Source organism: Oxyura jamaicensis, chromosome 5 (assembly GCF_011077185.1).
Source record: "Oxyura jamaicensis isolate SHBP4307 breed ruddy duck chromosome 5, BPBGC_Ojam_1.0, whole genome shotgun sequence".
NCBI lineage: Eukaryota > Metazoa > Chordata > Aves > Anseriformes > Anatidae > Oxyura > Oxyura jamaicensis.
Genome location: NC_048897.1, coordinates 40,834,849 through 40,967,672, shown reverse-complemented (window position 1 = coordinate 40,967,672; position 132,824 = coordinate 40,834,849). Strand labels below are relative to the sequence as shown.

General features: G+C 37.3%; 1 long non-coding RNA gene across 1 annotated transcript; it reads right to left on the bottom strand.

The window, feature by feature from the left end:
* Positions 1-45,218: 45,218 nt before the first annotated feature.
* Positions 45,219-98,907, bottom strand: LOC118168467. Its single transcript, XR_004751576.1, has 5 exons — positions 98,784-98,907; positions 94,915-95,028; positions 90,075-90,374; positions 86,395-86,520; positions 45,219-45,323 (listed from the first exon to the last, which is right to left on the bottom strand). It is a non-coding gene; the product is annotated as an uncharacterized LOC118168467 (long non-coding RNA).
* Between the last annotated feature and the right edge of the window lie 33,917 nt (positions 98,908-132,824).

Below are 132,824 nucleotides of genomic sequence, written 5' to 3'. Positions count from 1 at the left end.
AAAAGAAAAGAAAAGAAAAGAAAAGAAAAGAAAAGAAAAGAAAAGAAAAGAAAAGAAAAGAAAAGAAAAGAAAAGAAAAGAAAAGAAAAGAAAAGAAAAGAAAAGAAAAGAAAAGAAAAGAAAAGAAAAGAAAAGAAAAGAAAAGAAAAGAAAAGAAAAGAAAAGAAAAGAAAAGAAAAGAAAAGAAAAAAAGACTATTCCTCCTGCTGTTTCAGTGATAGCTATTAATGCGTTTTAAAGTCTTCCAGATTGGTCTTAAGAAATCAGTTATCCCGGTCCTTGTTTCGGTAGAAAGACCCTTGGGAGCTATTAGCAGTAATCTAAGTTAATAAACTGTAAACTAACTTTTTTTTAAAGGAGGAAAAAACCCTACAACCTTTGACAAAATAATTGCACCAGTTATAAAACAGCCAAATGCCAGTTAACAGTCACATCAAGCCACTGGGGTGGAAAGAAGATATCTATAACCAGGCCACTTCCAATGAAACTGTTTGTTTTCTCTTATTTAAACTGCTCTTTCTAAAAATAAAAAATAAAAAATTATTTGCAAGACGTAAAATGTTTGAATAATGTCTGATGGTGCTTGTCCACTGGCTAAAGTCTCCAGTTAAAATAAAAAGAGGATTTTGGTCTTGATTCACAAATCACTTATCTGAAACTTATACAGCCCTTTATGTAAGAGAAACAGGGCATTTGCATGCAAAAAGTAACTAGCATTCTGAATCCCAATATTTCCTATTCACAAAATAAAACCCATCATGTGCAACTCCTCTGATATCAGCTACGGTCTCTTGCCTACATATGTGAGGGAAAGGATAAAGTATATACCCAAATAAGGTTGTTTTGGGCTCTAGAGAGGCAGTTCCCCATTGCCAAAGATGTCATTATCTTCCCTTCCAGACAGCAGCAATATTGACATGAGCACAAGAGACTACTGTTGTGGCAGCTCCGGGTGAGGGTACAACTGGTCCTTCTGATGGTCCAAAGAGTAAGCAGAGGGAATATTGCACTTTGCAAACAATGCTCAACCTCTGTCTGACAGGATCATGGAATGGTATTTTTCTCACCTACATAATTTCAATAGAATACTTTATTTATTTATTCATTTCTAAAATAAAAATAAAAATAATCCCTTGAAAGTGAAATTAAATTTGGGTTAAATTTTCCCCTTGAATCAACCATTTTCAGCTAACGATATGTATGTAACTTACAAATATTTTTGGTTGTCTGAATCTTTAACCTGAATAATCCTAATCTTTCATCTTTAGCTGAGAGTTAGAGAAGGTATATTCAGAAGAAAGACCAAATAGCTCAGTTCTGCTTCCTCTACACCAGCTTTATAGTATGGAGCATTTTCATTTTGTGTTATGGCAAACGCTAGATGGACCTTGCTCATTTGGATGTCTTCCACAAAGTTGTGAGGGGAGAAAGTACTCTAACCAGAGGGGAGGTTACTCTTAAGCAGCACACGGAAAACGGTCTGTAAAGGTATCACCGATAAATTCCCTTTGCACTGATGCTAGAAGGAATTGCAAGTGAAAGGGTGTCACAAGGGAAAAATGCCTGGTCATCACCAAAGATATATTATTTTCAGTGTAACCTAAAAGACCTGTCAAACTTGCCATTTAGCCTTGAGGAATCCAGGGGAATATTAGGCTAAAAGCTTTTTTGCTTCCCTGTTTTACTTACCCGTTTTCTCTCACCCACACGTAGGCTGTATGGGCAGGCTAATTCCCCTCACCCTGTTCCCTGCATATTTAACTTCTGTTCATTGGATAACAGCTGGCTGGTCAGAGGTTGGACTCAGTGATCTTGGAGGTCTCTTCCAACCTAGACTATTCTGTGAAGTAGCCTTCTCTGGGAGAGGAAAAGATGGGATAATTCCTAGCTGTTCACGCATTCCTGGGCTGCACCTGTTTTGGTATTCCTGCAATATACAAGAGCAATGAAGTTACAAATCTTTACGCATTGTTCAGTTGATGAACTCTGTGTTTGTATTGCCTCCAGAACAATGGGGTCTAGTTACAACCTGGACTTAGAGCATTGCTGCCCTAAATACAAGAGCTACATAAATAATGAATAAGTTGAGGCCCACCTATTCATTAAATTGCATAGAAGACCCCATTAATGTACTTTTTTCCCTAAAAAAAAAAAAAAAAAAAAAAAAAAAAAACCTATACCACAGTGTATGGAAGCAAATGCTTTAGGAGGACAAAAGAAATTCTATTCCTATTTTGTTCAAACATTATCTATAGTTAGTCATGTTTAACAAATCATACTGCAGCCCAGCTTAGCCTTGGTGAAACACTATTTAAGGCCATGATATTGCAGGGAAAATGGTCCTTATTCACTTAAGTTTGGGCTTTTGACCAATATTTGTTTTATTAGGCTGCTACAATAACAAATGCTTTGCACCAAGGTTTTGCACACAGAAAGAATGTATTTATGCCCCAATTCAGGCAACAGGGCTATAGACATGTAATAGCCAAACTCTGCTGCTTACATGCCTACTGAGGCAATCCAAGCAGAACACGTTCATCAGGGATATTTAATATCCAGAACAGGAAAAAAAAAATAAACTGAGCACTATGGGTGAAATTTGAACTCTACCACTAGCCTACGGTAAAACTCTGCCTGACTGTGATGGAGTCATGATTTTACCCCAGATACATGTGTTATGAAGGACCTGTGGTGACTTGTATGGGTTTAGGGGACGCCAGGAGCATCTGCTAAACCAAGGCCCTCCAATTCCCTGCAGATGCCTTTCATCCAGCTTGCAGACATAAGGCTCAATAGAAAACCCATCAAAATCAATGGGGTCTTTCGATTGGCTGCTGCTGGTTTTGGATTAGGACTACACAGAGAAGGCAAATCATCATTCTTCCTTATTAAAGTATTTAACTCCTGTCCTTTAATAACACTAATTTAATACACACTGAATACTGATAAAATGCTTGTTATACATATTTCCATCTGGCTCATACCCTGTGGAAGCACATCTCAGAGTTTAGATAGCTCTTCCTGGGGGCTGAATGTTTTGCACTTCTTGTTGACTCGGGCCATTAATGTTAAATTATCTACAAGGGCCCGTTTGTTTTTAAAACTCCCCAGTCTGCAAGTGAGCATGCGGATTTTAAACTCTGATTCTAGAAGTCCGAAGTTTTCTATGGGGATTATTGCATTTATACATCACAGCCAATCCGAGAGTTTCTAAAGCCTTCAAACAACTGACACCATATGTCTGGGTACAATGGAATCTACAGAATTATCAGTAACAGCAAAAATGTCTCATTACACACCGAGAGCTACAAACACATAACAAGTATATTGAGTAGCACGTATGCTCGCAGAGAAATTAATCGACTCAGATGCATACAAAGGGATTTCCAAAGTGCTAAAAACATATTTCAGTGAAGAAATGCACTATGCCAGGCTGTGATTTGCAATATAATAAATAATCCTCCTAAAATTCACTTAACTTTCACTCTGTCTAATGTGAGGCTTCACAGATTGTCCAGAATATGCTTTGTGTGACACAACATACAGAAAACAGCACATGAGAAATATATATATATATATTTATTTTTCAGGTCAGCAAAAATGTTCCCAGAATCCTGGAAAAATCCGCAGAATGCATTGTATTTGTATTTACTCTATTTACTTATTTGTTTGTCACATGCTTGAAGAATTCTACCAAACACTCATCTCAGATACTTAGCAATGTCTACAAAATTATGGCTGTATTTCTGGGAGGGCTAGGGAATACAAAGTGATGATTCACATCTAGAAATCTGGTATCCTTAAAAAAAAAAAAAAAAAAAAAAAAAAAAAAAAAAAAAGCAGGATAGGAAAGCACTAGCATTTTTTATTCAGTTATTATCATACAATCTGGACTAAGTCATAGCAAGAGAAATTATATGAGCAAGTTAAAAATAGTGAGATATAAATTGAAATAATAATGGATAAATGGTAATTAGCAGCATTTTTCACTGCAATATCACCTTTTATCCACAATTGCAGCAGTACCTTAAAGAAACAGATGATGAATCCCGAACCCCTGAATATTTTACTCCTGCAAGTGAATGAATAGTTCGTGTATAAAAAACGTGGGTATTCCTCAGAGTAAATGCTTCTTAACATGTAATACATTGTCCTAATCCAGCAGAAAAGATGACACCTCCAGCATTTCTGTGAGTGGTACATATCTCTAAGCCTTACAGAGAAAGTGAGGAATAAAAAGGTTAAATATCTTGTAGATTTGGTTCCTTGATTTTCATTATTATTTTTTTTAATTAGAACAGTATTAATTTGAACTGCTTTTTAAATGAAATCAAACATTTCCTGAAAGTGTGTCAATTCTTACAAATCTTTAATCTTTTGTGAAAACTCATCATACCCGTTATCTTTTTGTTTGTGATTATTTTTGGTTTTATTTTGATTCACTAAACAGGTATAATTTTACTTTTAACAACCCCAAATGACTTTCTAGAAAGCTGTAGGCTAAGTTTCTAGAAAGCTGTAGGCTAAGTGACCAAGTTAAATTCTCAAGAAAACAAAACAAAACAAAACAAAACAAAAACAACAAAAAAACACCTGAACTCTTCACTCTCTTTTATTCACTTTCTTTAAAGTCTGTTGTGGATTTTAATCATGAGACAAAAGTTAGGCTTTCTAGTTCCAGACAGAGCAGTTCATCTTATAATGCCAAACAGGAATCTCTCTTTCTCACTCTCACTTTAAATGGTTTAATAATTATATACCCTGCAAGAGTAATCCATAGATTTCTGTAGATTTTTTTTAAACGTTGTTATTAAATAATAATTCTAATTAACCAATTAGAATTATTGCATTGTATTAGTGCTATAAATATCACTGATAGGAAATATCATAACTTCTTTGAGTCTTCATTCCCAAGTGTGAATTAAATAGCTAAAAATGTATTTGTTTTTCCTTTGGTGCTTTGTATATCAAAATCTTAATTCAAGTGCATCAAGCAGAATAAAAGCAGTATAAACCTACATAATTGTTGAACCAAGGCACAGAAGTAAAAGACCTTATTATTACAAGATGTAAAGCTGTTTTCCAAGTTTTCTGACCTTTCCATTGAACAGGTATGAAAAATGCTATACAGAATATGTCTAATCCCAAAAGATTATTGGTCACAGTCTGCAATATGAAGACTTTAGGATAGATTAAATAATTATAAAAAATTCAGGTGTTTATTCCTAACTGAAGAAACTTTTTTTTAATGAGAACTTCCTATACATTTTAGCATTGTTTTGTTAACTGTTACCCATTAGCATGTACTGCTGTGACTACTGATGAAGTGAAAATTTTCTTCTACTAACTGCAGTTTGCGAACATACTACAAGCCAATCTTGGGGGGGAAAAGAAAAAAAAAAAAGTGTCCTGGAACCAAAAGATAAACAACCATCCAACTCACCTGGCAACAAATATGTGACAGAAAAGGGTTCAATTTGGCCCTTGACAATAAGGTAAACAAATATTTATATACGAAGAGATGTTTCATTGACCTCTCCAACCTGATCAGCCAACAGTGACCTTGACATGCAGATCTGAGAAGTACATATTTTCTGATTACTAAAGTGGAGATGCAAGAATGACCATCTGCATTTATTTTACAGAGCCCTGAAGATTTTTTATTTTATTTTATACATATATTTCCTCATTGTTTAAGTTTGATCAACATTTAGTCTGTCCTGGCTGGCTAGCTGGCTGGCCACCCTAGATCCTGCAGGTCCAGGGTGCAGCTCCCACTGACAGTGAAGGTTGGGGCAAAATTATCATTTGAATTGACCTTTTAGTATATAGTTAGACTGGATGCTAAGGCAACAAACTTTTACTAGAAGGAAGAGCACAGACCTGAATGGGTCTTTGCTCCAAATTCAACATGCAACATTTTTGACACAGCAATGGACACTGCTGCCCTGTTTTACACAACGTGTTGCAGCCCTCCAGAACTCATCCTCCAATGAATACTTCAGAATACATCTTCCAGACGATGCATTCCTTCTACAGGAGGATGAGGCAGCTGTACCTGACTGTCAGCCTGGATGCTTTGTCTCCAGAGGTGGAAGGCCATCTTGCCTCCACACCGTGCAGCTTTTGATGTGTTGCCACACAGGTCAGAAAGGTTCTCACATTTCCAGGCAGTGTTTTGAGCACAGACTGGTATGCAGAAGCCACATGTTTACTTGAAAAGGGACTGAGCCAGCCTCCTCTCCTGTCACAGGGCAGTGCTGCATCTCCGCAAATGCTGTTTCTTTCCTGCAGCTCACTCCTAGAGCATAGAGCAGGTATTGGAGGGGTCTTCTCACTTCAGAATGAATAAATCAATCACAACACCAGAAAAGGCACAAACCTAACATGAAATGTTATTGGTGAAGAAAACTAAACACTACAAGTTGACCTTTACCACTAAGATCTTGAAAGAGGATGATCCTTCACACAAAACAAAAATGTACAAGATTTTCTACTCTTGCTACACAGCAATGCTATGAAAGAGGGTCAGAGGGGAGCCCAGGCGAGCTACACATTCACAGAGAGAGGAATTTCCCTTGCAGTGACCACAATGAATGTGTTTTCTGAACCAAATATAAGCAGAGAGCAAACACCTGCATTCCTGATATTGAAGGAAAAGCTAAATGGAACCACAAACCTGAACTCTTTTAGTTCTAACATTTTAGAAGGAAAAAATGTTCAGCTACAATTCAGTCTTCTAATAAAGTTTACTTTCTTGCCAAGGCTATTTTTGGGACCAAAAACAGAAATCTGATTTACCTAAACATTTGTAACTTTGATGGAAATGTTGGTGATTCTATATATTGTTTTTGAATTTTAAAAATATCATCTAAGCAACAGTGTTTTAAAAGTAGATTTTCCTTATTGCACAGGCATTTTGAATTTGCCCTGGCCATTAGGATTATCAGGTGCATTAATATAAGTTAGAAAGCCACCCAATGAAACTGGAGAACTATCGACTTTGGTTTTAACAAACTGTATGGTATAGGCTATTTCAAGAAACTGTATATAGAATTCAGATCCTCTGCAACCATGCAGATACTTTTTTTTTTTTTTTTTTTTTTTGGTGCAGAGTTGATAATACTGTGGTTTTGCGTACTTTTAACAAAATGCACAAATGAAAAAAAACTTCTCTAACTTTGATTTTTCCTTTTTTTTTTTTTTTTTTTTTTTTTAATGCTGCACAATGAGATTATTTCTGATATCCTCACATGTTGCAGATAAGAAACTCTTTCCTGCCTGCTCTACCCACAAGTAATTGGTTCCAATGGATTTCTGAATATGTAACTGGGGTAAAGGCTACAAACTTATCCATTAGATTGCCATAGCAAGAAATTTCTTTGTATATTGCACTTCATGTTTCTTCATTTTATTTTTCTTTATAACTGCTTCTATATTCAGGTTATCTTGGAATAGTGCAATCTTGATTTGAATCTTAAAGTCTATTGTTTATTTGATTTCCTTCTTGAATATTCACCTTTATTTTTTCTTAGAAACGTTAAGGAAATACCTATTCCATTTTAAAAACATGTTTATGATCTGAGTGTTTTTGATGCTCAGGATATTTGAGTATCAGCCTTTGATGCTTGTCTCAGCATTCTTTACCCTTCTGTCACAAGTGAGACAAAGTAAATGACAGTAGGATCAGAGCATCTACCCAACTTGATTATCTCACAAACCCATATACACACTCCCCTCCCCAGTGTTAAATTCATTTAGACTTTGTTTGCAAGCAGGGATCACTGCTGGCCTGGGAAGGTCTGCAGAATATTGTGTTGTTCAGCATTTGCCCTGAAAATCTCTTGGCATGTGTTATCATCTCCTTGATCTCCCAGATCAAGAATCCTCCAGAATCCTTCCTCCAGCCCCAGCCACCTTATCTCCAGGCCCCCTTCTTCTTCTTCTTCTTTTTTATTTTTCTTTTTTTTTTTTTTCTTCATTAACTGGAGGATTCAAGATGAACCACTTTTGTTTGGACCGGAGGTCACTAAAATGTACAGCCAGCCCATACAGATAGCAGCCAGCAAGTAGGATGTTTCTGTTTGAGAGTTCAAAAGTTCAGATGTTCACCCTCACACACACACATACACCCAGTTACCTGTTGCCTGTTTGCATTCATAATTTAAGCTGTCTTTTTGACTGACATGCCATTTTTGCATGCTCCTGCTTTCCCTGTATTGCAACACGCAACAATGGCAGGGTGGATCCATGCTGTTAGGCCTTATCTTGCAGGGTACAGATTGTGCTCTTGTCAGAGAAAATGGAGGCTATTCCAAAGACCTCAGAACAGCAGCAGCCCTACTCAGGGCAACATACTGCTGGAAGTGGGGTGGCCTTAGCCACCACAGACCTGCCCCTGGCAATGCAGGTACATAGTGAGGCCTGCGGGCCTTGGCCCCCACTCCCCCTAGTAACAGCAAGAGGACTTGACCCACCACACTTCAAAACCTGATGAGTAACGCCATTGAAATGTCTTCTATGGTAAAACAGTCTTGAAGGACTCATGCAAAACAGGAGTTTACACCAGTGTCACTGTGTGGGTTTACAGTCAGACTGTAATTGCAGAACTGAGGCTTAAACTTCATTTCATGATTATCACTTTAGGAGATATTCACAAATACCAATATTGGATTTACTAACTGTGGGATCGTGTGAAGAGATAAGAGAGAAAAAATAAATAAATAAAATAATAATAATTAAAAAAAAAAAAAAAAAAAAAAACGTCTACTTTCCTGATCATGGTTAACTAGCGACTCCCAGGGTACAAAACAACAAAACCACACAAAGTCGCCTTTATCTGAACAGATAGCTTTACGTAGGTCTGTGGTCAAAGCCCACGGGGGCTTTACTGTAAAGCTCAGTAAGAAAACAAATTAATCCTTTTGATGTCTACCACTCTTACTACATAACATTTCTAGCATCTTTTTTTCTTTTTTTTTTTTTTTTTCTGCAATAATTTTCACAGTCTTCACTAATATCCCTTTTGGTTGAAGCTGAAAAGAAGGGGAAAAAAAATGAAATAAAGCACCATGGAGAGAAATTTAAATGGAATGGGACATAAAAATTCAGGACATCTATGTTTGATGCCATCATTAAAAAAAAAAAAAAAAAAGGGGGGGGGGGAGGGAAGAGAAGGATGACAAAGAGAAAAGAAAAAAAAAATGCAGCAACTCTTTTATGTGAAGATTACATTTAAAAATAACCAACTAACAGTCTGCACTTTTCAAAAGACTGACGTCCTGAAACGCATTTAGATTGATGCAGCCTGAGCCTGAAGTTCTCTTGCTGAGTAAACAGTCAAGTGTTCTTAATAGGAATTGCAGTTTCTCAACATCTGTTGGGGAAAAGGGAATGGTGAAACAACAATTTAGATTGAGATTGGTTTTGTTAAATGCATTTAAATTCCAAGATTAGTGGTGTTCTTTCTTTTTCAATTAGCATTTACTTGCAGAAAGGTTACAGATGAAGGGGCTGAGAAGGAGTTCTTTGGGGGAGGGGGTTAGATCCCAGGGCAGTACAGAACACACTAAAACCATGTAACACAGACTAGCATAGGACTTCAACACAAACTTACAACTTACGCAAAAGTGAGTGCCTTCGGAAAGCTCTAGAAAGGAGTAAAAAATTAAAAAAACAATAACTGTGGCTTCAATTTGTGAGCTCCTAAAAACCAAGCTGTAATTCATATATGAATATATTATTACTACCTTTCAAAGGAATTTTCCAGCCCATTCATTCTGCAATTTCCCATGCTGATTAGACAGACAGAGGACTGTGACTTCTTAGGGGTCACAGAAAGGTAAAAAGAAAGAAAGGATATAAGAAAAGTCCTACCTGCCTTGCTGCATTTCAAAAAAACAAGCCCTTTTTATGAGAGGAAGATTCTTTTAGCCCAGTGAAGCAGTTGTTGCAGTTTTCGGGAAACTGAAACAATACTAAAACCTGGAATGTTCTGAATTATATCACCCTCTTTCAGTCTGGAACCTATGTCAGGGCTTGAATCACCACCGTTCTTGACTGAGGCTGTTGCAACTGCTTTGATTTCAGCTTAAAGATGAAGTGACGAAGAAAATTATCAAACCTGTACCATTGAAGAGGATTTATTTCTTGTTGTTTTTTGTTTGTTGTTTGTGTTTCTTTTTTTTTTTTCAAGTACTGTACTTTTTTAGTATATGAATTTCAACTAGTTTTGTCCTTTTTATCTGTAGGCATTGTTACTGTGCTATTGCTTTGGCTTTTCAAGTTTTCTGTCACTGATCTTTATAATATCTGGAATCAGGGAGTTCTGTATATTTGCTTCATTTACAGCATATCAGAAAATTATTCTTTTTTCTTGGAAAATCATGGAAATATATATGCTATTCTTTAGCCAATGATAATGTGCTCAGAGATGGACAAAATTTTTCAGTCCCTGACTGAACACCTGGCAAATGTGAAAAGAAATGCAAAACCAAATAAAGCCCAACTCAAGCAGAGTACGTTTGGAAATCCAAAGCACAGGTAAAACTGTAAATATATATTTTATTTATTTATTTATTTTCACTGCAAATTCAACAATGTTCTATTCTAAACTGTTACTTCAAAGCACCAGTAAATCAACAGAAAGAGTCCTCTTGGCTTTGCTGGTTAAGTGTAAGAAGCATCATAAGGGGTAACACACACGTTAGTATCAGTACAAATATGTTTGCTGCTAAAGCAATGTCAGCTTTAAATCTCTCTCTGGACATTTAAAACTAGCTGAGATTGATTGCACTATTTATTGATCTCATTTATATTTTCTTGGAGATTTCAACCTAATGCTAATCTGATGAAGTGCAGATGAAGTAGGTTGTGTTGGTTAGCAGTGTGTACTTTATTGCACAGAGCTGTTAGAGGACCGGTGTGAACAGAAAGTAAGAGTAAATGACTGTACAGTTAGCCTTGTGGAATATTTAATTCTCTAACCACAAGTAGACGTGATCACAAGAGACTTTACAGGAAATTGGACTTTGGACTCTTGCTCTTTTAAAGGGAGAGTCCCCCACCCTCTTTTCTCCTTCTCAGAAACCTTTGTTTTTTTCTGTGTCTGTCTCACCTTTCAAAACACAGATGGTAACAGGCATGTCCTCTGCTTTCTGCTTTACATCCTGGTTTCCAGTAGGCCTCCCCATCATATGTAAGCCATATATAAACCATTCAGCTTACCCTCTCATTTCAGGATTATAGCTATGACTTTGACGTGGTAGTCTGCACACCTACCATTAAAACAAAGCATTTTGGGCAACGGGAGCAGTTTTGTTGACCTGAAGGCCAGGCATACTGTTTTGTTTTGGAATAAACCAGTTTTCCTTCTACTGCAGTCTTGATCCTCCATTTGAGATGCTTGATTTGTTTCATTATCTATTATCTCTTATCACACAAAATAAGGATTAGTCAGACAAGTTTTATTCCCATGGCTAGTTCCACTATTGGTAGAATTTTCATGTAAACAAAGAATGCAAGCTTATCCCTGCTATTATTTTCTTAACTACAAACGGTCTGGTATTCTGGGAAAAAATATATATATATATATCACACAACCAAACAAAAGCTTATGTTTGCTATAACTAGAGCTGTTCAGTCTCATAGAAAAATGACAAATCTTTAAGTAAGGACTTAATGTAACTATTTACATCAGCTGAAAATCATAACATAACATATGCTTGTCCAGCTATGCACATTGTAGGGAAAAGGTGATCCTTAGTTTTAGCTATTCACGTGCTATGGGACACACATTGTAGGTATTTGGCTGCCACAAAAAAAAAAAAAAAAAAAAAAAAAAAAAAAAAGACTTCTACTGGTTGAGGTAGTTAATACACTGCTTTAAAACAGATTTTAAGCAACATAGAATCATAGAATGTCTTGGGTTGGAAGGTACCTTAAAGATCATCCAGGTTGCTCAGGGCCTCATCCAACCTGGCCTTGAACACCTCCAGGCATGGGGCATCCACAGCTTCTTTGGGCAACCTGTTCCAGTGTCTCACCAGCCTCTGAATGAAAAATTTCCTCCTAACCTCTAATCTAAATCTCCCCTCTTTAAGTTTAAAGCCATTCCCTCTTGTTCTGTCATTATCTGATTGAGCAAAAAGTTGTTCTTTGTCTTTTTTATAAGTTCCCTTTAAGTAACATATTTGGCTTAAGGAAGCAAGTCCAGTCTACAGAAAAATTGTATTTTATGTCATGCCAAAGCATACTATGACTGATCTAAAGATCTAAATATGTATTGACACATAAATATTACTGTGCAGCTAGCTGTAGAGCTTGAAGTTGGATAGCAGCACTGCATGTTTTAATACTTGGTAAAAGACTGTGAGCAGCTTTGGATTTCTTCCTGCCTGTGGACTAGCAGAGCCCAAGTATATCACAAGGTGATGTTCCCGCAGGTAGGGAAAGACATGCTGTTGAACACAAAATATTCTTAACAGTAGCTATGATTATCTGGTCCTGTAGCGTTATTCATTTTAGGAGTGCTGTGACTTCTTCCAGAAGAAATTACACATGTGCATAGATACTTAACTTTTTTTCATGACGATGGCTCAAAAGGATGAAATATAAAGAACTGAAAGAGGAAAAACAATTTTCCACATAAAGGAGGGGTTGTGGCACAATGGATAGTGGTTTTGACACAGATTCCACTCAGTTAGTTGAAATGAAAGGAAACACACAGTACAAACAGAAGAGGCTAAGGAAGCAGAAAACTAAACCTGAATGAATCTGAGTCTGGAATTTGTACTCTTAAGTTTGCTTGGGGTTGAATTTATTGTATATTAAAGGCTTTAATCAAATGCTCTGGGTCATATGAATGTATTTTAATGCTTTTATGGTGTGGCATGTTCTAAGCAAAAAGTGTCATCCCACATATATCACATTTGTCTAAATTTGCATTCTCCCAGATGGCCACATTTATTGACTTTGTGAAGTTAACTGTCTCTCCCTGCTTCCAGCCAATCAGGGATTACAGGAGGATCAAAGGAAGTGAATTCTTCGTTGTTTCATCTACTGCTGAGAATGACCCCAAACCAAATCTCTTGACACCAACGCCCCCAAATGTCAGTCCCAGATTAGCACAGAATGTTCCTGGCCCAAATTCTATTTCCATTTTTACAATTTCTATGAAATTCAAAAATATTTTACCTGTGAACATAAGCACTTCTCTTGCCAGCATGTTGCAGCAGAAACATGTGTCAGCACTTTGTACAGCTGACACACAATGTCAAGTATTATTTACTTTCAGGGGTAAAAAAAAAGACCATTTTACTCCTACTGAAAAAGCTTTCCAGCTATGATTCCAAATACACTCATTTATACTTGTGTGACCCAGGACCCAAGTACTCAATTCCTTGCATCTCTAGGAACTGAACTTTAAGTAACTTACAGGTGATTTTTTTCCCCCCTACCTCTTCTAAGACTACTCTTTGCAGTTATAAATCTTTATTAATTAAAAGTTCACAAAATTCAATCAAATTCCTTTCCTTTAAATCATGCTAAAGGAAAATGAACAACAAAATGCCCACAGTCCAGGTAGCTGTCAATTCCTTTCCTAGTAAATGTTTAATCACTGATTTTTTGTAAGTCCAAGTGTAATAGTATGGGAATTTAATCATCGTTTCTATTAGTACAACTGCTTGAGAGGGTCTTGAAGACATTTCCTTTCACTTTAGTTTGCCCTGTGGATAAGTAAAGCACTTTGGTTCTGTATTGATTTGTCCTTTACTGCAGTGATCACCTTTCATTTTCAAGCATTCACCTTCCATTCATGAGCATTAAATCCCTATTTAAAAGAAATAATAGAACTGGAATGGTGGCTCAATAGGGCAATGATCAGTGGCAGAACCCAAATGACTTTATCTGGGTCAGAACTTTATTTCATTAGGTTCAACAGTGATTTCTTGCTCTCCCCTTCTATGTCTCTCAGGCGCTGACAGACCTTCTCTCTCCCTAAGGATGTGGAGACCAGCTGCCTTGAGATAAGAGAAAAAGAAGGGAAAGAAAGTGCATTTATAAAGGACACTGGTCTACATGTGCAGTCAGCAGCATATAAAAGCCCCCTGTGTGTGAATGTGGGCTAACACATCAGCACATGTCTGTTTTGAAATGAAGAGCAGCAGGTACATTTTGACACAAATTCAAATCAAACGTGTGCCTTTGATATCATACTGGCAAAACTCGATCATATGCTTTGCTAATCGAGTGTGCCGAGTCTCCTATGCTTATGTTTTTTGGAATTAAATTGCATGACTGTGCTTTGCTCTGTAAAATGTGTAAATGTGTAAATTATGTCAGGACAGATTGCAAATGCCAGTTGAAGAAATAAAAAATATGCTGCACTCATTGTAAAGAGTGCAGGGGTGTGGCCTGGAAGATGGTGAGAAGGGGTTAATGCCTTCTAGCAAAATTCCTGGAAGAAACAGATTGATTTATTAACTGTTATTTGTATTACTAGTATTAACAGCACAATGAGACAACACCAGAGAACCCAGAATACCCCTTTTAGGACTTCAAGACAGTGAGACTGTACTATACCAATAAATGTAGAGCCATGCCTCCCACCTGGAAGAATTTTTTGCACATGGGTCAACATAGAATAAATGAACATAGTGAGCAAAGGCAGTGTCTTCACAGTGAGTGAAAAAGGCATAGAGTTACACATTGGCCCTATTTCAAGAGCACTTAAATAAGAGCTTAAGACCATTCCCTCAAAGAAAAGCATTTAAGCAGAAGCTTATGCACAGTAATAAATAGGAATATGCCCTTGAAATATGGCCAATGTATACTGCTTACTTAATACATTATATTTACATATATGGAATTACTTTATCATCTTTTAATGTATTTTAATTATATTTTAAATATCTAATGAAGTCACAATTCCCCATTCCCTCATTGTTTATCATTTTTCCTCATTCTATCTCCCTTGAAAACACATTTTGGGATTACTCTCCATCTTCTCCTCTACCTATCTTATTTAAGAGACCCTGAAAACCAAAGATTGTATTTGAAATCATGGACCACATAATAACAGATTTCTTCTTCTTTTAAAGTTTGATCTTCCTAATTCTAGAGAGATGGCAGATTTCTGATCCCACTGAAACCAGGATAAGCAAGAATTTGTCCTCGAGTTCAAATGTATTAACCTAGATCCCACTGTGCAATGGAATTATCACCTTGGAGTGATCTTGCACTCTTGAGATGAGATTCATTTGAATAGGTATGAGATGACTGTGCTGAAGAAGATAAAAGATGGTTGTGATATCAGTTTAAAACTATGTCATTCAAACCACTGAGAGTGAATTTACTGATTTTACAAACTCTCTTTTTTAGCCCCAGATATTTGTTTAAGTGGATCATATTTAACCTAGAGAGTTATGTAACCATTTCTGTGCCTTTATTACTGAATGTTTAATATTTTGTCTTCAAAGATATTTTGTAGTGATGTTCGAACTTTTTGCTTTGATGGTCTAAACTTCAGAACTGTACCTTTTCAGAAGGGGGAAAAAGTCTTTAAAACCTGTGTGAAAAAAATATTCCAAGGAAAGTCTGGTTTCTATAAATTACCAATGCTGACCAGATGCAACCTAGTATTACCAAATTTCAAGAAATCACAGATTAAGGACTCTCAGTGTTGTATTTTTTCAAACAAAAATTTTTAAATCTGATATGTAATGAATTATGTCAGGTGATTTTCCTTCCCCCAGGAGTAGAACAAACTTACTCCAACACAGCAAATTTTCAGATTGGTATGGAATTGCTAAACATGAGTATTTCCGTGACCTCTGGTCCATTTGAACATCTAAGCATATGACTTAGTGGTCCTGTATTGAAGAACCAAATCATAATTATATTTGTTTACTGCATCCAGTAACATAAAATACTTATTTAATTTTAAACCATGGAAGTTGTGTGTAGTATATGCTGATGACAATTATATAGTTTAAAAAAATACCAAGAACTGTTCCTCTACAACATTAAAAGCATGGGTATATTAAAGTGTTTTGTCCATGGCTTTTCACAGTCTTCAAACCTGAGACATTTTCATAAATTTCATGAAAGAAAATCAGAGAGAAAGACTATATGAATAGCCACTGTAAGAAAGTCTAAATGTCCTGAATGTCTTAGGGGACCTTAAAGGGGAATTCTGTGGTTATTGGGATAGACTGGATGATTACTTTAGTTGCTGGGTTTGTAATAACCAATAGACAGCATCACCACTCTACAGCTTCAGGGGAAAAAAAGGATTTCGTTCCTTTTCTGTAGTTTGCTACCTAACAAATGGTCTGACTGCTTGAAGACCTGTTCCTCCTTCCCATGCAGTCTCTGGAAGACAAGAAGGGCAGTATGAGATTAAATAAAGGTAAAGTGGCCCTTTAGAAATTTACCAGTCTCCTATATATTTCAACGTTTACCTTCAATTAATAAAACATAACTATCAAGATTAATATCTTTCTGAAATGCATGCTTATGTGAAAAATATTTCATCACATATTTCACAATCTCAGATGTTTTCCTTTAAATTTAAGGATCTGATTTATTTTATTTATTTGATTATTACATACAGCCTATGCCAAAACCTCTCCTATCATTATAAAAGGCTGTTTTGTTTGACTGCATGTCCTAAACTTAGTCTGTGATACTGCACTCATTTCATTCATGTTCATCAAGTAGCTGTAGAGTTAGAATCATTTTTAAAAAGGAATTGGATTTAGGCGATGGCAATACAAGGTAGAATGTTATCTCCCAGAGATAATCTGCGATACTATAGGTACAGCAATATATTAGCAAAACACCTCTATTTAGGAAACACATGGTATTCTGAAACTGAACATTAGAATAAATTTTGAAAAGACTCTGCATTTTTTCAGGGAACCAAAATGATTCCCTATAGATGTAGCAAAGGAGAGAATTTCAAATTCAGCATAATGTTCACTTTGCTTTTGAAAAATCTAACTTTGATGTTTAACTGGTCCCACTAGAATATTTGGCCCTTTAGTCACAGGTCTGGCACAATCCCTCTCCTCACCAACTGCCATTCTGAATTGCGTGGACTAATACAATTTATTACTATACTATTATTAACTAGGAATATCTACTACACTTTGTCCCCTAAGCAAAGTCATTAATTTCTGTTGACAGCCTTCAGGTGGCACTGAAGATGAAAAGAAAAAGAGAATTTTTCTCCTCTTAACTGTAATCCTGCAGTTGTGCTTTAAGGAGAACTTCGTTCTATTTGTATGATCTTTACTGAAAGGGAGTTCTGTGGCTTCACACACAGATTCCCATAAACCACCCTACAGAAGATGAAACATGACACTTCCTTTGTAAGGGATCCAAGAATCCTGCCCCTAATCCATAGATTTCATATGTATTTAATCAACTTTTTATTGGTTTTGTAAGGATAAAGCTTCCCCTTCCAATGTGAGCACAATACAAACTTTGACAGTGTCATTAATAAAGAACTGTACAGCTCAAACAGGGAAGTTTATAGCAGCCTTCCTCACAGTGCTTTCAGCGATGCTTGTGTAACATAGTCTTGCTGTGGCAGACTTGCTGTGGCAGACCCTCAAATGCAAACTGCCGAGGAAAATAGAGAAAGCTCATGCTGTCAAAAAATCACATCTTGGTGGGAAAAAAAAAAAAAAAAAAAAAGGGTGGGGGGGGGGGGGGGCTGTTTTCTAAGTATCTTTTTCTCCTGCTAATGGCAGAGACCTTCTGGGTTGAGATAGTGAGCCTAATGAAGACAATGGCAAAGAGCCAAATGATTTCAGTGGCACTAAATCAAGTCATTGATGGGCAAATTTAGAGATTTGCCATTTTGAAGCCATGATGTTTTTGTTCGGAAACCCACGTCATTATCAGAAGAACTGAAGGGACACAGTTTGAAAATTCAAGTGGCTTTTGGGGCTCTTTTCACCACAACACATGCAATCCATCCTTTCAAACTCAGAGGCAGTCAGACGTGTAAATATTTCAAAAGGACACCAAAATTTTTTTGGAAGCAAACATTCTATTTGGGTATTCATCCAGATCTCCAAAACAAAATACCAGGCACTAGTTTCTGGTCTCAGCAAATGGTCATTTGAATCGTAAACCAACAAAAAAAAATGGCATTAATAATCAATTCTGCTTTCCGATACAGCACACTGTATCCTTTCACAATGAGTAGGATTTAAAGCTGTTCTTACTAAATACCAACCACATTCAGACGAAAAATAAATGAATAATTTTTTAACAATACTGTTATCTCAATTGAAAGGTAATACTAAAGACAACAAGTTTCACATAAACAATTATGCAGAAGTCAGCTTTAAAAGTTTCAGCATTTTTGCACAGGTCCTTCTAAGTTATACATACTGATTTTTTTATAACTTTGAGTTTTGAAGGTCACAGTTTTCATGGGTAAGATGCTGAATCCTTTGCCAGTGCACAGATGGGCATGAATTCAAAGGCTTTTTATGGGTATTTTTAGGACATTTTAAAAAATTTGGTCTTCATTTTGATTTTTAATGGATATTTAGGTTATTTAATAAATAGATAGCTATGGGTGATTATGTCTATATAGATAACTATATAGACAGTTGTAAGTACATGCCATTAATATGTATTTTTTATCTTTCTTTTCTTTCTTATTTTTCTTCCATACTCTATCAAAATCCCCTAAGAAACAAATGCAAAACCAAATGAATTTTGGTTCTAGAAATTGTAAGTCTTGAGTAATGCACTTTAAAAGGATTTTTTTTCTCTTTTTCATAATATAAGAGGAGTCAGAAAATTGGTTGTGAAATCATAGAATCATAATTTAGGTAATTTAGTTTGGAAATTATGCATTAAGTTGTTCGACCACCAGCACAAGTCAAGACTAACTTCCAAGTTAGACCAGGTCATTCAAGGCCTTTTCCAGACAACTGTGAAAATCCCCAAGCATGGAAAACCCACAGACTCCTTGGGACCCTGTTCCAGCACTTAGCCACTTTCGTTGTGAAAAGTTTTTTCTTTCTATTCAGTTGGATTTTTCCATCTCTGTAAGTTGTGACTCCACATCCATTTGTCTCTCATCCTTTTTCTGTAACCATCTGAGAAAAGCCTGACTTTGCCTTCTCTACAGTGCTCCTCTGGCTGAAGCTGAACAGCAGGTGGACTGCAGATGGGTCCCCTCTTTAGACTTTTCTTCTCCAGGTTAGAAAAACAACTCAGTCAGGCTTCTTTCATTCATTGTCATTTCCAGCCCCTTATTCAACTGAGTGATTCTTCACTGGTCCATCTTCATTTTGTTGGTGTCTGTTTTGTACTGGGTTCCCCCAAAATAGGCTCTGAGTGTAGGGGAATTGCTTCCACAGACCTGCTGGCTATAGCTTCCTTGTGCAGTCTGTGGCCAGCCAACTCTTCTCTGAAGGCATACTGCTGACTCATGTTCATCCTATGGTCCACCAAGACACTTTGGAAGATTTGCAACCTAACCAGTCAGTCTGTACTTCAGTCTGGCGTAATTCTGACCCACCTGCAGGACTTTACCTTTACCTTTATCAAATTTCATGAAGTCCCTAACAACTTTATTATGATTAGATGGTCACGATCCCTCCAAATAATACCCACATGATTCATTGTATCAAACAGTCCCCTCTGTTTTGTGTCATCATGAACTTCATCTCACCATCAAAGTTGTTCATGCAAATATTAAACATCCCCAGAACTGACTACTGAGGAACCAGTAACCAATTGAAATTCAAACTGCCAATCACTGTTACCCCATCAAGCTTTTCGCAACCTATCCTGTTCAGATTGCCCCAGTATGAATACCAGGGTGCTATGGAAAAGCATTGAAAGCTTTTCCAAAGCCAAGGTGAACAACATGCACAGCTTTCTCTTCATCCAGACAGCCAGCTGTCGTTTTGTCTTAGAGCACAGACTGCTTATGGTAAATCCTTGCTGGCTATTCTAAGCACTTTCCTGTTTTTCATGTGCCTAAAAATGTCTTCCATGAGGACTTGCTTCATAGTCTTACCTGGAACTGAGGCGAGGCTGACCAGCCTGCATTCCCCAGATTCCTTCTCTTACTCTTTTTTTTTTTTTTTTTTTTTTTTTTAATTAGCCATAACATTTGCCTTTTTCCAATCATCAAGGACCTTCTCACATTGTCACAACTTTTACAAGATGTTATAGAGCAGCCTCACAATAACATATTTGATTTAGTTGAGAAATCTTAGAACGAAACATGCCTCTGTAGACAGCAGCAGATTCTTTCTTCATCTTTACTGTGCACTGCAGTAGTGCCTGCCCTGAGGATGTAGCAAGAATACATCACATGCAGATTACACCATTACAATTATGATAAGGTCCATGTCTCAGAGCAATGGAGCTCAGAAGGTCTTACTATTTCCTGAAATGCTGCATCATTTAAGGTCCTATCTCTCATGGGCAAATAAAAGTAAAAAAAAAAAAAAAAAAAAAAAAAACATGAGAAAAACAACAACAAAAATCATCTCAGAAACAAAGATTGTTTTTTGATTTCTAGCCATTTTCTTAGCTTCAGACCACAACAGGAGGGAGATTTTTTTTCATTAAACAATTTTTTTGAGATCCACTAATACTTTTTTAGCAACATTTCATGGAGAAAGGACAAATGTTTACTGTCTTAAAACATATACGTTAAAACATAATCTTCTCATTTGAAGATTTAATATGTGTTTCACCTTCTGCAACTTTATGTTGACTGGATACACAAGTGCAAGTCACCACTATAACTGTCATGCATCTTGAACTGCCTGTTTCAAAATGACTAATCTACACTGGTTGTATTGGAAGTTTTTTTTTGTTTTTTTTTTTTTTTATGATATATATTTTTATTTGTTGTTACATCTAATCCTCATTTTGATAGTCCATAATTATTTTTCCCTCACAAAAATACTCAAGAGACTTCTTGCTGAACCCTTTTCATATTACTCAGTATTCAAGTGTTACTACAGATGTCACTCAGAACACTCTCATTTTGATCAGTTTCTAAGTTCTCATCCTCTGATCAACAGACACAGCAAAATGGTGAAGCTTGTTTATCTCAAACATCACCTCACTAGCCATAGGACAAAATGGGACTTGCCTCATGAGGCGAATAACTGACTAATGATACTGAGTGCTTCCATTTTGGATGTTTGAAAGTATTGCAAAGTGTCCTTTGCCGGTACCTTATTGTGTGTGCAGAAATGTGGAGAAACTTTCTATAATTAGTCACTATTAAGAATATAGGGTTAATACAATTTCAGCTGATTTCCACTGCTGAGAGCTAGGTCTTCCCACCTCTAACCTGACTCTCCAGCTCAAAACAGTACTAAACTGTGGTCATGAATGACTGAGATAATGTGAATGGCAGATAGAAGTTGCAAAAGATCAAAACATCTAGTGTTAAAAGAATACATGAACAAAATGAAGGGGAATTTAAAATAGCTATTCAATGATTATAGCTCTGGACAAAAGCCTATATGAAAGAAAATAATTTTGAATTTTTAATTTGTTTTCCCCAGTCTTTTATTATTATTATTATTATTCATTCAGCTATCACATTAAGATTACAGTGGTCACCTCCTTATTAATTGTATTTCTGAGCTCTTCACAGCTAACATAATGTTTTGTTTCAATGTAAAAATATAACTGAACTGGATAAATATTTTTTTAAAATGCACTAACTAGGTTTTACTGTTGTTTTTGTTGTTGTTGTTTGTTAATAAATTAGAATGTATTTATCTATACTCTAAACCATGAAACCATGTGGGTTTTCACTTTACAAAGATTTTCAATTCCTGCTTTAAAAGGGGGAGCAACACCTAGATCAATATTGAAAAGACTGTGAACAACTTTAGAAGCCATTTAACTAATACTTATTAATGGGCAACAGCTGTGAGGCACAAGGAAATGTCCTTGCCCCAAGCAGAAATGTAGAAAAAACAACTGGCACCAGTATCTAATTCATTCAGGGCTAAAAGCTTCCATGTGAGAGTCTTATAATCTCTTTCCAAGAAGTAAAATCCTTTTTACATAGGCTTAACATCATAGTTTGTGAATTGCCTGAGAGGTCTTATAAACTGGGTGTTATTTTGCTTGTCCAAATCTAAACTGCAGGTTTTACATTATCTGACCATATCCATGACTCAGTATTATTAATTATATGTTTCTCATATTAGTGAAAAAATAAACAACACACCTTGCTTGAACAATTTTTTGTTACCATCAGATACCAAGCGGCCGTAGCACTGCCAAACTGATCAGCATAGATTATTAATTATGATACTGCTGGTACAGTTCAATTTAATCAGAAAAGAACATCAAGGAGTCCGAGAAGTAGAGTATATAATGAAATTTATCTTTGCCTTGTACTGATAGGGATAACAATGATCTGCAAATTGCTTCAGTTACAAATACACAATTAAAAAAAAAAGATAAATATCAAAAGATATGCCACATTTTCAACTCAAAGCCAAAAGTGCAGGTCTTAATCTTAGTAGTCAGTTTTAAAATCATGACTTAATTCTTCCCTTGATGTACACGCTTAACTCCCATTAAAATTAATGGGGGTTACACATGCTCATCAAGGAAGAAATAGACCCCATAGTGTGTATATTCTTCAAATAATAAGGATTTGGTGATTATTCTATTTTTTGTTCATTAATTTTCAATTTATCTTGTAAATGTGCACTCTTTGTGATCTTAGGTCCAATTATATAGAGTAATTTGTGGCAAAAGGTCTAGTGGATCATTTTCCTTTTAAAGGACATATGGTTTTATAGCAGATATTGACAGTGCTCTAATTCTTAAACTTTATCACTTGCAGAATACACCAAAACAAGGCAATTTGACTCCTAGCAGCTGAATTCTCTTCTTTCATGTGGTCCAAGGTCCTTTTAAATCACTGCATATATTCCATTGACTTTACCCAGTCTGGGACTTTAACCTTAAATCAGTCAGTGCCTAAGAGCAAAAATTTTAGTGACTAATGGTATTCAGGTGCCTTCATTTCTGGGTGTCCAAACTTTAGGTTACTTAGGGTGAACATTTTTCAGAGGGTAATGGTTAAACATTTTCTGAAAAATATTTTTTTCAGAACATTTCAGAGAACTGAGGTGATTGGGGTTAGTTTATATCTTTAAAGAAATAGACATACTGCTCCCCAAAAAGCAACTCTTATTTAATTAGTGGCATCAAGAGATTGGATATTCTAGCATTTCCTGACTAATGAAATGCAGTGTTCTGAGACAAAGAGACATGCAGCTGTTCTCTCCTCCAATCCATGGGAACTTATAATTTTTAAGGTATTATCTGTTAATAAGTATACATTATGAGCCTATTTAAATATCTTAATTACAAGCAATGGCATTTGTAGTTTAAATGGATTTACCAGTTTATCCCAAAGTACCAACTGAATAGGTCAAAATATTCCCATCTTTACTCAGTTGTACTTTACTGACAAGAGTATTACCCATGACCCCATCAATACCTAGCAGAGGAATTCTGGCCCAAAATTACAATGGATTTTCATTTACAAGCAAAACCAGAAATAATGATTGTGAAGAGATGCTCTCCCATTCATATCAGACTTCCCTGATCCCTTAAAAAATTGGAAGTTTCTGCAGCACAATCTATGGGGCACAGGCATGAATCTAATAGATACATAGGGAAGGACTGAGCTCTACAGCCCTTCCTTTTCAACAGATATGAATATTTGGGAGCATTTTGCTTGACAGTAACGTCATTTGAACATTTTTAAAGCAATCTCTAATTTTCCATATCTTGATTTCTCATTGCCGTATTTTTGAATGCTTAAGGATGATCGTGCAAGTTAATTAACATATTCCCTTTAGGACCCTTTAGATCTTTTTTAAGATGCAGTCTTCCTCTCCTGTATAGACTTCCTCTTTGAAAAATCTTTTTCTGAGTTCTTTTACCCAGATTCACTATCTTAGCTACTTTTCAAACAAATGTGTTAATACATATATATTTCCACATACATATATATTTCCGTGTCCTTCCTGCTCCCCTTATTAAAGTCAGTAAATCTCTAGTTAATGATTTTAGGCTAATTCAATACAAATAAAGAACATGGACTTATCTAGTGTTAGAGCATTTCCTTTATGCCCATCAAAGAAAACTCACAGTCCTTGGTTCACCTGGATGTGTCTGTGCCATTCCTACAAGCTGCATTAGCAATGTGGATGACCAAATTGTGATTTTTATTATTATTTTTTCCCCTTTGGTTGAGGTAGCACATATCCATGCTAGACTTCCTACTGGGTAACTGTTAGCAAAAATGACTGTGTAAAGACCATAAAAGCATGAAACTCTTACTATCTGTAGCCAACACTACCCAAGAGAAGGAGAATCCCATAAAATGTAACATATGTTCTGGCAGAAAATTCCAACTTGTCAATGTAACTTCATGAAAGAGGCTGATGATTAGGTTCAATGAAAACTGAGCTCATAAGATTAAAATCTGTCTTGTGACTAGCCATAAGAAAGTCAAAAGAAATTCAGGCTGTCTTGAGGAGGCATTTAGGGGCAAAGAGAAGGAATTTCTAGTACTTGGTGTAGAAAGAGAACTATCAATGAAATTGATTTTACTTAAAGTTCTTCATGCACAAACAGCACAAAATAATTCATATTCCTTTAAAAAAAATAGATTATGATTTTGTGGAAGTGTTGATGACAGATCTTAGAGTTTGGCTGAACCTATAAGCCTATGAGATTAGCATGACAGAACACAACACTGAAGTGATATTTTTTTTTTTCTAAAAGTAAATTCCAGGATGCTTTCAGATCAGTTCAGATTTGCATCCCAGTGGCTTACAGGTTTAGAGACTTATTAACAATTACAGATCATTTAAAATGGTAATGTTTTGTGATACAACGTCATTTTTCTATTATACTTTTCTGTGACATGTAGTTCTCTGAAATATTCTAAATATTTCATGTTTAAAATAATTTTCTCTAAAGCCCAAAGTAGTTATTTTTGGAGAGGACGATATTTAGTAACTCCTCTTTTCCCCTTCTATGCTATTTTCTTTTAAGAAATATATATATATATGTATTATTTTTTTAGCTGACAGGTCTCATTCTAAGTCACAGTAGGCAAATATGCATGCAATAAAATCCAGCACCCCTGACAGGTGATGTTTAACATCTCCATGGCCTTTTTGTCAGAGGGGACCAAATTCTCTGCAAAACAATTTGTATACACATTGAACAGGATGAATCTAACTAGTTATGGATGGTAGTTCTTTTAACACTGATGTTAAATTTACTTTGCTACTGTTACATACAGAAATGTATGTATCTTAGCTCTTTAAAAAAAAATAGGTATTTTCATTCTGAGGCAACAGAGAGCTTCATTTGTCTGCTGTATAGATACAGACATTCATTATTCCTATATACAGCCTACCCGGCTTTTAAAGACAGCAGTCCAAGGAACAGATTACAGGTTGATTAAAGTTAAAAAGTCAGTGCAAATGCATGGCAACGATATACATTTTCAGGACCAAAAAGGGACATTTAGACAATTCTGCCACCAGCATTTCCCTTTGATCTGTATCTACAATATATCTCTGCTGAAAAGTTCTGCAGGTACAGTGTATGATGGGGAAGCTGAATGTAGGTCAATGAGATGCACTCTGCTTTTTTTTTTTTTTTTTTTTTTTTAAATAAAATCTTTCTGCAGAAATTGCATGATTTCCTGTTATGACTGTAGACTTCACATAGAGTATCATACATTCATTTTCAAAAAAAATGTTTTTCTACTTGTGCAGAAATCAATCATTTTGTTAAAGGTGCACAAACACATATACACATAGTTTCTATGTATAATACATGTATTTAGGAATAATTTTTTTTCATGTATTTTCTATTTCTAATTTGTGGCTGACAGTGCAGACTACAGAATATCGAGATGTCTATTCTTGAGCAGTAAATGATGTTAGCCAAAAAGGTTAGACAAAGGGCTCAATCCAGAGAAGACTTGAATACCTAAATCCTGTCTAACTCCCAACTTTTGATCTTCAAATCCCTAGCTTACTACCACATAAGCTTAGCAAGACTAAAGCACCTAAGTGCCTAGTTTAAGCCACTAGAGATAGCCTGGTCCACTATATCTGTTAGCCAAGAAGCCTGATGAAAGAGCGCAGCTGCTGGAGCTTTCTGAGAGCAAGACAGGCACTGGTGGAGGGCATGGCAGGTCTCCAATATACTGACCCAGCTCTGGAGATGCCTGCCTACCCATGGCTGCACGGAGACACTGGGCTGAGCAGAGAGACCAGGATGCCCTTGTGCTGGCAGTGTGGAGGAGCTGCCTACCTGGCTTTGTCAGGATATCTCTCAGAATAGCATACCATCAGAATAGTTTTCCTCTGCACATCTGCAGTTCTTTGGATTTCTGTAAGTGCACTTAATGCACCAAGCCAAAACCAGACAAATTACTGAAAGAAAGGAAGGTAGTTTGCAGAGAGCAAGGGAGAGCCAGTGAGCCAGTGTCCCTGCAGCCTCCATAACTGAGTGTGTTTAGGCATCTGCCTGATCCAGATCTCAAGGAATGCAGGACTCACAGGAGAGCGCTGATAACTAAAGATTTTCTGACTCAGACCTTATGTCGCTAGCTGTGACTGGACTTTTGGTCTTTGGTATTTGTATTTTTTATTTGGTCTTTTAGATGAAGAGGGTTTTCAGAGAGAAAATGAGCCACAGTAAATGCATGTGGGAAAATACTATCTCAGTGTCAGATCTTGTCCCAGATTTTGTAATGTGATATGCAGTAATGTAGTAAGTCTGTCATGCAGTGAGTAACATAAGTAATAAGTTATGTAACATAAGTTTTATAATGCTGTAAGTTTGGAACAGATGAAAATTAAAATGCAATAGAAAAAAAAAAACTAGAATACAATAGTGAGATTAATATATAATCCCATGCCAACAACATCCTGATTTTTATTTCCACTGTAGAGGGGGAGGAGGGTGTCCTCATGCAGCAGGGTATGTTCCTTTGCTGAGCTGGTAAAAGCAGGCATTGAGTGAGGGTTCTCAGTTGGAATGATTTCTATTATTTCTGTGAATGTTGAAGAAATGTGTTTCACAGGTCATGAGCTGGTTAAATGTTGGTACTCTGCTAGGCCATAATGTTGCTGGAAAAGTACCTGACAAGCAAAGGCTCAAACTGAAGTTAATGGAGTTTTGCCATTGCTTAAACTGAAGCCAGGTTTCCACTTCAAGTGTCAGAAAGGCACTTTCCGCCCCCCCCCCCCTCCCCCCCCAGTTATGCTGCATGCACCGGCTGCATGCTTAGTTTATCCCATGCCTATCACAAATACAGTAAGGCAGACCTTGTTACCAAAAAGTTAAATTATTTTAATACCCTCGTAGCAGAGCTTAGAGACAGGCTGCTCAGCACTGCTCGCCACTCACTCTGAGTGCAGCAGAATGTGTGCTCAGCCCTGTGAGCCAGCAGGAGCACATTACACCACTCTGCATGGTTTACACTGCATGCTTCCAAAGTGGCAGATTGATTTTAAGTTGGTCCTTTTGGATTTTAAAGCCTTAAACAATACAGGCTCTGGCTATGGCTGATCCCCTTCTCTCTGAGCCCTGTCCTAACAGGGAGCTGCATTCCCACACCACCTGCTTTTGCTGGAAACCTACTGTCACATTGCAGATCTGCACCAGATTTTGACTTTTCTCTGCTGAACTGCATGACGTGTCTCACCTCCACCACATAATTCCTTTTCCAGCAACCCTTTCCATTTATACACTGCACTCATCCCAGTGCTAGCAGAGCGATCGCTGCCATCCCACGAACACAGGGATGGCAGGTTTTTGATGGAGGTGTCATTAGAGCAAACTAGCCAGTGTGGCTTCATGATTCCACATACTGGCTCCTGTAGCCAGAGAGGAGGTTTAGTCTCTCATTAGACCCAAGCTAAGTTGGGTTTCATTTACTGCAAGTTAAGAACAGGCAAATAGGAAGTTAGAGCAGAGCAGCTGACTGTTAATCTATATCCTAATTTAACTTGTGGTAACTTGTTTGTGTAGCCATACCCTTGGGTGACTCTGGCCACTGTACTTCATTACTCTATGCCTCTTCTTCCTTCCTCTGCCTAATGGGGCTAATGATGCTTCCTCTGTAAGGTACTTGCAGATCTACAGATAAGAAAAGAAAGTTTCAGAAGAGGTATTATTAAGTATCACTTATTAGCCTGTCAGTGCTCTAATCATCCCACCCATCTTGCAGTTCAGTGTGCATTCCTTCAGATTTTATTGCAGCTGTATCCTCTTCTTACAATTAATATACTTATTGGCACCACCTTAATTCATTTTTCTACCTCATCCTTTTTTTCATTTTAAAACGTGCATTTATTTGCTTTGAATTCTAACAAGGATTGTGTCTGTTTATTTAGCTTTGTTTTTAGTATATTTAATTTATTTTAATTAGAGTTTACATTGGCATATATATAGGGATTTTAATTAATAGGGCTACTAATAATATTAATAATAATAATACATGGATTTTCTCTTACTATTAAAACATGACCCAAACGTTACAAAACATGGATGCCTAAGGTTAGGTAATTAATCCAAACTCTAGTTCTGGAGTAATGAAATCCAAGCTGATTTTTTACGAAGCCCACCTAGGAACTTAAGTTTAAAACTCCAGAAACCCATAGTTGAAAATCTTCATTGCCCTTTCTCCATCTCTCCTCTCACCTTTAAAATTAAAAGATAATAGGGACCCCAGCAGGAGATGAGCAGCCTATTCTCAAAGAGCCATTGTGTGAGCTGGATCCTCTGAGTCACCCCCTGGCAGAGGATAGGAACGGGGTTAATACTTTAAGGCCTGATGTCACCTATCTACCTTTAGCTACTTAAATTAACAGCGTTTTTTACACCCCCGGTCGATAGTCAGTGGAGAGGAACAGGTACTTCCAGGGATGATTAAGCCCACCTGAAATCTGAGTCACCCTGTGGAAGTGCCCCTCACACTCTCCCCTCTAATTAGAATGGGTGCTGCCATGCTGCATTTGGGTTTCTCCTTTAAATTCCTCGGCTCAAATAGGGGGGATCTAGGCCCAGATGTCTTTAGCTTCCTATGTCAGATACTTACTCCTTAGAAAGATGAGATCAAGGTTTACATGAAGACGAAAAACAGTAATGCTAGAGGTGGTTAATCTTTGTGCTGTTTATCTAGATACTTCTGTATCGGCAGTACTTATGGGTACTGTCTTGCTTTGATGTACAGGGATTTGCAGATGCAGTTCCATTAACATTAGTGGGAATTGGGTACATAGATCCAGTACATCAAGATGAGAATATTTGGTAATAAATCTTTTAATATGCATGTAGCATTGACTGGATAATTTGAAACATTTTTAAAATCCAAATAAAAATTGAGTTTTCTACTACAAGAGAAGTTACCCCTAGAGACAGATAAGTGGAATATATCTCCACATAGTCAGACCCTGTGTGATTTCATATTGTACGTAGAATGATCCTTTTTTATTTTTATTGATTACTAGAAGAGTAATACAATTAAAGGTAGCAAAATGCTTTAAGGTTTTTGTTCTCTGGCAAAGAATCAAGAGTTCAAAGTGGGGCTCCTTTCTCATTATTAGAGAACACCCTGAGACAATCATTTCCAGCAATTCTCTTTCTTCCCCTCCCCTTTTCATTTCCCACTTTGTGATTTTGGGGATACAGGAGAAAAAACAAACAAACAAACAAAAAAAAAAACACCTGTGTGTATGTTAGCACTAGTTAGTGATGTGCAGATACAAGAATAAAAGCTATCTTTCTTTTTTCAGCCACAGATTTAAAAGAAATATCTATCATTATTTCATTAATGATCTACATTTTCTTGTCTCCTTGATCACATGTACTCATGTCCTTGTGGGTTCACACAACCACGCACACATGTAGACAGACACAATGGAGTTTTCTAACATAGAACACCCCTTGATAAGCACTGCTTATGCCAGGTTTATGAATACGAGGAAATAGAAAAGACATTTAGGTGCCATAAGAAAACAATTCTTTTTGTGTTAGATCTGAACTGTTATTCAGATGTACATAATTACTGCTGGATGGGGAAACTGCAGGAAATATGCCAAGGAAGAGAGACAAGGGGAAGCTATCAACAGAACACAGAGAAAAAGATAGAAAATGCTTTTGTTTGCAGACCTGTCTGGTTGACTTGACTTGAAAATAATAATAGGTCCCCTTTCTCTAACACTAGCCCCCTCTCCTGATTCATATATAATGTAATTGATCCTCACTGGAGATGGATTTGGAATATGTGTCTTGGTTGTTGTTATTGTTTATGTTTACAGAGTGCATTTACTGCTTGAGGAGTTTTGTGCCTCTTGTATTCACTGCCCTATTGCAAACCCCTGTTGTTTTTTCAACCACCATCAGTTTATTTCCTTTCACCTCATTCTCCACACAGGGAGGTAAAGAAAAGAGAACATCGGTCCTGGGGACTATGACAGGTGGGGGGGGGGGGGGGGGGGGCGGGGGAATGGATACAGGTTATGAAATTCTGCTCCATGTGGGAAACTATCTACTTATTTTGAGAGTGGGCCTTCTGTTCTTTCTCTGTTGTGTTTCTGCCACCACAATGAGCAAAAACATGCAGGCAATAAGAGGAGGCTCACTACAGAGCAGCATTAACTTTGTTCACTATCCATTTAAATAGGGCATGTTTGGAAAATGAGATGATTACTAACCAGGACAAACCATTATTTCAAGTCTGAGCACTATGGGGACGGAACTGCATAACAGATCAACAGTGAAAGCACAGGTAGGGCTGATCTGGGGTTACCTGCTGTTGGGGTGTAAAGGAAGACTCATGGGGGACATCTGACAGGCATCAGGAAACATCTAGCTTTGGAACAGCTTTGAGAAGAGCAAGAGCCTAGCTATTTCCTTCACAATCGCATGCAGTCATGAGGCTAGGAAGAAGCTATGGGAAAAGAAGAAATGGAAAAGAGAGCAGAAAAGTATATAGAAAGAATAGAGAGAGGAAGAGTCCATCTGGGGGTTGGGAAGAAAGATCAACAAAGCCTAATGACAAGTGGGTGGCTAAGATGATATGTTTTAGCAGAGGAGGCATTATTTTTAAAGTGCTCCTGAAGTTTTCATGGCTCCAGGCCCCTATTTCATCTTAATTCATCCTTGGGGATAAAGACTCAGCTGGATGGATCTCAATCACTCCCTTTCCTTTCTCACCCCTTGTCATCATGTTCTCTTCCTTCAGTACATTTTCACCATGGTTAGAAATTCCGACTCTCACTCCCCTTCCCAAGCGACTACCGTGGCGCCCTTTGGAAGGTGTGCGGTGCCCCGACTCCCACGGAGTCGAGTTCCATTGGAACTGCTGGTAGTGCATTCATCAGCCATCTGTCATTGCAGCTGCTTGTTGAAGAAATCAACTTTTTTTTTTTTTTCCCTCCCTTTTTTTTAATACTTTGACTAGGAGAAAAAAAAAATAATAATAATTAAACAACAACAATAATGGCCCGACTGTTTCCCTGACAATCCAAACACAATCTGCTGCCCACAATTGCAGCAAAGTGTCATTGAGGGGAAGTGAAATTCTCATGGCCTAGTGGATTTGACTACGTCCATGGGCTTTTTTTTTGTTCTCCTTTTCTGTAGTGGGTGTAAAACCCTCTTCTGATGGGACAATAACTGCTGTGGAGTTTCTGTGACTCAGGAAGACAGAGCTAAGTCACAATAAATTTTGTCAGCCAGTTGTGAATGTAACTTTTAGCTGAGGGTCTCAAAAACACAGCAATGCTTTTCAAAATCCCACTATGTTTTTTATTTCATTGTGTTTTCTGTGATTGAACTGAAGCATTGTGGAGAGCTGATAAAAACTGTGGAAACAAAGGGCAACATTTAATGATACCAGGAATACAGGCCTTCCAGCTTTTCAATCTTCTTGCAGACTAGTTTGATCTCTTTGCTGGAACTGTTTTTTGAAAGACAGTGATGATATCTTCACTTTATTTTTATCCTGAGTTATTTACATATTCAGCCACCTTTCTGGGTCTCAGGTTGTTCTGTCAGCCTTGTTCATGGACATTTCAGTGGTGACACCCAAGGAAACTGAGCCCACTACATTTCTATGAACAGGAGACAGATAAGCCCAATCTTCTTGTGCAAGATGTGAAACAGAGCTAACAGGTTCTGGCAAAGCAAAGCACACTTTGTTGCCCACAGTCACACCAAAGCTATTAAATTTTCCTATGTTTTTCTTTTAATTTGATTTGGAAAGAGAGAAAGAGAAAAGTTATCTCTCCCTGTAGGCAACTGAAAGGGAAGCAGCATATAATGAGGAGGCTAAGTGAGTGGTAAAATTGAAATACACAAACCATTAAAACATTTAAAGGGTAGAAAAAAAGAGTGCTCATGGCATCTGTTTTAGGTCAGCACCTAAGTATTTTCTTACAGCTGATATGGGAACTCTAAGAAACATAAACATTGTTATATACAATAGCATTTTATCAAAAGCAAAAAACTCACAGAGTGGGGCCATGGTACTTACAGTGTGAGAACATGAGTCTATCAAGTGCGAAAACTGCAAAAGCAGCAGAGGAAATAACTGACATGGCCTCTTGAGTTGGTGGCATAGGCTGGTTTGTTTGCATACCTGGACAGTGCATCTGGCACTCCCAGCAATAAAATCTGAATTGACAGGTTTACGTCTCCATCAATACAATACTACAGCAACACTGCCAACTAATATGTAACACCACATGTATTTTATGCTTCTGTGTGTACATGTACATTTATGTAATTATCCCTGGAGCCACAGAGACAGAGAGAGTTTTTCTGTCCTTTATTTTATTTTATTTATTTTTTTTTATTTTTTTTTTAATGAAAAAGAACTGCTGTCTTCTAATTCTTCTGATCAATTCCTGCCAAAGTCAAGAAGATAGACAAACTTCAAATAAAACTCAGTAACTGGCTTTTCAATTTTTTGAACAATTTCTTTTTTCATTTTCTCCTACTTAAGTTCTCAGCCTTTTGATCTGACTCATGGTGGAGTAAGCTCAAAATTAAATGGAAAGTCAATCAGCCCCATTATTCTCAGAAGGCTTCATATTTTATGTAAAGCTATCTAATTAAGACAGGTGGGTACCTATAGTCAGAAATAGTTTAATGTGTTGTCTATTATTTTGAGTATACAGTTCCTCAAAATTACCTGCCAATAAGCTAGAGTCAAGCTTAGACACCTGTCTGAACCTCATGTGTATATTCCTTAAAAAGAAGTTTTAACGTTTGCACAGGTGAGATTTTCTTGATACAAAACCATTGCTGATTTGCACATGTTCCCCTTGTTCCTGCATGTCATTTCTAATAACCCATGGAAGGCAAAACCATTGTTTTCCAACCTTGAAATAGTGATTTTTTTTACTTTGAATTTACTTTAGAATTTTATAATTCAGTTTTATTTTTGTCAAATTTTATTTAAAGGGTGTCTAAATCAGCAGGAAAGCCTAAACTTCAGCTTCCATCCTTCTATCCCTTTTACTTAAGAGGAACAGTCCAACTGCTAGGCATAGTTTTGGCTGATGTTTATCTTCCTGAATTTTTGTGTTGGTGCATCTTTGCTCACTGTCCAGTTAATCTCTACTCTGCTCTTGTGAGATCTCACTGGGAATACTGTGTTAAGCTCTGCAGCCCCCAGCACAAGAAGGACATGGATATATTATAAGGAGTCCAGAGGAGGACCACAAGGATAATCAAAGGGCTGGAGTACATCTTCTATGAAGACAGGCTGAGAGAGTTGGGGTCGTTTAGCCTGCAGAAGAGAAGGCTGATTTTAATCTTTAAGTCTTAGAGTACATATTTTTATAAAGTTACATGAAACAAAAGGTGGTATGCAGGTTTACTATTGCTGGAAATGGTGGCTTAGAACAGGACTTGATGTCTATAAGAGATACCAGAGTTGTTGTTGTCTTTTTTTTTTTTTTTTTTTTTTTTTTTTTGTAGGAGCTTCTGCATGAGTTTACTATGGAAGTGAAGCTCAGAAGAGAACCACCATTCCAAAATTAAAGCAAAGAAAGAAAATACTCCAAGGTCCTTGTGATATGGGTTACTAGCCAAGTGGTTATAAATCCAGATCCTGGATGTGAATGCTTTTCAAAGGAAAATGAAGGGGTTTTCATGCTTCTCATATCTCTCTCTTAAGGGATAAGTGTCTGTTCACACTCAAGCGTAACTATATCTGAGAAGACCTGAAAATGTATGTTACCAGAAAAGGAAATGTGGTGTGACAGCAATCCAACCTCTGAAAGAAGCAAGCTCTTATGGAAGTTAAGGAACATAGGATCTGGCTCAGCACGTATCTCTGTCTCCTCCCATGATCAACCTTCATTTCCATATTACTAATATTCCTCAGTGTGTCAGTCAGAGTCAGTTAGGAGCTAAATATATGAGTCAGCCAAAGCCATTAGTGCAAATTATCAGCCTTTCGTCAAAGAAATGAGCAAAGTCACTACATGCTGATGAAGATCTTTATAACTGCAGCCTAAAAGCTGCACTGAGGAAAAGGTGTTTAGTCCTGAAATAGGTCCAGCTTTTAGAAGAGTTAAAGTAGAAAAGAATCACAGCCCAAGCTATGAATTATATTCACACTATTATTTCAATAATCTAAACAAATAAGACCAATGATTCTGTGTCCACAGCTTCCCAGGTACACTGCTATTAAATTAAAGAACCATCTCCATATTCTTGCATAGACATAATCTGTTCTAGTACTTACATTGTAATTCTTTGTCCTGCAATATGAAGTATTTGAGTCTGCACTTAATATACAGGTGTAACATCAGCGGGTGCCAGGGAAGCACAGTCTATGGGTTTTTATTTTTACATTAAAGAATCATATGCAAAAATAATGACTTGGCCTTTTGGTCTCCCACAATACTTTAAAAAAGCCTAGTCTGTTGATTTAACATAATTTCAATTTCTGGAGTGCTATTCAGCATATATCTATAATCAGGAACTGCTTACAAAGTTAGTGCTAAATGTTAAACGAGACACGCATTGCAGCCTTAGAGACACCCTTATGACTAAGAATTTGCTAGTGAGAATGGGAACTGCTACACAAAGGCTTCTCATGAAGTCAGTCCACTTAGCAGGGAGGACTGAGATGAATTGGTTGTGAGGGATATAGTCTTAAAACACTCAGAACGACGACACTGGTGTTGCCTCATATGCTGTGAATTAACTGCCTTATCCTTGTTTGACTTAACATGAATGAACTATATTGTTTTGACCTGAGAGACTGTTGTGCCATTTATTGACGTTATGGTTTCATGCCACCATAAAATTCTACTCAGAGAGCACTCAAAAAGCAAATTTTCAATTAAATTTCTTACATTCATGTCAACATAAGCTAGTAATTTTATATTATTTTTTTTTTCTACTGAACCAATATAAAAATTTTATAGCACTGAAATTAGGAGCTAAAGACCTTTTCCAAAAGTGTTCACAATTATTTTATCCATATTTTTAATATTCATAAAAGTGGCAAGAACAAAGTGAGGCAAATTTGCATTTCATATCGCACTAAAGCTACTCCACATATACACGATAACACATCCTGAGAACAATGAGATATCCTGTCACATGTATGCATTTTCTAAAACTGCACAAAAGGAGGTTTTCAGGGATGCATAAATTAACTTCCTACCTTTAAATTATTAACCCAGGCTGTTTCCTGAATATGAACCAATATCAAAGGACAGCTCTCCCCCACTCTTTACTTCCCCTAAAAAGAGCACACTCTATTGTCAGTCTTTCCTCACTTTAAGTTGATGACTTAAGAAGTGGAGTTACTTGAAGACAGAAAAGTGGTTTTAAATTAGTTTTTTACAATTCTTCTATTAATGCCACTTTTGGAGTGGGAGGGTGCATATTGTGGATATCATTAAAAAGTTACTTCAGGTACCCTAACATAGTTATTTTGAGAAACAAATGAATGAGCTCTCCACGCTTTGATATTTAGAGAGAAACAAAGTTTTATTAAAGTTTCAATGAGTCCTTAAACAAGAAGAGCTGAATGAAGTCTTTAACCAGGATCTAGTCCCTGATCAGATATCCCAGAAGCACTTTCCTGCAGGCTGTGCAGCAATAGATGGACCTGTACATACATTTCCCTGAAGTGGTATTGTTAATACTGGCCCTCACCAGAGCTGAAACCATGTGACAGCCAATTGTGACTGACAACTACATTTGTTACATCCCTTGAAGTCTGGTTTCCAAATGCCAGAAATTGGCAAAATAATCTTCAAAGGCATTTTCCACTGACACTGGTTTTTGCAAAACCTGCAGTCTGATTGCAGACCTTTTCAGAAGGAGACAAAAAAAGGTCAAATTTGTAGATAAATGGTTATGAATTATTAACTCCCTTCTAGTAACAGGTGATATTAAAAATACAATCTTAATGAATTCCTCTAGGGCCACATCCACAAATTAATGCCACATATGCAAAACCTACTATGGAAAAACAAATTAGATTTATGAAAGTCGGAACTAAAAAGGAAATGTTCACAATGGGAGCCAACTGGACAGTCAGCATGAATAAATGTGTTTTACTCAGCTAGGAAGTAAATTTACAACAACTTTTTAAGCCTTGTTTTGAGATTGCTCTGAGCCAATCTACAACTGCTTTTTCAGTTGAAAATTAAGTGCTATGAATATGTTAGTAGCACTTTTTTCCACACAATCTTTTAAAAAACAAACAAAAAACAACAGCAAAAAAAAACACTAGCAAACCAGTAACTATTCTAATGTAAAAATACATGTTTCCCATTTTCCATAAATACACAAAAGTCATGATTCAATAGCCCTGACTTCCTACTTTGCAACCTGAAACCATCACACCTAACATTATCTAATAAAGGAGTGTGTAACAATGCAAAGATTATTATTTTCCACACCTAATTCAGACAAATCAGCAATGAATACATTCTAGACATTACTCAGGATTTCTAAATTATCATCACGTGAAAAAAATTGACTTTTATTGACCTGAACTGATATGCATTTAAATCAAGGTAATTTTGCTAGTGATATGGGACTGGGTATTAAACTCCTTTTGTTAAATTTGTACTTTGCTCATAAGCTTTTTAGTCTAAATTTGAACTGATTTGAACTGAATTTGAACTGTTCAGTGCTGCTTAACTAACTCACTGTTTCATTAGTTTTTGCACATTGTGTAAAATGTTCTCCTACTCAGCATTAGAAGTACTGAAGTACCAGAAGAAAATTTCATCTGGGTATTGCAGTATGATCATATGGAATTATTACCCCCAAAAATTTATGATGTCACCCTCTCTCATTCTTATCTTATAGATCCAAAGATCTGAATAGTACATATAAGTACCCAAACTTCTGGATGATAATCTGACATAAAATGAATCCTCATAAATTCAGTTCTAATTATACACAAGACAGGGTTAACTTGGAGCAGCATAAGTTAATGAAAAAAAAATCAGTAAAAGATTCAGTAAAATATTTCCTTTTGTATTTCCTTTTCCTTATGCTACATGAGAACTGTACAGTTTGGGTGTGCTGATTACCCAAAGATATTTTCATGGTAGCCTGAGACTCCACACATACCAAAATGCAAAACCACATCTGTTTTCTCAGTTTAAATTGCTACCTGATGCTCACTCAGCCTCTGTACTCTGTACTTTGGCATGTGCCAAAACCTTGGCTGAATAAAGAGAACGCCTGCCAAATATATCCACTTTCTAAAAGTATGAAAATAGAGGAGTTTGGGGATGTATAACTCAACCTTCTTTCTCAGAGTTACATTAACAATATCTCCCTTTGTCACTGGAGCAATGTAAACAAATGCTGTTAAAAAAAAAAAAAAAAAAAAAAAAAAAGGCAAATCCCTACCTACGTCATGATGCTTCTCACAGAATTTGAGTAAACTACATGTGGTCATAAAAAAGGGGGGGCTTTTTAAATTGCTTTGCATGTCCACATTACAATGGAACATGATATGATGAGCATAGCTCAGCCAAAACAGCCTTGAGCCACCCTGGGTTGGGCTGAGGAAGGGCTGTGCTGTGGTTAGGAAACTAAACTGGGACTAAAGGTCTCTGTTCAATCATTCAGCCTTTCTGCAGACTCTGTGTGTGATCTTGGGTTGCTCAGTATCTACACCCTTCAAATCCTGAGATATGAAAAGGTAGTCATTATACTTCTTTTCTCCCATCCTTTGGCTTTCTGATGTGTGTAGACAGTCTTTTGCTACATGCTTTGTACAGAACCGAGTATATGATCCAGAGCTCACACAATAGTTCTGTCATTTCACTATCAATAAATGGAGCCATCTATTATAATTGGTCGTTATGTTTTACCAGAAGACTCATCACACCGAGACAACACAGGATTACTCACAATGTTCATGTAGCCCCTGAAGTCAGAACAAATCTCCCATGCACAAGGCTCTTGAGGATTCACAGACATCAGCCCAGTAAATAAACAACACAGAAAATGTAGAAAGGGCATGAGGTGGAAGTTTTCAGTGCCTTTTTTTGCATATCAGAATATCAACCTACAGTAGCTGCTTTCCCCTTCTCAGCTTGCAGATCCCTTTAACTTCCCCTGAGATGATCTGAGCAAAGTCTATGCTCTCCCTCCATATGTTCTCTTGGTCAAGCTCTCCAGTCTATGCTCTCTTGATCAAGTGCTCCAACACCCTTACCTATATTATTGCTATTATGTAGTAGTAACTAGAGTACCATTCAGACGTAAGTTAAAATGTCCTTAATTTTAAATCCAAGAGTAGTTCAACAGATTTGCATAAGGATTCTCATCCAATGTAGTAAGGAATAGACAGCTGGATAACTGGGTTATCAAATTCAGTCTCTTGTAGTTATCAGCTTACAGTCAACTATGACACATGCATTTAGCACACAGCAGTCCATAATTCTCCAGCAACACCAGGCACATCAGGCTGCCTAATATTTTATGACATCTTTAATAGAAAAGCAACAGTGTACCAAAGGAAGTGTTCAGGAGGGGTCAGGAGGATCACCAAAATAGTGATTCAAAAGGTGGTAAAAATCTTTTGTAACCCCAAACAGGGCAACTGTTTAAACTAAGCATCTGCATACTTCCTACATGCAGTATTACCAGGACTTCCCCAAGATAGACCATATCTTTTGCCTCTGCATCTGAATTTGAGTCATTTCCAAATCTGACTATGCTACCAGCTGTATGGGAGAGACATGACAGAGAGTTAGTTAGCTAGATAGACTCCTCAAGTCTTTCTTAAGCTCTCTGGAAAAAAAAAAAAAAAAAAAAAAAATCCTTTTAGCTCTGAATATAATACAATGAGTAAGGGAAACAAATGGCAGTGAGAATAAAAGATGAAGATTAAAATTCTGTGGACTGTGTGGACATGTTACCTAGTGCCATTTAATTTTTTAAACTTTTCACTTTCAAATTCAGTAATTCATCTTTTATTGTGAACTGAATGGAAAAGATATGGGGTTTCATAATTATTTATTGGTCTTACTATAAAGAAAAACACATTAGGAAAAATCTGAAGAAGGAAGAGAAAGTGACCCACCTAGCAGTTGGATTGTCTATGAGCTTTCCAGAAAAATAACCATTCTCTTTTCCACCAAAAAAGTGCTGAGTCATTCCCTTGAGCTGCAGACATTCCCATCCTACTGAAACCAAAGGGACCTAAGCAGCACTCACAGATTCTTAGGGGATGCTCAACATGTAGAATGGAGCCAGCAGGAAGTGATCTCAAAGAGCAGGTACACAGAAAGAGACCTACTCTATTGCCTTCAGACAAGCATTTCTCCAGCAGTTAATTTAAATTGAATTAAAATTCAGTGATCAAACACAGTCCTTTCAGAAGAAGAACAAGGAAATTAAAAGTAAGGAACTGTGTTCATAAAACAACGTGATTGCAGTGAATGCCCCAAATGGTTAGAGCTGCAGATAAGAAAGATCCAAGAATAACAGTGTGTCCATGATGCCCACAAATGGTATTTCTCACTCCTGTTTTCCCAGTTGAAAATGAATAAATCTATCCTAGGAGTAATGACAGTCATGTAAAGGCAGTTTTGCCACAGAACGTGAGAGTCTCAGCAGAGTCAGCATCACTGCGGTACCCCCTCAGCTGGTATCGCTGGTCAGTTTTCTATGTGAGCCCTTATATACAAGAGGTAGCAGGGAACAGGTTATATTTTAATGCTCATTTTGAATAAGGCTGCTCTAAGTTTATGCCCAGCCTCCTGTTCCCAAATTCAGCACATGCTCATATCAGACAAATATTTTCTAACTGCAGAGTAATTAGACAGCAGAATGAATGTTTCTGCATGTATGCTCAAACACGCAAAGCCCCAGTGCATGCAGTGCATGCATGCATGTATATGTGTGCAAGCACTGCTCTGCATATATATTTTGCTTTTTTGTTTTCCTTAGGAGGTACATAGTGGGTACATAATAACACCTTCCTCCCCTGGCCCCCCATGCTCACCAAGACACACAACCAATCACATCAAATGGACCTTGCAGGAGTCAAGGCCAGGGCTTTAAAGCTTTGCTACCATTTTTGACAAGACAGCCTCCTTCTTCGAAAAGGACAAGCTAGAGCCATCTTTCAGGAGTTTTCTTTCCCTGACAGAAATCAGCAGGGTTAGAATAAACTGCATAAGTTATCAGCTCCTCAGGAAAGAACATGAAAAAAGCCCTTCTATCACTTAATGAAAAATAGCTTCTTTTTTGGACAGAACTTCATAGGCTTGCAATCAAGCCGTGGCTCCCCCCTCCTTTCCTTCCTTGACATGCCATAGAGGCAAATCAAGTCGGCATCTATTAATAATATTTTCCCCTGCTCCTTTCATTTCTCTGCATGTCCTACCACTGTCAGGCCCCGTGATGGAGCAGCGCCTTTATCTCGTCCGAGTCTGGTCTGTCAGGGTGATAAACAATTCTAACAAGAATCAGAATAAAGATCTTCCCAGTAGACTCGGCAGAGAGATAGAGGCTTTTCTCATTTTCTCGATGGAAAAAAAAAAAAAAAAAAAAAAAAAATTTAATCTAGCAGCTCTGGCTTTTTTCAAGCGTCACATTCAAAGAGATGCAAATTTGTCAGAGCTGAGACCCCGGCTGACTCTCAGCACTGCGTGAATGTCAAAGGGGGGACTCGAAGCCTTTGACATCCCTGCCTTTTTTGGGGGCTATCTGGAAAAAAAAAAAAAAAAAAAAAAAAAAAGGAGAGAAAAAAAAGGAAATGCTTTGTAGTGTGTGTTTCAACAATTTTCATAGTTTTTTTCTGAAATAAAATAGTGCCGTTGGGAAGGTAAAGTGAGGGAGGGGGGAAAGGGAGAGAGAGAGAAAGAAAGGGGCAGAAAGGAACATAAACTTGTCCATTTGGATTTAAACATGCCATGTTAATAGTAACAATTTAAGATCATGAGTATCTGTTTGTACCTCACACACACACACAAAAAAAAAATCAATCTTCATAACCCTGACATGGGTGCTATGAGGATAGCATTTCATGTGTATGTCTGTCCTCATTTGTTTACATGCATGATTTTAAATGTGCAAGCAACCATCTATGCATTCAGATTTATAGCCATTGGAGAACTGCACCCAGAGTGTGTGTCTGCACCTTTCATAACTCTGTGCATTATTATATGTTCTTTTGCTATATGTTGACCATGTAGTCTCCACTGAATGAATCAGAAATTAAGCTAGTACTCTAAAGATCATGCCATCTGAAGGACAAATACAGTTAGAACTCAAGCACAATGATGATGTGAGGAGGAGGGGAAAGGGGTGTCATTGCTGTTTTTTTGTTTCTTTGTTTTTAATTTTGATTACATTTTCATTATTAATTATTTCTTAAGGGATTATTATTATTATTATTTAGTGACCTAACTAGTGACCTGCACTGTAAGAATTATAGAATAAATTAATCCTTAAAAGACTAATATCTCTCTCTTACATATGGAAAGACAGCTGTATTATTGTCATACAGCGGATGAAATTTGTCCCAAATGTGCCTATCCCTTTAGAATAAAATATTTCAAGAAAAAGGAGGATTTTGTAAGTCTGGAAGTTCAGAAGGCATGGCATTTTTATACATCTCTTGTTTCATTAAAATAAATAAATATGCCTATTGCTTTAAGCATTGAAATGGACCACAGTAAATTCTGAAGCTTTAGAAATTATCAGATCACTTCAAAGTGTGGTAAAGGGCTGATTCCAAGCCACACTTTTCCACCATATGTATAAATGTCAACTATATCACCCTATATTCTTAAACACAAAATAATTTTGAAATTTGTTATTATGGAGGAAAAGTAAGTTCAAGGCTCTAGCAAATGTGGATCCATTGGGCAGATTTAAAGAAGGAGTTCCTGGTATATATTACCATAGAAATGGGAAATAAGCAGAAGAAAAAGAATGTAGTCAAAAATTATTATTTTTTTTTTTCAGAACTGCTCTTTACTGAAGAAATGTAGGCAAAGATTTGTAACATGGTCTGACCACTTCTGACCAAGACACCATGCCAGGACCATGACAAAGGTGGCCTTTTCTAGTCATATCTGTACATTAGCTCCAGCCTTTGGCTACCACAGACATTTCCTCACCCCTTAGTTTGGCTTCTGACCACTCACAGCAATTTCCAGGAGGCTTTTGAGGCAATTGCCTTCCTGTGTAAAGTATTCTAGCAACTACCAGGGATAAGCATCATACAGAGGCTGAAAATTATTGTGCTAATACAGATCCAAAGGACCTACTTTAATACACTCACTGTGTAGTAATGAGTAATCACTGAGTAATATTTGTGATGTGTAGAAAAGTATTGGCAATGGGTTATGGGAATGTCCTGCTTTTTATTGCCCTTGTCTTCAGACTAATTCTGAATTCAGTTACCACCTCAGTTACCACCTCCTCAGTCATACCTATTCGGGCACATTGCACTCTCTCCTCAAGACTGTTGCTGAAAACTCTGATCATTAATTACTAGACTCTTACTTACAATCAATGCAAGTGCTAATACTCTCCAGTCTCCACTCAGCCTGAATTGGTTAAATAATAAACTGGCTTTTACCGCTGTAATGATCCATTTGTAAGAGAGTTGTCCTAGAAACTCCAATACATCGCATAAGACTCTATTCAAATGAGGTATTGAAGTGCTTTTTCTCAGAGGCTCCCAGATCACTCACATTTTTTTTCTTTCCCTTAAAAAAAAAAAAAAAAAAAAAAAAGGCATCCAAGTCATTATCCTAGCTGGGAAGCAGACTTGCCAAGAGCTAGGGGACTAATTCTGAGAAAAAATACCTGCTGGACTGTGCTGAACCTGGTAGGCAGCATTTGGTCACCATCCCACCACAGCTGGCTCAGAGCTGGGACAAGCAGATCACTGCACACTTGAGCGTTCCTGGTCTGTGGAGGGATGTATCTGGGTGGTAGCAACATGCTTTTCCTCCTTCAGCAAGGATATACTTGGCAGAGCCCACTGCTATTTGTTTGCTATAATCCTGGAGGTAATGGCTATCACCAACAAAATGCCATGCTTAGGTGGGCTATCTGAGAGCAGAGAATGACATGGATGAATGCACAGCCCGCAGTCGGAAGACCATGAAGAGGTGGGAGCTGGCCTGAGAACACCAAGAGCAACTGGACTTGAAGGAGGAAAACCAAAGTACCACGAGTAATGGCCTCTGAAAGGCAAAAGAATAGTTAGGTGGATAAATGAAGCGTTAAACCACTTAGTTGCTCTAAAAGTTTTCAATCTCTAAAGATAAGAAACTTCAGGGTCTGCAACTGGAGTGCCACAGTGTCAAGTGATGCAAATAGACCTGAATGATACCCCGATATGACAGTAACATGCTGAGGTTAAAATTCTCAGGATCAACTTAGTAGCTGGACACACATTTTAATCCTGCTCCCTACACCTTCCTTCAATGTCGGCAGGCACTTTGTTGGATTCCTATATAGTGACTGGAGTTAAAACTGAAGGATGCATTGATAAGTTCTAACTCCAGAACACATTTCATTCTAATGTTATATGATCTGCCAGAAAATTATAAGAACCCAGCAAGGAATTAAAAATAATAATAAATTTAAAAAAGAGAGAGAGAGAGAAAGAGAGAGAGAGAGAGAGAGAGAGAAACTAGCTATATTTGATTTTCTTCATTTTACTTATGCTGTTCACAGAGCTTGCAAATGATTTTTGTGTAGAGAAAAAAAAAAAAAAATCATACACATCTCCTACTGGCTCTGTGTATGATCTCTATAATGTACATGTTTCATGTACAGGTAAGAATTAAAGACAGAATAGAGTATTGAGGGTTTCTTCTCCTGGCTCACAGGAAAGGTTTGTTCTGCTTTAGAAATCCCCCAAATAATGAGTCTCCTGTAGCAGCAAATGTAGATACAAGGGAGTGGTATTAAGTTTTGTTGTAAAATCTAGATTGTTTGCAAGTATTACACTTCTTTAATAATACAAAGACAACAGCAGTGTATTTGGGGCTTTGTCAATGAACATTAAAACAATGTTTACATTCAACATCTGTGAAGTTTTTATCTTGAGATAGCCATAAATTGGGAATTGCCACATATAAATAGCAAATAAATTGAGTCCATATTATAAGCTTCTATATACCTCCAGAAAATTGCCTCTATGTACACCCTTTTATTTTTCATTACCTGAAACAGCTCCACACCTCCACAGTGCCAAATCCTGCCCTCACCATCCCTGCTGCACGTCCACACGTCAGTGATGTCACTGTTAATGCAGAACAAGTCAGCCTGAACCACAGTAGCTCATTAGATAATTCACACTTTAGTAGATTTTGTTGAATGGACAATCAGTTTAGTATGTTTATGGGTTCGCTGTAACCATTGTTTTGCTTGCTGTCCTAGTAAGGTTTCGGCTACACAGCTGGGCCCACTCCTGCAAACCCACATCACTTCTGCATAAAAATAGCATGGGGAGGGTTTGGAGGATTTAGCCCTGGTTTATAAACTGTGTAAATTATTTTAGAAGTCATGTCAGGTATAGCTTATCCCAAGATTTGTTTGCAAATTTTAATCAGAAAACACAGAAGGGATATGCAGTATGGATTGAAATATTCTCTCACCTTCATCTATGCCCAGGTTGACTTACTGTGGGCTGAAAAAAAAAAAAAAAAAAAAAAAAACGGCAGAAGTTACAGCATGCCTGATAGAGGAAGGCTGGACACAAACTAGAGAAAACACATAAAGAAACATTTATTTAAAAAAAGTAAATCAACCATAAAGATCCTCCCAGTAGACCTGGGAGATGGAAGCTTTTCTCATTTTCTCCATGGCAAAATTTAATCTAGTGGCTTGGCTTTTCAAGCGTCATATTCAAAGAGATGCAAATTTGTCAGAGCTTAGACCCCAGCTGACTTTTAGCACTTTGTGAATGTCAAAGGGGCTTAAAGGTTGAAATGTCTTTACCTCCTTCCATCCTTAGTAATTCAAAACCAGGCTGAAAATACAAAGCACCCACCTCTACCTGTTTGTTCAGGCCTTTCTATTTCATGTGTACCTGCTGGCTATAAAAGTGTTTGTTTCAGGTGTTGTTATCTGTTTTAACTAAAAACACATATAGAAATGAGCATGCAATTGAAAAATGTTCCACTGGAGAATCCTACAACAGCAGAAAACCGTCCCCTTTAGAGAGTTGTCCTGTCCCCCACTGCACGTATACGCATTTTAGAGGTTCTTGCAACATAGCCTATTCCCAATTGACTGATTTCAAAACTGCTATTAACTGAGTAGTAATCTCACCCAGTGACATGGTTCACTTCATACAGTCTCGGGAGGTAATATATCTAATAAAAATAAAAGTAATAAAAATAAAAGCAACCCTAATGAATACTACATACCATGTTAGGTATGTACTATATCACATAGCAGGAGACACTTGAAAGCAGTGCCAATGGCTTCTTTTACACCTGCCTCTTATATGATGTAAATATCAATCTACTAATGGAGTTCCCATTGATGAAGGGAAAAAAAAAAAAAAAAAAAAAAAAAAAAAAAAAAAAAGCATTTAACAGATTGAGACAGACTAATCTTTTTTGCCTAAAAATTGAAGCAACAAAAAAGTATATGTAAGCAAAAGCAAAAAAAAAAAAAAGCAAAAGGATTTAAACTCAGTTCCATGGGTAAGCTGTTTATTAAATTAAATTACATTAACATATACGCGATTGGTGTGAAGGGAAGCCCCCAACAGCCTTTACCGAATGACAGATTCAGTGAGTGAACTGGAGTTCTAAGGCTGGACCTAGAGTAACAGTTTCAGGGAAGTGTTTCTTCTCATTTAACATTTTATCAGTCCTTTTGATGATGAATTTACTGGAAAAGGATGACTGTCTCTTTAAAAAAGTAGTTTGGGCAGTGTTTTTTTGGTTTTAAAGTCTGGAGACAGTGGCATTAGATTGATTAGGTGTGTACATGTTGGCTGAGAAAGCTGTAGAAAGGGGAATGGAAGTGTTTGACAAGATGAAAGACTATTCAACATGTTAGACAGCTGGTTGAGTGAAAAGATCTATAACAGTACAGTAAAATATACTCAACAGTAAATGATACCTTCACTGCAAAAGCTACTACAAGTTAGGTCACACAATTTTAGCCTAGGATGACAGGTTCAACCAAACAAAGTTTAAAACACACAATTAATGTGCATGTGCCTGGTAACAGACAGATAGCACTTGAGAAATTGAGACAGACAGGGGTTCCCTCTTCCAAATTAAATAATGACTATGCAAAGTTTCCGAGCCTGATTCTGATCTGGCTTGGTTAATCAGAGTAACCGCTTCACTCTCAGAGGAGTTGTTCCTATTTTGCATCAAAGTAAGGTAGATCAGGATCTGTCCCATTCCTCAGTTGGTTACCTTGCTATAGAAAATGAAAACTTATGAGAAATAATGGTGTTAGGGGAATTGTGAACCTTCTTTCTGCAATCCTGTAGTGAGTGATGAGCACAGTCAAGGTCTATATGTAACTGTTTGTGTTACGTTTTTTGATTTGCACATGAAGGCTTTGCAATCACCATGTGATTTTCATAATTAACGAAGCACAAAATACACCAGTATGACAGCAATAGTGAACTCTCGTGCATGCTACAGATAGAAGATAAACAGAAAATGGATAAATGACATTCAATGTTTTTCAGAGAAAAAAAAAAAAAAAAAAAAAAAAAAGAATTTCAGGTGGTTTTCTGGTTATAGGCTAGCAAGGAGTGTGGTAGACTATAAAATAGTCTAAAACCAAATGATTCTTTTCCTGCAGACAATAATAGGACTTTTGGACCTGGACAGAGTTGGCTAATCTTATTTGATTATTCATGATGCAATGATCACTCTAGATAGCAGTGGTTGTACCAAAAAGCCTTTTAATCAAAGGTAAATATGATGCATGAAACTAAAAATTTTATCAGAAAAGCTCGTATTTCTTTTGTTTTCCCACTGAGTTAAAGTAATGAGGAATATAGCAGATGGTAAAATTGAAGAAATATTTTTTTCCTCAGACTCTTAAATCCCTTTATACCATTGGAGAAAAGTATTTTAATATACACACACACTTCGAGGTCCGCTTTATCTTGCAAGCGCAAAGAGGCCTTAGTTCAAATGAGGATTAGGCCCAAGGTAGACAGGATTTTCAAAAATTTTTTAAATGTAGTTCTTTTATTAGAATTTGCCTTCTTTCCAAACCCTGCTCTTTGTGTGACAATGCCAAGCTTCAAAGTCTTTATGACACTTTATTTAGAAGAGGTAAAAAAACACATCTTTTTTTTTTTTTTTTTTTTTTGAAATCAGTCCTTTTGTTCACTACCCTTGTAAGAGCTATTTTCATCACAAGGCTTCAGAGAGAGCAAATAGAGCATTTGTTAACTTGATTCCACTGAATATTTGACTACAACAAGTATTTCTTAATACTAATGTTAACACATATTTCTTTAATTTTAAAGCCCTAAAGGTACGTCAAACTAAGTAAACCATTAGATTGTTAGAACATTAATAATCTATTAGTCTACACAGAGTTGCTCATGCAGTGCAATGGGCCAGGGGGTTGGTTTCAGGATTCATAGTCAACACACAAGGGCATCCATTGCTAGCTCTACCAGGAACATAGAGAATAACCTTGAAAATGCAGCCTGGTAGTTATCCGCCTCAGTTTGCCCCCTTATAAAAGTCTAGAGATGCTTTGAGATCTTCAGATGAAAGGTGCTATTAAATGCACAAAGTATTTATTAATTAATATTATGCTGAGAAAACAACATTTGTGCTTCTAAAACGTAAATAATGCATTAAAACCCATCTATAATACTGTAAGTGCTTCTTCATAAGCAGATATTTATAAATTATATGGTGTACTGAGAAATTATTTCAGTAATCCAAATGATTAAAGGCACAACTTCTTGCATGGAAGTGCTCCAAACATACAGACTGCTTCACCTATTTATCTGTATCCACACTGTTGCATTTTCTTTCTTTTCTTTCTTTTTTTTTTTTGTTTTGTTTTGTTTTGTTTTGTTTTTTGTTTGTTTGTTTGTTGAGGAGGAGGAGGAACAGGAGGATAGAGGTTCCCACTATCTTTCTTTAAGAATGTTAATTGTTCTGGACTTTTTCTTTTTAATCTTTTTCTGGGGACTTTAAAGCATAATTTCAGTGTTAATGTTCTAATATACTTATTAATGTCACCTCCTCCCCCTAGTCGTTATTCTCAGGAAATTCCTTTTGCGTAGAAAGTTATATCTTTAATTGCTTTGAAACTTTGTCTGACTGGAATACAAAGATGTCTCAAGTCACTCTTACAGTTCACCAATTATATATATATAGATACTGTAGAGCTGAAATTGAAAGTATAGTGCAAAACAGAAACATCAGAGAAAGAAACTGTTGATCAGACAGAGAACATATTTTTCTAATGCAAACTCTGTCAGGCTATAGGCTGAACTCATCAAAACAGTAACTAGAGTTAGCTCTAAGAAGTTCCCCACATACTGAGTGACTTATGGATCATAAACTACTTGTTTCAAAGATAACTTTACCTCCTGCAATGAAAGTGGAGCAAGTTATCTGTACTGGATGTCCAGACTCAGAAAAGCTAAATGATAAACCAACTGTGTAGTTGTTTGGTGCTTAGAAAAAAATGATCAGCAACTATGTCTTGCCTTTTTAGGACAACTGGATTAGCAACTACAGCAGCTTTGAAATCAGGGTGTCACAAGGCATGAGCAGTATGTTGCTTTGATTGTACCACAGGAAGACCGAACTCTGGTGTTGCTTCTGCATCACTTAAAAATGGCCAGATTTTGTCTCAGAAACTGGCAGGTGCTGTTTTTTTTTTTTTGTTTTTTTTTTTTTCAACCCCTAAATCATCCCCTGGCTGTGAGGATGCATTCCTTGCCTTTAGTCCAATCTCAAGAGAAACAGAGGGCTCTACTAGGTCTTTCTTCTCCTATATTGGGGGTTTATCCCACTCACTAGGAAAGCATATGAGGTAAGTAGTAACAATTTTATTCCTTAAAATGTAGCATTGTGTGTAATAGCTGAAATATATAATCTTGACTAATTATTCTTTTGTTTGTGTTCAAGACAAGGAATGTAACTGGGTTTATATGCACTATACAGTGCTATGCCATAATGATAGAACCCTGCGTAGTCTTTGCTGCAGATAGCAGGGGTTATTTCCCAGAGACAGTGTACCCTGGGCTTGGGGGCTTCAGGATGCAGCTGAAACATTGGTTTATTTCAGTGCAGCCCTAGGCTTCTCTATGCCAAAATATATTGTTCACGGACCAAGGTTGAGTCAGCTAGTTTCTTTGTAAGAAGTGCTGCATTTGGGTATGTATATTCTTTCCTAAGCTAGCCTTGGTGCTTCTGCTAATGCTTGAGTAGTAGGAATAAAAATCAGCACCAACAGAAAAATGGTTATATAGATATATATATATGTGTGTATTATATGCATAGTTTATATAGAAAGGCACAAGGCCTTTTAGCATTTATGGTCTGCTCCCATTAAAATAAACATTTGTGTTTTTTTTTACTAAAAATTACAGTCAATTACATTTTATGAGATTCTATTTTATGAGGTGAAGTATCAGACTTCATCTTTGACTTTGTTAACCTAATTGTATGCCTCAATTAAAGTTTACCAGTCTATCAGTTCGTGAGGGCAAAATCATCCATCACAAAGTTTCTTGGTTACAGATCACTAATTAACTAGTAACTGAGATAGATTTTAATCATTGTTAAAGACCTGCAATTTCATACATTTCTGTTGCAGAACTGCGTAGTCAATTAAGCAACAATAACCTGTCTATTTTACTTGGTATATTATACTAATGCCTTGGGATGTTTGCATGAAATACATAAATTCTCTTGTATTGTAGTTAATTAAATCCAAGACCACGGTCTGTAAAAGTCACCTGTCTGACATCTGGAGAATGGGTGGGAATCAATGCCAAAGACCAAAGTGAAGCAAAAACTGCTTAAACTAACAAAGTAATTTATGTCCTTCAAAGAGCAGAAAAAGACAGGATGCAATATTTTTTAGTCCCTTTATTTTTTATTATGATTTTATGAGAACATTCTTGCTGGCAGAGAAGAGGTTGGTGTCAGGGGACTGGTGCTGCTTCCAAGTGTAACTGCCTCAACCAAGTCAGACAAGAATGACAAAAAAAAGTATTTTTTTGTCATTCTTTGCACAAATGAAAGAAACTTGTCATTCCAACTTCACAAAACAGCACTAGAGATGAAATGTTCAACTCCACTGGGACAGCCTTTTTTTGCTGTTATTACAGAAGAAAATTATAACCATAAAAATGTCCAATTTAGAAAAAAGGTGCCACTTTAGTGTCATTTGCATAAAAGCTGTTACATACAAATTGTTATAAAGACAAATGTGTAGTACTCTTGTTGAAAATTGCTTATATCTTAGGTGCTTTGCCTGAAACGACATAAAGGCCTCTTCAAACTGAAATTCATTCTCAGGTAAATAAAGATGAAAAAGAATTTTCACCTATTTGTATGTACGTGAGCAGTTTTTCATATTGTCTTAAACAGGTTCTGACATGCATTTCTTCCATACATTCCCTTCTTAGCCTGCTGGTGGCCTCCATTATAACTTGCCTTTGCAGATGAGGGCAGATGAAAAGCTTGTCCTGAGTGCAAGACTATAAATAAGCTAAGGTAACTTTCTGTAAATGCAGTACAGCTGTTACTTTATTTTGTTAGAATGTGCTTGGAAATACCCTTCTGCAATGAACTTATTCCAAACCTGAGATGGAATACTCATATCTCTGTTACTACGACTGTAGTGACATGCGTAGAGAAATTTGTTGATCCTTTCTCAGAAAGTCAACTAGATGTTGTTGTGCCTATTGGAAAATTAATATTTTTATTATTATTATTATTATGACAATCCTTCTGTGTTTTGCAGAAGTGTGTAGATTTGTCAGCCAATAATACAACTTCATTACGCTAGGCATTTTTGTCACTCCACTGTTACGGCTCCTATGGAGAAGTTCTTTCAAATTGTGCTGGAGGCAATAAAGGGGCTCCACTTCTGTTTCTCCATCCCTGCTCCCTTCTGAACCAGAGGTCATACCCCCCAAAGTAGTCCAGTACTGTATTTTCTTACTCACGTTCTGCATCATGCCAAGTTGATGGGTCAGACTGGCTAGTGGTGTGCATTTTTGCCACTCTACACTGACTGACTTTTGCCAGTTCAATAATATCTATGCAATTGCAGAATTATTAAGTTATTGTAACCTGGGTGTAAACAGAGAAACAGCTAATTATGAAACACCAAGTTGAGATATTTAACTCATAAAAACTTCTATATACCATACCATACCATGGTATTCCCAGATTCTCTGTTGTGTCTGAGATAAAGAAGCAAAGTAAAATATGTTATGATTCTGAATCCATTAGCTTTGATACCCTTGGCTATGAGGTCCATAAGCATATCGATGACCCACTGAGACACATTCTATGTTGCAGTACTAATAACACTTTACGTTATATGGAAAGATAGGCAGCAAAATTAAAAATAAGATATTCTCTAGAACTTTAGATAGTACAGGGCCAACAGCAACAATATGCCTGCAAATACTTTCTCTTCTTTTCTAACAGGTTAATTACATTTCCAAGCAAAATAAAGTAATAATAATAATAATAATAATTAAAAAAAAAAAAAAAAGTTTAATTACCTAAATACATTGCAAACACTACATTCCAAAAGATCCATTTTGACATGTCAGAGAGAACCCACAATTTCAGGTGAGGACAGGAGCATCCAGAGGCACTTCAAATATTTGAACACTAACTGTGAATGTGTAATTTTGTAATTTAAAAGCAGTATAAGAAGAAAATTGTGATCAATTCTCCCATTTTTTTGTTCTTAGAATGAAAAATATCCTGGTATCTGGCTTCGACTCTCTCAGGGCTAGATCCTGATGCCTTCTGGATGGAGGGTTCTTCACAGCTGTGTGACTGTGACCAGGTTGTGTGAGTTGAAGTGTCGCCTTAGCTGGCACCACTCTGCACCATCTGCACTTCTTTCTGCACTGTAGTGTAGAGATACTTGATTCCTATGCAATAAAGTTACATATTCTTCAGCAAAAAACTGGGAAAACACAGGTAAAATAAAATGTGTTTTTCTTTCTTATTTATATTCTCATTAATTTGTTAGAAAGCACCAATCAAAATGACCACCAAATGGTGTTCTCCCAGAATACTTAGTTTATTGTGATTTTTTTGTTGTTGTTGCTTTGAGATATGAGTGAGGAGACATAATCACCTGTAACTGCCTTGAAATGGTGAATTCCTTACACAGAAGCAACCACCAGTTCTTCTGATAATCTAGTCAGCAAAGAGTTGATGTTAATCCACCTTCAATACCTACACACAGTAAAATTTTGCCACACACTAAAGAAATAAAATATTTTTGCACTAGTCTGTTAACAAGAATTACACCCTTAATTATGATTCTCTGTCTTGCCTCAGGAATATGTCCAAAATAGGGTTTTGCTATCTATGTTATCCAAAAATATAATCCTGAAAATTATTTCACAAGTGAGAACACCTCCTTGACATAATTAACTCCCATTAAAATCAATTAATCTAGTCATGATAGTCAAGCAATTTGCATGAGCAAAGATATTACAAGCATATGACTTCTGTGTGTTGTTACTGGTAAGAGAAAAAAAAAAAAAAAAAAAAAAAAAAAGAGTGATGTGATTTATTCTTCTTTCAAGTTTTAAACAATAGATTCTGTCTGTTAAAATATCTACTGAAGAAATAACCAGGGGAAGAGTAGCCACAAAAGCCTTTTGATTCTCCTGTGTTCATAGCAGGCCATATCTGCCTTGATGATTGTCCTTTGCCCTTATGAGGTACAAAGAGAAAGCAGAAATATGCTTCTTCGATGTCTCATCAGGCATGCTGATGAGGTAAATATCAAGGTAAAGACACCATGTAAATTTAGGTCCCTTGATACCTCACACAAACATCTCCTAGATGAAAAAGACTGTGGCTACTGGGCGTGGTGTGAAGAGCTTACAGAGGAGAAACCAGGTGGAGGAAAGAAACTTTCCCATTATGAACTTCTGCCATCAGGTACTGGGAGCAGAGAGCAACACTTCCTCTGAGCTTCCCCTCCTTGGGGAGCTGCAGAAAGCAACGAGGTCACCTCTGAGCCTCCTCAACTCCAGACCGGATAGCCCAAGTGTCCTCAGCCTCTCCTCACAGGATGTGTCTTCCAGTCCTGTTACCAGCTTTGTTGCCCTCCTCTGGACACTTTCAAGGACCTTAACATCCTTTTTATATTATGGAGTCCAGAACTGCACACAATATTCTGGGTGAGGCCATGCCAATATTAAGTATAGCAGGAGAATCTCTTATTTGGACTGGCACTAAACACCGGGTTTAATGCCCTCCAAAACTGAGGTTGCCCTCTTGTCTGCCAGGGCACACTGCTGGCTCATGCTGAGCCTGCTGCCCACCGGTATCCCCAGGTCCCTTTCTCTGAGCTGCTCCCCAGCTACTTATCCCCAGCCATTGTCTGGGTCTAGCACTGCTATGTCCCAGGTGCAGCACCCAGCATTTTCCTTTGTTGAACTTCATGTCATTGCTAATCAGCCAGTGCTCCCATCTATCTAGCTCCTTCTGCAGTGTCTCATCCCTCCAGGGAGTCAGCAGCACCTGCCAATTTAGGTAAACTTAAACATAAGTAAACTTGCTGAGGATGTATTCCATTCCTGTGACCACATCAATGATAAAAATGTTTAACAGAACTGGCCCTGGAATTGAGCCATGGGGAACACAACTAGTCACCATCCACCTCCCAGAGGTTGCTTAATTTACTACAACCCTTTGAGCAATACTGTTGAGCCAGTTCATCACCCAGCTCGTGGGTGATACTGTGAACCTGTTTATCTCACAGTTGGACAATTTGTCCAGGATGATACAATTTGTCCAGCATGAGGGACAATATCAAAGGTTACTGAAAGTTACTAAAATCTAGAAAGATTACATGTGCTGCCTCCTCTTCATCCACTGAGCAGGTCATAGAAGATCACATTACTAAGGCAGGACTTTCCCTTAATGAACCCATGTTGTTGCTCGGTTAATAGAAATCAGATATAGAGGAGAAAATTCCACTTACACTCAGCTATTATCTATTCCTCCAATAAAAGACCAAAAAAAAGAGAGAGAAAGAGAGCACAAATAAAATGCTGACATTAATGAAGCTTTCTTGAAAATCTAGAGTGACGATGAACTGAAAGAGAACATACAGATGCAACTGTAAAGCTGAGATGAAAGCTGGATGAAAACATCTGAAGCCAAGAAATATAAGTTTGCAACCAATAAAATTGTGTCTCATTACAAGAGCTATTTCCTCTTCAGTCACTTCATTTTCTTTTAAAATACAACTAAAAAATGTTACTGCCTTTTGATATGGCTTTTTTACTAATCGGAGGATATCAAAAATACCCAGTGACTTTTCTCAAACCTGACAAGAAAATTAAAATTTGAAAAGAACATTTTTTTTTTTCAAGATTCTTAGTGAACCTATCAAATAAATATTAGCAACCAGTCTAACTCTGTAGTAAAATTCTCCTTTTTCACAATATCTGGAGGAGACCAGCAAGCAGTGATATTTCATAGTGTTCATGATTGTTCGAGAATACAGACACTCTTGTCTTTTTGTTACTTTCTCTCTCTTGCCCTGTCCCCAATAACCTACTTGTTTGCTTCCTTTATTTGTTATGTCTCATGATATGTTTCCTGACAAAGGAAAATGGAAAAGAATATAAACTCTAGCAGCCTAAACACAAATCCAAAAGAAGACACGGGATACAAAATTTTGAAGAATAACTTGCTAAAGGCATAAAAATAATAATTTTTTTTTTCTTCAAACACATCAGAAGCAGGAAGCCTGCCAGAGAGTCAATCAGGCCTACAGGTGTAAGAGGAGTACTCAAGGAAGATAAGGCCATGTCAGAAAACTAAATGAATTCTTTGCATTCACTACAGAGGAGCTTAGGGAGGTTTCCACACTGGAACCATTCTTTATGGGGGGACAGATCTGGGGAACTGTCTTAAATTGAAGTGTCAGTAGAAGAGGTTTAAGAACAAATCGATAAAATGAATAGTGACAAATCATCAGGACCAGATGGTATTCACGCAAGAGCTCTAAAGGAACTCAAATATGAAATTGCCAAACTACACACTGTGGTGTGTAACCTAGTGCTTAAATTGGCCTCAGTACCAAAGGAATGGAGGTGGGAAATATTCTACAATTTTTTTTAAGTATTTTGGAGTGGGGAGGTAGAACCAAGAAGCTGTAGAGCAGTAAGCCTAATTTCCCTACTGAGCAAATCGGCTGGAAATATTATAATATTGTAATATCTGACATCCAGAGAGTTAAGTTTAGATTAAAATAATTAATTTCTGAGTATCTGGGTGGTAAAACAGCATATACAATAAAAATACAAGTCGATATAAAGGAAAAAACTCTCAGATAAAGCTAGTTAATGATAGGTACTGTAGTAGCTATTATAATTAAAAATAAAATTAAAAAGATAAAAGTAAAAAATAAAAGAAGTGACAAAGTAACTTGAATTGTTAGTTTGAAGTGAAATCATCAAGTATGAGGTTTAAAACAAACCAAGTTATCTGTTGATATAACTGTGGAACTCCTTGCCAGGATATGTTTTGGATAATAAAAGTATAATGAATTTCAACAACAACAACAACAAAACAATAGCTAGAATCTTTATGAAAATAAAAATTAAAAAATAATAATAATAATAGTCTTGCAGGATATATATCACATATCACAGTCAGCTTGGAATTCCCTTGGAAAATGTATTACCAGAAACTGTGAGATTAGTATGCTGGGGAAGCATCTATACTTGATTTCTTTCTGATACTCTTTCTTTAAACAATTATTACAGGCTATTTTTAATGACAGTAGACTTGATTTGATGGACCTTTGATTTTTTGCCAGTATTTCCATTATTATTTTAGATTTAATGTAATTTGGTAAGATATGACCAAAGAAATTTTTCAAATAAGATCCAAATTCTACAATGAATACCAGTAGAAAATGTTTGCTCTACTGGAGAATGAGTTGTAAGGACTTTTTTCGAAGCAATGAGATTTTGCTTAATTGGAGGTATTTTTTTATCAATCTTGCTTAATGAAGTTGGAGTAGACAGTGTAGTTCCCATCAGTTCTCAGACAGGTTCAAGCCAAAGCCAGAAGATTTGCTGCTCATACCCTTCATAGTGTATTTCCACTGATCTTTTAGACAAATTCATCATATAACCATTAAGGTTAGAAAAGACCTCCAAAATCATCCACTACAACTGTCCCCCCAGCCACAAAAATGTCCAATATACCATGTCCCTAAGTACCACATCCAAGCTTTCTTTAAACTCCCCCAGGGATGGTGATTCTACCACCTCCCTGGGCAACCCTTCCCAATGCTTAACCACTCTTTCTGAGAAAAAGTTGAAGTGACAGTCTGTAGGCTTCTTAGCACTTAATTTTAACTCTGTCTGCTTTGAAATAGTGAAAAGGAAGCAGCCTTTCTCAGAATTACCAATAAATCATCATCCCCAGACAGGAACTGTAAAGTATTAAATCATGGATTGTATTTTGTTGTTATAGAAAATTCCGTAATGATTAGCAAATTCTCTAATGTGTAATTGTAAATACTTTTGAAAGAAAGCCGCCTTGTTTTTAGGATCATTTAGCCCTGAGTATCCCACAGGTCCAGTTATCCATGTCTTTCTAGGTAGCTTGCCGGTATCTCTAGCTACCCAGGAACTTAGATGGCTTACCACACATCCATCTGTCCTCTCAAAACCTATAACTACTCACTCCATTTAGCAGAGTGGATGAACATTTTGTTCAATTACATTAAGCATTTGATTTTAATTGTTTAATATTTCCATCAATAATGTCTCCTTAAGTCATCTGTTCAAATTTTACAATGTTAAATTGCCTTTGAAACTTAGAACAAATGAAAAAAAAAAAAAAAAAAAAGAAAAAAAAAAAAAGAAAAATAAAAGAGCCTTAGTTAAATGCTTCTGTATGTTAATGTTTTTGTATTAAAACATATAAGCACAGGAAAAAAGCATGAAATGGACAGCATTGGGGATTGTACTGAGAGTAGTTCTCCATGGAAGAACAGCACATTGGATCTCTACTAGTGATAAATATTATAAATATTCATGTTTGAGATGGGCCAGGTCACTGTAAGTTTAGAAAGGAAATATATATATATATATATACATATAAGATGTAATTGTAAAGAAAGCATAAGGCAGCAAAATATGTACCCAAGGCAAAGCTGAGAAGATGGCAAATTAGCTACTATGATGCCAGCCATACCTGAGCTGAAGCAGGGAGGTGGATGTTTAAGGCAAGGAAGTGTTTTCTTCTGGATGAATTTCCCTAAGTTCCCTCAGGAAAATGAGGAACCTAACCAAAATTAGTTCAACTAAATACTTCACTCATAATACTAAATATCTATGAGTAAATAATTAACTCATAGATAGGCCTTTCCTCTGAAGAGGGAAAGCTGACAAATGAAGTGTGCAAAGCAATGATCTCCAGTAGCTGGAAATTGAATCCAGTCCTCCTGCTTTTCAGGATTGCTGAGCACATCAACAAAGTGGGGAGTTTGCTTTTGTTTATATCATCCAGAGATGTGTGTTTTTTTTTTTTACTGATGACATCAAATTGTATCACCTCATATTGCTAAAAAAAAAAATGCATGGGAAAAAAAATCTGATGGGCATTAGGAGGATGAAAGATCGTGTATTTCTTGGTAGCAGGTATCTAAGAAGTTCTGCTGCAATTAAGATCCATACAAACACATTTTGCAATGTAAACTGCTACTGTCTCTGTAGGTTTTAGTAGTGCATTCCTGAGGCCAGCCATTGTTGTTTTTAAGCCTGTCTGGATTTTTAGAAAGAGGAAGAAGTGTCTGGGGAATAAGGAAAAACAAGGACCTGAAACTCAGAAAGGTTTGAGGTGGGAGGTGGATTCTGAGAAGGAAAAGAAAAATGAAGAGGAAAAGACATATGGAATAGGAAGGAGGGAGGTCAAATAGTGAGGAGAAGAAAGGGAATAACACGGTACCTGCGAATAATAAGAAGTTTATGTATATGTATACGTGTTTGTGCCTGTGTGTATATATATAAAATACATGTATCAAAACCACTTCTATTATTAAGTAACTGGTGCTCCAGATTGAAGGCTTTTTTCATCCTGAGATTCCTGGAGATATGCACCAGTGATACCACCAGAACTGACACTGTCCAAAGGGAATTATTGCTTTGGAGACTCAAAGTCCAAGGTCAGTCCAGAGAACCTCTCAGCCAGGTCCTTTGGGAGTCGTAGAAGTAGACCCTTGCTGTGCCCACAGAGGTGGCTCTTTAAAGTTTTATATTTTGGAAATGAAATTGGATAAGGAAAATTCATGCCAATAAAGTGAAATGTCTTGTCCAAACGTGAAAGAAAAAAAAATAAAAAAATAAAAAAATCATACCAGGACTGTGAGGAAGAGAGCACCCTGGAGTCTTTTTTGACAAACATTCATATGTTGTGCTGAGAATAACTGTGAGCTGAAAGCCTAGAATATAGCTGAGCTGCCTCTTTAAACACAATACCCTTTCCCTTTTTTTCATTTAGTTATCTCCTTCTCTGCTCTGTGGCTCAATCTGCATATGTTATTGGCCTCGATTCCCAGGGCTGCCACCTTAATCTGTAGTAGCTAATAGTACAACCTCACACATGGCCTGGGACCAGGCTCAGGTTAACAAGAAATCCAAAAGCAAATGGCTGGGGGAGGTTGCTATAAAATAACCACTTGAAAATTCAGGCTGTGATTTTTTTTCACATTTGCATGGAGGAAGCAAAGCTTTTAGTCTCAGAGGTTCAGTCAAATGCATTAAAAAGATGAACATTTTAGTTAATGTTCTAAGATTTCTAAAAGCAGTTTTGATTGTGTACTATTAGCATTAATTAATTTCTATACTGAGACCAGCCATTATATTAGTAGAATGCATATTTTAATCAATTTCTACTTGCTGTTTTGTGCAAGTTAAAGGTAGCTTTGTGGTTTGTGCCTAGTTTATACAGTGCATTTAACTCAATGTGCCTTAGGTAATGCTCATCTGAGGTTCAATGTATACTCTAATCAGAGCATGATACAAGAATTATGAATGAAACCCCGATATGTAATGGGGTTGTTTTCATTTTGGACCATAGTGGAATATACCTTTTCTAAACAGGTGCTTGGATGCATTATTAAATAACACAATACTCTACTGCACTATCATCAAAAGCAGGCATAAACAGTTAGGATTAAACCTATTTTCAACAGTTTACCTGCAATTGAAGGCAGCTGTTTGATATACATTTGCAATCATTCTGTCATGGGTAAATTTAAAAAGATCAGGTCAAGTGATTTTAAAACAGTTTTCAGATTATTATTTTAGAAATATTTTATCATTTGTTATGAACAATTAAAAAAAAATAGTCGAAATTAAGTAATTTCTCTTTTTTTTTTTCTCACTCTTATTTGACAAACAGTGAGAGCTGCTCCTCAGAACTGCTAAAAAGCATTTGAAATTGTTACAGTACTGTTGTTTATTTCTTTGTTCATAAGCACTGCTGATTATTCAAGTGACTAGATCACCTCCTCTGTCCTAGTCTCAAGGATCCCTCTTCTTCCTCATCCCTTGGCACTTCCCTCCCAGCCCAAGGGAAAACTGATGTTGTGTCTCAGCAGCAGAGGAAGGGAAGACCAGGCCAGGACTGGCCAGATAAACTCAGTATAAATTCAGGAAAGATGAAGTCCTGAAAGAGAAAAGAGAGTGTAAGGACAGTAGGGTTAAAAGGGCATGAAAAGAAAAGGTGCAATGGGGGCTAAGAGACATTCAGAGAACATTTGATACAGGGAAGTCTCTTAAAACCACAATTTCTCAAGACAGGTCTATTTTCCTTTCCTCTACACTCTACCTTTTCATGACTGCTCTCCACCCATTCCCAGAATCACAGAATCACAGAATCACAGAATAGTCTAGGTTGGAAGAGACCTCCAAGATCACCGAGTCCAACCTCTGACCTAACATTAACAATTCCTCCACTAAACCATATCCCTAAGCTCTACATCTAAACGTCTCTTAAAGACCTCCAGGGATGGTGACTCAACCACTTCCCTGGGCAGCCTATTCCAGTGACTAACAGCCCGTTCAGTAAAGAAGTTCTTCCTAATATCCAACCTAAACCTCCCCTGGCGCAACTTTAACCCATTCCCCCTCGTCCTGTCACCAGGCACGTGGGAGAATAGACCAACCCCCACCTCGCTACAGCCTCCTTTCAGGTACCTGTAGAGTGCAATAAGGTCTCCCCTGAGCCTCCTCTTCTCCAGGCTGAACAAGCCCAGCTCCCTCAGCCGCTCCTCGTAAGACTTGTTCTCCAGACCCTTCACCAGCTTTGTTGCCCTTCTCTGGACTCGCTCGAGCACCTCCATGTCCTTCTTGTAGCGAGGGGCCCAAAACTGAACACAGTACTCGAGTAGCAGCCTCACCAGAGCCGAGTACAGGGGGACAATCACTTCCCTGGACCTGCTGGCCACGCTGTTTCTAATGCAAGCCAGAATGCTGCTGGCCTTCTTAGCCGTCTGAGCACACTGCTGGCTCATATTCAGCCGACTTTCAACCAATACTCCCAGGTCCTTCTCTGCCATGCAGCTTTCTAACCACGCATCTCCCAGACTGTAGCTCTGCTTGGGGTTGTTGTGCCCCAGGTGCAGGACCTGGCACTTGGCCTTGTTGAACTTCATACCGTTGGCCTCGGCCCATTGGTCCAGCCTATCCAGATCCTCCTGCAGAGCCTTCCTACCCTTGAGCAGATTGACACACGCACCTAACTTGGTGTCGTCTGCAAATTTGCTGAGGGCGCACTCAATCCCCTCATCTAGATCATCGATGAAGATGTTAAAGAGGACTGGCCCCAGTACCGAGCCCTGGGGGACTCCACTAGTGACCGGCCTCCAACTGGATTTGACTCCATTCACCACAACTCTCTGGGCCCGGCCATCCAGCCAGCTCTTAACCCAACGAAGTGTACGCCAGTCCAAGCCATGAGCAGCCAGTTTCCTGAGGAGAATGCTGTGGGGAACGGTGTCAAATGCCTTACTGAAGTCAAGGTAGACCCCATCCCAGAGCACCCAAGGCCTGCCACCCTATGCTATGAGCCAGCTGATCATCACTACATCAAAGGACAGCACCACCCCATTCCTATCAATGAGCATGTCCCTGTTTTGCCCTGAAAAGTCATTCCTCACAACCACAATTACAACTTTTTGTGGTCCCATCCCTCCCATGTTGCCCTTTCCCACACATTGTTCCTCAAGTTTTTCTCCTCTTGTTGCCATTGTGGGACTTTCTGTTCTCCAGACATTTTTTGAGGCTCAAAGGGAGGTCAAGTTCAGGGTGCCAGGAGCCATATGCAGACACTGTCTTGGTCAAGCTGCTTCAAGGTTGAACAGACTGGACAAACAAATGTTGAAGGGGAAAATGGAAGTATAACTTCACAAGCAGCCTTTCAGGCTTGTCTCATGTAATCTGAGCTGCCTGCTAGACTAAGCACTATGCCAAGTGCCTGTCCATGAATAACGCCCCCCCCATCTTCCCCAGTCATGCATGTCACAGAGCAAAGAGCTATGGATAGACCAAAAAGAGTCACAGATAAAATGGATGTATAAGCAATATTTCTATGGCTCCCTGAAGATGACCTCATCTTCAAACACAATATAAACCAGGTTCATATTTACATCTCCTCTATAACACCATTGTCCTGGCAGGAGCTGAGGTCACTGCTGCTGTGCTCCAGATCAGCATATCCCGAAGTCAAGCTTCAAAGTACTAACCTTCTGTAAAGATTCTTATAAGAAAAAGTGATGACATCAGTTTTCACCATAACATAAAACAGGGCCATCAGTGGCTGCCATTCTGTTGTTCAATAGATCTCAAAGATCAAGTGGTGTTAGTTAACTGAGTTTTTCCTGTATTAATAACTCATATTACTGATTACTAATATAGCATACATAAGCTGAAGGTATCTGGCATAAACAAGCACCATTGGATTTTACATTGGCAAATCTACAGTGATGTTAAATATCTAAGAAGACATGAGGAAAAAGAAACCATTGTAATTGATGCCAAAAAAAAAAAAGTTGCCACTCCAACGGTTTCTGAGATTTAAAAACTCAAGAAAAATTCCATGAGTATATGGGCAACATACTTATTACCATTCCAGGCCATTTGGGCTCCAAAGATATATCATGTCTGTTCTTCCTGGCATCTGTAATTCAGTTTTGATGCCTGCTCACTCCTAGTCCCCATCTTAGAGTAAGGAGCTGGTCTACGAAAGCAGGTCCCAGACATTGCTGCACACAGGCTTACGGAAATGACTTTCTAGCCTTTACTAGATGCAATTGCAATCAATCACCTACAAATGAAGGCTTCACTAGTTCATTACCAGTTCCCTGAGCCATCCAGCCTCCCCAAATGCTTCATAAAACTTCTAGATTTCTAATATTTAAATTAAGTGTTTCTATTACCTAATACTTAGCAATGCTGCTTATGTTTCTCTTGATTTTTCTTTTCCTTCATGGACTTGGGTTAGAAAAACTTCTGTATCAAATGTATATCTTAATTAAAGATAAGTTGTTTTAAGTGCAGGAAAAATTAAAAAAAAATAAAAATAAAAATCAAAGTTATCATTTTTCTCTCTGTTTCAAAGATTCAAATTCCAGAAAGAGAGCAGTTAGACTTTAAAAGAAAAATTTATGAGTATTTCCCTCTTGGTACTCCTTTCAGTGCTTCCTAATTAAGGACAAGCCAATACAGTATCATGTACCAATCTGGTATTTATTAACAAAGCTAGTCATGATTTTTAACTGATTATAGCTCAGAGGATCCTCCCCTCATTAATATAAATGAATTAGGAGGAATAGTGCCAAATGTTTCAAGTGGGAATTAACATTAGACTGCAAGGTATAATTAGTTGAAAATGCTAAATACATCAAAGTATTAATTTGGGTATGCATATATATATGCCTATATGTGTACCACATTTATATACTTTCTAAAAATATGATGTATATGTACACACAATTGCATACATCAACTTAAGTGCAGCTTATAGATGGATGCATACCTGTTTTATTATATTATACCCTGCAGCTAAGGAAAGTATGGTATCTAGCTGAAAGAGGATTACAAAATCCAGGGAACAAAAATAGGGAGACATCCACACAGGATAACTTTGATAATGTATTTCATTTAAGGCAAGGAATCTCTGAATCAAACACCATTGTAGGTACAACATCACAGCCCTGTTGTCTTGTTTTTTGTTAGCCTCATAATTGTGTAATTTTCTTTCCTTTCCCCCCGTGATTTCTGTGCTTGTATGTGTGTCTATGTGTGTTTGTGTCCATATGTACTTGCTAGTCTGTGTGAATACAGTGAGTCTGAATCACCACAGCCCAGGCAATAATTTTACTCAGCATTTCAGATGTTTAGATTTATATAATACTTTTTTTCAGTGCTTGTGACACCTTCTGCAGCTGTTTGGGAGAGCCTCTCAATATTCCTGGAAACAAAAGTTATTTGGGAAACAAACAGCAAGGTCAGAATATCAAACAACAGGCAGAGAGGCAAATCAGGAAATGTAGCAGAAATAGCTCACCTTTATTTCTCAGCTATACTCTGTACTCAGCTGGAAAAAATAGCCTCTTTTTCATCACCTTCTGAAACCAAAGCTCATGATACTCAGTGAGGTACAGGGATTACAATCTAAACAAGCTGAGAGCTAAGCTACTACGTTTGGGGCTTGTTGGGCCTGTTAATTTTACACAAAGGTATAAAACTGGGCTAATCCAGTGGGTGGCCAAATGTTGCTGCAGGGAAAGGCTTTGTCCAATTTTCTGGACTGATATTCATGCTTCAGAAAGCAGTCACATTTATTATGAACCAAACAAGGTAAAGGTGGATGCAAACAATTTAAATGCAGAGGAGAGGATGGATGGAACAACTCCATGACTGCAACCACATGATATGTTGCAAGAGTGATGCTTGTACCTCCCAGCTGCAGTGAAGGACTACTAACCTCGGAACACTCCTCAGCTATGGACTCAAGTCTCTAAAATGTAGCCACAGTGAAATCAGGTTTAAACCTTATCACATTATTCACATGAATTTTCAGCCACAACTATATGCAGGGATCCGTGTCACACATATAAGAACTGCCAAACAGGATCAGAGCTATTATCCTTTCTGTGACCATTGGTGGCATTAAATGCTTAGGGAAGAAATGTAATAGAATGGTCATTCCTTAAATATACTCTCCTTGCTTCCAGCATTTGACAACTTACTGATGTCTAGTAGGGAGTTGCATCAAAAAGTTGTGTCTAATAGTCCCAACAGGAGGACAAAGTGACCTTGTGTTACATGACTTTGCCTTATCTTTTTTTTGAAATCTTTTTTTTTTTTTTTTTTTGGTCCCCACAATATTCTCTAGCAGCCAGGCATAATATTTCTGAGAAAGTACAAGCTTTCTTCAAGAGAAGACATGGAGTAGTACATGGAGTAGTTTTGTTTATTAAATAGTTCCATGGTCCTTTCACTGATTGTTCCCAGGTTCTTGTTCTTTGAATTTTTCTTCTGTCTTCACCTTCTCCAAGCCTTTCATGACATAGCAGACTTTTCTCTCTTTGGTTATTTTTTGTTTTGCCCAGTTAAGTAACCTAGTGTACTTATAAGTTTACAAAATATGCAAACTGATGCATGAAAGCATACAATTTTAAATAAAAAACTTTTACATCATGCTCATATTAATTCTCTGTTACTTCATAGATAGCATTCCATCTACTATATTAAAATATGCCTTTGAACAAGTGTATAAATGGAAAGATTAAGAGATTACAAAGAATTCAAAGTAAAGACTGTATCTTTGCATGTACAGTAACACGTACGATGGTGGTGCCTTTAAACATGACTGTAACAAAGACAGTAAATACTGATAACAAATGTATGGAATAGCAGCACTAACATAAGAACATTTAAAGACTAAGTTACTGTACTATTAAAAAAATATATGTTGGGTTAATAGTGTTTTCTTTCACCAGTGGAGAAAGCCCTTTTTGGGCTTCCACTTGTGGTCATAACTGCTTCACTGGTATTTTAACCTTCAGGATTTCTATTCCTCTAAATATCTAATTAGTACTGCTGTTTTAATGGTTTTATAAAAGCATCTTGGCATGTATGCTCAGAATGGCCTAGTGCCAAAGTACCATAACGTGCAGGAACAGTAATGATTCTGTCTCTGCTCTGACTCTTTGTGATAAATATGACAGAAAAAAATCAAATGTAAAACTAACATGACAACTCACATATTTGATGGATTTCATAAACCCTATTCAGAACAAGGCTTCCATATCTTTGACTGGCCATTGTTTTTTTTTAGACATACAGCATGTCATTTGTTCCTTTTTTGCCTTTTACTTCTTCATGTCACCCTTGACCTACACATCTTCATCATACATATTGGCCAAATCCTGTCACCCCTACCTTTGTGAGACAGCTGCAGGGGAAAATGACCAAGGCATAAAGGAACAAAAAAGATATGGTATAGAAACTCATAAGGGATTTTTAACAGAAGAATGTCTGAGAAGTTTGATTTTGCTCTAGAGTCACATCCTAATGCACAGCATGGGATGTTCAACAGATGCTGAACCCACTACACTAAGGCAGTATCAGAAGTTAAAGCACTGCTATACATTCAGCCAGATAACTTTTTCTATACACTGATATCTTCTGTAAAGGGCCCTTTTCCTAAGCATCTGGATGACATGAAGACTTACATTAATACAAAAATCCCACTATAAAGGTTGAGGTTCTGACCTAATGCTTCCTCCCACTCATTCAAAATAGCCCTTAAAGCAGCTTAGACCAGTCTCAAAATCAAAGTATGATGTTCTCCACTTCTGCTTCCTGGTGGATAATGTATAGCTGTACCAAGTATATCTCACACACCAGCAAGGTCTAACTACAATAATGGTCCTTTGGTGCCACTAGCAGTCCACATAATTTACAGTCACCCTCAGATTGCTCTAACTCATGGCAAGGGACAAAAGCTGGCTAATGATCAGTCAGTGCAAGGTGGCATCTTTGCTCACACCTCCCTCCCAATTAGCACTCCTTGCTCCTTGCCTGCAGCAGAAAATCTGGGCCTTTATATTATTTTCCCACAACAGCAGCCTCCATCATTAATTAGTGTATGGAAGCTCTGGAGATCCATTGGGAACGGAGAAAAAACATTCTCCTGTGACAGTGCTACTCATGCTAACAACTCCAATTCCCCTCAAGCTGTCAGTGACACATCCTTGAGCTTCTGGTGACCCTGCACAAGACCTTCCTTTGGACTCAGGAAAGGAAACAATGAGATATACAACTCATGAAGATTATGGCTTCCTGAGTCATGATTGTATTATCTTTATCTAATGGGGTTCAAGCTAAGTCCGAAGCCTTTACTGTAACTGGGACATTTGTAATGTCTCTATCCCATTCTTATTCTCTGTTGACTAATAATGCAGTTTAGCTTACAGTGATGTATCAGTTTTGTATTGTTTTTCAGTAAGGACATGATCTGGGTGCCCCTTCTTTGTTTTCCCACCTATGTTCATAAAACTAGCAATAATGCTATATCTTTGGACCTTAGAAACACCATCAGCTGGCTTAAAATAGGAAGCTTTTAGGCAGACAGACAAAAGCTATCTTGAGGGGAAAAAGAATCTAAAAAAAAAAAAAAAAAAAAAAAAAGAAAGACAAAGGTCTGTTCCTGTGCTTTGTTTCCAGCAGAAATCTGGCTAAACTAGAGATTTCTCAAGAAATCTAGAAGTTATAATTATCTTTTAAATTTTATCTTTTGAAAAACTATGGATAAGATCTGGAGTTTTAGGTATCAGATAAAATTTTCTGTCATTCTTTCATCAGTCATAATGTCACGTTTACTTTTTGTATGATATCAGGTACAAGAAGAAAGTATACACATGACATATGTGATATCAGTCAAAAACACCATTAAAATGTACACTAAGAAACATGCAAGCACTTTTCCACTGACAATTAGTTTTCCAATTTTATGTAGCTTTTTTGCAGCTGAGGATATTAATCCAGATTCACAAGCAGCTTTGCCCGGCAAAGAGCAGCTAAAGAATATATGATTTCTTTTCTCTGGAGTTTTATTACACAAGGAAAAGGTCCTGGTGAACTCAGTATCCACCCAGTTCAGATCATGGCTGCGGCTGTACTACAGGACTATATACCTTGTACTGATTAGGCTCCCAAAGTCCTAGTTTGACATCCACTTGTTTCAGCTTAAATCTGCAAATGGTCCAAGGTCAGACCTTTGGCTGTTGTAAGGTGGAGATCAGCAATCTGAAGGGGATATCCCCAGGATATTAAATCTATTGACCTATTCACCCAAAAACTCTGATAGTTGAAAAGAGCTGTCAGTCACTAACACTGAAGTCTCTGCTAAGCAGGATATGAAGTAAAACAAGCACGTTTGGGGATTATTCCCTAACAGTGTCCCAGTTCAGATTTTTTATTGACCTAGGGCATAAGTTAACTCCTATGATAAGGGTCTGCCAATAAAAGGCAGAGTTGTCAGTACAGATCACAAGGGAAAATTAAGTTCAAAAATCAAATTCAATCTTTAAAAGTTAAATAATGTTTCTGGCATCAATAAATTCGAAGTAAAATCCTGTTTTTTCTATTCACATCCTTTTCCATCCTCATCCCATTAATGATGAAGTGCACATACCTAATGTGCCTGGTCTGATATTATCACATATAGAACATGTCACCTTCAATCCCCTTCTGTCTGTAATTTAAGCATATATGCTATTGGGCAGAAGAACACTTATATTGCTCCCCCCACCTTCTTTCCAGGATTGAAAGGATTGAAATAGAAAGTTCTGTATCTTGCTGAAACACCCATATGGAGGGCTGCAGATGTGAGAAGGATGGAGAGTGGATAAGGACCAGGACAAAAGAAAATGTAAAAGAGGCAAAATATTTCAGCTGTCTTTTAAAATATCAGCTGCCTTTTAAAACATATAAAGTTAACTCAGATCAAATTGATTCCAGAACAGTATGCATTCTATTCCAGCAATATCTATTGCCATATGGGACTTTTAAATACTGGGTTTGGAAAGGAAAGAAAAAGAACACAAGGTAGCCTAGTTAAAAACGCACCAGAAGTATGAAGACAGCAGCCCAGTCTGTTACTTGATATTCAGACCTTCTTAGAACTTTACTGGGATTTTTCTTCTTCTTTCTTCTGGGGGATTCTACATTGCTATATGATCAAATGCTTGACAGCCATTTTCAAGTAATTTTGCATGATTTCCATACTGAAGAAGCATTAAATAAAAGATTCCAAGAAACTAGTCAGACTCTTTACATTTTGCTGTTTTCTCCAGCATAAACACCCTAACCAGTGCCCCTAAGTATAGTACAATATCATACTGTTTTCCGTATTTTCTTTTCCTCATAGAAAATTCAAAGCGTTTATATGTTTTCATATTTGTTATACATTTCGATCAAATATCTCTTGAATATGTAGAAGGGAACAATCAAATGTAGGAACAACAATATTTTTGAGCGTATTTGACTATGAGTGTTCAAGTACATCTACCTATCCTGTGATGCATTTAAATTCTCTTCATGAACAGCTTAGGATAAATAAGTTTTTCGGCACTATGTATGGAGTTAAAAAATATACAAATCAAGTAAAAGTATGTTAAAAGTAAAGTACAACTGTGAGATAACAAAATAAATGTAAAAAGGAAGAAGCTATATAGTCTAACTGCAAATTACTCATCTCAATGGCATAACAAGAAGAAAAATGTACATGACTTTGGCATTACAGTCAGCATCACAATTGTTCTGGTAAGAGGGGAAGGGGAGAGAGAGAGTTTGACTTTAGATGCCTAAGTGTTGCTTAATAGCAGGGAAGCAAGAATTCTACTTCATAAAGTAATTTTTGTAATGTTTTGTAATTTTTGTAATGTTTTGGGGCTATTTGGGTGATAAAAGTAAATATTAATCATTGTCTAGTAAACTACTACACTAAATTTCTATTTCACTTATATCCCAGAGTGAGGTACTCATATAGAAACAATTGTACTCTTTTCATTAATTTCATAGAATCTCAGAATCCTTTAGGTTGGAAAAGACCTCCAGGATCATCAAGTCCAACTCTTAACCTAGCACTGCCAAGTCTGCCACTAAACCATGTCCCCAAGCACCACATCTGCACATCTTTTAAATATCTCCAAGGATGGTGACTCAACTACTTTTGTAGGTGGCCTGTTCCAATACCTCACAACTCTGTAAGTGTAGAATTTTTTCCTAATATCCAAGCTAAACCTCCCCTGGTGCAACCTGAGGAAATTTCCTCTTGTCTTATCACTTGTCTGGGAGAAGAGACTGACCCCCACCCACAATAAGGAGAGCAATAAGGCCTCCCCTGAGCCTCCTTTTCTCCAGACTAAACAACTCCCTCAGCTTCTCCTCACAAGACTTGTTCTCTAGACCCTTCACCAGCTTCATAGCCCTTCTTTGGATGCACTCCAGCATCTCATCCTTCTTGTAGTAAGGAGCCCAAAACTGAACACAGTATTCATGGTGAAGCCTTACCAGAGACGAGCACAGGGGAACAATTACTTCCATACTCTTGCTGACCGCAGTATTTCTGATAATTTGAAACTATTCTGCAGTGACTAACGTGAACATTTCTGCCAAAGCATTCAAGATTGTTTCTGCATTTGTGTGTGTATTTAAGATCATTAGGCAATGCTGTGAATAACTGCAAATATCATGTAATAGTGAAATATCTTTATCATTCTTTAAATCCAATGTAAAATGTTTTTAAAATATAAACATGCCTCATATAAAGAAAAGAAAATCTATTTGCCTTTTTATTTCAGAGGATGCATTATTGTCTCAGAAACTTGTTTAAAGGTGACCTACAAATAATTTATCAGCAGTTAGTTTTATATAGCTCATATTTTATGATGAATGAATCAAGAGTGCCAAAGGTTTATTTTATATGTGTTACTTGTGTAAGGTGTGTTTTGTTTTTTTTTTTTTCTTTGCTTTAGGATATTTTTAAATGTCAGTTTTCATTTTCCTGTATTTTAATCACTGAACTGATTAGCGATTTAAAAAATCCATATCAGCATGGCTGAAGAGGATGAAGAAATTAGAAATATTTTATACTTACCCTCTCTAAAAGGTTGTTCTGTGATACAGCTACAACAGTGTTAACAAAAGAAAAATACAAAAAGTATCAGGGATTATCACTTAAACTCCTTTTCTTTCCTTGATTCATTCCTCCCTTTATCTTTTTTGACTCTTATGATGTCATCTGTTCACCAGCTCTTCAGACATAGATCTTGGTAAATGGACTTGGACATATAACAGGAAAAAGAAGGAACGGGGTGGGGATGTAATACAACTGTCAAGCCTTTTTACATTTAATAAAGTGCTAAAAATTTAACCCAAGCTATGTTCACTTTTTCCTTGTTTATGTTTAACTCATTCTTACTTTAAAAAAAAAAAAAAAAAAAAAAAACTTACTGCCTAACATAAAGAGATAAGATCTCAAGGTGTTCAGTTTTAAAGATTATAGCCAAAACCCTTTCCTTCTACTTAGGAATGGAGTGAAGAACTAGGGCACTGATTTGCAGTAGCAAAAGATGGGAGAACTGATATTCAATTCTGTTTAACCGAGCACATTATGCATGATGTATAAGGGACTCACATTGCTCCTTTACATCAACACCTGAAACAGGTATGGAGGCAGCCAATTTCCATTGGCAAGGAAGAATCATCCTGTCTTAATTTATAAGGTCTTCATCCATCCATCTTGGCAGCAATGGCATAGCATGTTTGGCATAGACCCTAGTTCAAGGACTGAAATGAGGATGCCCTACTCAGCTAACCAAAAGTGCTTTGTATCTGCCTTCCTCATCTCTGCAGGCAGTAGAATGAGGTCTTCTGACCTGAACACCTAATCGACATAGTCAGTACTTAAGGTGATGTCCCTATGAAGTAAAAGACGATCATGACGAGATTGCTTTTTAAAAAGAAAGGTGATGTAAATAATATCAAGAGGCATCTTGAGGCGTTGAGAAATGCAGGAGACAGCTCAATCCCAAGGAAGGACTAGTGACACCAGTCCTGTCTTCACTGTCACAGAAAACCTTTGTTGCAAGTAATATAAAATTGTAACTTTCATCAGTTTCACAAGGCTCTGCAGATGAAAGTGCACAGTTGTGAATAATACTGCTGTTTTGGATGGAAATGCATTGGTAAAGCTGTGTGAAGCTGTTTTGCGTAAACTCATGCCCATAATATTCTAGCTCCTAGCTGGTGCTACCTGTCGTGTAAATGCTGACAGATCCCTTTTTCTTACCTGTCTTAGTGCTTTGAACAAATCAGGATAGAATTTTCTGCTTCTTACCTGTTTTTATTTCTTTATCCCCAAGTGCTCAACCTCCTGAAAACTTTTGTAGCTGAAGCCATAACAGTAGCAATATCTTACAAAAGAACTACCTACTACTTTTTCCAAGCTACTAATTTCTTTGGAGAAATAAATGTTTAATATTAATTTCCTTGATTATTCTCATTATATTTAATGTTGGGACAGAGAGAGAGAGAGGGAAGCAGCTCAGTCCTCTGACTGTCTCTCATTTATGCTTGGTTCTGAGTAAGTGTCAGATGTTTGTCAGGGTATGTCACAGACTTCAGTGCAAAACCTATGGATTTACTTCGTTATGAAAAGGAACTGAGTGCCTCCAATCATTAAGATACATTTCTAATGGCAACCTTTCCAGGATCTAAGACCTTAGGCTTGCACTGAGAAAGGTTTACTACACAGAGTGTAACAGTCAAAAGCACAGCAATGAATTTTTCTCTTTTTTGTCAGCTACTGATCTTCATCTCTCATGCATCCTCCTGAAGTGGGATGTAGATGCAGCACTGGCTCATTTACTCAGAGCTATCCTCTGCTCCTTCTCCACCCTACCAAGCTGTTTGTGGTTGCTCGCTGGAGCCATCTTGAGTGTATTTGCCACCAGCTGCTTCCCACAACCTCGTTGCTCCCCTACCCACCTCCAGAGTGTTGCACCACACTGCAGGAGCCCACAGTGCCATTTGCCAACACCATCTGCTGGACCTCCTGAGCCAAGATTACCTCCTCCTAAGCCCACACCCTTTCTATCAGGGTTTCAAAGCCTGCAAACAAGGGGTCACAATCTGAAAAGAAAGGCTCAAAAAATCTGAAACTGCTGTTCTTATTCCCAGCATCTTTTCTCTTTCCAGCACACAAACATCCTGTTCATCTTGCAGTAATTGTTCTGGTGGAAAAATAAAATTTCTTTACAACTTTTGGCTGCTGGTTTAAGCACATGAGTGGCCCCAGCAAATCTGTAGGGTGATAGTCTTATTATATCTTCTCTATCTCCAGACTGTCCCAACCCAAAGAACTGAAACTGAAGACCCAGATGGTGGATATACATACTTATACGTAAATCCCAGTCTCTATAGTGAATACTTTTAGTAATATAATTTAAGAGATTGTTTTATTTGTTTGACCACACTGTTTATTCCTATATCTCATGCTTGTGATACACTGACTGGTCCCTACACATCCTTAACCTCCAGGAGTCTCTTGCTTATATATTTCTCCCTTTCATCTCTAAAGCATCTACATTGTATTGACACACCACAGTGGTTCTGAAGAGCTTTAATCTTCCTCTATTAAGGTACTCTGTTGCTTTTCTTGCTGTTTACTCTTTGTTCAGAAAAACCTGTGCTTTCAGCCCTCAGGTTTCATCCCATGTTACAGTAGAAAGTTTCCTCTGGGTCCCCTGTACATTTTTCAAGGACCATGGTCCTTCTACAGCTGCACTGAGTATGAGGACATGTTATTGACTCAGATTGAGGAGAAAACCTATGAAATCTAGTCTCTGCATGGAAAATAAGCCTCAGGTTATTATGCTGTTGTGAAACCATAGGGTCTTTTCTCCATCTTCCATTCAAACACATCTAAAAATGCAAAGAGCAATTTTTTCCTTTGTAAATCATATTTTTCCAATGGTTTTGGTCAGCTGCTGGGAAAAAAAAAAAAAAAAAAAAAAAAAAAAGAAAGACAGACCAGAATCCCCAAGTTCTACTTCTGCTTTTAACTCTCAGCCAGATGTAAGATTTTCTTAGTTCCCTTCTTCAAAGTGTTCCTCAGTTTACCAATTTACAAAGTTACTACAACAACAGTGACATTTCCACAGGAAAGCAGAGAGAAAAAGCAAATGTTTGCATAAAGACTTCAACAATGGAAAAAATAAAATATCGGATAACTTATCTTAAAAATTAAAAATGTGAAAGATTATTTGCATATCTACACATCAACTTAAGCCTTGAATCTGTTTGTAAGTGAACCATCCGATGTGAACCCTGCACTCTGTTTATAAGGCACATTGTTTCCTTTATAAAGCCTACAGAAGCCAGACTTTGATTTGAATACAATAAAATTGCAGAAACAGCAGAAGCTGGCCATGTAACTCCTATTTTAATGAATACCTAAAGTAACAGTCCTCTAAGCCATTGTGTCATCTTTCAACTCATGTCCCTCCCTCCCCCTCTCTGCACCAAACTCGAGGAAAAGAAAAACTGATTGGCAGGTACTGTAGCTGGCGTGAATAACCACGACTATATATCTTGTCAAAAATCAGCATGTACTTTAAAAAAGAAGAAAGTAAAATATGAAGATAAGAGGAATAATCTGAGGCTCTCCCATATTCTCATTCAAATTTTTCTATTTAGATTTCACTATATTTCCTTTTTTAACCTTCTCCTGCAGGTCTTTATATATAGGACAAAAAAATCCACTTCTGTCATTTAAAGCATGATGAAAGTACCAAAGAAAAATCTATTTTCAGCTGTTTCTCGTTAGAGCACTTTTTTGCCACTGTGATGAAAGTCGATGCAAAGAAAGAAAGACGAGTCACTGATGAAGATGAAGAAGCATTTCTGATCAGCCATCTGTTCAAGCAATTAAACCCCTCGCAAATAAAGTTGTGTATACATATATAGTGAGCCCATAAAGATATACATATCTATGTGTACACTGGCATGCAAAGACATACATATAAATACCATGTAAAGTCTGCTTTGCATATACTAAACTCTGCTTAAACTAGGCTTACATGCCGAGCATGGCTAATTAAAGGCATACATAGAGAAACACTGCAAATGTAAAATAGAATTTGGCCCCAATGGAGAACAAAGCCTTCTCTATTAGCATCCTTTTCTCTTAATGGTCCTTATGCAGTAAAAATAAAGTCCAAACACTATAATTTCACTCCCAGAAAAGTTACAAATACTGTAGGTATCTTTAGAAACAGCTGCAAAAGTGGATTCACTTCTGACAAGATTGGTGTTAATTACCAGTAAGGACTTCAGTATAATACTATTTAAATCATTTTAAATTATCCCTCTCAAAAATTAATTTTTCATCAAAGATTACACAAAAAAATCATGATATCATCTCTGCAGCTGCGATTTAGTAATAATTTCATCTATTATTACCAATGTCAGTTAGATAAAAGAAAAATGGCATCCTACTGTGCTGATTCCAGCATAGGCCATATATAGAAATTTTTAACTATCACTTATAATCGCCTTGATGAGCTTAAACCTCCTCTCAATTAACACCCTAAATGACACTGAGACATCTTAATGGAGGATGTAAGTAAAGGAAAAAGACTTTAATCAAAGAATAAAAAGAGAAGTGCCAAGCAAAAGGAGGAAGTCTGGCGCACCTCTCAGTGTCCAATCACACCGAGGTCCTTTATCTTGTCTTGAACTTCTTGTCATCTTAATATTGTGACTGTAACTTCACAGCAGCCATAAGGAAAAAAAAAAAAAAAAAAAAAAAAAACATTCTTATCTGTAGTTTGCATCCACGTCTGAGAAAGACAATAGATGTATACACTGAGCAGGCAAACACACAAACACAGACTAAATGAATCAAGAGACTGAGAAAAATAAAATGATTATAAGTTAAAATAAACCTTACTCCATTTTGGTTTCTCTTTCAATAGTGGTTCAGGGCAGACCTTAAAGATGTAATGATTTCCATACTATTCAATAAAACTTGAAAGAGCAGGTTCTGATCCAAACATCCTGACCCGAACAAAGTTCCGCTTTTACAACCAAGCTGTAATTATACTTTTAAAGCTCTCACTTGCCAGACAGCCATGTAGATTTTTGTTTAAATGGCACCTACAGTCAATATTATTAAGGGTATTCTTGTCTCTTTAAAATACCTCTAAGCATCCCAATACAAGCATTTAAATGCATATATATGCTAGGTGGTTGCGACAGCACTCTTCAAATTTCAGGAAGATTCAGACATAAGTCTGTGTCTAGTGGTTCCCAAACTTGTGAAGACAACTTTCTAGCCATCAGAGTAACCACACAAATGTTAGGAGCTGATAATCCTCAGCTACCTTCTTCAGGCTTCTTGCTATAACCTTGTGCAAAACCATTGGGTGATGACTGCAGCCTGAGAGCTGCTGATTTAGGCTGCATGTAGTCAAAGGGATGGGTAGCAGGTAGTTTTGCCCTGGTGTATGTCTTGGTGACAATCTGCCAGCTCTGAAAAGAGAAATAAGGTATTGAGAAGTGTGGTCACAAACACATCTGAGAGGCTTCAAGAGGCGCTGTAAGTGCCCAGGAACCATACATCGCTGCTTCAATAGCTAACATCACTGTTAGGTTTTGATGTATCTAGACTACCACAAATAGAAGTTCCTGTTCACTGTGGCTGTTCCCATGTCTGTAATTCAAAATATATATATATATTGTTTCATGACCTGATTTTTTTTTAGTTAATTCACTCATAATGAGAAGCAAATTAATATCTCTGGATGCATTAATGGTAAAATAATAATAATAATAATAATAATAATAATAATAAAATAAATTTAAAAAAAAATCTAATTAAAATCAGCAATGGTATTTCATTTCTTTCAAGTGTTTGTTTGCCCGTTAGAGCTTCACAAAGTGTTAGCTACAAATAATACTAGTTAAGGATTCAGCTCATTTTGATTAGGAAATCATTTGCAAATGGATTTTGCTTTTATTTGTCGTAGGTATTTGTTGAATAGTTCACTCAGCCATTTCATTTGCTGGTTGTTGCTTCAGCTTTTCACTAGTCACTCCTATCCCAGTGCTAAGCACACAGTATTTATGACACACAAAGCACTGTTAAAAGAGCCCCTAAGGTAAAGGTAAGAAATACTCCAACCTCTGCTCTATGACAGGTTCAGTATCCAGTAAATTTAGTCACCGCTCTTACAGAGAAATTGATCAAACCCAAGGAATTATTTCTCCTCCTGTGCTGAATGATTTTAGACACATGAATATTACATAGCAACTAATAATAAGCAACGGACTGTGTATTTTTAGGGAGAAATTTGCAGATGTGCAGTGATTCGTATTAATATCTGTGCAACTTTCAGCATTCACAAATATTACCCTGTCGTGGGGGCAGCTGTCTGAGTATTTCCAACTAAAGAGCTTCCTGTGACTCATAAAAAAGCAACCTTCCACCATTCACTCTCCAAACTGGTTTCTGCTCAAGCTCCCCACATTGTTGTCACCCCCCCTTCAAGTCCTCCTCCAACAGCCCCCAATTTGGTCTGGTCTTCTAGTCAAGCACATTTCTTTCTCTAATTAAAATTAAAGGAGGGTTGATTTTGCATACATAACACACAAGGTAGTAACAAAGTAACGCATGCAATTAAAAAAAAAAAAAAAAAAAAAAAAAGTGTTCACTGAACTGAAGGTTGACATCTTACAGGGAGAAAAAAAGAGAGAGAGAGAAACTAATAACTATATAATAACTATAACTTTACAGAACAAAAACATCTTGCATGGAAAAGAAGCATCACTTTCTGCAACTGCAGCTCTGACAGAAACTGCTGTATGGTCCACTGATAAACGCTAAGCACACCATCTTAAAGACAACACTCCCTTTTCTGTGTGATCAAGGAAACACTTATTTTCTTATCCAGCAGAAGAACTCTAAGTACACTGCTTTTAACTTGGTTTCCATTTCTATGTTTTACTAGTATGATAATCATTTCTGTTGATTACAGGTCTGAAAAAAAAAAGCCTTTTCTGATCAAAATGGCTATGGCAACAAGGAGCCTGAGGCAGACCTGGTAATGCTGATACTAAAAGGAAGTCCTATTCCTGGAATTGGGCTTGAGCTTCCTCAGCAATGACTCTCATAAACGGCATCTTTTCAGAGGGATGGGAGTGTGCCAGTCAAGACAGATCAAGAAATACTTCCAAGTACAGACAAACCTAGAAGCACTGATATTCAGAATCAGCTAAACAAAACCACATTTTGGTGTGGATGGATGTTCTTGCACTGGTTTATCACTTTGTGACCCACATTTAAGCCAGTGTTAGGAAGCTTATCAAGACAGTTAAATCTATCTAATGCTGACATTCATATCTCTTGCTCCCAGCTGTACACCATTACACCCTCTTTTTCATGGACACTGGTGCTTATCTGATCTTTTTGTTAACCAATTTAGTTCACAAAATGGGCAGAAAATGATGCGTTGTTATTTGCTGAATTTGTTTTCTGCCTCTATAGTGAGATGAAGTAGCTTACTAGGGCATCAGACAAGCTCCATAGCTCCATAACCACCATGAGAAGAAGGAAGGAAGGAAGGTTGTTTCCTCACAGCATCAACAGGATTTTAGGATGGATCAATCCACTGGGGACACCATTCCCCTTAACAGTGCTATGTCACTGCATTCAGAGCCACCATTTTGTCCATGTCAGAGAGATTGTTCTTACCAAATACAGGGAAGAATATTCTTACCAGAATCTGGTAAGAATAAAAGACAAGACTTACACAAAAACAACCTTTTTTTAATTCTTTTTTAATTTTATTTCAGGGGAATGAATTACACAGGGAAATACACCAGCCTGGCAGTTGAGATTTGTTGTTGGCATTGCTATGTTGGTTAAGTCTATGAGGAAGGAAAAAAAAAAAAAAAAAAAAGAAAAAAAAAAAAAAAAGAAAAAGAAACAGCAAACCACACTTTCCTCTCCTAACTAGCACTGCTCTGACTGCAACTCCCCTGATGTATATGCCATTTTATCTACAAAAGAGTACTTTTGCCCTATACTTATCTTATTCAGGAAGTTGTATTAGTTTATCAGCTTTTTGTGCCAGTGTAAACTTAGCTTCCAATGGAAGTGTCTGACAGTCTAGCTATATCACAAACCCTTTCTAGCTAGGATATGGTCATAGCAGGAACCTTTAGGCTTTTGATTATGAAGAAAGCCTGTATTTCAGTGGATGCCCTGACATGAAGCTGCACAGCTGCTATGAGGGTGCTATGTTTGCTTCTTCAGTCACCACCTTTCCAAACAAAAAAGGAATTATGCGTGTGATGTGAATAACAATAAATAAAAAAAAAATAAAATCTATTCAAAATGACTATGCCTTGTATTTCTTTGCCAGCAATAAAGGAGTTCACTCTACAATCCCCAGCACTCTGCAATTGCTTGAGAGCCAGGACAGCTCTCAAGCCAGGTCTAAATTATAAAGTGTTGTTGACAAAGCTGTTTCAGTCACAAGCATGAAAAAAATCACACCCTTAATTGATACAGATAAGCCAGAAACACCCTCTGTATAGATGCAAGAATCCCTTTGCTGGCATGGCTTATGTCATTCAAAAAGGTAGTTGAAGAAAAAAAAAGACTCCAAAATATGTTTTTCTCTTTGTAGAGCTAAGCCAACAAAGCCTGTGTATCATGGACCAATGATTCCCAATTTTTCTGCAGTCAAGACTTGCTTGGGAAAATTGGCAATGCATAACACCTCCCTGCATCCAGACCCCTTCTCCCAAACAGGGCTTTTAGCTGCCCATTGTCTCCTCTTTGCTGCTTCCCTTCTCATTTGTTCAACAGCTGCCTTGTTGCCCTATAGCTTCCTGGGTCCCCTGCTGCTCATGGGGCCATTTCTGTATAGACATGGTCAGCACATGTCTCCCAGCATTTCCGGTTGTAGCTGAACTCACTGGTTGGTAAATCTCTATCTAAACTTACACAGCCTGTCAGAATGAAAGTGTGGAAATGCTTTCCATATGACCATTTGGATTTGTCACTCTCAACACTGACAGTCATCAAATCTCAGGATCGCTGAGGTTGGCAAAGACCTCTAGACATCATGTAGTCCAACCCCATAGCATCATCTAGAAGAGGTTACACAGGCCTCTGTCCAGTTACCTTTGGAATATCTCCAAGGACAGGCACTATGGAGAACTCTATATTGTAACCAGTAGTGACATGGTATCATTTAAAATATTTCCCTCTGAAAGACAAACAAATAAAAAAAAAACAACAACACTTAAAGTCTGCACAGACTCCAGTACATTTTTGGTTCCATTACCCAGTAACTGGTACAGAGATAATCAGAGATAGAGAACACACCACATGGGGAAAAACATAAACTGGAGGTGCTATTCTGATACAAGAAAAGACATTTAAAAAACAGGTATTTTGGAAGGGTTAAAGCTGATTAGTTTTCTGCAGTTCTTCTGTCTTTCTGCAGAATCCTAAGCAATCAGAAGGCTGCACCCTCTCTATCCTTGTATTAAGGTTGCAACTTGACCCCTAGAAGTTTGAATCTTACTGATACTTTCAGGAATGCTAACAGATCTAAGGACTGATTTTTATTTTGCATATGAGATTTACAGTCATGTATTTCTACTGAGTAGATTGAGGTTATTCTTATTTTATATATATACATCCTTAAATGCCATCAAATTAGACTTAAAAATAAACCATTTCCTTAGAAGTACAAGTAAAACAGCATGAAATACACAGAGTTCTCTCCAGATTGTAGACATAGCCTTATGGGTATATGCTTATCCCCTCCTCTCTCTTTTTTCTTTAACTTATTTCTCAGTGGGATAGCTTGCCAGACCCACCCCAAGCCACTTTAGGTTCATTTAACTGAAGATTTAATCTTGCAGAATTGAATCCTCCTACACTATATCTTATGCTTGGATGGATCTATGGCTAACTGGACAGGTGCAAGGATGAATGATAATACATCACTATATTAGCAAATGCTGCCTTAATATTTAACTTTCTGAAGGAAACTCTGGCCTATAATGATGCTTCGTTTACTTTGGAGTTAAATACACAAACTCTACTGATGCCTATGGAGTTATATTAGCTTTTTGAAAGAGGTACATTTAAGGAGAATTAAGCTTTGCAAAGCTAGGCATAAGGGAATGATATTGACTTTTGTTTATGAAACAGTGTTTTTGATCTTAAAAGTAGAAAGGTGGGAAACAGAACGATAAATAACATCATCATAATATTTATATGAGAAATTGACTAAACAACTATTACCCAGCATCTAACTTTAGAAGAATTATTTGAAAAAGAATATATATATATATTCTTCAATATGAATTTAACTATGTGAAATAATTCTTCTGTCTCTGTCCCTCTTATTCATATCACAATATAGTAGCAACACAGTAATAACATATTATATATATATATAATATATTAGAGACTTTCTTCCTAAAAGAGCACAAAGTTCTGTGTAGATGATGAAAGTTTTTTAGCTACTTCTAAAAATCAGCTCCATCAGAGGTGAAACAGAGCAAGCACTTAACACATAAAAAAGGATGACTGTAAGTGAAGAAAAAGATTGTACCCAATTGAAATCTCAACGAATATAAGTAGGGAGAATGTAATCACCCAGTCAGAAGTTGATTAAGATACCATTCTTTCAGCTGCGAGACCTTTCGTTTCTCTAAGTGGCTAGGACAAGTTAACATTCATTCAAAAGATGGGATCTCACAAACAGCATGCTCTTCACAACAAAGAGGGGACAGATATGGAGAGAAACTGTATCGCTGGCTGAAATCTTAACACTGCACAAGTTCAAACCCAGGATTCTCCTTCTCTCTCACACCTGGAGCTCCTTCTTTCTTTCAAACACTGCATTTAGAAAGAAATCCTGTAAGGCAAGAAAAGAGATTATTTGGTACAGGAGAACAAAACCTATGCCTGAAAGATTCCTTAAAACAGCATGAGTTCCCCATGCAGGCTGCATCAGTAATTATTAAGTGGAAACAGCATTGTTATGCTTACAAAATTTTTCTCTGTCCATCAGTTACTCATATTCCAATAAAGTTTTTTGTTGTTGTTTGGTTTTGTTTTGTTTTCATTAAAATTATCAGTAGCAATTGAAAACTGCAAATTTCAGCTGAAGCAAATAGCAAAACAAACTGGAACTGTCTTCGGGCAGTTTCTGGAACCTGAGTTTCAGCTCCTGCTGTGTTCTCAGGGGCATGATATAGCAATCCCAAAGATTCTTTAATACATGCTGCAAGTATTTGGTCTTCAAGACTAAAAATGCATAGTGGTCTGCACCTCCATCGGAAAAAAAAATAAAAAAATGGTGAGACAAAAAACAAACAACAACAAAAAACTTTATTTTAGCTATACTATCTCAGCAACAGATACTTTGCTAAAGTATCACCAAAGCCTGCCCCTGTGGGAGAGAGAATGCAAAACCAGCCTTAGGGCAGTTGCTTCCCCAGGAGCTGCCACAGAGGTCATAATCCAGAGCATGTTCACGTATCTTCCATGCCCTCTTAATGTTTCTTGTGAAAGATGGACACTCATATAGCAAAACGTTATGCCAGGAGCAAATCAATGCAACTGTTCCTCCTTCTAATAATTTTAATACTGGATCATGATTAAGACATTAGGTAGACTGCAAAGTATAGCATAACACTGCCCTACTGTTAAGCTTTAATTAGTTAAGGCAGCATAGAGCCTCCCTGGAACAAGATGCTCATATTTCTTAGAAATGCAGACAGTCTTTTATAGAAGTATGAATTAAGAATAAGGGCTTTTTTTTTTCTTTTTTTTCTTTTTTTTTTTTCTTTTTTAATATATGCAAGGTAAAGGCAGGGAAGGGAATTAGGGCATTAAACCCTCACCGGGCAGATCATGAGCCGTCTCTTCAGGATGGTATTTGAAACAGAACTAGTCCCTGAATAAGAGCAGTAAGTAACAGTATAGAAACAATAGTATTAGTACAGGGAAATGCCATACCCTATTTGATACAAGTGCAGCTGGGTGTCACAGGAAGGAGGAAATGGCCTAACATTAGTTGTGTTTTATTATTTCCTTGCTCTGTTGCTGATGCTCTGTGAGATATTTAGTGATGCACTTCACTCCCTACCAAAACTGGAAATAAAATATATGTGCCAAAGGCGTTTTGATCTGTGGATTAAAAAGACATAAAATAAATTAAATCTCACGGCTGAACATAGAAACACTGAAAAAAAAATAAAAAATAAAAATAAAAAAAATAAATGGCTTGACTAATTATGGGAATGTTTCCCCCATCAAACTGGCAGTAGTGACATGGTCCTGCCTAAAACAACAAGGAGTAATGCATAAAAAAGGCTGGCCATTAATGTTATGCCATGAAATGGTAATGCTTTCTTACAGCAAAATGTTGTATTAAGTTTCTGTATTGGAATTTGAGGTCTGTGGATATGGAGAATGGAACAATTTCAAATGAACAGCAGAGTTTGTCCTAAGTATAGTCACTTCAGTACAAAAATGAATGGGTTTGCAGGCATGTGGTGGAGAATAGTTAAAAATGACTGGAGTACTCTTCAGATTATTGAAGCAATCTAGGAAATCTAAATTGGTCTACAGTGCCCGTGCCCAAAGCACCCTATTCACTTCCAAAATGAAGTGCTCTTAAAATAAATAAATAAATAAATAAATAAGTGAAGCATTGCATTTGGAAAGAATCAGAGGTCTGGGCATGCACTATGCAGAACAATTTAAAATTACTGGAGCACTTCAGCTTCTTTTTTTTTTTTTTTTTTTTTTTAGCATGCACTTCTTTTTGGAAGTGAATCAAAAAGCATTCTATCATAGTAGGCAAACTCATGAATGATTTAAAAATTGAACCCTATGCAAAACAAAAGGGGGGGGAGGGGGGAAGATAATTAAAATAATAACACTACCTCCTCATCCCCCTGCCCTGAAAGCCACCGAAAGTGAAAGGGAATTGGAAAAGAAGGTAGGCAAGAGAATTAAAAAAAAAAAAAAAGGGGGGGGGGGAAGAAAAAAAAACATAGCTTCAAGGAGTTGTAGGGACATCTCTGACCTGGTCTGTATGTTATGCAGAGATCCACAAATCAATACACTGCTGGAGCGACAGGATGGTTTTGGGAATAGACCATAGTGACCCTGTCTCCTCACCTTTGGATATATGGACTTCCTTCACATCACAGAAAATGCCTCTCGTCCTTCCTGGTTGCATCTGAGCGTCTGCTCCCTTAACAGCTGCACTTGCCCACAACTGCTTAACAACATTTTTGTATAGATTTTTCTTCCTTCTGTGAAAGACATCTTGCATGGGCTGGTTCTAAAGATTTTGTTGTGATTTGGTCAGGGTTAAAGCTCCAGATCTTCAGTGTGTTGGACTATGGGGGATTTCAGCTTTCATTTAACTTGAGAGTGTATTTTCTAGTCCCTGCAGTTGATGAGAAAAACTTGGAAACATATCCCCAGGAAGCTAGACTCGAAATTCTAGCAGGCAAATAGAAAGATCTCCCCCTTCTCACTCCTCCCCACACAACCCAAATTATTTTTAAAGCTCAGACTTCCAAAACCAATTTCACAACCTTGCAATATGCGGGTCTGGTGGTCCCTTCTGCTTTGCCTCTCTCCTGGTATGCAAAGTTTCCTTGTGAGCTAAGATGAAAGGGAGAACATGGCGAGGAGAGGAGCCTACTAGGATCTTGGTCCCCTCACACCAAGGCCACCGAGGGCAAACACGCAGGTTGGAGGCCCATGGCCACACCAGAAAGAGCCTGGGGAGGGTTCATGGCTGTGGGACTGAGGAACACTGCAGGCATCACTCTGAGGAAAGGAGGAGAGTTGGCCTCGCTGCCAGCAAAATTAGGGCTCTCTTCCAGCACTCAGAAATGTACACACTTTTATGTATTTGCCACATGGTTCTGCTGTGCGGCAGCACGTGTTGTGTCTGTGCAATGCAGAGTGAAAAGAGCACCCGGCTGGAGAAGCACTGCTGTGGGGAAGTGGCACAGGCAGGCCGCAGTACCTGGGGTCGGGGCAGCAGCTAGAGACGCTCCTCTTCTGCATGCCAGAGGGGACGTTTGCACTCAGTTTCCTTTGTGCAAGAGTAGGAGCCCTGTTACCAGATACTTGGGAAGCTCTGGTCTGTATTTTCTCACCTGAATTTCATTATTGTTGGCCTGTGGCCTGGTGTTGCTGTCTGCAGCACAAAAATCTTAATGGAGAACAGGCCCCATTGAAGTAGGCAACAAAACCATAGGAGATGACTGTAAAGAGCTTACATTGATATTTGACAAGGGGCAAAGGGTAGAACAAATGAAACATTATTACGATTCCAGGTCCCCACGGTCTCACATCAGTGTCTTAACTAAAAAAAAAAAAAAAAAAAAAACGTACCTTCTCTATTAGTCCACAGCAGAGCAACTGTTGAAAAATCAAACCATTCTACCATAGCTCTCCCAAAAACAATCCACAACATAATTTTTCAACGCACATCCGTGCTTATGAGGAAAAACCCTATTAAAAAGGACCTTTGTGACAAATGCACCTCTGGTTCATGAATACCCTTCGAAAACAAGGAGGTCATTTAGGGAGAGTCAGCTACAAATGCAGAACAAGGTTCTCCTTGCCTTGACCAAAGTTAATGTTTGCTCAGCGGAGGAGCAGGTGACACAAGGCAATCTGCATGTAGCCGAAGGCTGATGGAAAGCTTGTTTGTGCTCAGTGCACTAAAGTTGTTCAGGAACAGTTACGTAAAGATTAGCCCTGTAACGCTGCCAAATGCTTCGTGTTATTATGTGCTGTGCTGGTGCCAGGCAGCCCCACATGTCAGAGCTGCCTCATAGGGCAGTTTTAACGTGCACACCCACATTTTCAGAGAGCTTGGGGAAGGAAAAAAAAAAAAAAAAAAGGCCACAGAGGAACCAACTTTGACCTCGTTTGCATGGCTGCCACTACTGATTCCCGTCAGCTTGTACCTGCCTGAGTGCAACCAGCCTAGAGCCAGAAAGGCGCATCCACCTCATTTTTGAGATGGCTGTCCTTGCCTCCCCTCCTCTTCCTGACCATCATGTTTCCTCAGAGAATCCCAGCAGTGTAGATCAAAAAATAAAAGTAGCAACACAATAATGTGGGAGCATACAAATTTAATGTCTAAATAGGAAGGCAATCTAAATAACACAATGATTGGAGTTATGCAGGTCATAAGTCTAGGGAGTAAGAAACTCACATACTTTCTTTTCTTTCTTCCCTTGTTCATTTTTCTTCACAAAAGTTCATTAAACAACGATTCTTTTTCCTTTAAAAATTTATGAATGAATTATGTGTTCATGAAAATAAGAGAGTAAAGAGCATTGGCCTTAGCAAGACACAGTGCAGTCTGGCACTGCAGAGAGAGAAACTTGTAAATAACAGATACAGGTATTACCTATGTGGGACGCACCTGTCCTGGTAGGGAGTGGATGTGGAGCCCAAGACTCTGAGGAAAGGTTGCTTCATCCAGAAAACTGCTTTCATTTGTACTACACAGGTCTCAGTTATGAGGAAGCAGGAGCTGCAGAGAAAAATAGGTGTCTGTCTGCAAACATAAAAATGGACCTCTTTATCTAAACTTGTATCATAAGTGTCTCAATCCTTTTCTAAGGCCTGGATATAGCTGTATCATCATTGTACTGTAGATTGCCCAGTAAGAAAGGAGCAATAAATAATAAACAGTAATGAGAAGGTTTATATAGCTCTTTTTATGCATAAGTTTCTACTACTTTACAAAATAGAAAGTCTCAATTTGTTTCCCAATCTCATTCTCTCTCCATCTCCATAGAATCATTCTTTCTTTTTTTTTTTTCAATTTTAAATAGATTTTGTAGATGTATTTCTTTATTGAGTCCTTTTTTTTTTCTTTTTGACATTTTATTTTCTTTCCCATTCTCTTTATTCTCACTTAGCTTCAATTTTGGATCTGTTTTTTCTAGTATTTTACTTCTTTTCATTACTTTGTATTTCTGCAACTCCTCCCCTCTGTTCTTTGCCTGTCTGCTTGTCCCTTCCCTACATCTCTTCTTCTTTACCTGTTGTCTTCTCTCTTCATTCTGACGGTGATTCTATTCCTTCCTAGCCCTGTTTTCAAAACCCTCTTCTTACATCCTGTTCCTTGCTGTGATCATGTCACATGTCCCATTCCCTTTTTCGTCTCCTGTGTTTATTATTATTTATATAGCTTAGTGCCTAGAGTTATAATATTGACTGTCTTCTCAACATCACCACCATCACCCTTCTCATGGATCTACATGAACAGTCAAGGGCATTCTGTCTCAAACATCTTCTCTTTTCCTTCTTTTTTACTATCTGCAGATTGAGCCTGCCTGACAATGAAAATATTAGGATTATCTTGTCCTTTCAGTATGTCAGGAGAATAGGTTCTGGCTGCAAGGACAGCTTGCTTTGGAGTCTGTGGAGAAGGGGCCAGACTGCAACATGATCTCCAGGAAGAACACCAACTAATATATTGCAGAGTGTCTGCCAGTAGTTTCAAAGGACGCAAATTCCTCAAACAGCTCTAACTCTTCCAAAATCATGTTGGTTGGTGACTGTGGAGAGGGAACTAGCAGACTCCAGACTGACTTTGCTGACTGCATGGCTGTCACAAACAGAATTACTCTTTTCTAGGATTGCCCTCAAGATGAAGACTATAAGTGAATCTGTCTGTGCATGCCTTGCACAGTACATTCCACCACAAGGAGGATAAATATTTAAAAAATAAATTAAAAATAAAATAAAATAAAATAAAATAAAATAAAATAAAATAAAATAAATAAAAATATTTTTTTTAAAATGGAATGGGTGACAAAATGACTCAGAGCACCCCATGGCTGAAGAATGGAACATTTTCCTGTGTATTTTTAAAGGAGTGAGTCTGATGATAATTAAGTTTAAAACAAACACTGTGGAGCTTCCTGGGCTGCATTGGGAGTATTTCAAGCAGCTTCTTAGCTGTGATAAGGTATGGTTTTATGGCAGCCCTTGACTTGCTTCCACTTGCCTTGATATGACCAGGGTTTTCAGACAGCTAACTTTGGCCTCAGGAAGCTGAATCTGTTTGTGGGTTTATGCCTATGAGAAGCTGATCCTCACAGCTTTACTGGATGGGAACGATATCCAAGACCTGCTTCTCTCTAGAAGGATAAAACTTAGCCGATGATTAGTTGTACTACAGCCAAAAGAATCCCAGGTAATTGGAGAAGGTTGAAATTCCCTTACTCTGACAGTCAGCATTGTGTTGTAACTAAGAGAGGTCTTCAATCCAGAAGGCTGTGAAAGCCAAAGGAAAAAAATGTAAAAAGGGAGAGGGTTGGAGTGACATAAAGAAAAAAGTGGCTGCAGGAACACTGGAACAAGGCAGAGAGGGTGAGTGAAGAGATGCAAATTGAGGATGACAGTGGTTTAAAAAAATGCTACTTGTGGAAAAGGATCCAAAAGCTGGTCCTGCAGTTACTGGTTTTGGTCTTATTTTAATCCCTCCTTCTTTCACCTTTCTTTTTTGGATGCAAATGGGTCAGAATCCATCAGTGTATGCCTTTCAGGATTCTGGCCATATACACTGGTATGACATGGTCAGAACATTTTGGACAGAAGACCTAGTAACACTGATCTATATTACATTAGTTTTTACGTTTTCAGCCCCCTTCCAGGCTTATTCCATCCCCAGAATCATATTATATTAACCTGGCTACTTTTACATGCTTCCACCCTTTTTTGTAACAAATGAAGGATATTTAAATCTTTTCCACATAAGTCTGGGAGGATAAAGCAGAGCCTGCAGTCATGTCTACACTGTGACCAGTGGCAAAGAAAGCTTTTTGATATCATAATTTTCTCTTTCCAGCCCTGTGTAGTGTCTGAAAGTTTTACTCTGGAATTTTGAAGGTCATTAAACATCTTGGTGAGCAGATCCACAGCTATCCCATAGAGCAGAACAATGGGAAGATTGTTTATTTTGTTTGTGAGGAAATAAAAGTTTTATACTAATACAACAGTATTTGATGCTACTAGCAAGGATACATATTCATGCTGCGCATCCTCAGCAGTATAAAAAATAGATCAAGAGTAGGGGTGGTTTTTGATTTTTTTTTTCATTATTTTGGAAAGAGAAAGAGAGAAAAAAAAATAACGAAACTTAATATTGTTGAAATATTTGCAAATTTTTAAGTATAAAAATCTAGCAATCCCATATCCCTATCAACATGTAGCTCTAATTATTAACTTAGCATTCAGCATTAAAAGAAGCATAGCTGTTATTACACCCAGAAAATAGGGATGGATGTGGCAAGAGAAGGAGGGAAATTAAAGGGGAATGACTATTATTTTCATGTACTCAAGTTCTGACATAAAAATGGAGATTTTGCCTGTTAAATGTTGATGTGCACAAAATCATAGCCAGGTATAAATGCCTTAGTCATGGCAGGGGGTTAAAAAAGAGAATATTTGAGAATAATGTGAATTAAAAAGGCAAGTTAGTTTAAATTTCTGTTTGGTAGGGCCTGAGGCCTACAACTCCAATGGGAATACACTGTAGCCGGAGGGCTGATGAATGCCCTTAATGAAGTTGGACAACCTGGAATACATGCATAAAATGATTTTAAATATTGATATGATGTCATTGTGTGTCTGAAGATATTGAAATGTTCATTTTCAGAGCTAGACAGGTTGCATCTAAATTATTATGGGGAGAGGAATGATTATTTACATTTTTTAATGTAGCAATAAAACAATTATCAGATTTAGGGAGAGAGAAAATATTTATGCTTCTTGGAGAGAAAAAAAAAAAAAAAAAATCATGTTGTGATGTAAATGACTTAGAGGAGCTTGTACCAGAAGATATGGAGAACTACACATTTCCTTTTTTCTTCCTGATATTTGAGATAATACATTCATAAAGTATGTAAAATAAAAGGACCCTTTGACCAATGTTAATTATATTTAACCTGATCTATGTATAGTAGAAGGAAGAGCTTAAATATATCACTGGGGATGACTAATTCACCCATATATTCTGGATGTGTCTATTTTAACATTTCCATGACATTGCCTGGTTCTCAGAACAATTCTTACTGTGAAGAAGAGGAGACGTGGTGTTATAATGGTGCGTTCAGTTCCGTTGTGATATGAAAGTTTTTACAGAGAATGCCTCAGGGCAGCTGTCTGCCTCATGTGTTCAGTATTACAGCTGTATAACTCACAGGGGTGGAAGTGTATTAAAGGCAGAGCCATTGCAGTCTGCTGGAGGTTGCTTGTGCTAAGATCCAATTCTGATCGTCTCCAGAACAACTTAAAAATATATATTCTATGCAAAAATTGGTTAGGACACTTTATTAACTTGTTCTTTTGTTTCCGGCTGATATTCATCCCTACCTGAAAAGAGAAAGAACGTAGACTGCATTTCAGCTCTGGTGTAAGTTGGAGCAGCAGCCTTACACATGGAGATGCTTAGAGGGTGATCTGCTGTTTCTGTAGAGCATCAGTATGGCTTTGTCCACCCTTACGATATGTGCTAGCAAACAGGAATGAAAACTCTCCCACCTCTCTTCTCCCTTGCCCACCTTTCATGTCAGTGGTTTAGCAGATCATGTCAGGTTTACTGTCAGTTTAGCAGAACCATTAAGCACACGCCTAACTCAGAGCATAAAGAGCTGAAGCTGTTTATTTGCACAACAATGGTCAACTTCTTACTGAATTATGGCCTGTGTGAATACAGACACAGAGTAACAGCAGATAGGTCCTTTAAAGAAGATGCACACTATAATCTGTGATTCCATTTGATAGATCACAGACACTAGAAATTATCTGTATGACTTGGACAGAGCTTTAGCTGTGTCTGACCTTGAGGTAAGTTCCACAATGGCCTTTCAGGAAAGCAATGGCAAGAGTTGGAGAAGCCATCTTCCACTGGAAGCCCTTCCTCCTGAAGCACATATACCAACAATGACTGGATGGGCAAACAAGGCAGAGGGAGCAATACCTTGAAAAATATTTCCAGACCATCAAGTCAAAAAAAGGGGCAGTGTGGCTAGACAAAAGATATGTATGAAAATTAACATGTTTCAGTGAGAAATATGGATGATTGATGACTTGACAGAAATGTGTAAGATCACAAATGGCCCAGAGGAAGTACAAAGCCATTGATTTCTCCCATTCCTACAGTAGCAGAAGGAAGGGGTGCCTGACAAAATGAGAAAACACCATATTTACAGCAGAGGAAGACTTTTTTTCCACAGAACACATAATTGTGCAACCTTCTCTGTGAGATGATTATAAGAGGCCAAATATACCAATAGATTTGAAAAGAAGATTAGATAAATTTGTGAGAGATAGCTTCTTAAGACTGGATATAACCTCTGATTCAGGAAATTGCAAAACCATTGATTGTCAGGGAAGAAAAAAAAAAAAAAAAAAAAAAAAAAAAAAAACTTTACATCTCTCCTGTTTCCTCTGCTTTTCCCCTAACCAACCATTCCCGTTAATGCCAGACTGTAAACAAAGCCAGAGATGCTGCCCAGTTTTGTACAAACAGATGCATGGCACATACTAAATTCAGATGCATTTTAGCTCTTCTCCACTGATGAGCTATCAAGAAATGAGCTGATTCTTGGCATTCTTGACCTATTTCATCCAAATAGGAGCAAGTGTCAATAGAGCATGGGTCAGACACTATCACCCAGCTCAGACCACAGCAGACAAGGAAGTGTCTCCTCAGGCTCACTCTTGGCACACATGCACGTAAACCACCATGCACACTTTCACAGGTTTGCATGGCCCTTCCTGCTGTACCCTCAGCTTGCCTGCTGTACCCGCAACCATGTTTCACACTGTGTGAACTATTTGCTCCTTATGTTTTAGATCACATATGTCATAGCTGTTTAAAACTAATTTCAATTAAGGAATGGATCAAATCTCTCAATGATTCCAGCTACCCTCTTAACTGAAGTGATTGCCCTGGAAGTAGTGGCGTTTGGATCTCAATTTGGTAACCAAATAGCTAAACTATGTGATTAGCCTATATCAAATTAGTCACCGTTCACCAGCTGACACTCTCAACTAATGCCTCCTGCCACTAATTGACTTTATTTCCACTCCCTTTAATGTAGTTACCTGTTTTCAAGCTGTTAACTGGATTTACATGTCTTTCAGCTTCATCTTACTGATAAATGTCCAGCATCCATCCTGCTCTTCAACTAATCCTTTCAGTATCTGTCCTCCCTCCTTCTACCCCTCTTTTCTCTCTTGCCTCAAATATGCATCCATTCTTAACTTTCATCTCCCAAAGAAACTTGCAGTGTGATTTTGGCCATTACAGAATAAAACATTGTGGAAAATCAGTGTGAGAAGGCAGGGGAGCTCTGCCTTTGAGTAGAATGGTGTCCCCATCACAAAGGCATATCAGGCAGGTTGAGTGGTCAAAATGAGAGATCAGGACTCTTGACTTCAGGGAACTTCCTCAACTTCATCTGATCAGCACTGAGGGGTGAAGCACAACCATCAATGGGGAACAATGCCAGAGTCCTGCACATCAGCCTCATTTAGTGTAGCCATCAAATATTATTTACAAAACACTGGAAGTGACTACAAAAAGTTCATTTCTAATCCAGTTAGCAAAAACCATTTCTCCATTGCCACCACTGTTCCCTTACCACCCCGCCACATCCATCAGTGAGGTTGCTGTCTTTGTGCTCCACCACAGAGCCTCTGTGCAGGGAGCGGGTGCAAGGCAATCCCACGAGCGCTCAGCTGGTGCACAGCATGCCTGCCCCATGGGGAGCTGGCAGCACTTTTCTGCATAGGAGGAAAACAATATGCTTCGGTCTCTTCCAGCTACCATAATACATAACTGGGTTATCTGGCACAAACCAGAACAACTCCCAGGCAGCTGTAAATGGTGCAAGCGGAGCTGGGAGTACAACAATGGTGTGCAACAGCCTTGCCCTCTCTGCTTGTGAGTGACAGCCCAGCTACACGCAGCCCAGATTGCACCATTCTGCTCATTTGACTTAAGATACGTTGGGTTAGTGAGGTTCATTAACCATTCATAGTGAGTATATAATATTATATAGGACTATATTATATACATTGCTAGGAAAAATAGCTGGACATTAGCATCATGCACTGCTAATACGGGACACAAAAGGAATTTTAGAATCTGCAGCAACCACAACTTTTCCTGGGAAGAAAATAAGCATGGTAAGAAACTGTTTTTAAAAAGCTTTAAAATGTTCCTAAATATCAACTTTATTTATAAAAATTGCAACATTTGTAGAACAGAAATGTGATCTTAGCTATCTAAAAATATGTTCAAAAAGAGAAATGTAGCATTATTTTAATGGTCTTAAATTTGATGGAATAAAGTTTAATTCATTTATTCAACTGAAAAAATTATCTGAATACAATTGTAATTCAGAGTAAGTGAAAATATGTTTCCATTCACATTTAACTTTTTGACATTTTTGTATTGTAACATGTACAATTCCCAAATTATTTAATGTATTTTGTTTCTTCTTTTACAAGACAACTGAAAGGCTTTCTACAATATGGGTCATAACAAAAATTTTCGCTCCTAAGCTCCCTGAAGAATTGTGTTCAGTCAGGCATTTTTTTGTGTGTGTGGATAAAAAACACCTCTTTGTTTTCTGCTAATCAGACATCATCATAAGTGATGGACAATAGGATTTGTCTGAAGAGCTGCAAAATTGTTAGAATACATTTGCAAGGCTGATTCAAAAATCACATAGTATAATATATATTGCAACATATTGTCTAGGCCGTCTTAGAAGAAATCATTGATACAACTGAGTAAACCAGCACTGGCCTTGATGAAATAGTGTTGGCACAAAAGAAATAATGCAGTAATGCACTCCCAAGAATTGAGAGCTAATAGAGAGCAACATAATGGATATTACCCAGGATGTAATACCCTTATTCTCATACATATCAGCTCATTTCACATCAGGATGCAGACAACTCAGAAGAGAACTTATGGGAGGAGAGGGGGAGGATGAGGGACGAGAGTTTGTCCATGAAGAGATGCATCTGAATCACTAAAAAAACCTCTCAGGCCCAAGTGGAAGGCACAGATTCAGAGACATTGGGTGTGAATTTTAAGGAAATCTCTCCAGCTAATAAATTTTCCAACACTCCAGTTCTGCCCTTGAGTTTTGTTGCTCCTCTGTAAGCTCCCTTCTAATCTTGAGCAGGAAAATGCTGTACTGGTAAATATCTGAGGGCTGTAGCCCTAGGGACAAATCTGAATAGTTTGAAACGACTGTTATTCACTCCTGAGAATTGTGATTGGATCTGGATAATTTACCAAAAGAATGGGGATGGAGGGGACAAGAGATTCAGACACATTTGTTACTCTTGTGTTACTCTTGTGCACCAAGCCTACCATACTATAACTTCACAGCAGCAAGGCAGCCTCTACCCAGAGCTTGCAACTGAGTGCCCAGCATGTGGCCAAGAAATGTAAAATTACCCTAAAGGAGCAAAAAGCAGGTTTCTTAGTCTCTGTAAGCTCCTCTATTTTGCTTTGTGCTTTACTTCCTCACATCTGTCCTGCAAATGACTCAGATTTTTGAATCAGCAACTCCAGAAACCTAGTTTAAAAATGCCATCCATTTACCAGCCCGTCACAGAAAGTTTCCTTCTGTGTTTGTGTGTCAGTAGCCTTTCCCCGCTCCAACAATTTCCATGACCTACATCTCTTTGCATTGTAGGACAGAAGCCTGCATCTTTGTTGTCCTGCATCTTCAGGAAGGCATTTACATCACTGGGACACAGATGTTAAATATTACTATTGTTTTCAGGCACTATCCTATGCCCACTCTGCACTCATGGCTCAACAGCTACGCAAGATGCATAGCAAAGGACAATCAGCCCTCAGGTCTCTGGGCAAAGTACATACCTCTCGATTCTGCCATTGATTTGTCAGGAGATGTATACTCAGACAGATAGTTCAGAAGAGGATCCTTTAGGAAGAGTGTGGTCAGATTGACCTCACTTTCACTGAGCTGACAGCCTGGTGAAGAAAGTTAAACTGAATATCAAAATCATCAGCAAAAAACCTCCTCTTTCTTTGATTGTACAGTTTAAGAGGAGCCATTCAAGCTCAATTTATTCTCTACACAGGAACTTCATTGATTATCTCAGACATTCATGCAGGAAGGAAGATGAGAAAAGAAGGTGTTTTTTTTTTTTTTTTTTTTTTAAGTGATTGCAAGATGGAGAAAACTGCTTTGTGAGTGTAATATATACCATAAAGTTCCCTTTGTGTAATCTGCGGCTGAAAAGTAAGAAGAGTTTACCTTTTCTGAACAAAAGAAACATTAGAGATGGGCTGATGATCACTGAGGGCACAGATATTAATAGTAGGATTAGGCTACATATTCAGATATAAGATTAACATAAATAAGTTTTCTTGGGGGAAATATTATGGAGGTCCTCCCCTTGTCTTGTCCTGCCAATCACCAGTGGGAAGACAGGCTGATCACTATTCATTGTTTTTCAAAGGATATTCTGATTTGATCTCAGTCTATTGACCATGAAGGAAATTGCCACTGACTTTGAGAGGGAATCAATGCTGACTAAAGACTGCTGCCGTGAATGGAGATTTGGGCTCACTTTTTCTCTACCAAAGTCAAGTGGCTGCCCCACTAGTTCCTCTGGAGTTGGGAGGGAACTGTTCAAATGCAAGCCTGAATGTTGGGGGCAGGCAGAGGCATAACATCTGGAAACTTTACAGAGTGGTAGGTCATTGTTTACTGACAGCATATTTTCTTTGCCCAAAATGCAGTGAGGAAAGGGTGAGAAAGCAGTATGTTTTATCCATACTTTGGAAGCTGTAGCATGAATTGAGTGGATAAAATGAGAACATATCCTGGGAGGGGTTCTGCATTCAAGTCAGCTGTTTGAATGCAATTACCCTTTCACAGGAAGTATCACACATCCTGAAGGAACCAAGGTGTGCACTTTCATGAGGGCAGTTTGTGAGCATTGATTGATACAGCAGCTTTAAGTATATAGATTCCTTGGGTCCATTCGAAAAAAAACTTCAAAGACAACCTCCTGTGCAAGCAAGCTTGTATAGACGCACACTTTGAAACTGCAGTTTCAACTGAGGACAACTAATCATTTTCTGGGAAGAAATAGGTGGGGGCAACAAGACTCATTCAAAACGTCTTTGTGCTTTTTTGATCTTGGACTTGTTCTGTGTCAGTCCAGTCCTCTGGCACAAGCCAAAGCAACATGTGAAACAAAGCAGGCACGAGTGGCACTATAAAGCGGTTACAGCTTGTGCTCCTGCTCATAACATCTTTGCTGACAGCAGCTGAGGATTGTCAAAGGTCTCTTATAACTGCTGCACTAGAAAAATACTGACATTGCAGCCATCCATGACCAGCTGAGTAGCCTTTCAGACTCCTTTGCAAAACATGTGGAAAGAGAGATTACTCTTGCCCATACCTTAAAACAAGGAAAAGCTCTACCATCCTACACAGACAAGCAGAAACTAAGGCAGCCAGAACTATTCTTACGTCACAGATGACTTCAACAGGGTCACAGCAGAGCTGGTTGTAGTTACTTCAAGTATTAAGATCTGCAGAACCAAGTGGAAGTGTGCCTCAGGGAGGGGCTAAGTAGATCTGTATGTATATCATCTCTTTTATATCTGCCTCTGCTGGTGTTAGATTTTGGTGTAAGCACAGGCTATTCATTATAGAAGCAAAGGACTCGAATTCCAAATCTTCTCTTACATCAACCTGTTTGGTCTTGTGCAAAACTCCTAACTTTTTTGACCACTATCATTTATCTTCACTGATGCAAAATAAAACTACACTGGCTATGCCATACTAGCATTGAATGTATACAACTGCTGATTTTAACCACAGGTTTATAGGCAGGTGTGCTTTCTGAGAAAGAGCTTGTAGAGAAGCTATGTCATGACACACCTTTTGAAAGCTCAGTACAAAGTGGAATATTTACATTTTGCATTTCCCTGGCACATGCATGCAGGGTATGACACTTTCTAACATTCATTGTCTTGCAAATGCACTGAAGCTGACAAATCAAGCATTTTTAAATAGACACTTAAAAAAAATTATTCAGCTGCTAAACCAATCACTGTAGGTTGCAGCTCAAAATGAAGTTGGAAATCTGCACCTTTTAATAAAACAATCTGCTTGAGAGCTGATGATATTTGGTTATGGAATTTATCTGTAAATATAATTAAAAATTCAACAAGAGAGTGCTCTGAACTGAGGGGTAAATATTCAGCACGATGCAGAGTGCTCAAGCTACATGATTCCCATTATCGTTAATGGGAGTCCTACAGCTAAATCCCTAAGCATCACGCTAAAAATTTACCCCCTAGTGTTTGCAGATGGAACAAAAGGATTATTGTACATACCAGCAGAAAATAAAGTTACCACTGACATTTTGACCAGAAAGCTTCCATCAGGATTGATCAGTGAAAGATTTAGCCTACTAATTCCCCTGCAGACCATTTCTTTGGGGTTTCTCCCTTCTGAAGGGGCATTCTTAATTTGTATTTAATTCACTTCCATTTACTGGCTTTCATGTCATCATATTTCTCAAATTCCTCTTGTCCTGGCTTCCTACCAGAATATTTCTCTCTGCTACACCCCAGGCTTCCTGGCTTCAGTGTGTACAGTTTCAGGTTCCTGAACCTTAAACATAATGGACATAAGGACAGAAGAACCATACATATGCCAATGATGTTTCAGCTGAGTTAGCTGAGTGTGCAAATTCACTCAGCAATAAAATGCTGCAGGGGAATTTGGGGGTGATTAAAATGGGGAGGGGGGAGGGGAACTTGCACTTGCAACTTCATTCTTCTGTGGTTTGCACCTTCTGCTCTTCTTGGGTTAGGGCTCCAAGGCTACAAGCTGTCAAGTGTCCCTAGTCCTGGTGAAATCAATGACAACTCAGGAGTCTAGGCCTGATCCTGCCAGAAGATTTAACAAGCATCCTTGCCTAGGCATGTGACGGCACTAAACAGTGCAATCCATTAACTTTCTTAGGTACTTTTTGAAAACACACTTTTAAATAATGGAAACAATGCTTCTGAACCACATTTTAAAATGTATTATATATATACTTTTTATATATAAACGTATATATATAATATATCTACACATATACGTAGATATATATATACATACATACACTTATACACACACTAAAAAGAGAGGCAACCTCTAAAAGGCTAATTTACATTCCTAATTTCACTTTCTATAACTCAAAAATAGCCAAGAGGATTTGCTTATCCTTTGTACACTGTGCTGCAGTCCTGAGTGAATCTTTATGGGTGAGTTTTAAAGCCCTCAACAATAGGCGCTTATAATGGAAACATTGATAGACCATTATTATAGTGCTGGTCATAAATACAATGCAATTTCATTTTATATAACATTCTTCATACAAAGTATCACAAAATGTTTTACAGTAAGCATCAGCTGCAGCTAAAGCAAAGGGAAAGAGAATTTAAAGGCAATATTTCATTGACTTTAGCAAGGGGGAAAGAATTCCTTACAAGATAGCACAAATAAAACTGCAAGTTTTCTCCTGCCAGGTCTTTCTGTAGAAAGCTCTTAGGAGACTGAAAAAAAAAAATATATATATATATATATATATATATATATATATATATATATAATATGTATTATATATAAGATGTATCTTTCTCTCTAAAATTCAGTATTTCAACTCCTACTTACTCTGTTTAATTTTATATACTCATGCCACTCCATTACATACCTAGGCAAGGATGCTTGTTAAATCTTCTGGCAGGATCAGGCCTAGACTCCTGAGTTGTCATTGATTTCACCAGGACTAGGGGCACCTGACAGCTTGTAGCCTTGGAGCCCCAACCCAAGAAGAGCAGAAGGTGCAAACCACAGAAGAATGAAGTTGCAAGTGCAAGTTCCCCTCCCCCCTCCCCATTTTAATCACCCCCAAAGTCCCCTGCAGCATTTTATTGCTGGGTAAATAATATAATGAAAAAGTGCCTACATGACACAAGCCACATGGGCACAGACAGCTATTAAAACTGAAATGATTTATTTCGTAACAATCCGAGGTAGCACACTTTAATTCTAGGTACAGCAACCCCTCCATTTCTGCTTGCCTCATTTGCATAGGTAATTGACAGCTTGTTAACAGCTCATTAGGAACACTGAAAACCATGTGACAGATACAAACCTAGTGCTAGAGGGGAGAAAATCTGTGAATTACAGTATATTGAAAACTCAATCAGATTCAGAATTACAGGTCACAAAGCAAGTTGGTTATTTTATTAGGTTAAAAAAAAATAAAAATAAAGGTTAACATACCATTTTTCGACCTGTATTTTTAAGAGAGCAGGCTACAAGGTAATTAATTAGGAATCTGATTGTGATGTGAACTACTCTCCTCTGCCGTGGGTAGGATTAGGAACCATACCAGGCTGATATAGTAGGACAAGTAATGACTGCTGAGAAATAAAAAAAATAAATTAAATTAAAAAGTCTCGATGTGGTATTCAATTTCAGTTTTAAAATATACCTTTCTCAAAAAGGCAAGTAACTTCCAGACACCGCAGTCTAATATTCTGTAACTGAGAAAAATGTAAGGAATAATTTGATTTTAGTCTATAAAAAGAAGATAAGTGTTGTGATTTGCACGCTCTTACTATCTGTAAATTTTGATGATGCTTTTTTTTAAAGGACATTTGAATATAAACAGTGCAAATAACAGTTATATCAGCAAATCTACTTTTTGTATTAAACACATACACACCATAATCTCACTTTTCTAGCACTGCTAGCAGAAATACAGCAATGTGTAGAAATAAAATGGTCTCCTTGCAAAAAGTCTCCCTTTCCCTGAAACCTGATATGGATTCCCTCTAACACAAGTGCTATTTGCTGATGAGGACAGAGCTGGTCAACTGTGTTTTAGTTTGCAGAGGAGACCAGCAAGCTGTGTGATTTCAGATTTTTCTTTCAGACACCAGAGGTTTATAGATTCTTCCCTCATCCCTCTAAAAACAAAAAACAAAAACAAAACATGATCACATCGAAAACCCTCACTACTTAGCAAAAGGAACAACAGTGTTAAGGTGTGGGATTATCAAAATACACTAGAGTTTGTTCACAGGGAGGGTTGTGCTGTTTCACTTCAAGAGGTGCAACTGTCTCAGTATGGATGCATATGTTATTTAGGAAAGTGCCATAAAAAAATAACTTGTGATAGAGTTTCTTATATGAAATCACAGATTTATTTCCATACTATGAATGGAAGCCATTTGACTAGAGTACTCTGGCTGGTGGGGATAAAATCTGTATGTGTAGACATGGTTAAAGAGTGATTAATGAATCTGCAACCTGCAATACAATGCGAGTCGTGCTTGTAAGTCAGTTCAGCACTTTTGAAAGCTCCATCTTTAGTCTTCATTATGAATCAAACCAATAGGGTAGTTGTGCCCCCAGCATTAATTACACTGACTCCTGCACCAGTGAAGTTACGCTGTTGTAACTACACCAAAATAAACTTCTAATGCTGACACGCTCCAACAGTATAAAGTGAGCTTTACACACAGTACAGCTGACCCCAGATTTACCCTGAGTTTAGGCAAAGCATGATTCACATACACTGAAGAAAAATTAGCCTGCTTTTTGCCCTTGAGCCCATATCAACCAAGACATTTTGTCCAAAGAAAAAGTCAATGCATGAGCACTGAGATGCAACAGTGTTGGTAGAGCAGTCTAAGTTTAAGATCATAACCAACCAAGCCATAATAATGTGGCAAATAAAAGAAATGGTAAACTTACCAGATGTGAGAAAAATAAGTAAAGCCTACACTCCTGAACCAAAAATGAATTAATTTTACTTACGTGCCCTTTTCTTTGACCACACCAGTACAAACAATAATGCTAATGCTGCATTTGACAACAGATCTCATACTTGAGTACTGAGCCAAAAGTCTCAGGATAAAGGGCATGATCTTGACATTATCCCCATGCCATGCTTTAATCGTGTATATGTCTAACAGAATGACTTCACTGACGTTGAGGCCTGGGCTTCGTTTTTCACTTCTGATTTCCCTCTTTAAATGTGAGAATTCCACTTTGATTTGGTTTATCTTTGGAAAGATACTCAATGAAAATTCGTAATGAAACTATCAAAGCTCAGCTCACTTTCCAGCTAGGTTGACCTGAATTACAGCTGAAATTCTGGGAATATATTCGTTTTCTGCATTAGCCACTCAGTCAATGCTTATAAGAAGATGACATGATTAAAATGAAGTTTGAACTTACTCTGTAGATTCATTCTCTGACTTATGACAAGAGTCTTCTAGTTTTCATTAACTTAAGTGCCATTTCCTTAGGACTCTTATTTTTACAGTTCTAATCTACAGCTTTGTAATGACCTGGCCTCAGGAACACATTATGCTGTACTTCCCTTATTTCAGTCCTCAAGGAAGGGGCATACAGGCTGTTCACAAAAGAAAAAGGGCCGCTCCACTTTGAAGTCCATCCTGGGAGTGTGTGAGATATCAGATTTTGGTACTGGAAGTCCTTGATGGTCAACCCCTAGGTGTAGTTCACTCACCTGTATAACAAGTGTTCAGGACTGTGTCACTGGCAAAAAGCCTCTGAGCTCATTAGCTGTTCCTTATTCTCGTAGTACATTCCTACATCATTCCTTATGTGTTGTGAATTGCTTCACACTACTAACGGTTCATTTCCACAGCACAAACAAGCTGCTTTGGCACCCAGGCGTCCAAACACCATACTGTACTTGAGGGAGTAGAAATGACCCAGAAGCCACTTTAGAAAGAACAAGGCAGAGTTTTGGCTTTACACCTGCATGGCATTGTTGTTCTGAGCAAAACCAAGCCATTCTTCATCTGTTCACAACATAAAGTCATACAACAGCATCTGTTTTCTAGTGCTCTTATATGGCCCTTGCCACAGTGGCAGGTACAGTTGCTTACCAGTTTCTTTACACTTTTTTGGGTTTCCAGCTGTGATCTTAGGATAACCTTGGTAGAGATAATAAATATCAGATTTTTATTTTTTTTTCTCTTTTCTAACAATATGCATTCTTTACATATCTGATTACTGACAACAAGAATAATTAAAATATACCTGTCAAGTTAACTACTGTGCAATAAAAAAACTCACACATAGGCTTCTAAAGAACAATACTCACTGCTGCAAATCTTATAGCTACTGATGATACTTTTCCATTTTTGCATGGCTGGAGGGTACAGGTAAGTGACATTTTGTATTTTAGCTCAATGCCCAATGTACTTCCACCAGGTTGCTAAGCTATGTCTAGTCCAGTAAATCACAGGAAGGAAAATGAATTGGAAGCAATTAGAAATGAATTTAGAAGCAATGATTTCAAACTTGCAGCATTCAATCCTTCAGGTATCCAATTTCCTTTAAGCTAGACAGTTTCAGACAGCTCATGCTCTCTTAAATATTCTTTCTGCTTAAACAATTAATGCAATTAGCTGTAATACCATGTCTCTCCAGCTGTCTGTATGAGATTGAAGAAATTCTTCAAAGCTTGGGAAATAAAGCCAGATTTCAATAGTGACTGACAAATAGATAGCAAACAAAGTGAACCCTCAAGAAGACTTGACCATCCAAATTTGCAAAGCCACAAGGTATCTTGCAATGTCAGAAGTAACATTATTTCTTATGTGATTGTTAGTCTGTGCATGGCATCTCCTGTGCACAGTGCTGTAGCTGCCAGAGCTGTGCCTGTCCATCCAGCCACACAGATTCTGCTGATGAAATCATCTGTTCAGACCCTGCTGTTGGCTACAATAGTATCTATCAGAGTTTCTAAGCAAAATAACACATTTATTAGGCTCCACTTCCACCCACACCCACACTTCCCCCGGAAAGTTAGCATCCTTGGATTTGGGGTTTTGAGGGGGAGTTTGAGGGGGGGGAGGGGGGGACATGGCACAGGACATTGAACCATGGGGCAAGTTTTGTATGCTTTTGTCATAAATTTTGACATCATCACATCAGTTTTACAGAGTGACACCATACAGACATACAGTGCCCATTTTGACCCTGACCACCCTGTGAAGTAGTTGCCTTACTTTTCTTTTAGAAAATCTGAAATGGAACTGTAACTACAAATGCTGTGTTCTGGGGATGAAAACAGTATCACTTCAAGAAATCACTCAAAACAAATATTTTGTGCTGCTATATTTATATGTGCAATAGGCAGCAGATAAGTTGAAAAAATATTCAAAGCTACTAGTGACATTTTCCTTAGACCGTTATCTTACTTTCTGTTTCACTTCCACTGGACATTGCTTCCTATTTAAGGTTGTTTTACCTGTAAGACTCTCAGAAATCAGCATAGAAAAGAACAAAAAGAAGCAGGAAAAATGCCAGGTTTCAAATAAGCCACTCAATGGGGATGGGCTGTGAAAGCATCTCTCTTAAGCAGTCCCCATACAGATATTTGAATATGTTGTAGTAAATGTAGATGCACAGAAATACCTCTGTTTATGCTTACTAACACAACTGGTTGGGTAAATGTTTATAAAAGAATTAGCCAGATCTTCAAACATCTTTTTAGCACATTTAATACATACACGGCTATGTATTTTTATTTTTTTAAAAAAAATCTTATCCTATAGATTCATGCTATTATGTGTGTTATATATTAGGGCTGGAATATAATTTGCCTGTTTTTATCCACAAAACTTCTGAGCCACTGCACTAAAGTTCCCCATGCCTCACTAAGCACTACAGAAGCATGTCAAACAAAAGCAGATGGAGCAGGGACAGACATACTTTATATATATATATACACATATATATATATATAATATATATATATATATAATATATATATGTGTATATATATATTTATATATAAACACACAAATAAAAGCCAAATAAGTTTTAGCCTTTTTTACACTTGATTCAAAAATGAGTGAAGTAACTTAATTCTTGAGAGATATCATCCCTCAGGATGGTGGGCTTCTGCATCTTTATCTCTGTCGTAGATCCTGATAAACTTTTTTTTTTTTTTAAGCTTCTTTCCTAATTGGGATTGCAAAGTGAAATTCACTGTAGCAAACCTATACATTAATTGTAAAAACTCACAGTATATGCAAATACAAATGAATCAGAAAACAACCACCCATATGTTGCCAATGTGTGGTGGGCAGCCAGAATGTAGTTCTGGCTCTTCCAGCCAAGCACAAAATTTGTTCTTTGGAGTCCGTGAGTAATAGTTTACTAGTTATTGTCTTCTATTTGAAAATAAGACTTCATCACCAATACTAGCTTTAAATATGTGCATATTTTAGGAATGGATGTGGTTATGATGATGTCTGTGTGTGTGTGTATTTCTATGAACAAACACACAAAATTTCTGTTTCAGATACAAAGCTTCTGGTGTCATCGATCTGCAGGGCAGAAATCCCAGGCAGTTCTCTCAGGTACTTTGGGTGGCCACAAGCCCTGTCCTGTGTCTGCACTGCTGATGGGCTGTCCTTTCTTCAATTCCCTTCTTTGATTCTGAGGAATTTGGAGTAATTAATCACTTCAAGGACAATGTTCCTGGGCAACATTTTTGTTTTTTTGACAGCAAATCAAGTTTTTTTTCCAAAAATGTTTCTTTTTCTGAGGTCTAACTGCTAAATGGTGCCTTGGAGGCTTCAAAAGCCACTTATTTAATGTGGTAGGTGTGGAAAATCTAAAGCTTCTCTGGTTTCTTGAATGTAAACTTTTTGTCTTGTCATCATTTGTTAATTCAGCTGCAGTGACAGGGAGGCGTGTTACAGAGACAGACCTGAAATTCAAGGATTAGATCCTGTGAATATTTCAGATATCACAGATCACTGGACTGGGATATTTCCATCCAGAATTATTCTTAGCTCCACACATTACAGTTGAAAGTCCTAGTAGTGCAGTAATACTGGGAGAGCACTCATTATTATTTATTTTTTTTTTCATTTCTGCTTTCATTAAGACTATGTCTAATTAAAGGTCATTTACCCCCATCTGGAAACCCCTTGTGCATGTATGAATGAAACATTTCAAAACTCTGTCCTCCTCCTTTTCCATTTTGTTCAAGTAACGACAGGGTTAAATTGCTAATAGAGGTTTCATGAGGTCTGCCAGAGCCCACTCTCCAACACTTACATCTGTTCAACAATTATTACAGCATTTTTGTCATAAAAAATTCAACACCCTGAGTGTCGTGCTAGCAAAACCTGAAAATTTATGCAGTGAATAGAATAGCTAATTTCTCTGAGGAAATGCAGGGGGAAAAATTACAGATTTAACTTAAATTCTCAAGTACTGTAGAGCACACATCTGACTCCCTCTTTAGGTTTTGTCACCATGTAGCTTAAGTAGGAATACCGTCTACAGTAGATCAAGAAACCTTTGCAAAGCAAATTTATGCCTTCTAAGAAAGAACATTTAAAACTCAGAAGGGGGCCATACTGGATTCATCATTTTACCTCACAAAATCTCATTTAAATAATAATTTATTCAGTTTATTTTCAGGATAGGGTTATTCTCTCACTACATCTTGCAGTTACAGCATGAACCACACCCTTCTCAAGGTGCTGGTAAATTAGGCAGATGTGGAGGCAAAAAGCTGATGGAAAAACAGCCTTCAGTCTTGTGAACTCTGTGTCAGGATGCTTGATGTTTTTGGTAGAAGGAGAAAGAAAACAGAATTCACCTCACTCCTCCATAAGGTTAGGAATATGGATTTTATGCTAAAACTAAAGCTGTCTAGTTAAGTCAGTGGACTGGAACAACGTGCTAGAGGCTACAGCCGCCTATTCTCAAGGGCTGGGGTCTTGCTTCCAGTACCAGTGGCTCAGCCACAATGATAATTGCAGCCATGAGGAGCAGGGAGCTCTTCCAGTGCCACAAGGGCAACAAATAAGATAAATGGTTCTGGAATGGAGGGGCTTCATTTTCAAAACACAAGGTGCTGGCTCAAGCAAGGAGCTCTCTTAAGGCTGTATCCTGCTGAGATGACAGGAGCTGGACAAATGCTGTTGCTGAGGAGGCATTCATATGAGAGTTTAGAGTAAAAGTGTAGTTTGGTTCAAAGGATATTTGCAGGCATTTTTCTGTTTTTTCACAAACAATATTAGCACAACAAGCTTATGGAGGAACATTCTTCAGCAGGAGTCTCTGGTGGCTGGATCTGCCAGACCAGTCCTTCACTGGAGTCAGAGGCACTGGGGCTTCAACACCCAGTCCTATCCCACCGGGAGTTCATAGGGCCTGATTTAGTAGCAGTAGATAAACTACTCAGAAAAAAACTTTGGCAGTGGAATAAAGTGCTTGATCAAGATTTTAAATGGCCAACATACTTAAAAACAAAGTGTACAATTTTCAAACTGTGAGGTGACCAGATTTCCAAGGGGCTTGGGTTGACCTCCGTGAGGAAAGCCTTTCAGAGTACTGGGCAGCATCCAAATTTCAGCCATTTGTACCATCCAACCTGAAAGGCAACTTCTCAAAATGGAAACTACTTCTCTTCCTGCCTGTTTCCCAAATACCAGCAGTGTCAAGGACTGCATAGGAACTGCCAGATTTCCTTCTTAATTATTACTACATTTTGTCTGATGTTCAGATTAACAATCTGACCACAAGTAGGAAAAATGTGTATGACAACCAAACACTTTGCTAAATAGTTTTCACACCAGAAACTAGCAACTACTGCAGCACAGGGTCAGGACACATACCCTCTGAAATGTGGGACCTGCAAAAAACCATATCAATGATTTTTATTACCCACCATGTTATAAAGTCAAATGCTCCCAGAATATTTTTCAAATACATATTTTTGCTATTTCTTTTTCTGGTAAATACAAATTGTGAATACGTATTGCCAAAATGCTTTGTGTTTCCAGGACCTGATTCTAAATTACTGTGAAAATTATCCATTCATATGAGAAAAGATAATTCTCCACTGCTGCTCTCCTTTTTCCAGCAGTGAAGTCGGTACCCATGGAGGATGGTTGGTCGTCACGGGACACAGATGCCAAGTGCTGGCAGATATTATTCCAGTGTCAGAATCTTTTTCCTTGTCAAACTCCCCAGGCAGTTGTGTTAATGGCTCTGGAGCTGCCTCTGGGTCTGTCACGTGGGGTAGCAGCTGATGGGTTGTTTTCTACAGTGTCCTCTTGCATGACATCTTCCTTTAACTCATCTTTGGTCCTGAGGAATTTGTACACTATTATCTACTTGGAAATAAGCTCCTATAAATTTTGCATTAGGGCTATGATTTCTTCACAGATTCACTTGCTGCTCTTAAAGCTCACGTGCACATTTTCTTAGTAGCACTTCCTCTCTGTAACTCTGAATACCCTGCAGTTGAATTAAGCCCTGGCAACAAAGAAATATTTGAGCAAATGAAACTATTCACTAAGAATTAGTTTCTCCTCACCCTCATCACCACCCCATCCTCTGCCTCCCCTGTTTTATTTCTATTTAGTAAATCTTTCTTTGTGAATGGAAGTCAGCCTTATTCTGTGTTGGTTACTTCATTCACAGGTTAGGACCAAGAGCTTTCAGACTTCGGATTTTTCACAGTCTGGTTATATAGATTATTTGCCATTCATTCTGTCTGAGCTAGTTACTTAAATTTTGGGATCTTAATCCTGAAAAGATTAGCTTGAACTTAGTTATTCAGAGCACATATAGTGAAGCAGACATAAGTTTTTGCTGGACTGCAGCCTTTGAGGACCAGCTCCTACAAAGTCTTGAGGTAGGGAGTCCCAGACCTGGACTGCAAGATGCTGGTCAGCTTTGATCCCATCCAGCAGAGACCTTCAAGTATGAGAGTAGCTCTACTACAAGAATCAGATCCAGACAAAAGCACTCAGCAATTTGCTCTGGAGGCAGTGAATAGACATCAGTCCCTGAGGAAAGCTGCTACGCTTGACTGCAACATAAATACTAAATGTAAACAAATATGTAAAGCTAATTCACGTCATACTATCATTGTCGTTACTCGACTGAAATATTTTAGGAAGGAAAATAATGATCAACAAGAGGCAAATTACACACTCTCGTGCAAATTTTGAGAAACATTCATTGCAAACTCTGTGAATCTTTCCGTTTTTGCAGGCACTTTCAGAAATGCAAGGGAGTTGCCCTGCACATTCACAACTAGCAAATTGTGTTTCCTACAAAACAAACTCAGCAGTTTTATTCACAGTTGATTCAGGGGATATGTGGTACAAAACCTGTGTATTTTTATTTTTATTTTTATTTCATTGTTTTTGTTTTGATGACAATCTGGCTAAACTGGTTTGGAATCTAATACCTTTATTTATAACTTGCCAGGGAAATCCCATGGAGTCTATAGGAACAAAGGATTATTGAATGAGTAAGACTATCACAACCCAACCTTATAGCAACAACCTCTGAAAGTTTTTCATGCCTGTTTGGTAACAACAGTGAGAAAAATCCTGCAACAAATTTTCTGTTTTTGAGAGAGAGAAAATAAAAGCTTACTCTGAGTGTTTACAGGCTTCTCTGATGTGAGCAAGAAGCAGTCCTTGATGCTATGCTCTTTGCTTTGGTCGCAAACGTGGATTAAAGACAGTCTATGCCAAAGAGTCAGTTCCATGCAGCTCCATGAAGGGTTGGTGTTGTTCAGCCTAGAATGCAGCAAACTACAGTACCAGAATATGGAAGTCCTTAAATTGATTTTGCCATCAAAACAATGTTCAAATAACTGCACCATCTGCTGAACATCAGAGCTAGATCCTCAGCCAGTGTAAATGTTGAAGAAAAGGCTCTGCCCCAAGGATGTCAGTTGTGTTCTGCCCCTCAAGAGAAGTGAGGTTCTTTACATACTAGTGCACAAAAGCAGGAGATAAACACAAACTCCACAGCAAAACAGAATTAATTTCATTTTTCATGTACAGACTGATTTAGAGATCTCTCTCGTTGATAGAATGTTCGTATAAACTTTGCAGACTCCACTTGCTATTTTTAGCTTTTCCTCTTCTAAAAAGAAATTGTAGCTAAGTTAAGGTTTTTAAACACTTGTAATGCTCTAGATGAAAAAAAATAAAAATAAAAAACATGCTTGGTACAGAGGAAAGACCTGATGAGTCACTGCATATGAAAGCAACAGGGAACTGGCAGCACCCACCTCCAAAATGCTATTACCTTCAGTAATATTTCTCTTCAAATCCATGCATAGAAAAAACAGGTAGTCAGTTTTCATTCTTAAGTCACATAGGGAAAAAAGTTTTCCAGAAACATCTCCAGACCCCCAGCTAACGTGGCCATGGAGACAAGGGCCTTCTGACCTGCTTTCCACCCACTACCTACTCCTCTTTTTTGCACTCTGCACCTGCTCCTGCTGTGACTATCCTTCGGTCCCGTCTGAGTTCTGGAGAGTTATATGTAACCTGTAGACCCGGTGCCTAAGAAGAAATCCACCTTCAACCTTGTCTCAAAGTCGGAATTCAAAGATAGATTTGCATAGATTAAATCATTGTATTGTGTATTTGAATTGTTCCTTGAATTCTTGTTCCTCATACAAAATCAGAATAATTATTTATTTATTTGTAGAGAGTTCCTTATATCATAGGAAAGTTTGAGTTGTGATTAAGTGACTAATGAACTTGTCTCAATTTACACATGCCAAAGGCAGACTCAGCAGAATCTACCTTCCTGCTTTGCAGCCATTCCTTTATACAACAGACTGTCCTCAGAGTTCAGCAGTTTCCCCTCATGAAACAAAGCCTCAGAAAGGTCATGTTTCACCAAATACCTCCTCCAGGCTTAAATGTTTTTGTTTGTTTGTTTGTTTGTTTTTCTTACGCTATCCTTATGCATAAAATATTTGGCCCTGATTCTCAGATCAGTCCAGGCTTGCACACAGGAGTAACACCAGAGATTGCAGAGGGATTACTTCTGCTTCACATCTGCACAAGCGTCAGCACAAACAGGACCATTGTCAGTTTTAAGTTTACCTGGCTTTCCTTCATACTGATGAGTCAGTACAGAGTCACAGCTATCTCTTATCCTCCCAGAGCATGGCTCTGTTTCAAAAACCCAAAATAGCAAAGTCTGCTGCACTGCCAAACAGGAGACCCAGATTAAAGAATTTCAGACAGCAGTCTATCACAAGCCCGTCAAAACCATGTATATCGTGCAAATAGTGATCGGAGAGACAGATCAGGTGACTGAACCAATATAGCAGTGCAATATGTTCGCTACCTTAATTATCCCGACTTTTTTTTTTTTTTTTTTTTTTTGGTGAGAAACCAAAACTATTTGCTCCTTCCCTCCTTATAAAGATATTTAGTGTTATTATGCCTAAGGTTGAGGAAAAACTTTTTACATAGGCTTAGGAAAGGGGAATGTTTTGTGAGACAGGTTTTTTAAAAAAAAAAAAAAAAATGGTAGTGTCATTATAATTGGTATTCAAAAAAAATCTATAATTTATCCAAAAATAGCCTCTCTCTTCACTGTTCCTTCTGCTGTCCCCTTTCCTCTCTCTTCCCTGCACCCTGTGAGGTTGCCTCCTACCTTTTATTGAACAATCCAAAACAAATGAGTACAAACCAGGGGAAAAACAGTAGTTAAAATAATCTGTGATTCTTTGAAAAATAGTCCTAACATTATTTTTAATTCTGAGCACAAAGAGAAATTTGTAGGCAAATGCTGCCTCAATTAGTTTCAGTTTATAAAATGGTCATTAAGTCCATATGAAACGTGTGTTTTATAGTCAAATCCTCTAAAACAATGAGATGAAATAAGTAATCATTTGATAGAAGTACTTATAATGAATTAGATTTGAAAATGTTGGAAAGTCGTTCAAGGAAAATCCTTCTTTTACCTTACACTGAAAACATATCATTAGCCTTAATTTAAGTCAAGGTGAGGAGGGGAAGGAGTGTGAGGGGGGGAAAGAGACATTGCAGGAAACTCTTGAGTGACTATTGTTTAATCCCATTTAGGGACACTTTGAACAATGACATATATATAATGAGATATTTAAAATTCTTTGGTCAATCTGGAGCTAAAGGCTTTTACTGTGGAAAGAATGAGTAATTCAATACAGACTACACAGCCTTTCACATGCTTTTATTCGTGATTTGTTGGACAAGTGTAACATAAATTTCAAAACCAATCTATTAATGACTTAAATTGGAAACTGGTTTCCTTTGCTTTACATACAGCATTTCAGTAACAAGCATAATAACAGGTGGATCAATAGATACTATTTGGTGCAGTATTTGAAGTATGTTAACATTAGTCCTCTACCACTATTATTGAACATTATGTCAACAAATTCCTGTTTCAAGGAGGATGGCAAAATATTTTCCAGTGTCAAGGTTATTTAACCACATGAAATGGTAAGAATTTTTTGTGCATTTTTTTCCTACTAACCTTGCCTATTCTTCCTTCTTCTTTTAAATAATCCATGTTTTGATCAAATCAGTGGGTTAAAAAAATATTTTTGCATCAAATCTGTCTGCTGTCAGCTCAGATTATGTTCTTTAAAATGGACAGTGGTTCTGGGAAGAAAAACATTTTTTTTCTCAGAGAAACATAAGGAAAGAGAATGGTATTAATATAAATACAAATTTAGAAAGAAACAGAGAAAAAGAGAGGAGAGAGGGAGAGAAAACAATTGAGTTTACCATTTGAAGAAGAAATTTAGCTAGGGAATTATTTCCAACCTATAGTTCTCAAACACAGCATGAAAAGACAGAAAAATCAAATTTTAATCATTAGAATTTGACAGCTCCCAGTCATAATATGCTGACATGTGTAACAGGAATTAAGGGGTTCCGCAGGCAGAATGAACACTAATAATTTTTTAGGCAAATCATTTCTTTCAGCTCCATGAATCACACAATGTTGGAAGATCACTGGACACTTACAAATAACAGGTATAATATAACTGTACTCTGCTTTGTATTCTTTGTTAAACAGATTTAAACTGGAAGCATTAATTGCCACCAAATGGGAACAAAATTTCTACGTCACAGATGACTAAATAAATGTTCTTATGTAGTGGCCACAGCCACAAAAAAAAAAAAATACAACAAAAAAAAAAAAAAAAAAAAAAAAAAACAGCTTGATGGCTGCAGCCAAAATCAAAATCAACCCTTCATCTTGTTGCCACTCACCTATAAACTAAAGGTCTATTTCCTTATCACTGAAATGAAAACACCTCAGTTAGTCCTCAGTGGGTGTTTCATGTTTGAGTAATGACTTCCAGGGTATGGCTGCATCAGAGTTTCTCAGACTGAAGGTGTGAGCCACACTTGGTTCATCTGTTCATCAAGAAATTCCCCAAGCACACACAACAGTGTGTAGTCTTATAATGTTGGGTTTATGAGGAAGAGAAAAATACTTCAGCTACCTAATTCTACCAATGTGTGTACTATATAAGACTCTTTACATTCTTTTCTATTTCAAAATAATTTTCAGAGATGCCTACAGGCTTTCTGGACACTTTATGCGCCCCTCAGAAGACCTGGAGGTTCTAAACCAGAGACTCAGACCCTAAATCCAAACACATGTAGTGTTCGCTTTACCTATATGTCAGGCAACACCTGGGATCATGTTTAGAGGACTCAGGCAGCAGATGAAAGTTGACTCAAACTGGGAAGGTGAGCTCAATTGGCTTGAGTTATGTGGTATGGCAGCAGCTGAGCAGCGAGTAACAACGACAGAGACACAGCATTGCTTTCACACTTCAACATATGACTCATTCAGAATAGGAGTGACTCACATGCAGTATGTCATACCCAACAAAACTGAGCATACTCAGGGAAAACCTGAATATAACATGCAACATTGTGCTCAGGCCCTAATCACCTTGTAGACTTAGCTGGGATGTATCCCTGCTGCCTCCTGCTATATTGCTACTAGCTACAAAGAGACACAAGGATGAACTCAACATGCTGATTTCAGGACATTTCTCTAGCAGAATCACTGGTATTTTATGAGCAGTACATCATAAGGCTTGTTTCCAGCAGGTGTATCTTTATAACATGCAGGTCAGGTCTATTAAGCAACAGGGGATGCATTTCTTTGGCAGTAATCTGCCACTGTGGTACAAACAATCAGGAATGAGTATCTGACTCAACAAACAGCTGTTAAAACTCTCCCTTGCCTTTTCTTTCTAAGCAGATGGCACAACCCACCTAGCCCATACCCTCTGTGTTGAACAAGTTCAACAATTTTTTCAGCCAGTGCAGAACTGGTTCCTAACTCAGTATCATAAGTCTGTTAACTTCTCTGCATATAATTGAATCCTGCAGAGAGGATAAAAATATCTCTGGAGCTGACTGTCTTTATGGTTTTGCAGTTCTGTGATGCAGAAACTCTTTGAAAAAGAAAGCCTTGGTCTGAAAGCCATGGTCATCATGTGTTGCCAGGTAGTAAGGGATGGATCAAGTGCAAGCAGTACTGTTAGAAGTCTTTAGGCAGTGTCATTTGCTGCTGGGGGGGTTCAGGACTGTCTGTTAGGGGGATCAAAAGGGCTGGTCATACCCCTCAATCTGGAAACAACTACCCTTTGCTTGTTGCTGAATGTTCTCTGCCGACTGTAAACAAAATCCATTGTGAAGTCTATGGTAATTTCAAAGGGAGAAGACAAGTTCAGAGAAATGAAATAACATGCATCTTGGATCCTGAATTCAGCTACTCTTCCTTCAGTCTTCCATATGCTTTTCTGAAGTTTATTACATATATCCTTTTCTTTCTTCCTCATTTGTGTGCCAGTATTCTTCCTTCCAATCTTTTTCCTTTTTTTTTTTTTTTTTTTTTTTTGAGGAGAAGTTGCTTTCTGTCTCTTGACTTGAGGAATTGCTATACTTCCTTCTGAAACTTTTGTTTTTATTTCCATGAATTTAGTACTAGTTCTAGATCCTTTAACTTAAGTGGTAAATTAACTCATCAAATCTTCTGTCTTTTGCCATGCCCTGCATGTCTTTTTTGGGATTAGCACTTGAAGATGCACTCACCTCAAAACATTCCAGATTATTTGTAGTGAGAGAATGAAAGGAATTAATGAAATGTGCTTGAATTGACAGCATATATCATGAAAGAAGTTTTAATTTCAAATGGTAAAGACAGATCCCTGCCCTCCCGAGGCCTGTGATAATGAACAGGCTTTAGTGGTGGCAAAACCCACCTCTCAAAGATACTGCACTGTGTTCATGGCTTCCACATTGAACCAGTAGTGCCCTTTATTTCTTCCTCTTTGGATCTGGCATGTGCGTGTCAGTTGAGGTATCCAGAGACAGCACAGATGCCCAAACGTAGGCAGGAAGCCAGGCTGCAGGGCTTACAGTATAAATATATATTTTTATAACTTCATACAGACCTTTTTTTCCCAGTAAGTGTGTTTTTTGGGCTTAGAAACTCTGTGTTCTTAGCTATTTTAAGAAATCTGATGGGTGAGAGATGGAGAAGCAGCAGACATGTTGGCAAGATCTTTCCATGAGCAGAATGCCAAGATTTAAAAAAAATAAAAATAAAAATAAAAAAGAAAAGAAAAGAAAAAAAATAAATAAATGAAAGAAAAAAAAAAAAAAAAAGATACCTTTGACTTTTTCTTGTTCTGTCTCAGAAAATTGGCTCATCTGAAACTGTTGGATTTTGGCAAAGACTTCATATCAAATGAGAGAAGTAGCATGTTTCTGAAGCAAGGTGATTTCCAAAGTGAAGTTATATGTGCATTCAGCTCCTTCCACTTGGCAGCTATCATGAAGGTCAAAAAGATTTACCAGTTCTCCTGCGAGTATCTAATAAGGTTGCCCCAATCTGTCAGGAAGTGTTAGAACTCAGTAAAACTTGAAGTGGGACTTAAAGTTAATGAAGCTCAGATGCTCACAATATCAGTTGTGGATCCACCCAAATCAAGGAAGAAATAGGAAGAAGTGAAACATGCAAGGAGTTCTAAAGGAAGACACCATGCAGCCAGGCTTAGCAAGAATACTAAATAAAGAGGTCAAATGGAGATGTTCTTGTAGTTACCGTGTATCAGCTGGTCTCTGGAATCTATCCACGAGTGCTGTTTGACTGCAATGAATATCAAGCTAGGCTGAATAAGGTTTGCCTGTTATCAAAGGAAAGTTATGCATTTTATTTACACAGAGATAGAGAAAGAAAGAAAAAGAATGTTACCCATAATATCAAACTCCAAAAGATTAAGGATTTTGGACACTAGCTCATGGTTTGTACGAGAAGATGAGAATGGGATAACAACTGAAGCTCTACATAGTGCTTTTGCATTTGTAAGAAAAAGAAGGCTGAAAAATAGCACTGTGTAACCTCTACAAAATGGGTCACAACTGGACTAGAAATAATTGCAGAAGTCCCATTTTGTCTAACAACATTTCTCCAACGGTCTGTCCAGATTTCTGCCTAATCTAATCTATCCATACGCCCATCACTTTGAAAATGACTTGCCATTTTTCAGGTTTTATTAATCCACCTTTGAAAATTCAAAATATGACTCAGAAGCAGGAAATGGCTTTGTGAAGTAAAAATGATAATAATAATTAAAAGCACATGCTTAAATCTACACACAGTCCCACTCTGCAAGAGTTAAAATGCATGCTACATCTCAAAGATCTTTTTATTCTTTCAAAGTAAGAACTAATGGAATAAGGGAAGAAAAAGTTTCCACGGCCCAGATATGTCTTTGCTGAATCACTTTGTAAGGTGTGGACAATTGAGTCATAAACTTTCACACTACAGATGGCTGTGTTTCTTTCATAGTGAATCAAGCTCTAAAAGATCTGTGACACTTTATGTTATATGTTAACTAGAGAGGCATATTATGTAAAAAGCACATAGGGTTTCACATGCACTAGTGCTCTCTACACAAGAGAGCATCATTTTCAATATTCACTCATAAAACCAGCTTCCATTTCTATATACTAACTTTTTTGTGCAATTGCCTCAGTGTATGTGGGTTGGTATACATTCATATACATTCATATACATTCTCAGACTTATTGGAAATCCTGCTGTGTAGAGCTTCATAAGTTCATCAAAGGCATTTTTGAATATCTTTTTATATCCCATGCAATTTGTATGTTTGATTTTAACATTAAAAAAAAAATCAAACAAGTAATACGTCTCTAGATTGTCACCTAATCTAAAGCCACTTGAAGAAATGAAAGAGAAAGTAAGCAATTTGATATATATACATTTGTGTGTTCCCATATGATAAAAATGTCCAAATATTATAGACACATTTTAGAATTTTGGACATAGAACAACAATGCAAAAAATACTTGCTGTCTACATTAACCCAAATCTCTCTTCAATAGAAGGTTTCACAACAGAAAGGCTAACACCTGTAACTACAGGCAAACAATGTGCAGTTACACTGACACTGGAAGTTGTTTAAGAGCATTGGTAAAACTCATATTCATATTTTGAGTGCAAATACACTCCCTGTAAACAGTATTTTTTAAATCAGATAAAAAGCATAAAAATGATGCCTTCCCAACTGACAGTCTATGGCAATGGAATGAAGTGCAATTACTAAGGATGATCAATATCTTGAACAAGGATTAACACTTTGTTTGTCTGAACAAAGAACATTTTGTTCTCATTTTTCCGAACCAGTAGAACATTGTTGTGCACAGTGCAAATCATTTCTAAGGTGATTATGACTGACTGTATATTTAAAACAAAAATTAAAGGAAAAAAAATACTACAGTCCACCTCTCAAAATCTTTCAATATCCTCTTCTTTGGACAACAATGATGCACACAAACCTATAATTTGTTGTTCAAGAGGAAACTGTTATAATTTTTAAAAGGACTGTGTTCACTACCATGCATCCCATCAGACAGGGATCAATGGTAGGGATTAGTCCCTGTATTTTTTGGAACTTTTTCTTCAAAGAGTATGCCACATAAACTTTTCTGGTGATGTAGCAGTTTGTCAGGCTGAATTACAAACTATTTATGTCTTAGGATCTTTTGGCTAAACACCTTGACCAATAAAATATTTTTTTCTTGGAGCTACTGAAGGACATTTCAGTCTCATCGCCGGATGCATAAACTAAAGGAAACAGTAAAAACCAGTAGTGGTAAAAAAGAAACAGCTACAACGAGAACAGAGATTTTCAGCTATCTTTCACTGTCTTTACAATTAAACAGAACTTCAAACACACTAAATGCTCAATGCAGAAGGCTGGATTGATTACTGATCTACAGTCTAATGATTCAAAGTTTACACTTTTTCAGTACTCGATAAGAATCAGATTTCCTAGTATATCACCTAGCTTGCCAGATCCTCAGCAAGATATTATAAAGGTATCTTAATTTTAATTTTTTGTCAACTGTTCTCTGTCATTTTGCTGCTTCTCTCACCCTTTTAAGTATATATAGCACAATGGGATATATTTTTGGTATTCCCTTGCAATACTATACCCCGTCATGCTTAAATGACAAAACCAGAACAATGCTGGCTTTAAGCTAGTTTGAACTACATGAACAGTGAAAAAACTAAAGTACCCTGATCCCCAGCATGCCTTCTCAATGTTATTGGGATCGTTACACAAAGTTCTGCTACTTTAACTAGCTGAGAAATTAATATAGTGGTAGTCTGCCACTGTCCACATGGACCAGCCATTGAAGGACAGCAAAGAGGACATACAACACACTTCAGCAGTTTCACAATTATTTCAGAAAACAGCTAGTACTGGGATTCAAGCAGCGTGGTGCACTGTGTCCACCGCAGGGTTTGCACAGTGGCTGCGGACATTTACTCTGGCTCGGTGAAGTAACCACCACCTTGCAGCTTTCTTCTGTTCTTTCATGAAATAAACAGAAGGGCAGTTGAACATAATTCCTACCTCCATGTTACAATTTTAACCACTCTTCCACATTTCTTGACAGCAAGAAGAGAAACAGGGTTGTGAGGGCCCCTGCTAAGTTTAGTGACATCTCACAGACACCTTTATTCCCACTCATCTGAAATTTCTCACGCAAGACAGGCCACTGCATTTGCTTATCATCTACTTTTGCCACCAATTGAATCCTAACTGAAGGCTATCATTGCAGATACTGTTTCTGTTTTAACTGTTCTAAGACCTTAGTTCTGCTGCTGGTGTTTTAAATACCTTGAGGTATTTCAAGGTAGTAGATGAGCCACATTTGACAAGGAAAAGCTGTTTGATAATCATGATGTAGAATTTGCTCATTATAATTTGTTAAACTATAGCTCTATAATGCTTGATACCAGTCTTCAGAGACATTTTAGTCTATATTGCTCAAGTGAACCGCTGCAAACTCTTTCCTCTTGTCCTTATCTCCCTTATGTCACTATGCTGTTTCAGGTATGCATTAAAACCTCCAGCAGTTTTGTGTTTATTGCACATAAGCTCTTTTACATGTGGCACAACTGGAATTTCAGACAGTCACTCGCAATAACATGCTCATTAACTTACTCCTACACCCACAACTTTAGACGAATTATGAAGGTCTTGCAGACTAATCTGTCCCACATAATTAGGTCCTGTGAGCTTTGCAGTATACTTTCTTCCTCTACTATCCTTTAAATTCCAAAGAACCTCTGTGGAGGTAATTTGACACATAAAATGCATGCAGTCCTCAGAATGTTTGCCACATGTTCTGCTATTTCCTACTATGTTATTACGGCCTTTCATCATTTCCTCTCACCACAACTTCACGTCTGCACTTCTTTCACCCCCTAATCCAAATACCTTCGCTAAGTTATCACTATTCCTCACAGAGTTTCACTTACACTGGGAAGTAGCAACTCTAACAGAAACACTTGATTATAACTTAGAGATGAAATTATGGCAAATAATCAACATTTATAATTCCAACTCAATACGTTTTCAGTTCAACTTTCAGCTTCTGTTTGTATCCTTTTTTTCCATTACTGTTAACTATCCTCTTTTCTGTGTTCATACCACATTGAACAAACCCATTGAAATATATTTTGCTGGCAAGTTTAGAAAGATTGAAAATGAGTGTTAACAAAAATATGCATTTTCAGAGTGAGGGCAGGTTTTGATAGACTTACTCAAGTAGGAAACAATATAATCTCTCAAGGCATAGAGTACCAAAAAGTAGATGCTATATTGCTCCCAGTGGAATCCTTAAGTCCCTTGCCAAAAGACATTTCATGTGCAACCACCTCTACTGTAAAACAAATGCTGAAGAGGTGCCGACAGTGATATTTGCACAGATTCATTCTCATTAAAGGCTCTTATAATAGCATTCAGTCTGGTGTAAACTTTTAAAAATTGACTCCTAGATCCATTAATCCCTTTCATGTACTGCTCATGAGCTTAATGTGTGACATTGTAGCTAAAAGGACTAACGTGGTCCTTAGATGGATAAACAAGGGAATACAGAACAGAAGTAGAAAAGTTGTATGTGTCTTTAATAGCAGTGGGATCAGTTCTAGAAATGTTGGAAAGACTTTGAAGCAGGAAAGACTTTGGAGCAACTAACAGATTGGAGAACAGGCCTTAGAGTGAAAGACATAAAGAACTCAATTTATTTGCAAAGAATTTATATGCAAGGGATACTTTTATTATAGTTTAGACATGTATCTAGAGAGAATAGGAACTTAATACTAGGGGAATCTTCATCCAAAATAAATAAATGAAAAAATCAATAGCTAAAGACTAAAGCTATAAATCAGATGTACAGTTTTAACAGTATGTTATTCAACCATATCTGTTGGACTCCTGTGGAGAGAAGAGCACACCTGTGGCCTGCAGCTGTGACACTGCCAACATAGTCACCAGGTAGCCCAAATCCCAGCATGAGCTGTCTACCTTACATTAAATGAAAGGGAGAGGTTACCCAACAACCAAATCTTTGAATACCAACCATGTACAACACTATTTCCTCTGTTGTCCAACTTCAGGCACCTAACATAGATGTAAAGATTCCTACGTAATCAGAGGAGCTTCTGAACTATAATTCAAAACACCAATATTAAGAACCCATCCCTTTCTGTTGTCTTTGCAGGAAGTCTGGGATCCTGATCATACATGGTCTGATGGCCATCCAAAAATATTCTGTCTTTCAGCCCCTATTATATGTGAAATTATGTGTGAAAGAATAAGAAGAATGCTTCTTCTCCATTCTGCTATATCCTTCCTTTTATCTGATGTTTCACTTCTCTTTTTTGTTCCTCTCCAACCACATAGTTTGCTGAGTAAGAAAACAGACTGCAAGAGGAATTGTTGGGATCTCTGCCCTGGTGCAGAGAACTCCTCTCCTGGATCTATTCTCCACTCGTATGGAGCTACTCTCAGCTCTGCCGCTGCCACAGATGTTTCCTAGGGTCTGTGCTGGTGCATCTTGTTCAGGCTTCAGCACTAAATCTCATGTTATATATTGGGATAATGCTTCTGTGCTGAATGTATGCACTGGCCTAATTGTGTGGGTACGACAGACAGAGTTAAAACTGTTTTCTAAGCTTCAGCACTGAGTACATAATGACTGTCACAGGGGACATCTACTTCCCAAGGTGATGAAAGAGCAACACGCCATTACACATTATTTAAACACTCTCTGACATCTTCTGCACAGCAATAGTGTAGTGGCAAACTGTCTTACAGCACAGCTACCAAAACAAAAACCAAAACAAACCAAAACAAAAAAAACATAGTTTACTGCGCTGAGGACAAGCATCCTCAAACTGTGCAATGACACAGAACTTCATTATTTTAGACATTGTGGCCTATCTCCTGGTTCACCATTAAAACTGTCTTGCTACTAGTGGAAGACATAAACTACTAGAAGCCAGAGCACGAACTGTTCTTCAACACTGGGCTGGCTGGAAAGACCCCCTTTCTCCTCCTTTTTTTTTTTTTTTTTTTTTTTTTCCCTCAGCTATATTTAGTACAGAGGGCATCATTAGATCAGCACCAGAGTACCAATCTAATTCATTTTTTTGCCCCAAAATGAATTAACTTCCTTTTGCCAAAAGCAGAGGTTCTGTTGACGAGAGCTGTAAGAGTCTGGTGAAGTGTGATGCACCATGTCACTGTGCCCTAGCACTCAGCTAGACTTCGGTGGACTTTCCTGACCTGGTTGTCATGAAGTTTTCTTATGTGAAAATGGTAAAACTGATCAAAATTTCATGGGGGTGAAGATTCTTTGTTGACTGGAGTTAGCTTACAAGACATCATTAAAATAGGATTTAAGTGTGTGATCTGACCCTTCTTCATGGACAGACAGATCCACTATGTAGAATGCAGGCTCTATTGCAGGATAAGAGTATACCTTGACTTGTGGGATCAAAGATCCTTGAAACTAGAAGGTACCAAAACTGATGCCTATTTAACAGCAGAAACTCTATATTTCGCTTTGTAGTTAACTCTGAAAATAACTGGGATTTCAGACGGAAAGGCAAAATTATACCAGAAACACATGAATTGTTTATTCTTATATATAATATTTATTTTTTTCTAAATGTCAATCTACTTACATACAATAAAAATGAGTCACTCTTAGTTCACATTAATGAGGAACCTTCTTCTTAACGGCTTATGGCCGATACAAATATGCCTCTATCTTGAAGAACAGAGCAATATACAAATAAAGCTGCTGTTAAAATTCATGCATAATCAAAACAAATTGAATATCCACTTTTATTTCCATAGGGAAAAGAGCTATAAAGATTAATGCTAGACAATGATATTTAATTAAAGCTTATTTACTTTATAAGTACTTCCATGTTTTCAAGAGTATTCTCTTTTGGAACAGGAAGCTGTAATGCGTTTGTGAGCCATCTAACAGTCATAGGTAGAGGAAAGTAGTTATGATCATAGCAGAGTGCTTACAGCAATACTGACAAACTGTCTAGCAAATTTTTCACATTAAAGAATTCTGGTGTTAAAGAATTTAAAATGCATTTTAATTGACTTTTCAAAATTCCATTTTTTATTCACAAACACACCTGAATGCAATAACAGGAGTTCATTTTTATATGCATTATTCTCTCTGATGGCAAGTTATTGTACTGTACACATACTCCTCTCTTCATTTTTGAGATACAAAATAAAAGGTTATGCTCTTATGATTCATAACAAAATAAGTTTCCTTTCCTTGGCCACCAGTCTGCTGTTGTATTCCAGATTTTATTTAAGTAAACTGTTAACTACTTCAGTGAAATTAGAGGAACTGTTTTCTGTATGAATGCAGTTATTGACATGAGAAACTAAAGGGAGTACTGAAGAAAATTGTACAAAACGGCACTTTCATTTTGCCTGTTGAGGTTAAAAGATAAAATAAGATTTTGGAATACTAATTTCTAAGAGGAGATTTCATTTTAAAACATAAGAATTGCTGGATATATGTGGCTGGTGCTCATTTCTCATCTGTATGAACACACAACCTCCAAACACAACACTTTCAATAACAGTTGTATTAGTCATCTACAACTACAAGGCTACATAAATAAAATAGCTTTATTTGGATTGTAATTAACATGGCAAATATCACAATATTCTTCAGGAAAGAAACATTCTGAATCTATGTATTTTATTTCTTCTGACAACTGGCAAAGTATATTGTACTGCAGAATGCTTTATTGCTTTTTAACTATTCACCCTACACAGTATACATAAAAGCTTAATGAGTATAGCTGCATAAAAACTAATTTTAATGCTTTTAAAATCAATGGTGAACAAAATGATGTTTAGATTGTTTTTCAAACAACTATACCACATCTGATCTTTTGAGGAAAAGCAATTACTTCTTCTTGTCATAGCCAATACATTTCTTCATTCTCCCATTTTACTTGTACCATTCTTAGGCACCTTTACACCAGTTACCATGCAAACAGTTAAATATTTGTGCAAATACAGAAGAATATTGTTATTAAATATCTAATCAATAAAATGCCACTTCCACTAATATGCTAACAGTGAGGAGGGCAAGAGGAGAAAAACTAAAAGGACTTTTTTTCAGATCAACAAATAGTATATATGCAAGTTTGCCTAATTAAATACATTTTCAAGGAAAATTTACAAAAAAAAATAATTTATATAAAAGGTATACCAAAACCTTTCAAAGAAGCAGCTGCTAAAATCTGAATTTAGCTCCTTATTCTTTTATCCACTATGTGAATAAGCATCAGCTTTTTTGTATTTTCTAAGGAAACATCAAATGCAATCATTTTTTGTAAGTTTCAAGTGCTATAAATCATTGGGAACTTATGTACACCTAATTTATGCAATCGTATTGGTAGTGAGGAAATCATCATTCTTCAGTGTTTTGTATCTCTGTCATTCTCTCCCAGCGAATTTCTTTATTACAACAGGCACCACAATAGTTGAGATTTTCTCAGCATTTATATTAGTGAGACCAATTTTTTAAGGTATGTAATTCAGTCATAAAAACTGAGACCATAGCCTGAAAGCGTTATTTTGTGAATTTCCAAATATGCACACATACACACCCTGCACACATCAGAATTTAAAATGCTTCCTTTTTCTTTCCCATCACTGGCACTCCTGAAATCTAAAAACATATCTCTCTTTTTTTAGTAATTTTGCAGGCCATCAGGCCAGAATACATACCAGCTCTTTGGTACAAAGAGAAAAATAACAACAGCAACTACCTACCAAATGGCTGAGGTATTGAGATTTATAAAGCATTCTTAACACATGCATAAAAGCCACTTTTCATATGGAGTTACGATGCATTCTGGAGTATGTTGCAGAAATACAGAAAAGTATATAATACGCAAATGCGTGCTATTGTGCATAGACATTTGCTACACACATCTCCAATGCAGTGTGTGTTGAATCCACATTAAGAGTCATACAGAAACATCACTAAACATGCTTCTCTTAGAGAGCTCACTTTCCCCCCTTTACTGCAAGACAGCCTCTCTGTTGGCTATGTTAGAAATAGGTGTTTACAAAGTCGTGTTTCAACTGGAAGTTTTGCCTGTGCAACGGCTGCACTTTCAGGCTCTGCGTTCACCACAATAGAGCAACTGGTTTAGGGGTAGCTTGCTCTTACCATTGTGAATTAACTCAGCCGTTTGGAAAGAGGCTTTTGGGGAACATCTGCTTAACCTCATTCTAGCTGCCTGTCCCAGTAAAAATCCTCAGTATCAGACAACTTGTAATTTCTAAACGCAGTTATCTTAGTATCTCTATCGTAATTATATTTTTTTTTCCTTAGGATGTAAATAACAAGACAGCAATAGAGGCAATAGAACCTGAGTGCAGAAATACAGCTCCAGCCATTCCAGTCAGAAATTAAGTAAAAATCAGAAGAAAAAAAAAAAAAAAAAAAAAAAAAAGAGAGAGATTAAAATTCAACTTCAAGGTAATAAAAGATGGAAATGGAGGTGCCAATGAAATCTGCCGAAACTAAATTTCAGAAGCACGGCTTTCTCATCTTGAAATGTTACACCCATAAAAACAGCCTATAAAATTAATCTACCTGGAGATTTTCCATGTTAAATCAGCTCAGAAATAACTTTTAAGCACTTATGGCATTATATCTAAAATACATATTCTCCTGTTGTTCATATATCAAAATCCTGTGTATTTTGAAAAATAAGATCCGAGCTGCACTGAAATGTTTGTATTATAAGAAAGAACAGTAATAAAGTATATCACTTTCAGAGAGATTTGACATTTGTAAGCATTCTCTAAAAATTTGCATAGGCTTGCAGCATTGGAGGAGCATGTTTAAAGGTTCCTAAATTCACTTTTTTCAAGAGAAGAATATAGAACACTGAAAAGTGGCAAAAAGAAGCAAAACGCTTCTGTATCTTTTCAACCTGGAAAAGCAAATGAAATTCCTAAAATGCTGTTGTTATCTGTTTTACCAGAAGTGCAATATGTCCCATTCATATAAACTCTTTTATTCCATTTGCTTAAAGGAAAGGGACATTCAGAATGAGAAAATCAGTGGAGTAATTTTCAAAGAAAACAAACCCTTATTTCTTTCAGGAAAATAATGTGATTTTTTTCAGTTTGCCAGATCTGGAGATAAAGAGCATTTAGATAACACTGCTTATATTCTAATCAACTTCTCCAAATTAGTTTCTTGTAAAATTTAGCTTGAGCTATATAATAAGATGTGCAATTTTTTTATTATTTTTTTTTTTCCACCTAGAAAGCTGTAATAGGCAAAGTAGCAAAGTAGCAGATACAAGTGGAGGAAAGAAAAAAAAAAAAAAAAAAAAGATTCCATACATTTGGGTTCCTTCCAAGAACTTTGCCACATTTTGCAGATTCTCAGTTTTCAAATAAAGGTGTCTTAGCCTTGCAATTGTGGAGATATTCTTGCCTCTGTAAATCAATGTATTGTTGCTAGCCAGCCTTGCAGAAATCTGTCTACAGCCAGCCAGCCAGAAACAATAGGAGCGACAATTATATGTATTCTTTTCCCTCCCTCCAAAATTAACGTGGTTTTGCCTTAAAATTGCAAGGCAATTTTAGTAAAGGATGTGTTAGTGTTTAAAGCACTAAGCTGGAATCAAGCAGAGGTTGCATTGTAAAAGCACATATAATTAAAGTGTACAGACTCCTTTTTTTGCTTATACAGTGTCAGTTTGGGTTACTTTTACCAACTCAGTGTCGCAGATCAGGCAGGGAGACAAATGAACTCTGTAAAGAAATAAATTTGGGATGAGCATTTGGATTTTATCAGTTCTGTACGTTTGGATAAATAAGGTGTTTCAGGCAAGTTATTGAAGAAAGGCAGAAAAAAAGCCAGTTCCAGGCTAAATTGTACCAATGCAAATCACTGTGAAAACACTGCATTCAGGAAGGCAGCAATTTCAGGGAATCTTGATTAATAAAAAACAATACAATTTTACAATATTGGTAAAATATCTCTGCATTTCAGCCAAAATTACTGAGTGCAAGACCTGTCTTTATTTTTTTTTATTTTTATTTTTTTTTTCCTCCTGGAACTCTGATTTAAAAAAACATTTTGCCATCCTGTTTCAACAGTTTTTAACTCACCTTACTTTACTGTTCCAAAAATCTACCTGAGCTTGAAAGAAACATCAGGTTCCAGAATTTAACCACTGTACAAAGGTGGTGTGGTATAGCATGTTGTTAATGTGCTTTATATTTCTGAATTCAGAAGCTCTCAGCAACTTAAACATGTTCACTCATGTTTCTGACACATTTATCCGCAGAATGGGTTCAGAGGTGGATGTTCTTTGATGTGAAATCAAGGTGCTACAGAATTCTGCAGAATCTATAGAAATACCTCCACAGATTTCGCAAAAAAAAAAAAAAAAAAAAAAAAAAAAAAAAAAAAAAAAAAAAAAAACTAAGCAGATTTATATTGGCCCTGCCAATGACTTTCTGTTTAACTTGTAATCAAAACAACTCAAACCCAGTTACTGTTTGCATATCTGCCAAGCCTCTCAATTTCAGCAGTAGGCAGCAGACTCTCAGTATGACAGCCTGTCTTTCAGATTCAAGCTGAATCTGCCAAGGCTCCACTACAGAGGCAACTGGTAAATTAAATGCCAACAAGCAAGGACATTCATGTACCTTTACACTCTGCACATGAAGAGACATCACAGGCCTCTTCATTCTAATGGGTGCTTTGTGTGTTTTGGGCTGCAAAGTAAAGAGTGCCTGCTCTTATGCATAATGAAGCCATTGCATATATATTAGTTTAGCTGTATTGCTCTAATTCTATGGTCACAAATTACCTAACAGGTTTTCTTGTTACAGAAAAACAGAATATCCTTTTGGTGGTGAAATTAGCCCACAGAAATCAAGCAATGAAAGAAAAATCAACTTTTAAGCCCTATTCTACCTAAAGACAACAGATAACATAATATAGTCAGGTTACAGCAGAGTCATTGCCAAGGGTAACTGAAAATAAGAAACATTCCAATCATACTGTCAAATCTTTAATTCTCTTGTTTATAACATAGGCACGCTCTCTGATTTTGAAAAGTGGGATCTTTTTAAAGCCATCAGAATTACTGATGATTCTTTATAGTAAGCAGAAGAGGTTAATTATATATATGTAATTATTGACTCTTATTAATACTTACAAGTTGCATGAGACTTTTTGATTATTGATAGCTGGTGCAGTCAGTATTGCCAAGTTTAGATTGTATTAGCAATTTTGAGTGCACAACCATAATACAACCAGAGATATTAATACTATTGAGCATAAATAACAGTACTTGACAGGCTCAAGTAGGGGGAAAAGCACTAACACTGGTTACTCTAATGGACAGAATAAATGATAGAAGCGTATAATGAGTTTACAGCGGCCAGGTTTAGTGAAATCTATTTCTGAGTAAAAGGGGGGGTGGGGGGGAAGAGAGGTAGCAGTTTTGGTAACAGAATGAGGGTATGATCACATTAAAAATTAACAGGGTGTTTTCAGATAATTGAAAGAAAAAGCACCGACATGGGAAACTTAGCTGTTGTAACTCACATGGCTCTACAGTGGGCATTATCACTGTTTCCTGCCATGGATTTAATCTGCCATCACACCTAAAAATGAAAGAAAGAAGTATGAGTGTTCCAAGAGTTCCTACAATAACATGAGAGGGTTTTCTTTTTTCTTTTCTTTTCTTTTTTTTTTTTTTTTTAATAAGGGGAGGCAGAGAATTCCTCAGTCCAATATAAAAGAGGTTACTGTTGTGCAAGTGTCTTTTTTATTTACTATAATTTGGCAGACACAGCTCTGCAAGACTTCAGAACTAAGAAAGTGGAAAACTTTGATGTTCCTTTGACATGAGCTGGTTGAGATGCATCTTCTTCATAATTGTAGAGAAAGATTATATTGTTGCAGCTACCTGGTGCTAGCAGTGAACTACGCTTCATTTTACGGAGCCAATTCCTCCCTTCTCCACTTCCCTCCAGCATCTGCAGTACTTACCTTTGTCACACCAAGATTTACTTTAACTGGGACTATGTCGGGTGTTCCTAGAAAAATGACAAACTAAAATTAACCTATAATTGTAATACGAGCCTGAAGGCATGTGCTTGGTGAGAAAGAATTCACCTTCTATGGACACACACATCAGGGAATGTTAGAGGGATATTTGAAATTCCAGACATTGCAATTTCATTAATCAATTTGTAAATCAGTTAGAAACCAGTCATGATCCTTTGCAGTGTGACCAAATTCTTCACTTGAACTTGCTGTTGCCCAGTTTTATGTCATTTCCAGAGTCTGATGAGTGGTTGCTAGAGAGAGCCTCAAAACTCCTATGAACTATAGCATCAGGTGCTGGAAACAGTCTTTCCTCTCTCACTTATTAAAAGTATTTTCTAAGTAATTAAGTGAAATCTGGCAATATAAGGAGTGCCTAACTGTGGAAATAGAGTTTATCCTTCAAGGTTAAAAAAATACAGACCCAGAAGTCTGTGTAGTTTTCAAGCTCTGCTTTTCTCCTTTATTTTAGTCGCCTGCCTATAGGCTGGAAGTTAGTTGTTGGCTAGCTTGAGACAGGGATATTGCAGGCAGCAGGACAGACAGCTAAAAACTGTCTGTAACTCTGGTATATAAAGACACACTATCTCCTCCCTGAGGCCTACCTAAGTTAGAACATAAAGTGCAAGTACATACAAGTTAAAAATAATGAAACTTCTCCACTCTCCAGGAGCTACTGAATTTGACTTCTGCAAACACATATTTCCATGTAAATATTCTCCCAACCTTAACTTGAAAAAAAACAGTTCTGTCTATCTCTGTGAGACCTGTTTTGTTAAACCTTTTTTTTTTTTTTTTTTTAAGGTAAAAAAATTCTCATGCTCATGTTGAAAAATGATTAATGGAGTGTTGTTTTAAAACACACACACACACACAACCACCACACACATTTCACCCATAACAGGGAAATAATTTACTGTTGTGTGTCCTGTGCCATTCGACAGCAATTGATTTGGGGCTGGGGGGGAGGGGAGGAGGGTGATTAAAGGGTTAATATTCAAATGAGAAATTTGCAAGGCCTGCATAATGGAACTGCCACCCTGATAACAATAGGAATTTTTAACAATATCGAGCCTTGTTAGCAAGAGAGTTACAAGCATTGAGGGCAATCAGTGTGTCTTGTCAGTTTCTTTTTATCTACCATCTCCAACCGCCAAGGAACCGAAATGAAGCACTTTGGAATTATCAATTTCAGCCACATTTGCATAACAAAGCCCCCGAGGAAGAGGCATGATAAATGTGAAGGACCCCTCTTGGAAAAGGAACTGTCAACTGCGCCCCGAAAGATTCTCCGACCGAGCGCATTCTCGGGGATTGTAGTCAGCGAAAATAAAATGAAAGCATTAAAGAAAGTCATTCTCTCAGAGAGAAAAATCTCCCCCTCTGCACAGAGAGAACTGGATGAAATGACATTATGCATATGAAAATGTCCAGAAAGATGTTTGATTTATGTATGCATTAGATGCAAATTCCATTACCGCACGCGCGCTGTTGTGTGATTTGGCTCTGAACACATCACTGCCCTGATCAAATCTGATCTCATTAATTCCGACAAGGAGAGAGAGAGGGAATTGAGAAGAATTTATGGCCTGGACACTTGAAAGAAGTAAATTGTAATTCTGTTTAAAGCTGTAGCGAACCTTTTAAACACCTTTTATTATAGAAAAAAGCACTTACTTTTATAACACTGTTAGAACTTACTTAATCTTGTACTTGGAACTTCTAGTCCTCATTTAAAAAAAAAAAAAAAATCTATGACCTTGTTTAGGGGGAGAAAGAGAGAGAGAGAGAGAGAGATGGAAAAAAAAAAAAAAATACGCCTGTCTTAGACTGAAATCCAGCAGAAGCATCATAATAATATGATCAAAGAAGACCTATTGACTATCTGAATAATCATGTGAAAATTCTGCTCTGTTGGCATATGTTTATTTTTAAACAATCTTTTAATATCCTCAAATAAAATATCAAATACTTTACAAGTGTTTTTATGGGACTAGATAGACATTTCATGTTTAAAAATGTTATTAATTGTGATCTAGATAAAAATGGCAATGTTTTATAACAATATTCTCAAGCAGCGCAGTGGTGTCAGCTAAAACTGATATGAGTTTCTCTCTGAGATATAGACAATTTAAAGACAAAACAACAACAAAAAACAGAAAAGCACCCAAAAAAAAAAAAAAAGAAAAAAAAAGATTTCTGCTAAAAGGAAGTATATTACTGTAGGGGAAAAAAAAAACAGATTGTTTCTTACATTAATAAAGATTCTTATCCTTGTTTTGCTCCTGAGAAAGACCTTAATAACTCATTTCCTCCGTTCATGAAAGATAATCACCCTTCATGGGTGAGATATCCTGTATTTACTTGATACCAAGTGTAAAACTGAAATAGTGTCTCAATATGTTATTGCATTGTATAATCAGTGTTCCTCCCCCAACATTCATGAACCCCTAGGGTGCTTCATAGCCTAGAATAGTTTCTTTTCTGTTATGCATCTTCCGTTTAAGTGAGATATGATGAACTACCTCCCCAGTAAAGAAGAGAGAAGGAGAGAGTGAAAAAAACAACCCCCCTTGATTCCTAAAATCTTAGTTGCCTATCATGATTCATTTATAGAGAAATGAAGTGATTTCTGCAAACAGTTTCCCCAATGAAGCCTGCAGCTTTCTTTGATAATCTGCTCCAGCTGAAGTAATTGTTGAGCAAATGTTACCCAGAGAGATACAGAAAACTTGTAAGTTATTGCCATATACTAACACAAAAGAATAACTTGTAGGTAAACCATGTGAATATATTTTAAGCATCATTCACATTTTCAATAGTTAATATTGATTTCTTGTGGAGTTGTTTTTATATTTCCACATGCAGAAAGAATGTGTTTACAATATCCATTATTCAAATACAGAAAAATGTTACCTTTTGAAGAGTTATTGTAATATATTTGGCTACCAAATTCAATCATTGGTCTAGAAAAAGGGGAACATAGTCCTCATTTACGTAGAAATTTCAATAGAGTCCTAAGTATACATTCAAAAACCACTTTAGAGAAACATGCAGACATTACAATATATGAGTACAGATATGTCCTGTCATCTTATTATTTTGTCATTTGCATGTACACATTTTGTGAAAGTATTTGAGTGTGTATTTGTATACGTGAAAAATAACAGAGAGAGATATTTTGTAAGTTTATAAGAGAGTGGGCATTTGTTAAGGTGCATATAACACAGAATGCTTCTTTTTGACTATATAAGTACACTGAAACATTCAGGGAATTGTACTGAGAAACCTATGAAACAACTTAATGATTTGGATATCTAAAATATAATTATGGATAGTGCAATATTTTCTAGACTTAAAATGCTAAAGAAATATTTTTGTTCTAAATAAATATCCTCTCCATTATTAACCAGAGCGTGGATTACTTTCTGCTATAAGTAAGGGGAAAAAAAAATCACTCAGAATTTTCCCTGCATGTAGACTTTAAGAAAATTAGCACAGTGTGAGAGAGACTGTAATTGCAAAATTTGGTTTAGTGTTTTACATAAGGTTATCTCCCTCCTCCTGCATATCCTTTAGCATATCACTGAATGCATTTATTAAAATATTCTAGCCACCTGTCCATTTGAGCCTGTTTCAGTTAACATCCAAAAATAAAATAAATTTTGTACTTCAGAACATGGGGACCCAGAAATAAGTTTCCAATACTGGTGGCAAATCAAGCAAACTGGGCTTGCCTTTTCTTAAAATAATAAAAATAAATAAGTAAGCTCAAACCAAAACATAACAACAAAAGAAACCACATCCTTTTTGCCACCCTAACCCCTCCTTCTGTCCCCCTCAAATACATACACAGACACACATACTTCCCTTCAGTGAGTGGTTCAGGCTCCCTGATTAAGGTCATGCCGTTTGTTCATTACTGGCCTGGCTAATGTGATTGAATTGGAACAATACCTTTGAACTCCTTGGCTCTGATCTGCATACTAATTGACTCTCTTGTCCTTGGCAGTGACCTTGACAGGCTTTCCACCACTCTCAGAAAGGCTGACCAGTTTCTCATCAAAAGTTCCTAGTAAAACAAGCCACAACCCCAAAAGAAGAATTAGTCATTTATACTACTTTTCTCTCTATTCATATTTCCTTATATACCATTAGAGAAAGCAAAATTGCTACTCCCTAGCTCCCCCTGGATGTTCGTTAATACTTGAAAACCAGTGTCACTTTAAAGTGCTGAAACAGTGACAGCATTGTTTTAAGAGTTCATCATTGCCTCCTCAAACACATTTTTACACATAATTTGAGGTAGCTTTTTTTCCTCTATCCTTGCTACACAAAGCGCTGCAGTTTAACTTATGGACATTTACATCATCTTTTTTGTTTTGTTTTGTTTTCAAGTAAAAAAAGAAAAAAATCTTAGTTGTATCCTAAGAAAACAGCACAAATTAATTTCCTTTTTATAATTTACATTAGCACTCTAACAGCCTGGGTTTCAAAAGGTTCTATAGTAATATAAATGCTATGATTTCAAACAAAACAAAACCAAGCCATGCAGAACGCTGCATTTAGAAAATGCCAGGTTAAAGGTAATGAGCTAAGGATTTTATTTTTGTATCTCTGAGTCTCGTAGACCAACATATTACTCAAGAGAGCCAGAAGACATTATTAAACACTATACTGATATTTATGGGAAAAACAAAAACAAAACAAAACAAAAAATACTCTGCTGCCTGAAAAGTAGAGGTTTACTTCGTTCTTACTGGAGTGGAGATTTCCCTCCTGACACAAGTGGCAGCCTCAATGAACTTTCATTATTATAGAAAATATGTAATGAAGTAATAACTAAACTA